Source organism: Thunnus thynnus, chromosome 11, assembly GCF_963924715.1.
Source record: "Thunnus thynnus chromosome 11, fThuThy2.1, whole genome shotgun sequence".
NCBI classification, from domain to species: domain Eukaryota; kingdom Metazoa; phylum Chordata; class Actinopteri; order Scombriformes; family Scombridae; genus Thunnus; species Thunnus thynnus.
This window is the reverse complement of record NC_089527.1, coordinates 27,249,066-27,390,735: the sequence shown is the minus strand read 5'-3', so window position 1 is coordinate 27,390,735 and position 141,670 is coordinate 27,249,066. Positions and strand designations below refer to the sequence as shown.

General features: G+C 39.4%; 13 protein-coding genes and 1 pseudogene across 13 annotated transcripts; 1 reads left to right on the top strand and 13 right to left on the bottom strand.

The window, feature by feature from the left end:
- Positions 1 to 9,021: 9,021 nt before the first annotated feature.
- Positions 9,022 to 13,220, bottom strand: LOC137193068 (zinc finger CCHC domain-containing protein 18-like). The gene is made up of 3 exons (XM_067604251.1): positions 12,745 to 13,220; positions 12,569 to 12,655; positions 9,022 to 11,884 (listed from the first exon to the last, which is right to left on the bottom strand). Exon 3 carries the CDS (start codon positions 11,283 to 11,285, stop codon positions 9,597 to 9,599), a length of 1,689 nt encoding a protein of 562 aa, XP_067460352.1. The 5' UTR covers positions 11,286 to 11,884; positions 12,569 to 12,655; positions 12,745 to 13,220; the 3' UTR covers positions 9,022 to 9,596.
- Positions 13,221 to 14,415: 1,195 nt separating this feature from the next.
- On the bottom strand, positions 14,416 to 15,550 carry LOC137192144 (trace amine-associated receptor 13c-like). Its single transcript, XM_067602658.1, has 2 exons — positions 15,390 to 15,550; positions 14,416 to 15,257 (listed from the first exon to the last, which is right to left on the bottom strand). The coding sequence occupies exons 1-2, from the start codon at positions 15,548 to 15,550 to the stop codon at positions 14,441 to 14,443; spliced, it is 978 nt and encodes a 325-aa protein (XP_067458759.1). The 3' UTR covers positions 14,416 to 14,440.
- A 3,147-nt stretch (positions 15,551 to 18,697) lies between these two features.
- Positions 18,698 to 22,450, bottom strand: LOC137193069 (trace amine-associated receptor 13c-like). Its single transcript, XM_067604253.1, has 2 exons — positions 19,768 to 22,450; positions 18,698 to 19,517 (listed from the first exon to the last, which is right to left on the bottom strand). The coding sequence occupies exons 1-2, from the start codon at positions 19,941 to 19,943 to the stop codon at positions 18,698 to 18,700; spliced, it is 996 nt and encodes a 331-aa protein (XP_067460354.1). The 5' UTR covers positions 19,944 to 22,450.
- An 869-nt stretch (positions 22,451 to 23,319) lies between these two features.
- On the bottom strand, positions 23,320 to 24,544 carry LOC137192143 (trace amine-associated receptor 7e-like). Its single transcript, XM_067602656.1, has 2 exons — positions 24,372 to 24,544; positions 23,320 to 24,130 (listed from the first exon to the last, which is right to left on the bottom strand). The coding sequence occupies exons 1-2, from the start codon at positions 24,542 to 24,544 to the stop codon at positions 23,320 to 23,322; spliced, it is 984 nt and encodes a 327-aa protein (XP_067458757.1).
- A 9,420-nt stretch (positions 24,545 to 33,964) lies between these two features.
- Positions 33,965 to 35,457, bottom strand: LOC137193279 (trace amine-associated receptor 6-like). Its single transcript, XM_067604606.1, has 2 exons — positions 35,285 to 35,457; positions 33,965 to 35,061 (listed from the first exon to the last, which is right to left on the bottom strand). The coding sequence occupies exons 1-2, from the start codon at positions 35,455 to 35,457 to the stop codon at positions 34,251 to 34,253; spliced, it is 984 nt and encodes a 327-aa protein (XP_067460707.1). The 3' UTR covers positions 33,965 to 34,250.
- A 3,388-nt stretch (positions 35,458 to 38,845) lies between these two features.
- On the bottom strand, positions 38,846 to 40,379 carry LOC137193066 (trace amine-associated receptor 7e-like; annotated as a pseudogene).
- A 1,266-nt stretch (positions 40,380 to 41,645) lies between these two features.
- LOC137193064 (alpha-tectorin-like) lies at positions 41,646 to 55,390 on the bottom strand. The gene is made up of 19 exons (XM_067604249.1): positions 55,269 to 55,390; positions 54,076 to 54,144; positions 53,703 to 53,800; positions 53,033 to 53,260; positions 52,816 to 52,899; positions 52,357 to 52,462; positions 52,087 to 52,216; positions 51,523 to 51,766; positions 50,461 to 50,617; positions 49,134 to 49,221; positions 48,942 to 49,004; positions 48,412 to 48,614; positions 47,699 to 47,836; positions 47,036 to 47,223; positions 44,219 to 44,373; positions 43,864 to 44,109; positions 43,608 to 43,770; positions 43,332 to 43,424; positions 41,646 to 42,139 (listed from the first exon to the last, which is right to left on the bottom strand). The coding sequence occupies exons 2-18, from the start codon at positions 54,119 to 54,121 to the stop codon at positions 43,332 to 43,334; spliced, it is 2,430 nt and encodes an 809-aa protein (XP_067460350.1). The 5' UTR covers positions 54,122 to 54,144; positions 55,269 to 55,390; the 3' UTR covers positions 41,646 to 42,139.
- Positions 55,391 to 61,322: 5,932 nt separating this feature from the next.
- On the top strand, positions 61,323 to 62,386 carry LOC137193065 (trace amine-associated receptor 13c-like). The gene is made up of 2 exons (XM_067604250.1): positions 61,323 to 61,498; positions 61,582 to 62,386. Exons 1-2 carry the CDS (start codon positions 61,323 to 61,325, stop codon positions 62,384 to 62,386), a joined length of 981 nt encoding a protein of 326 aa, XP_067460351.1.
- A 19,112-nt stretch (positions 62,387 to 81,498) lies between these two features.
- Positions 81,499 to 85,116, bottom strand: LOC137193063 (trace amine-associated receptor 8a-like). Its single transcript, XM_067604248.1, has 2 exons — positions 83,981 to 85,116; positions 81,499 to 83,707 (listed from the first exon to the last, which is right to left on the bottom strand). Exons 1-2 carry the CDS (start codon positions 84,205 to 84,207, stop codon positions 82,888 to 82,890), a joined length of 1,047 nt encoding a protein of 348 aa, XP_067460349.1. The 5' UTR covers positions 84,208 to 85,116; the 3' UTR covers positions 81,499 to 82,887.
- Positions 85,117 to 88,039: 2,923 nt separating this feature from the next.
- LOC137192142 (trace amine-associated receptor 1-like) lies at positions 88,040 to 89,704 on the bottom strand. The gene is made up of 2 exons (XM_067602655.1): positions 89,417 to 89,704; positions 88,040 to 89,144 (listed from the first exon to the last, which is right to left on the bottom strand). The coding sequence occupies exons 1-2, from the start codon at positions 89,641 to 89,643 to the stop codon at positions 88,325 to 88,327; spliced, it is 1,047 nt and encodes a 348-aa protein (XP_067458756.1). The 5' UTR covers positions 89,644 to 89,704; the 3' UTR covers positions 88,040 to 88,324.
- Positions 89,705 to 92,584: 2,880 nt separating this feature from the next.
- Positions 92,585 to 94,919, bottom strand: LOC137192141 (trace amine-associated receptor 13c-like). The gene is made up of 2 exons (XM_067602654.1): positions 93,728 to 94,919; positions 92,585 to 93,432 (listed from the first exon to the last, which is right to left on the bottom strand). The coding sequence occupies exons 1-2, from the start codon at positions 93,904 to 93,906 to the stop codon at positions 92,613 to 92,615; spliced, it is 999 nt and encodes a 332-aa protein (XP_067458755.1). The 5' UTR covers positions 93,907 to 94,919; the 3' UTR covers positions 92,585 to 92,612.
- A 13,277-nt stretch (positions 94,920 to 108,196) lies between these two features.
- Positions 108,197 to 114,678, bottom strand: LOC137193062 (uncharacterized). Its single transcript, XM_067604247.1, has 5 exons — positions 114,483 to 114,678; positions 114,020 to 114,140; positions 112,836 to 113,050; positions 111,364 to 111,500; positions 108,197 to 109,895 (listed from the first exon to the last, which is right to left on the bottom strand). The coding sequence occupies exons 1-5, from the start codon at positions 114,553 to 114,555 to the stop codon at positions 109,806 to 109,808; spliced, it is 636 nt and encodes a 211-aa protein (XP_067460348.1). The 5' UTR covers positions 114,556 to 114,678; the 3' UTR covers positions 108,197 to 109,805.
- A 3,844-nt stretch (positions 114,679 to 118,522) lies between these two features.
- cd28 (CD28 molecule) lies at positions 118,523 to 124,580 on the bottom strand. Its single transcript, XM_067604246.1, has 5 exons — positions 124,395 to 124,580; positions 122,839 to 123,086; positions 120,309 to 120,465; positions 120,027 to 120,187; positions 118,523 to 119,070 (listed from the first exon to the last, which is right to left on the bottom strand). The coding sequence occupies exons 1-5, from the start codon at positions 124,465 to 124,467 to the stop codon at positions 118,981 to 118,983; spliced, it is 729 nt and encodes a 242-aa protein (XP_067460347.1). The 5' UTR covers positions 124,468 to 124,580; the 3' UTR covers positions 118,523 to 118,980.
- Positions 124,581 to 132,293: 7,713 nt separating this feature from the next.
- On the bottom strand, positions 132,294 to 141,301 carry LOC137193060 (T-cell-specific surface glycoprotein CD28-like). The gene is made up of 5 exons (XM_067604245.1): positions 141,065 to 141,301; positions 135,172 to 135,302; positions 133,057 to 133,192; positions 132,811 to 132,965; positions 132,294 to 132,628 (listed from the first exon to the last, which is right to left on the bottom strand). The coding sequence occupies exons 1-5, from the start codon at positions 141,129 to 141,131 to the stop codon at positions 132,545 to 132,547; spliced, it is 573 nt and encodes a 190-aa protein (XP_067460346.1). The 5' UTR covers positions 141,132 to 141,301; the 3' UTR covers positions 132,294 to 132,544.
- Positions 141,302 to 141,670: the final 369 nt, after the last annotated feature.

Below are 141,670 nucleotides of genomic sequence, written 5' to 3'. Positions count from 1 at the left end.
TGTGTCAGAGGACAGGCTGTCGGCCAGAGGGCAGCAGCCAGGAAGCTGTGGTATTCCGATTTGGCCCTCTCCACTGCCAGACCTTTCATAAATGGAAGACTGGCCTATGGGGGGCCAATATTGAAAGGTCTGAGCTGATGGACTGGTCTGTAAATGCATCACCATCAGCTGTCTCAACACAGCGTAAGATGTCATGTCAGTGCATCCGTCACCCTCTGTATTTCCCACAGAAATAACCGGAGGGGAGTGAGGCAGACTTGGTGTCTCCTCTCCACGGTCTGTGTGTGGGCCCAGGGCATTACTCTCTAAGGATGAAGTAATGCCACCAGCCATGCTATCGTAAAACCGAGTGGTGAGCTGTGTATGCTGGTCCTGTGCAGGGCAGCGAAAACAGCAGGGGACAGTGCTGACACTAAGCAGACATGAGGCATCCTCACCCCGGTGAATGTGTGGGCATGAGGCGATATTCCTGTGAGGATATACCAGCAAGCGCAGCAAGAGTCAGATGTGCTTTTGAGTGTCGCTGTGTGTCGCTGGATGTGTTTCTTTCTAACCACATCGCACCTAACATAGCCCTTATGGATGCACTCAGTGCTGAGCTTTTTTCAGCTAGCACAGACTGCAGCTGAATGAGACCGCCCGCTGTCTGCTTCTCTTACATAGGGAAGAGAGGCAGAGGCGCGAGCTGAGCAAGTGTTTTCTGTATTATGCAGCCTCTGTGATCAGCTGGATGAAGCAGCCTGAGCCACTATCATGGGAGGTGGCTGAGATGGCGGGGACTGATGGTGCTCTGCCCTGCCTGCCAGCACTGCCACGTCTCCTCTCCAGCTAGAAGAAGGGGCAAGCAGCAGATGATGGCTCATCTGTGCCTTCTCCTCTTCCAACTTCTTGAAGTGCTGAGTCACAAAGGAAATTGACCCAAAGAGCCCATCTGGAGTTATGGGGGCTCCCAGGAGGTCCTCTCTGTCCTTCCTCTGTAGGGTGGTGAGTCCCAGCCACATGTGATGTGAGTCTATTGTGGCAAGTGACATCACTTGCCCTGTGGTAGTAGCAGCACCCATAACCAGGTTATTAATCTGACTGATGGTGCGGCCCAGAAAATGTTTTCCCATGAAGGCCACAGGGAAAAACATTTTTTGATTTTATGATTGTGTATTAGCCGCAATGATGCCCAACACACCCAGATTGTTAGCTGCTGTGGCAAGCTGCACAGCCATATATTTTATCAAAATATTCTAGTGTGTCCCCATTGTGCACCAGAGGAGGCTTCCTGCTCAACATCCAGCCAGCCAAGGAATCAGGAGGGCTGCCAGGGCCTCTTGGGGGGGTGGGGGGGGCTGCACTCTCAGGAAGGAAACACCAGTCCTGCCACTGGTGACTTTGTTTTCAGCAGCGAAACAAAGAGGGATTGAACCACATGAGCTGGGCCGTAAAATCCTTCCTGATGCCAGCTGACCAGTTGGAACAGCGTGGGGGGACAGAGAGAGCCCAACACGCTCTGCTGCCATGATCGCAACCTTCGGGAAATCATGGCGAACTGAAGTTGGCACCGGGTGACGAAGGTCAGCGAAGTTGCAGAGACAGAAGAGAAGAGTACTCATCATCTACCATTGGTGAAGCCTCTTGGAGATTCTCAGCTGAGACATCCAACGGTGGTGGTGGCGGTGGCAGCAGCTGCAACAGTGACGGAGGGCTGGATGAATTCATCTTCACCATGGAGATCAATCTCAAGCTCTGGTTTGCTCTTGTTGCAGTAAAGTGAGACGTCACACAGCCGAAAATGTTCCCACTGTTGCTGCTGTTGAGTTGAAGGAAGTGCTCGGCAATGCACGCAGGGCGGTGGCTGCATCATGCCGCTCTCTGCGTGGTCCCATCTGAGGCACTTGAAGGACAAGATATGCCTGTCAGTGGCGGTGGTGAGACCGGGGTACGACGGGCACAAACGAACTTGGAGCACCAACTCCATCCACGGGTAGGTAAGATCAGTGAGCTGATTTTACCGTCACTGAAGTGAGAAGGATAAGAGAGCAGCAGCAAGACACTGCCTTATATACTGTGAGACACGTAATTGGTAGGGGTGTCCTGACTGGCTGGTTACATACACGCAAATATCAGTGGGCGATTGCATGCGTGTGACTGGAGAAGAGTATTACCCATGGAGTCCAGTAGAGGGCGGAGCCTGTGTGAAATAGAACTCCCTATTCTGCCTTTTTATGTGGGACAAGTGTTACTACCGTGGTTCATTAATGTGCATTGAAGCCTCCTTCCCAACTGTCTTTTTAGCACAGGTGTCGTCTCGTGTTTTATTCCTTAAATGCATCACAGTGCAAATGCTGCTGTCACATCAGTTACCAAACAATGTGACAATTTATGATGTGAATTGCAGAATTATGGCTGAAATAGGATTAGTCTGAAGCAATAATGTGAATGAGTTCACCAAATTTTTTTCATTATGTATTTTTTTTGTCATTATAATAGTCATCTGCATTTGGCTGCAGATTTGTGCTGCTGTGTGTTCACATTGCGGCGCTCTGTATCTCCAGACAATATGATTTCCTGAGGAAGCGTAAACTGAATATATTTAGGTTGTGGACTGTTGGTCGAGACAAAACAAAACATTTGAGGACAGGAGTTAAAATAAAACAACACAAAGGTTACAGGCTGGTACCTGTAATGCATGGCGACCTCGGACAGAAACCCCACATGTGGAATGGTGTGCTCTGAGTGGTGCAATTCAGCCAGTTATTTATCTGCCTGCTAGATTTAACAAAACAAGTTTCTAGGAATGGAGCCATTACTGAAATGTAAATGTAACCCTTGTTACGATGTAATAACAGAGCACAGGTAAGTAATAGTCAATAGTAATAACTGGACCAGTAACAGAAGACACTAAACTTTTAAGAGCCAATATTTTGAACATCAATAATGACACAGACTACAATGGTTTGTATGTTTGTGGCCACTTGTTATTTCAAGCTGAAAGTCAACATGTAATACAACAGCTTTTTTTTGGAAAGAACAATGTATGAAAAATAACAAACTAAAATAATAAAGCCGGCAAAATAAAACAGGAGATACCCTTTGTTCCAAAAGTTAGTCCTTATTGCGTTGGGGACCTTTTTCTGACCAAATGTCAGTGTATCACTGTCTATTTTAGTCCTACCACACGGTCTATGAGAAAGGAGAAGCCAAGGAACCCTGCACGCATCTCAGGTTCAATACCAGTGGTTCGATTCGGCTCGCCACCCAGTTCACACTGGGAATCTCTGGGTCTAGGGATCTGAAGCCTTGCAGGAGTCCAGCAGGAAGTACTGGCTGCGTCCCCTTTTTCTTTATGGTATCACCAAAAACCTGACCTAGAGACAGGCCAGATGAGATCCAAATATCTCATTACATTCATGCTGTCTGCATAAATCATGTTCATTTTCTAATCTCCCATGAATTATTACCAATTAATAATAATATTTTGTATTAATTAGTTCAATCATGTTCTCAAAAAGGTTTAGTTGTACAACAAAAATATATCTTTAGTTCCAAGTGTTCATTTGTAGTTGTGTAACTATAAATACATTCAAAGTGCTTCTTATAATCATGTTCAAATACACATTAATAACCATCTACAAATACTCAAAATTATGTGGTTACACAAGTAACCGACAAAAGTACATTTCACAAAAATAAAATAAAATACTGTGGAGTACCCCTTTAATTTGGTCAAAATTGCATCAAATGCAGTAAACATTAATAGTAACGTGAGGCATTAAGGCTTAACGTGCTTAATTGTCTCTCCTTGCACCGGTAACAGTGAGAGATTGCACTAAATATTAACCTCTTTAATTACCATAAACATAAAATAAACATAAATTGCACGTAACACCAAATAATCATGCCAGCTAAGTGGCTAGGCTCAAGTTAACACGCTATTAGCGTAACAAAACACAGTCTCAGATAGAGCACTATTAGCACCTTTTAATGGCTATCAGCGCCAATTAACATAAATATCAGCTGCCTTACAGTCATCTTAACAGGTTTTATAGTGTTTTCACTCACCGCTGAGTCAAAGTATGAGCGAGGTTTACAGCATTTCACCTCGGCAGACCCGCGAAAATCATCCGGCCTCTCACGCTGCTTTACAATCTTAAATGCAACAGTATGGCGGTCAGCAGCTGTTTAACATCATCTAGAATTAATATTACTTCGTTTAGAAGATCATTTTTAGTTCTTACCCAACGGATGGCAAAAGATTTTATTTTCTCTATGTCCCATCAGCACTCGAGGTAGCCAGCATAGGTTGTTTTTTAAAACAGGAAGTTATAACAGGAAGCGGAACTGCAGCCGATCACCTGGGACTAGTGGGGTCCATTGATTTGTTATTTGGGGATCTTGTCATACTGAACCCTTCACTGCTGCTTGGAAAATACAATGTTGGCTGTGTTTCTCCCTTTTATGCACATAGTTTCATGATTTTAAACAACTTTCAACAGATGTAGTCATTTATGTGAGTTATTTGAATGATATTTACTCTAAATGTTATTTCTATACCAACACTTTTTAAATAGTTCTTCGTATTATTATTTTCTTAATGTATATAATCACCCTAAATTAATTATTTGTTTGTTTCAAAATAAAATGAATTGTTTTTAAGGATTTTAACGACTTTCCAATGAATTATTAACTTCTCAATTAAGATGAATTATTTTAAAGGGATAATTCTAATATTACAGGGTGTCATTTTAGAGCCTGGGCTACACTCTCCCCTCCTGAACTCATGTACGTCCCTGTACATGGCAGTGATCAAATATGTTTTATCTGAGAGGGCAGGACAGGGGAATGTAGGGAGTCTTCAGCTTCACTCAAAGCACCTGCTAGTGCTGTGGTCAGTCCATGAAAGAACGATTTAACCACTGTGACAAAGGGGTTTCCAAGTTCAGCATAATCAAGTCGCCTTGACGGTTGGCGATTCCTCTCTGATCTTCTGACAGAGGTATCTGTTCCTGTTCGTCTCTCCGTCTCCTCTTTAGTTGCTGTCTCTATTTCATCCGACCCATCCTCTCCTTTCTCCTCTTCACTCTCTGACATGTCAGAGAGCACTGGAAGCTGTTCATTCCAGATGTCATCAACATTATCAGGTAAGTTTTCTTTTTTCCCAAGGCATACACTTTCGGGTTGGTCTGTTTCATGTATTTGTTCGGTTAGAATTACTCTTTCAGTTGATAGGTACTCAGTGTCACCCTGACGGCTGGTAGGTTTGTCAAGTGTCAGGAGACTGTCTGGTGTACATTCGGACATATCAGGTTGTTTGTCAATTTCGGGAGTGCAATCAGCATTCTGAGCATTCACTGGGCTCTCGACAGAACATACATCTGGAGGTTCAGTATGCTGTGTATCTTGTTCGTTAGACATAGGTGGATCAGGCGGTATTGGGCTCTCATGCACTGCAGGGACCTGAGCTTTTGGGGGTTGGTTGAAACAATAGACTGGAATGAGCTCATCGTCCTCCTCCTCCGAGGAACGATCGGCATCTACAGCAGGATTTGCACGAGTTGCTGGTCTGCGCTTTGCAGGCTGCTGAACAGGTTCGATTCTTTCCTCTGTAGGTAAGTATCCACATGGGAGGAGTAAGTCCCTATGCAGTGTCCTTAAAGGACCATCCTTGTTTTCGGGTTTAACCGTATAGACAGGAAGGGTGCCTGCTCTGCTCACCACTACATGGACAATCGACTCCCATTTGTCTGAGATCTTATGCTTCCCTCGGATGCGGACATTCCTGATCAGTACTCGGTCTCCAGCTTCCAAGTCTGAAGCAGTCACACGCCTGTCAAACCGTGTTTTGTTTTTGTGTGCTGTCTTTGCAGCGTTATCCATGGCTATTTTGTAGCTTTCCTCGAGCCGTGACTTAAGGTTTTGCACATACTCAGAATGTGATGTGTGTTGGCTGCCACACACTGGTAGTCCAAATGCCAGATCAACCGGCAGGCGAGGCTGGCGCCCGAACATTAATTCGTATGGTGTAAAACCTGTCACGTCATTCCTGGTGCAATTATAAGCGTGGACCAGGGGTTTTACAAAATCACGCCAACGAGACTTCTCTTGGTTCTGAAGGGTGCCTAGCATGTCTAGTAAGGTGCGATTAAATCGCTCAACAGGGTTGCCCCTAGGGTGGTATGGGGTTGTCCTTACTTTTTGTATGCCAGCCACTTGACAGAGCTCTTTTATCATGCGAGATTCGAAATCCGGCCCCTGGTCGCTATGTAGCTTTTCCGGCATGCCGTAGTGCACCATAAAGTTCTCCCACAGACACTTTGCCACTGTGCGTGCCTTCTGGTTAGGTGTAGGAATGGCAACCGCAAATTTGGTAAAGTGATCCGTGATCACAAGGATGTCTTTGGTCCCACTTTTATCAGGTTCAAGAGAGAGAAAGTCCATACAAAGGAGTTCAAGGGGCCTAGTGGTGTTAATATTGACCAAGGGCGCCGCTCTCTCAGGTGGTGCCTTCCTCCGCACGCATCTGCCACATGTCCTCACCTTCCTCTCCACATCCACAGCCATTCTCGGCCAGTAGAATCGGGACCTTACGAGATCCATTGTACGGTCCACTCCCATGTGACCCATATGGTCATGCAGGCTGGTCAGGACTGTGTCACGGAGCTCAGCTGGGAGCACAAGTTGGTAGGTTGTTTTGGGACCCTCTTGACGACGTCTGTACAAGACATTATTCAAGAGCTCAAGGCGATTTAGCTCTCGGAGCAGGAGTGGGAGGTCAGGGAGTTGATTCCGCAAGGTGGGGGGTGGTGTGTCCCCATACTCGATTTGGGAAATGACATGCCTTATACATTGGTCTGTCCATTGTTTATCTATCAGCTCTGCTTCAGATAGATGGGGGATGACTGGCAATCCTCTGAATTGACCCTCTTGCTCATAGCTGTCGGGCACAGCATTAGCAGAGATGGCAAGGCATTCAACTAGGGCAACATTATCAGTGCTACTTTCATCATCATTGACACTGTAGATGAGCTGCCTTTCACAGATGGCTTGCACGACTGCTTGATCGACTGCGTCAATGTTTTCTGGATCAGAGAGGTGATCTCGGGTGAACTGGAGAATGCGTTCCCTCTCCTTCTGGGATTTGAGGTCATTCTCCAACTTTCCATGCGGCCTACGGGACAAGCCGTCCGCATCACCGTTCTGCTTTCCAGGCCGGTAAAGAAGTTTGAATGAGAATGTGGACAGTGCTGCCAGCCATCTATAGCTTGTCGCATCCAGTTTTGCTGAGGTCAGTATATAAGTCAGTGGGTTGTTATCAGTGACAACGGTGAAATGGTTACCATATAGGTAATCGCTGAACTTTTCAGTGACTGACCACTTCAGCGCTAAGAATTCTAATTTATGCGCTGGGTAGCGACTTTCACTACAGGACAGCCCTCTGCTCGCGTAGCCAATAACTCGGAGCTGACCCTCTTGCTCCTGATACAGGACAGCACCAAGCCCGGTGGTACTGGCGTCAGTGTGGAGCACATAGGGCTTCTGGGGATCCGCAAAACCCAGCACAGGTGCGGTGGTAAGTTTGCTAATGACGGTCTCGAATGCTTGCTGGCAAGCAGGGGACCATCGTTCCCCAAAGAGCTCCTTTGGATTATGGTACTGTTCTGATTTCTGTTTCATCTTCGCCTTCTTTTGAGAAGGTGGGTAACCCGAAGTTAGATCATGGAGGGGCTTCACGATACTGGAATAACCTTTAACAAACCTCCTATAGTACCCAGAAAACCCAAGGAAGGATCTTAATTCTTGCAAGTTCTGGGGAATTGGCCAAGTCTTAAGGGCAGAGATCTTCTCTGGATCGGTTTGTACTCCATTCCTGGACACCACATGGCCAAGGTAACGGACTGACGTCTGAAAGAAGACACACTTTTCCGGGGACAGTTTCAGACCAAACTCTTTGAGACGAGAGAGCACCTTTATCAACTTCTCCTCATGTTCCTCTAGGGTTCTGGAGAACACAATCAAGTCGTCGAGGAAGACCAACACATCCTTTAAATGCATGTCTCCCATGCACTTTTCCATTAATCTTTGAAATGTGCTCGGAGCATTCGTCACTCCCTGAGGCATGCGATTGAACTCCCAAAACCCGAGAGGGCACACAAAAGCAGTTTTTGGTTTGTCTGCCTCCTCAACCTCTATCTGATAGAACCCTGATTTTAAATCGAGGACAGAGAACCACTGGGAGCCATTGAGAGCACAGAACGTGTCCTCGAGTTTGGGGAGAGAATATGCATCCTTAATGGTCTGGAGATTGAGACGCCTGTAATCTATGCACAAGCGGACCTGGCCATTTTTTTTCCTGACCACCACAATTGGTGACGAGAATGGTGACTCCGACTCTCTGATGACTCCTGCATCAAGAAGCTCTTGGATGTGTTTCCGAACTGCTTCAAGGTCTTGTGGGTGGATTGGTCGAGGGCGCAGTTTGAATGGAGTTTCATCTGAGAGCTTTATGTGATGCGTTACCTTATCTGTTCGGCCAAAGTCCGAGTCGTGTTGTGCAAACACGTCAGGCATGTTGTTGAGTTGCCGAGTGATGCGTTCTTTCCACTCAGGTGGGACTGGGGACTCGCCAAAGTTAAAGCTTAGAGCAGGCCTTTGGGAGAGCTTTGTCTCTGGTGACCCTTGGAGTGGCTCAGGTGCCTTGGCCACACTGTGCTCCTTTAACAATATGGTCTGGTAAGTACAGATCTGTGCTATTGTGCACTTTGCAGGAATGGCAATATCATGATCAGACTCATTACAGATCACAACTGGTAGCTTATTGGGCCGCCGTTGGGGAAGATCAATCAGGGCAGCTTTAACAAGCAAACCACCTGGCAAGGAGGATGAAGATGGATGTTCGATAAGAACGGACTTCTCGCTCTGGAATCCGTTCATTGGAGCAACTCCTTCCAGTACAACAGTTTCACCAGCTGGAATGATTTGGGAGCTCTTCCCATGTAGCTTCACTACACCGCAGGGCTCGATGACGTTTGCCCACTTGTGTCTCACCTCAAGTATTTTAAGGACTGCTCTGTAACCATGCGGGGTAGGCTGATGTGTCATTCCAGTTTTGGAATAGATGTCATAGAGCACATCAAGGGTATTAGTGCCTATAAGCACAAGGGGCTCTGTGACGGCTTCAAAGTCAGGTATGACTAGGGCAAGTGTGTTTACATCAACTGATGCCCCCACAAGTTCTTTTGGGAAAGTTACAGCCAACTCAACATAGCCCAAATAGGGGACGGACTGCCCCGCTGCTCCCTCTACCTCTAGGAGGTTGAATAATGGCTTGATCTCTTGCTCTGAAAGATGTTGTCTGTAGAACGACTGAGGAATGGTTGTTACTTGTGAACCTGTGTCAAGCAGGCAGTTGACTGCTTCGTCTTTTATGGTCACTCGAGCCGTACTCTTGGTGCCAACCAACCGCTTGGGAAGCCGGAAAGGTGGGTTTCGATACACATGTTCCAGGCTGGAACAGGATTGGGCTTTGACTCTTGCAGCTGAGGGTTTGTTTACATCTGGGGGACGTTGTTGACTCTCCTCAGCCCCTGTTTGTCCCGCAACAGGGCCTGTTACTCGTTTAAAGGCGGGCTGGGACCATTTTGTGTTTCCCACCTGTGCTGCTTTTCCTCAAACTGCTTCCTCTTTTCAGCTACTAAAGCTGGGTTTGCTGTGCTGGTGCAAGATGGAGCAATGTGTCCATCTTCCCCACAGTTGAAGCAGTACCCGGGTTTGGGTTTGTTTGCCGGGTTCTTTTTGATCGGTTCTCGCATGTCTGTCTTGGCATCATCTGGCCCTGATACTCTACTCTGAAACTTCCCAGCTGCTCCCTTGTTGCCACCTCCCTTTGTCCTTTTCGATTGCATGAATGAGGTTAGTTGACTCTGTAGACTAACCACCTGTTTCCTCAAGTCCTCAATAGCACTGAGGCCAATCTCATGACTCTCCTCTGGCACACAGGCATATGCACCATGGAACTGCAACTGGGCTTTCTGCTTTGTAGCACCCATATGTTTTTTCATACGACTGGCTTTCGCTTGCTGTTTGTCTTCTTCAGAGCGTATCATTAGCAAGAGATCTGAAAATGTGGGTGGACTACTTTTCTTTTGTTCGAGTTGCAGGGTGTTGAGCAAGGCATTATCCCAACACCCCCTGCAGAACTGCTTAAGAAGGTGTCCGTCTACCTCCTCGTGTGCAACACCGCCCCTTTTTATCACAAGGTTTAAAACTAGCTGCAGCCGATGGAGGTAAGCGGAGGGCCTCTCACCCAGGTCTTGGAGGGTGTTCAGGAATCGAGCGAAAAGTTCCTCCCCATCTTCCACAGTGCCAAAAGCTGAGTCTAGTAGCTGTAGATAGGCTGAAGGGGGTGACTCAGGCCGTAGCCCTTTGACAATATCAGCTGCGGGCGGGAGCAAGCTCTCAAAGATCTTTCTGGATATTTGCAGGGGGGACATGCTGGAATCAGTTTGGAGCAGCTCAATATGTGAGCGCCAAGTATCATAGTCGGTTTCATTATTAGGTCTGGGGGCCTTTCCAGAGAAGGAGCGGAGTCTCACTGGGGATTGCACTTGTGGGACAGCATCCTGTCTCCGTACGATATGCTCAACCACGACCTTCTGGACTTCAGGTGGATTCATATCACTTAACGAAAGGGATGGTAATCTCTTTTCATTTGTGAGTAGGGCAGAGTCAGTGGCACCTAAGCCATTATTGCTTGGTGATATATCTGAGAATGAGATGAGAGGCTGTTGCTCAGGGCCCAGAGGTGAAGGTATGAAGACAGTGGGCTCAGCAGGTATGGGGGGAGAGCCTTCAGCTCGGGGTTGCATAGCTTCAACATCTTCACCGATCTGAGACATCATTTCTTTCAGCACCTCACTGTAATCTTTACCACTCTGCTTAGCCAGCTCCTTGAGCTCAGCCAGATATGTCTTGGTAACATTGCTGCCGATCTTAGTAGTGTACACACTGCTTAGTGTCTTTACTTCATAGGCAATGGGGGGATTGCTATGTACTGTGTATGTAAGCGGCAAGTGAGGTTCTAAGCCTTCCAAGGCTGAACCACTCGAGTACTCAACGATCAGGTTTTGGTAGAGTTCATCTGATAGATCATCAACAACAAGGGATCTCTCGATTTTGCCATACTTCTTTAGATAGTCAATTACCTGTTCATCTTGATCAGCTATCTGTGTCAGACCATTAACAATAACTGCATTTGAGATTTTAACATCATACCTTTGTACAAAGTCCATATTGGACATGATTTCAGTATTGATATTCAAATTAATTGGCTCCTGGCTGGCTCGCCAATTCTGTAACCCTTGTTACGATGTAATAACAGAGCACAGGTAAGTAATAGTCAATAGTAATAACTGGACCAGTAACAGAAGACACTAAACTTTTAAGAGCCAATATTTTGAACATCAATAATGACACAGACTACAATGGTTTGTATGTTTGTGGCCACTTGTTATTTCAAGCTGAAAGTCAACATGTAATACAACAGCTTTTTTTTGGAAAGAACAATGTATGAAAAATAACAAACTAAAATAATAAAGCCGGCAAAATAAAACAGGAGATACCCTTTGTTCCAAAAGTTAGTCCTTATTGCGTTGGGGACCTTTTTCTGACCAAATGTCAGTGTATCACTGTCTATTTTAGTCCTACCACAAGGTCTGTGAGAAAGGAGAAGCCAAGGAACCCTGCACGCATCTCAGGTTCAATACCAGTGGTTCGATTCGGCTCGCCACCCAGTTCACACTGGGAATCTCTGGGTCTAGGGATCTGAAGCCTTGCAGGAGTCCAGCAGGAAGTACTGGCTGCGTCCCCTTTTTCTTTATGGTATCACCAAAAACCTGACCTAGAGACAGGCCAGATGAGATCCAAATATCTCATTACATTCATGCTGTCTGCATAAATCATGTTCATTTTCTAATCTCCCATGAATTATTACCAATTAATAATAATATTTTGTATTAATTAGTTCAATCATGTTCTCAAAAAGGTTTAGTTGTACAACAAAAATATATCTTTAGTTCCAAGTGTTCATTTGTAGTTGTGTAACTATAAATACATTCAAAGTGCTTCTTATAATCATGTTCAAATACACATTAATAACCATCTACAAATACTCAAAATTATGTGGTTACACAAGTAACCGACAAAAGTACATTTCACAAAAATAAAATAAAATACTGTGGAGTACCCCTTTAATTTGGTCAAAATTGCATCAATTGCAGTAAACATTAATAGTAACGTGAGGCATTAAGGCTTAACGTGCTTAATTGTCTCTCCTTGCACCGGTAACAGTGAGAGATTGCACTAAATATTAACCTCTTTAATTACCATAAACATAAAATAAACATAAATTGCACGTAACACCAAATAATCATGCCAGCTAAGTGGCTAGGCTCAAGTTAACACGCTATTAGCGTAACAAAACACAGTCTCAGATAGAGCACTATTAGCACCTTTTAATGGCTATCAGCGCCAATTAACATAAATATCAGGTTATCTTAACAGGTTTTATAGTGTTTTCACTCACCGCTGAGTCAAAGTATGAGCGAGGTTTACAGCATTTCACCTCGGCAGACCCGCGAAAATCATCCGGCCTCTCACGCTGCTTTACAATCTTAAATGCAACAGTATGGCGGTCAGCAGCTGTTTAACATCATCTAGAATTAATATTACTTCGTTTAGAAGATCATTTTTAGTTCTTACCCAACGGATGGCAAAAGATTTTATTTTCTCTATGTCCCATCAGCACTCGAGGTAGCCAGCATAGGTTGTTTTTTAAAACAGGAAGTTATAACAGGAAGCGGAACTGCAGCCGATCACCTGGGACTAGTGGGGTCCATTGATTTGTTATTTGGGGATCTTGTCATACTGAACCCTTCACTGCTGCTTGGAAAATACAATGTTGGCTGTGTTTCTCCCTTTTATGCACATAGTTTCATGATTTTAAACAACTTTCAACAGATGTAGTCATTTATGTGAGTTATTTGAATGATATTTACTCCAAATGTTATTTCTATACCAACACTTTTTAAATAGTTCTTCGTATTATTATTTTCTTAATGTATATAATCACCCTAAATTAATTATTTGTTTGTTTCAAAACAAAATGAATTGTTTTTAAGGATTTTAACGACTTTCCAATGAATTATTAACTTCTCAATTAAGATGAATTATTTTAAAGGGATAATTCTAATATTACAGGGTGTCATTTTAGAGCCTGGGCTACATAAATGCTGACATTTCATTTTCATTTAATATTGGCTAACACTGCAACATAATTAAAATTACAGCAAAAACCCAGTTTGAATTTAAATTTTCAAGTTTAGGTAGCACATTATAACTTTGAAAATGGAAACTCATTCCACATTGTTTCATTATAATTCCCAGATATACTTGACAATGCACTGAAATTATTTGTAAAAAAATTGTTTAAATTATTTTTGTTTAAATATTGGCAGTCCATAACTTCCGTACCAGCAGAGTGTTACTAACCAGGGGGGAGTGTCGAGCTGGGCCAGAGGAAAGAAAGTAAATAAGCGCTTACAGTTAAGAAAAGTGTCAAATCAGTTCTTTAAATCAAAAACAGGTAGTCCTGATTATGATTGGCTGAGCCGCGTCAGAAGCCGTTTTGAAAATACTCTAAACACACCTGTGACCGCATTACAACAGCATTACTGCGCCAAATTGTTTCAAAATCTCAGATTTTGTTGTTAATTTTGATTTACTGGGTGGGCTAAACCTGAATGAGTGGTAGAAAGAGATGGACAGGATGGAGAAGAGAAACTCACGACAAAACATCCCATCACCAAGTGCAAATTCCTACTCGCTCTGTCTCTGTGTTGTAGTTTTTCCCATACAGGCTATTCTGAGGGAACAGACTAGTTATTCAATTGTTGTATAGGTTTTGCAAAAGTATAGCCTACATAGAAAAAACATACTTTATCATATATGAAGCTGAGAGCACAACTAGAATCACTGCAATGAGTTTATTACATTTATCATTCATTAATGATACAGATATCCATTTTCATTGCCTAACAAAAAAAGAATGGAATGATAGACATATTACAGGTGTAAAACTCAATGAACAGCAGACAGAAAGCCATTTATACATATTTCTCTCACAATACATTAGAATTAATCTTTTTGAAAAGTTAGATGAGGCTTTTATGTCACTGACTCAATAACATGAAGCAGTATTTCTTCTGCTTGTAGAAAAGGTCACATTTTAGTTACTCCACAGACTCTGTCTGTACTATATTTCCTTAAAATGTCAATAGCATTTTTTATTTGGACAGAGGTTTATGTCCCGTACACGGTTGACTCAATACTAACATGTTCACTACACATCTCTCTTACCACAGTGAAGGCCTCATTTCAGTGATTCTACCATGTCTCTTTACATCATGTTGGTGTCACAGGAGTCAGGCTGCAGTATTTGAAGTGTAACAGTGAGTTTAATCGATTTTCTGAATGAGGGGTAGAAAAAAACATAGATCACAGGGTTTAGACAGGAGTTAAAATAGAACAGACATGCCACAAAGGCTTGGGATGAAGCAGAGAGGAAGGTGTCCTGGCCTGTAAGGGTGACACAGAAATATGGGCAAATGCATATTAGAAACGCAACTATAACAATACCAAGAGTCCTGGCTGCTTTCATTTCAGACTTTTTAGCAGTTACAGGCTCTGAACGCTGGAGTGTGACTGTTGCAATATGTGACTGCAGGGCACGAGCCTGAGACACAGCCACAATAAATATTCTCATATACAGAACAAAAATGACAGCACTGGGGATAATGAAGGTTAAAATAAGATCTATAATTCGTTCAATAAAGTTAAAGCTTATCACACAATCTCCAGAACAGGATCTATATCTGCTAGGATGTCTCAGGTGATCCTTCATCAGCAAACTGAAACATAATACAGAACACATCCAACACAGACAAATACAGATTTGAATTCTTTTTAGAGTGATTTTGATGGGATAATGCAGAGGGTCACAAATAGCCACATAGCGGTCAACTGAAATGAGCACCATAGTTCCTACTGAGGCAGAGGTAATAATGTATGTCAGATACTGACACAAAGCACACATGACATCACTGAGGTACGAGCAGCCGTCTATAAGCACAATTTGAAAGAATATGATGAGGCCCACGAAGAAATCTGAGACAGCCAGAGAGAGGAGGAGGAGGTTGGTGGGAGTGTGAAGCTGTCTGGAGATAAGAGAGCCACATACTAAAATTAATTCAATAGCAAATTCAAAGCATTTTTAGAAAAATAACCAATTTTAATGATCAGTCTTTGTATAAGTACCACTTTTATATAAGGAAAAAATATTTGGCTACTTGAAGTGGGAGATGGAGATGATGACCAGCAGGTTGAGAGTTGCAGTGAGCAGAGAGATGCAGGACAGCAGAATGTAAATAAGCAGATATTCAGAGTCAGAAAGCTTTGGCCTCATGCAGGAGTTGTTGAGTTGTAGAACGCAGAGCTCAGCTCCTTCCATCATCAAAGAGAGAGGAGGAAACAAGAATCTGCAAAGTTCTGACACCTTTTTGACCAACGTTCAGACGTTACATAAATTGTCTAAGTCTATCATCCCTCCTCTAACATTCTGTCTTATTTGAAGACTGATGTCCCTCCTCCCTCCCTCTGTACATCATCTACATTAGTCTCTGCTGACATGAGCCTTTCTAAGTTATGTCCAATCAGATTAATTTGCAACAGGTGGACTCCAATCAAGTTCTATAGATATCTAGAGGATAATCAAAGACAACAGGATGCACCTGAGCTCAATTTGGAGTGCCATACCTAGCAGAGGCTCTAAATGAAGGGGTTAGGCCACATTCTTGAACCCTGCATGAAAAAATGCAGCCATCACCACAACTGGACTCATTGTCCATTTTTGCAAATACCACCATCTTGGATTTTGATGAGCCAGTGATGTAGATTGAGAAATGCATTGTGGGATAGCTTGGGAACATCACAGCAAAAGCAAGCCATTCAAGACAGTGAGATTAATAGAAAAACAGGGTATAAATGAAAGGACAGAAATTAATTGTTTGAATTAGTTTTGTTTTAATATTGGCAGTCCATAACCTCCATACCAGCAAAGTGCTACTAACCTGGGCCAAATGTTTTTAAAGGAATTGCTCAGCATTTTGGAAATACACATATTTGTGTTCTTTTTGAGGGTTAGATGGCAGGATCAATTTCACTCTCATGTCTGTGTTTTAAATTTGGATTTATTGGCTTAGCAGAAAGACTGGAAACAGGGGGAATCATCTAGCCTGGCTCTGTCCAAAAATTTCACAAAACATCTGCCTACAAGCACCTCTAAAGATGACAAATTAACACGTTGTCTAGTTTGTTTTACCTGTACAAAAAACAAGGTCTAAAAACAACACATTTCAGTTCCAAGAAGGATTATGGTGACCTTGATCTATTTTGCATATTTTGGCTCAACAGCATTTAATGACTATATTTCAGTGTGTAGTAAATTTAAACATAACAACTGAAATGATGCTAAAACATGTTACAGTGCCAGTCAGAAGTTTGGACTCTGAATGGGAAGGTGTGTTCAGACTTTTGACTAGTACTGTATGTGCAGCCTATTTAAAAAATCTCTTTTAAACAACATTTAGTCCAGTTTTAAAATCTTAAAGTCTTGTCTTGACATGAAAACTATGATATGAATGTACTCACCATGAGAAATATTAGAAGATTATTGATTGATCAGTGTCTGATGTACCTAAAGCTTCATGCACAGTTGTTTTTTTTTATTATTTATTACAGTGATGTGCAATAAACTCTTCAGTGCAGAGGAACTCTTCTGACAACAGCTGTCTTATCAGTGTTGACAAAAAAAGGACTGGCAAAAATGAAGGAACATTGCATAGCTTTTATTCAGAGATATGGATTAATTTATGCTAAGTAATATTGAAATGTGAGGACAGAGATCACTCTACAAATAGTAACAATTGATTTCACATAAAACAGTAACGGTAGCGGCCAGCAAAGATTTGATCTCCCTCTCCTGATGTAAACCCAATTCATGCACTACGATATGTCCCTGTGTGTGGCCTTTAAATGATTGTGAACAAAAGAAGTGTATTTGTTGTCTGTAATAAAAGCTGAGCTTGTGTTTCATCCTGCTGATAATTTCATATTGACTAATAGGCAGAAAAGAAACACATAATAATGGCAAACCAATCAGGTGTACATTTGGCCAATTCACCAGTTCACAGAAGAGACACTATTATTTCATTAGTTTAATGAACACACACACACTGAAAACCTGAGGAGAGGAGGAAAGGAAAAATGACAGCCCATATTTAGTGCTAATTTAAAGACAGAATGCTGAATTGGAATGAAAAAATGACCCATGTAATCATAGCCATTACATCTCCTACTCATGATTGGCCTGGATGCCATGACAACATCTACAGACAAAACACTGAACTAAGATCATTGACTTGATGATGCTGCTTCACTCCTATAAAGCTTTTTTTTTTTTGCAATTTAGGTGAATTGTTTATGGAACTGTTACGTGTAGCAAAGGCAGACTTCCACCAGGTTCAGAGGCTACGTGAACAAACAGTAGTAGTAGGATTTCACTTCTTTTTGTCATTCTTTACTCAAAATGTCAACTTGTCAAATACATCCATACATGTTTGAGCCTGAATCCGATCTGAAATCTGTGGGTGGACAACGTGAACAACCCATGGAACAAATTTAGCAACAACTTTAGCAATAAAATCTACAGAGTGGACGGCTGTTTGTGGGCATGCGTGAACAATCTGTTGGTTTGAGGGAGAACTAGATGTAACTTTGCAAATGGAGTATGAGAGCAGGCTGAAGCCTAGGTTTTGCCTTGAGGCAGCATTCTTACAAACGTTCACTATTTTGGCACTTTTGAAGGAGGCACAGTTTCGCAATGCATATGCAGGGCTGCCAATTTTTGACCTCAGCTTGGAGTGAGATTTGTTCCCTTGGTGGGGGGGAAGGTAACCCTAATGGCCTAAAGTTGTTTGAAAGGGTGATGTTTTTGTTCCTGTACAGACCCTGAGTTTTCAAAGACTGAAAGCAACTTGACCTGTGTTAAAATGTTTCAGAGAAAATAAGGCACATTCAGCGACCCATTTACCAAGAAACAGGTAATGTGGAGGAAAATTAGACACTGGCCAAGTCTTAGTTCTCTTGATGTTTCACATTCATTTTATGTTTCAGAAATACTCTTATTTTGAGCTGATATGTTATCAGTTAAATTATTTTCTTTTAAAAAAGCTGCAAGAGAGAGGAAACTGTATTCAAGACTGTCAGGCAAATAAAATAATTATTTTTGACCCAACAATGAAGATAATGTTTAAATTACTGTGTGATTATGTTTATGTTTCAATGATTATTAGCAAAGTAGACTAAAGACTAATGACTCGTTGAGAATTCACGACATGAATATCAATGTCGTTACTTTAATGATGTTAGAATAGAATGTTTTATAGAGACCAAGATTAATCTAGTGTTTAATATACATACACAAGAACAGGTTTTCCACTTGATTCTATGTGTCTTTGCACAAAAACTAATTAATACATTCACCTTCCATAAAGAGCATCTCACTTTAAAGACAAAGTTTACACACCCTAGTCTGTCTTTACAATATTTTAGCATCACGGGAGCCAGTCTTCAGTATCTGAAGCGTAAAAATGAGTTTAATAGATTTTCTGAACCAAGGGTAGAAAAAGGTATAGATCACAGGGTTCAGACAGGAGTTGAAATGTGCCAGCCAGATATCAAAAGCTGCATATGAAGCATTGACTGTAGTGTCTTCACCTGCCAGAGCTGGGTAGTAGTACGGGCAGAAACAAATCAGAAACACAACTACAACAATACCAAGAGTCCTGGCTGCCTTCATCTCAGTTTTCTTCACAGTTACAGCCCCTGAGCGCTGAGCTGAAACAGCTGCAATGTGAGACCGAATGGCACGAGCCTGAGACACAGCCACCACAAATACTCTGGTATACAGAATTATGATGACAGTAATGGGAATAATAAAGGTGAAAGCAAGGTCAACAACTCCTGCAATGTAGTTGATGACAACCACACACTCTCCCAAGCAGGAATTGGACCTTCCTGGTTGTTCCAGGTGATCATTTAAAAGGAGAATCCGATAGAAGACAGAACAAATCCAACACAGACACACACAGATTTCTGCTCTTCTCTTAGTGACTTTGGTGGGGTAATGCAGAGGGTCACAAATGGCTATGTAACGGTCAAATGACAAGAGCACCATATTGGCTACCGAGGCAGAGGTAATGATGTAGTCTACAACATAATACAGAGTGCACACAATATCACCAAGAAACCAGCAGGCTTCTATGTAGATGATTTCAACAGGCATCAGCAGGAGACCCACAAGGAGATCTGAGACAGCCAGAGAGAGGAGGAGGAGGTTGGTGGGGGTGTGGAGCTGCCTGGAGAGGGAGAATATAATCAATATATTGTAATCATACAGACATAACAAACAATCTGTAAATAGAATAATGCAGCAATATAATAATTACTTTACAGTAAATCACTGTCACAAACAAAACAAAGCAGTAGACGTAACATTTATATACCACATCAAAACAATGTCTTCTCCTAGGTCAAGCTATTTATGTAAATTATAACATTTCAGCTTATGTTGGAGAGTTTATATCATTTAGTTTATATTATATATGCCTGAAGTGGGAGATGGAGAGGATGACCAGCAGGTTAAGAGCAACAGTGACCAGAGAAATGGAGGACAGCAGAACATATATCAGCATGGCCTCAGTGTGAGGATGTGTGGGTTTCTTGCAGGAAGAGTTCAGGTGTGGAAAGCAGAGTCCAGCTCCCTCCAGGGTCTCCATCATCATTGAGGAGAAGCTTCAGAGCCCTTGCAGCTTATTGGCCGAAGCTCTCTATCACACAGCTCTTTTATCACTCTCCTCTCTTTGCCTCCCCCTAACTATAGCTCATGTTTTATCTTACATGGAGCCTGATGGCCCTCCTCCCTCAATCTATTCATCATACTTTTTTTTCCCCATCTTGTCTTGGTACCTGCTCTTTTTTTCTCTTTATATTTGCATCTAACATTTCCATTACATCCTGATAATATTTTAAAATCTTGTGATAACAGTTTCAGCAGTTAGGTCTGAAAGCAATATCAGTTTCTTGGCCACATGGGCAAAGAAACCACAAAAAGCTGAACATCACAAACATGTTTGACGTATTATGGCCTTGTGGCTAACATGTTAGCAAACAGTCACCTATTTACACATCCACCAGACATGGAGCAACATCAGCATTAATTATGAGTTATGTCTCTGGTCACCTGATGTATGTGTAAGTCCATTATTCACTCTCATTTTAGCTTTGGTTTGGTCTCCACCAACTTCTGAAAGACTGTGTACTGTATACTGTATATGGCTCTTTAGCAGCTAAATGCTCGTGTTCACCAGTTACATCATTCATTTGCTGAAAACTGCTGTGTGCTGCAGCTGCAACAGCATTGATTGGAGCAATGAGACTATGCTATAAAGCAGTGGTGGGACCAAGTCATTTTTTGGCAAGTCTCAAGTAAATCTCAAGTCTTCACACTCAAGTGCCAAGTCAAGACTGACAAGTCCCAAGTCAAATCCCAAGTCTAAACTACACCAAATGTGATGCCATTTTAACAACAGAGTAATTATTTATTAAACCTTAAATCAGTTCTTTACTTTCTCCTTGTATTTCTTTCAACACCATTACATTGTGCAATTCTCCCTCACTTCTGTCTCCTCTCTCCTAATTCCTTCACTCATTCTGAAAATGTAAAAAGCCTTCATTTTAAAAGTCTGAGTGAGCATACTCAGACATTTTCAAAAAAAAAAAAAAAGATAAACCTGATCCAAAAGAGATACAAGGATAATTGAACCCAGCAGCAACAGCAGCAGCATAACAATATGTAGCTGCTGTGGTCAAGAAGAGCATGCAGCAACTTCATAATAATGTCCTGAGAGTGAATGTAAAGTCTAAACATGGAATACTCTAAAGAAAAAATCTATTTCTTGGATCTCACTATTTATAAAGATGATGACAATGGTTTACATACCACTTTATTTCGCAAAAAAACAGGTAGAAATTCTCTACTTCATTATCATTCCTTCCACCCTCCACATCAAAAAAAAGAATATCCCTTATGGACAGTTTCCAAGAGGCAGGCGGATATGTGACTCTGACTCTGACTTTGAGAAGCAGGCCAAAAGCCTATAAGAGCAACTCAAGGAAAGGTCTTATAAGCCACATATTATTTCCACTGCTTTAGAAAAAGTCTGATATATAAACCACAGCAATCTATTGCGCAAGTCTGACAAACAAGAGAGGAATTCCTCCAATTAATTTTTTGTCACGCGTTATAGCACTGAATCTCAGAACATTAAACATATCATTCATTCTAATTGGGCTATCTTAAAAAGTGACCCTAATCTGAGAGTTTTTCCCAGAACCACCAGTTATATCCTACAAACAAGCTTCTACTATAAAAGAAAAATTGGTTACAGTTATCTACCAGCACATAAAGAGGACATGTGGTTAAAGAGGCTCTCTGGTACTTTCAAGTTTTATTAACACATGCAAGCACTGTTCAAATGTGATTCAAACAAAGGCATTTATCTGAAAACAGGACAAAAGTACAATCAAAGAGACTTTATAAACTGTAACACTACTTTTGTTGTATACCGTCTCACATGCCCATGTAACTGTTTTTGTATAGGATGCACCAAAAGATGCCTTAAGGACAGACTTTCAGAACACAAATATGTGATCAGAACCCAGAATGTGGACTACCCCATGGCCAAACACTTCAAAGAGGTACATAATAGTAATGATTCCTTGTTGAGGATAGAGGGTTTAGAATTAGTAAAGATGTCTATCAGGGGTGGTGATCGTTTACGCAGACTTCTCAAAAGGGAAACCTTTTAGATTTTCAAACTTGATGCAACGGTATATCCTGGTTTAAATGAGGAGATTGATTACACACCTTTTCTGTAAATGTAGAGTATCATTCATGTATATGGTTACATAATTTAAGTAATTGATTATTTTTGGAAATGTATTGATTTGATGTATACAATCTTAATGTTGTTTTGGTCATTTATTTCTCATTTTTGTGCAGGATATTTCTTGAGTACTTGAAGAGGCGTGCCATTTTAAACATGGTTTCTCATTGTGATCCATTTCCTGTCAAACACCTGCATTCACTCAATAATCAGGATTGGGTGACACCCCCTGCCAAGTTTATAAAATGTTTGCCTGTTGTTTGTTCACCCCTGTACCCTGATGAAGACCTTTATGATCGAAACCGGTCGTTTTTTTAATTGTAAGTAGCCATGTTGAATAAAGACTTTTTCACTTAATCCCAGAGTTTTTCCATTCCTGCTCCATGCATGAGTGCCTGAAGTTTGTTTTTTCCTCCCAGTTTAGTACTGTGCCAGAAAGTCCCACCAACTTTTCCAGTCTGTCTAGTCATATGTTGTGGTCAACCGTGTCAAATGCGGCACTGAGATCCAGTAATACTAATACTGTAATTCTGCCACTGTCAGTGTTTTAACATGACCTTAGTGAACAGGATTGTAACATAATGATGTGTGATTTTAGAAGAAGATTGCAGTGTGCACGCACATCCAAACCAAAGAGGAGGACAGGTGTTGGGCAGAAAGTGAGCAAATCATAAAATGAACAAATAAACAGCCCGTCCACTGCAGTGTGTGAGCTGTTTATTCATTTATTTCATGATTTTAGAAGACCACTTCACTGTAGATCTGTTGTCAGTTTATTTTATTTTATCATACATACACACATACAGCCAGTGAAACCATTAGAATCTGTTAGTGAAAGCACCAAACTGGACACCTGTTAACAAAAACAAAAAGTGTGTGGAGAATTCTGACTTCAGACTGCTGTTGCTGGATGCTTTTCTTTTTTTCAATTAACTGGTTCCTCCAGAACTTGCAGATCTTTTCATCATCAACATTCTCTCCTTTAAAAACGTACATATTTTATGGATGTGACTGTACTAACTGAGAAGCATGTATGAGATTAAATAGTAAATGATTTACATTATATGTACCATTACAGTCACCAAAAGATGCTCATCTTCCAGCTCCTGAATTGTTGTCCGTTTCTAAAAACACTCTTTGAAAAAAAAAAAAGCTTTTAAAAAGATTTGTATAAATACTTAAACAGCCTTTTCACTCATTCTACAGTTTCTGGCTACAGTATGTTGGCCTCACAGGAGTCAGGCTGCAGTATCTGAAGAGTAACAATGAGTTTAATAGCTTTTTTAAACCAGGGGTAGAAAAAGGCATATATGACAGGGTTTAGACAAGAGTTAAAATACATGAGAAAAATCATGAAGGCCTCAGTTGTAGAACCGACCAAGATGTCCTGGCCTGTGAGAGACACACAGTAATATGGAGAGAAACACATCAGAAACACAACTATAACAACACCAAGAGTCCTGGCTGCTTTAATCTCACATTTCATAACAGTTATTTTCACTGAATGCTGGAGTGAAACAGCTGCAATGCCAGACCTCATAGCACGAGCCTGAGACACAGCCACCACAAATACTCTCATATACAGAACTATGATGACAGAAATGGGAATGATGAAGGTTAAAACAAGGTGAACAGCCCCTGTAATATTTACCACACATTCTCCATAGCAGGAATTATACCTGCCTGGTTGCTTCAGGTTATCATATAAAAGGATAATGCTATAGAAAACAGAACAAATCCAACACAGGCAAATACATCTTATAACTATTTTTTTAGTGACTTTTGTGGGGTAATGCAGAGGGTCACAAATAGCCACATAGCGGTCGACTGATATGAGCACCATGTTTCCAACGGAGGCAGAGGTTATTATGATAGGTAAAAAATAATACAGAGCACACATGATGTCACCCAGGATCCAGCAAGTCTCTGTCAAGAGGATTTCAACGGGCATCACCAGAAGGCCCACAAGAAAGTCTGAGACAGCCAGAGAGAGGAGGAGGAGGTTGGTGGGAGTGTGGAGCTGCCTGCAGTGAGAGAACATCATCACTGTGAATATAATAATAACAGTTGTGGTTATGAAAAAAGAGCAGTAATGATTCACCTTGTAAAAAAATTGAGTGTGTGGCTGCTGTAAGCACTAGTCACATTCAAAGGTTTTATTGAACAACCAAGATAAAATGATCAGAACACAACATACAAAACCACCTCTTTTTCTCTGGAATTCTAACAATATATTAGTTAGTATGCTGAAATGCTTATTTCTGCCTGAAATGGGAGATGGAAATGACGACCAGCAGGTTGAGGGCTGCAGTGAACATAGAGATGACGAACAGCAGAATGTAAATAAAAATAGCAGAATGAGGAGGTTCTGGCTTCCTGCAAGATGAGTTGAGGAGTTGTGGAAAGCAGAGTTCAGCTTCCTCCAGGGTGTCCATCATCAGTGAGAGGATAAGCTGCTGAGCTCTGGCAAATTTCTGACCAAATCTCTTGGTCACACAGCTCATTTATCTCTCTCCTTGCTCCCCTGTCTCAGAGAGACAGAAAAGCTTTGCGCAACATACTCTTCATCAGCATCTTCATCATCACCCTTTGTTTGAATGCCTCTCTCACTTTCTGAGGTTGATCTGGTCATGTTGGGAACTGAATAGAGTAATGAAAAGCTACTAATTTTCTTTATTTTCCCCTTTCTATCACAAACAAAAAATGTCAGCCTATTTCTCATTATTAAGTAACTAGCGAAGACCTGCGAACATTTAGCTACAATTATAGCACAGTATTATGAGAAAAGAACATAATATCAGACTATTATTTCTAACATACTGCTGTTAGATGTTTACTAAGTTACTTGAATGAGCAACACAAGGATTGATTTGTGTGATATCTAAATTAGTATTTCCAAACAGTATGTTTTACTTTTACAAGAGAAAAGGCTTTAACTGTTAAAACTTCTGCCTAAAGTATTGTACAAAAGGAATATCATTATGAACACTTCATTAGTGTTAAATCCATAAGTAGGTTAGCAAAATCTCCAAAACTTGATAAAGATCAGGATCTTCATATCTTCAGCAGATGGCAAATCGGTAACTTTCTGTCACACCCTGCCTGGACTTTGGGTGTTTTTTGGTCTTTTTATGTTCTTGTGTTCTTTGGGGTCTCCTGGTTTGAACTTCTGTTTAGTCCTTCGGGTCATATGGGTTTTCTTGGGTGGTGGGTTTGGGCTGCCTTTTGTTGTTTAGCCTGGTGTGTTGTGTACGTTAGTTTGGGTTCATGATGGTTCTTGGACAGGTAGGTGTGAGTTGTATTTAGATTATTGTGTTTTTTTGGGTTTTGGTTTTGTTACTGTGTTTCCCTTGTGTGTTCATGTACTCCTCCTCACCTGCCCTGCTTCACCCTCGTTAGCCCTGCTCTGCTCTGTGTCTTCCCCAAACCTGCCCTGTGGCAGTCTCGTCAGCCCTGCCCTGCTTCCTGTGTTTCCCTCAGCCAATCACTCCCAGCCTGCCCTTGTGTCTTGTCACCTGTTCCCCATTCCCTGATTAGTTTAGTCTGTATTTAAGGTCTGGTTTTGAGTAGAGTCTTTGTTGGATCATTTGTGTTATCTCGTCTGCTAGTTCTGTTCAGCTGTTTGCCTGTACTTGACCATCCATGATTAAAGGAGATTTTCGTCAAATCTGCATTCCGGCCTCTGCATTTGGATCCACTCCTGCTTCCCCACCTGACACTTTCTACGTAAAGTATTTTATTATAGAATAACAATCCAAAACACAGCTACAATTCATATAACAGCAGACACTGGCCCACAAGGTCACAGACAGGACCAACAGTGAGGCCCACATCTATTCAGCTGAGAGCAAAGGAGCAGTTCATGAACAGGGGAAGGAAATGGTTCATCAACCTAAAAATGAATGTTGGATCTCAGACATGTCAGTTAGATTCAGGGGCAGCATGTGATGTGATGAGCATAAAAGACAAGAGGAGACTGGCACCTGAAGTGAAGCTATTACTGAGCCAAACCAGGTTGGTACTCTACTCAGGCAAAACAATGCGCTCTATTGGGATATTTAGAACAAAGTGTGTTGTGAGGGGCAAAACACACAAACTGGACCTTGAGATAGCAAGAAGCAAAATAAAATAACCTCAGTGCAGGATTCTCCACATAATGTTCCAGTTGCACTCAGAGATGCAGTTAACGCCCAGCTAGACAAACATGAGAGAGAGGGTCACTTAGCCTCAGTGTCAGAACACACCGAGTGGATTAGCAACATGATGATAGTCAGACAGCCGGAGAAGGATCTGCAGAGGATCTGCATTGAGCCCGAGTCACTAAATCAAGCTTTAAGGAGGTCTCATTACATAATGCCAACCCTCGAAGATGTATTATATAAACTGGCCATGGCTCGTATCTTCACCCTCGTCGATGCACGTGATGCTGTGATGCCGGCATGGGCAGCCTGACCAGGTGATTAGACTGTGGATCAACAGTTTGACTATGAAACATTTAGAGAGTTTGCAAAGGAATGGGACTTCGAACATGTCATGTCATAACCCAGACACCCAAAGTCTAATAGGAAAGTTGAGTTGGCTGTGAAGATAGTAAAAAACCGTGCAAGAAAGCAGCCAGTGTGGGTAACAACCCATGGTTAGCCATTGTGCAGTGGAGAAATACACCCACAGAGGGCATGCATAGCAGTCCAGCACAAAGACTGATGGCTCGGTGACTGAAGGCTCCTCTCCCAGTCGCTGAAGCTGTCTATTGACCAAGATATCAGAATGAAGCCTCTACCTGGAGACAGGACTGGCAGGTGGAGGAAAGGAGTATAATCGGGTGGACCTGAGGCCTGCAGAGATGGAGACTCTCTGACACCACCCTGAATAACACAGCAAGCAGCACAGTAGTCCGGCCCAAACCACAATGGACAAGGATAAGGACAGTGACACTGTGGACAGTGACACGAGCGGTTCAGAATTTGAAATATGGACTATTGAGTGAGACTTTAAACTCAGTGTTTTTATTACATAATCAGTCATGTAAAGGTTTTTGTCAACTATAAAAAGGGAGATATTAAGGGACTGTTGGGCCAAGCCCCCCCTCTAGTGTTGTGTGAATGGTTTTGCAGTATACACACACCAGCTGCTGTCTCCTGTGTGATTATTTACACAAAAAATTCCAGCTTTCTGTGTGCATCTTTAAGATGCCCCTACCGCATAACTGCTCGCAGTTCTTGATACAGCAACATGTAAAAAGGGCTTCTTTGAAAAAAAATGTTCCTGAGAAAACGTTTGGTGGATTAAATAGAAATGCAATGCTGTTGGGTTTTTCAAACAAAATGATTTGTACTGTGATAATATATCAAACTCTTTGTAAATCATAATTTTCTGAATAGCTAGATAACCCAAAGTAAGAAATATGTCTCATGTGTCATTTGCTAACTGACTCTTTAATCATGCTTGCATCATGTGTTGATGTGTAGAGGTTGCATCACACATGTTTAAGGTCATGACAGATATGATCTCTTTAAAAAATCAGTTTACCTTGTTTGTTAAGCAATGATTGCATCATGTTTTGATGTGAAGACACTGCATCATGTTGCTGTTTGTGTTTTTTCTTAACACCTCTGATTGCAGTGATGTCATCATCTGACACTAATGCAAGCAGGTGTGAAACCCCTTGCCAGAGAGGCTTGTTTGTGTATGTGTGTTTGTGTTATGTGTGTAGGACTTTGTACTAATGTACAGTGAGTACAACAAAAAATATGCTGCCAGCTCCAGTCTAGGTACCATCCTGAAAAATGAATAAATAAGTAAATAAATGAGTAAAATAAAAATTGAAACTGTTAGCTTTGTGTCAAACTTGAACTGCTATACAAAGGCAAAACACTGCACTCATGCAGCACAAAGTAAGCATGCAGTGTGGACATCATCCAACTTCAGAAGTGTACCGACCCTCCCACCCCTTCGCATTGTAGCCAGTGTGTAGTTCATGACCTGGTCATATAAACTTTTGTCTCTGTATCACTGTACATGGAAAATATTTCGACATTTTCTCTGGAATTTTCAGTCACCCTTCAAAAAAAGTTCTTCTAGATAGCTGTCTGGTCAGCTGGTACCATTACTGAGGAAAACAGTATTTTTGGCACTCATGGACCAGTTTACATTTCTGTCAGAGGTAAACGGAACTTATGTCAAACACACAAGTTGATCAAGAGAAATGTCCGTCTTCCATGAGCAATTCAAGCAAGTCAGGTGTCTATATGAACATTGACATGTGTTTTTTTTTTTTTTTTGGGGGGGGGGGGGGTTGCCATACACATGACTCCTGTTCATACTGGCTATTAAAGGGAACCCTTAATCATTGTAAGTGATGGGGATAAAATCCACAGTCCTCCTTCTATGCAATAATCTATTCCAAAGTTTATTTGAAGAAAATGAGGCTTCAGCTGTTCAAATTAATTGAATCAAGTCCGTATCTTTCAAAGTTACAGTCTTTTCAGTGCTAAATTCTCTCTTTTTGTTACGATCCGTCCACTGCAGCTGAACAGGAAAATGTTGTCTGCCAAGACACAAGGAGGGAATTTTTTCACTAAAAAGACTGTAACTGTGGAAGATGTTCAATTTATTTGACTAACTAACGCAGATGGCTGAAGCCTCAAATTATATTCAGATAAACTTAAAAAATATATTTTTGCACAGAACAAGAACTGTGGATTTTGTCCCCCATCACTTACATTCTAAGTGCATTTGGAGGGAATCCTCTAATGCTTAGTATGAACAAGAAGAATGATTACAGCGAGCAAATCCTGTTTCAGTGTCCATTTGGGCACCTGACATTTGTTTTCAGACAGACTTGAAAAATTGTAACCTACCCTTTAATGACACAGTAGCTGCAGCCTACATGCATCAATAAATGAATTGTTGTTTGTTTGTACACACTGAACAATTACTTATAACATTGTTCAGAGTGTCGTTTTTGCTTCTCAGAATTGTGATTCATGTGTATGGCTCAATAACTAACACTTTATGTTCATTTTTTAGTGATTGGGGTTATCAAATACCTTTAAGCGAAGATTATATCATCTATTGTTGTGTGGAGGTTGCATCACAAACGTTTATGGTGTTTACTCTTAACTTTGAATAGTTGGTCTACTTAGAAATGAATGCATCATGTGTTGATGTAAGACCTTGTTTTGTCTTACATTAACACATTTAATTGCAATGATGTCATTATCTGTCACTAATGACAGCAGGTGTGAAAACTTAGCCAGCAGGAGCAGCTAATGAGCTACAGAGTTATTCATTGCCCAATGGATCTTGGTAACAAAGTGTGTGTGTGTGTGTGTGTGTGTGTGTGTGTGTGTGTGTGTGTGTGTGTGTGTTAACAGAAGTAAGTTGACATGATCATCATTATCAGTACAAAAGTTAAGAGCAAAGAAGACCTTGAAAGAAAGCTAAATACAGGTTTTAATGAAACATGGAGGAATAGAACAACTGATTTATATTTTAATGAATCAATAAAATAAAATCTAACTGTTTTTCAAGATATGGATATCAATATGAGCAACTGTAGGGGACAGTGCTTCGATAATGCAGCAAATATGTCAGACATGTACAAAAGATTACAAGCTTGCATGAAAGACAATCCTCTAGTGGAGTGCTTGCGCAGCACACAAACTAAATCTGGTTGGAGTTAACAGTGTCATCTGCTGCATGGAGACAGCTGAATTTTTCCATTTTGTGCAAATTTGTTACTTCTGCTCCAAGTCAGCTGTTAGATGGAAAGATGGTGACTGCAGAATTGCAGCCAAATTAAAACGAGCGTATTGAAAATTCGAAATCCCTCTCTGATACCAGATGGACTGCACATGCACAAGCGACACAGGCACATAAGTCAACATTCAAGTTGCCATTGCAGATGACATTAAACAAAGTGTAATGGCAAGAAATGAAGCCAAGTCTTTGCAAAAAAGAAATAGCTCTTCTGTGCCACATATGGAATTGTGTTCTCCAGCGTTTTCAAAAAGCAAGTGTAGCATTACAGGCTGTGGAGTTGGACCTGTCCAATGCTATGGATCTGGTAAGATTGTTGAGGCAGTATGTTGCAAGCTTGAGAGATCAGTTTGAGGCTAAGGCTAAAATTATGTCTCCAACAGTGCCACAAGTTTACAAAGAATGACACAATGTAAGAAGAAGCAAAAAAACACACCGATGAATCCACATCATCTGAAGTTGACTTAACAGGAAGTTTTTCACCAGTGTGTTTTTGACCATCATGGACAGACTAGATGCAGAAATGGATCAGAGATATAATTCATATGAGGACCTCAACAACATTTTTGGACCCCTGAATAACTTTGCGACCCTTTCTGCTAAGTAGATGCGCAGCCCAGCAGCTGATCTCCAGAGGAGATATGCAACTAACCTGGAGCTGTTTCTCTGCACAAGAGCTTTTACAGTCCCTGCAGGCCATCTTCCCGAATTCAAAGCTCTTATAGGACATTGCAGGCAACACAGAAAAGCTAAAACAATTTTTATAAACAGTAGCGATCCCTCCACCTCTGCCAGATAACCTTGGTGAATTAAAATAGCTACAGTCCTCAGGAGAGGAGCTCACCTGCATTCACCCAGGTCTTCCATAGAAATAAAAAATCCAAATCACGAGATTTAGAGAGGGGGGTTTCGGGGTGGGTGTGTGCTGAGTAAATAGGACTGGACTGCATGTTGAATATTAGTGGACAGCATTTGGCTACACCGCTTATAGAGATGAATCCTGTCTCTTCTGAAGAGAGAAGCACAACCCCAGAACAAGTGAAAATTATCAATAAAATCCATGTTGTGAGATCTGCATGTGGACTTGAGCCAGGTGTGCAGGCTGAGAATGCAGCTAAAACGATCAGCTCTGCAACCAAGTGTGGGAATCGGGTCAGAGATAAAAACAGACATTACACAGTCTTTTAAAACATTAAAAAGGAGGGCAAAATCAATTTCGGTGTGCTCAGACTCTTGGTGTGATGTGTCATTCATCCCCAATGGCCACAGAAGCTGAGACCAATTGTGTCAGCAGGTGGGAGGGTGATCAGGCCTCTAGGACAGAAAGACTGGAGGACCATAAATGGGAAATATGTTTTGCCTGAGCAGCAGCTACGGAGACAAACCTTTCAATCAGCTGATCTTTTTCCAAAGCTCTGGCTTCAGGTGGTGGAATCATCCTTTAAACTGTGAGCACTGTTTGCAGTCTACACACACAGCCATTATATCTGAGTATAGTCCAGAAAAACTCACAAAACAACATGGCCAAATTTTCCAAAGAGGTCTCCTCCACTCCAAAGTAACAAAACTGGTAATTAAAACACTGAACAAGAAAAGTCACAGCTTAAAAGTCAATATTTATCTGATGGTGTTCAGGGAGCGGCTACAGTCTGAGCTGCCACTCATGTTTGTTCAGCTTGATTCATGAATAACTTAAAATCCAGCCATCAGATGACTAAAAACCTTCATCCAGTTAAAAGATGCTTATTTGAAGGAAAAAATCCTGGGTAATAACCATGTTTTTTCCAGTCTATACCAATATACAGATTATTCAAAACAAATACAGAAGCAGGTTTTCTAATTGTGCCCCTGTGGGTTGCTTCCCTTATAAATTTATTATTAGTTTTTATACTCCAAAAAGGATCTGAATTCCCAATATAAAATTCTCACAAAGTAGTTTGATGGAAAATATCTCCAGTTGCAGATGACAGCAGAATTTTAATACCTGATGGCATAGCATGAAAGACAATAGCAAATTCTATAGGAATTATAGGAATGTTATATTCTGATAAGAATTCATTATAAGTAAATATATGACCCTGCTTGTTAATTGACAGACAAATAGTATGCCATTATCAGCCCATTTCTTTAAAAACATTAATTTGCGTTTGAAACATATATTCTGGTTATTCCAAATGTAGTATTTATGAGGGGAAAATGTATATATTAAGAAAGTAAGTGTCTAAATAAATTTGGATTTCTCAAGTATGTTTTGAGCCACTTAATTTTAAAAGTGGGATGTAGAGTGTGAAAGTCTAAAACATTTACCTATGGTTTTACCATGACGCAGACACTTGTTGTTTTTCTGGGTATTATGGGCTGTTTTTGAAGGTAAATATCATGTGATAAACATTTAAAAGTGGCGGGTGTCACTAATGTGATTGTATTTTGTTGGATGTTGACAGATATGTGGAACGTGTTTAGAGCATATTCTTGTGAGGAACCTGATGTAATTGGTGTATGGTGTCCCAGCACCTCTGAGCTTGTGCTCCTGGACAGACGCACAACAGTTAGTATGTATTCAAATTCCACACATTCATTGTAAAATTTTATACAAGGCCTGTGAGTGTAAGATTGCTAATTGTGAATTTGTGGGCTCTTTCTGTTATAAGGATGAGCCATCATAGTTACTTTTGCACTCTTGTGCTAGCCTAGTTATTTTTGCAATCTTTTGTAGTGGATATTTTAGCACCAGTAGTGTATGGTAATCGATACTACTATTGTACTGAATACCGTGAAGAGCCTGGCTGTTACACCTTAAGTAGACTAGACAGGGCTGTGAGTGTTACAGTGCATAGAAGAGTCCTCAGCCGTTAACGATTTTGTTTATTTACAAGAGCTGCATATAAAGCAGAGGACCTTCTGCATATTTTGTTTTTAAAGCTTTTATTATTTTTTAAAATCTCAAGTGACTTAATTTTCCTGTTCAGAATAAAGACCCCAAAAAGAAATTTCTGTGTCCTGTGCTGGTTTAATTTCACCAGGCTACATTTAACATGACCTTAGTGAACAGGACTGCAACATAATGATGTGTGATTTTAGAAGAAGACCATTTCGCTGTAGATCTGTTGTCAGTGTATTTTATTTTATTATTCATGTCACACATACAGCAAGTGAAACCGTTAGAATAAGTTAGAGAAAGCACCAAACTGGACACCTGTAAACAAAAACAAATTCCCTTTTCACACCAGGCATTAAAATACATCTTGAGTGATCTGATCACAAGTGGACAGCTCTAAGTACAGGTGTGAATGCACCCAAGACGCATTGAGGACGTATTGAGATCCAATCGCTCAGACCACATTCAGAGGTGGTTTGGCCCACAAATTGCCACATTCTTTCAGCAGTGTGTATGCAAATGGGTCCTGGACCACCTGAAAAGGACCACCAACTCAAGTGACGTCTTCTGCATAAGCGGAGGTACGTACTCATTTGCGTGCCAATGGTGTCATATTGATGTGCAAAACAATGTCTGGTGACCAGAGAATATGAAGAAAACAGTCAAATTGTGGACATAGCAGTGCAATAGCAGTACAGTAACAGTACAGTTTAGGCTATTTGTCAGTGAATAAATACTACCACTCCTCAAGACCCAAGTGAAGTTCCTGTGTCTTGCTTGCTACCTGCTGATTAAAGTGAAGGGGGTTAGCCCCGCAGTTATTGACAATGGGTTAGCCTAACCTGACCAGGCTCACTTAAGGTGGACTGACCATTAAGGTCGACCAGCTATTCTCATTTTAGTGACAATCTCAGCCTCTAACAGAGAAATGTCTGACTGCTGAGTCTCTCCTGAGTTTTGCTCTCCTCTGCACCACATTTGGTCTTTGCAAACATAATGATGTATGTATTTATTTGCATATAGAGCGAGAGAGTTAGATCCGATCACAAGTGGTCACTCGAGATGCATGTGGAGAAACATTCTCATGCCACGTCTGAACTGATGTATTTAGAGCTGTTTGTCCACTTATGATCAGATCGTCCAAGATGCATGTTAATGCCAGTTGTGAACAGGGCCAAAGAGTCTGTGGAGAATTCCGGCCTCAGACTGCTGTTGCTGGATGCTTTTTTTCCAATTAACTGGTTACTCCAGAACTTGTAGAGCATTTTATCATCAACATTATCTCCTTTAAAAACTTATATATTTTATGCTGTACAAAGAAGCATGTGTGGGAATGAATTAGTAAATGATTTACATTATATGTACCATTACAGTCACCACAAGATGCTCATCTTCCAGCTCCTGAATTGTTGTCTGTTACTAAAAACACTATGAAAAAAAAACAGCTTTTAAAAAGATTTGTGTAAATACGTATACAGCCTTCTCACTCATTCTACAGTTTCTGGCTACAGTATGTTGGCCTCACAGGAGTCAGGCTGCAGTATCTGAAGAGTAACAATGAGTTTAACAGCTTTTTTAAACCAGGGGTAGAAAAAGGCATATATGACGGGGTTTAGACAAGAGTTAAAATACATCAGAAAAATCATGAAGGCCTCAGTTGTAGAACGGACCAAGATGTCCTGGCCTGTGAGAGACACACAGTAATATGGAGAGTAACACATCAGAAACACAACTATAACAATACCAAGAGTCCTAGCTGCTTTAATCTCAGATTTCATAACAGTTATTTTCACTGAATGCTGGAGTGAAACAGCTGCAATGCCAGACCTCATAGCACGAGCCTGAGACACAGCCACCACAAATACTCTCATATACAGAACTATGATGACAGTAATGGGAATAATGAAGCCCAAAGCAAGGTCAACAGCCCCTGTAATATTTACCACACATTCTCCATAGCAGGAATTATACCTGCCTGGTTGCTTCAGGTTATCATATAAAAGGATAATGCTATAGAAAACAGAACAAATCCAACACAGGCAAATACATATTATAACTATTTTTTTTGTGACTTTTGTGGGGTAATGCAGAGGGTCACAAATAGCCACATAGCGGTCGACTGATATGAGCACCATGTTTCCTACGGAGGCAGAGATTATTATGATAGGTAAAACATAATACAGAGCACACATGATGTCACCCAGGATCCAGCAGGTCTCTGTCAAGAGGATTTCAACGGGTATCACCAGAAGGCCCACAAGAAAGTCTGAGACAGCCAGAGAGAGGAGGAGGAGGTTGGTGGAAGTGTGGAGCTGCCTGCAGTGAGAGATCATCATCACTGTGAATATCAGCAATATCAGTAATAGTTTTGCAAAAAGCTGTATTGATAAAAATCACAGTATAACTTAATAGTAGACCAGCAACCAGTATGTAAAGACCTCAGGGCTAGCACATCTATGTGCAAGTCTGAAGCCACTTTATCCTGTAAATCAAACCACAATATATCGATATATTTGCTCAAGGTATGACGATTATCTGCCTCAAGTGGGAGATGGATATGATGACCAGCAGGTTGAGAGCTGCAGTGAGCAGAGAGATGAAGAGCAACAAAATGTAAATAAGCACAGTATTAGTGTTAGGGGGTTCTGGCTTCCTGCAGGAGGAGTTGAGTTGTGGAAAGCAGAGCTCAACTCTCTCCACACTCTCAGCCATTAGAAAGATAGAAAGAGGAGAAGCTGCTGAGCTCTGGCAGCTTTCTGAACAAACTCTTGCTTACACAGTTCTTTTATGTTCTTGCTCCCCTCCTACTTGTCTATATCTCTTGGACATGGACCTCCCTCCTCTCTTTTTCTGTATGTCATAGGGCCCTATTTTCATGGTGCACAAGCATCACTCCAGTCTTTCTGACCTTGAAATGTCTCGCTGCTGCTCTCTTATCCAGAAACTGTATCCTCACTCCTTCTCTCCCAGAGTATCCCCTGGGAAGAGAATCTATCTCCTCTTAGAAGGATAGATTTATCTTCCTGATGCCCGAAAACGGAGGAGGAACTTGGCACAACTGGAGAGAATAACCTAGTCTCAGTGTTTTGTCCATCCACTCCAATAATGTGCAGCTCTGACACCATTCTGCATAAAACTGTGTCAGAGGAGAGGCTGTCGGCCAGAGGGCAGCAGCCAGGAAGCTGTGATATTCCGATTTGGCCCTCTCCGCCACCAGACCTTTCATAAATGGAAGACTGGCCCATGAGGGGCCAATATTGAAAGGTCTGAGCTGACGGAACGGTCTGTAAATGCATCACCATCAGCTGCCTCAACACAGCGTAAGATGTCGTGTCAGTGCATCTGTCACCATCTGTATTTCCCACAGAAATAACCAGAGGGGAGCGAGGCAGACTTGGTGTCTCCTCTCCACGGTCTGTGTGTGGGCCCAGGGCATTACTCTGTAAGAAGGAAGTAATGCCACCAGCCACGCTATCGTAAAACCGAGTGGTGAGCTGTGTATGCTGGTCCTGTGCAGGGCAGCGAAAACAGCAGGGGACAGTGCTGACACTAAGCAGACATGGGGCGTCCTCATAGCTTCAGGTTATCATATAAAAGGATAATGCTATAGAAAACAGAACAAATCCAACACAGGCAAAAACATATTATAACTATTTTTTTAGTGACTTTTGTGGGGTAATGCAGAGGGTCACAAATTGCCCCGTGGCAGTATATTTTATCAAAATATTCTAGTGTGTCCCCATTCTGCACCAGAGGAGGCTTCCTGCTTGACATCCAGCCAGCCGAGGAATCAGGAGGGCTGCCAGGGCCTCTTGGTGGGGTGGGGGGGGCTGCACTCTCAGGACGGAAACACCAGTCCTGCCACTGGTGACTTTGTTTTCAGCAGCGAAACAAAGACAGGTTGAGCAACACGAGCTGGGCTGTAAAATCCTTCACGATGCCAGCTGACCAGTTTGAACAGCGTGGGGGGACAGAGAGAGCCCAACACGCTCTGCTGCCATGACCGTAACCTTCGGGAAATCATGGCGAACTGAAGTTGGCACCGGGTGACGAAGGTCAGCGAAGTTGCAGAGACAGAAGAGAAGTTGTCATCATCTACCATTGGTGAAGCCTCTTGGAGATTCTCAGCTGAGACATCCAACGGTGGTGGTGGTGGCAGTGGCAGCAGCTGCAACAGTGACGGAGGGCTGGATGAATTCATCTTCACCATGGAGATCAATCTCAAGCTCTGGTTTGCTCTTGTTGCAGTAAATTGAGACGTCACACAGCCGAAAATGTTCCCACTGTTGCTGCTGTTGAGTTGAAGGAAGTGCTCGGCAATGCACGCAGGGCGGTGGCTGCATCATGCCGCTCTCTGCGTGGTCCCATCTGAGGCACTTGAAGGACAAGATATGCCTGTCAGTGGCGGTGGTGAGACCGGGGCACGACGGGCATTATCGAACTTGGAGCACCAACTCCATCCACGGGTAGGTAAGATCAGTGAGCTGATTTTACCGTCACTGAAGTGAGAAGGATAAGAGAGCAGCAGCAAGACACTGCCTTATATACTGTGAGACATGTAATTGGTAGGGGTGTCCTGACTGGCTGGTTACATACACGCAAATATCAGTGGGCGATTGCATGCGTGTGACTGGAGAAGAGTATTACCCATGGAGTCCAGTAGAGGGCGGAGCCTGTGTGAAATAGAACTCCCTATTCTGCCTTTTTATGTGGGACAAGTGTTACTACCGTGGTTCATTAATGTGCATTGAAGCCTCCTTCCCAACTGTCTTTTTAGCACAGGTGTCGTCTCGTGTTTTATTCCTTAAATGCATCACAGTGCAAATGCTGCTGTCACATCAGTTACCAAACAATGTGACAATTTATGATGTGAATTGCAGAATTATGGCTGGAATAGGATTAGTCTGAAGCAATAATGTGAATGAGTTCACCAAATTTTTTTCATTATGTATTTTTTTTGTCATTATAATAGTCATCTGCATTTGGCTGCAGATTTGTGCTGCTGTGTGTTCACATTGCAGCGCTCTGTATCTCCAGACAATATGATTTCCTGAGGAAGCGTAAACTGAATATATTTAGGTTGTGGACTGTTGGTCGAGACAAAACAAAACATTTGAGGACAGGAGTTCAAATAAAACAACACAAAGGTTACAGGCTGGTACCTGTAATGCATGGCAACCTTGGACAGAAACCCCACATGTGGAATGGTGTGCTCTGAGTGGTGCAATTCAGCCAGTTATTTATCTGCTTGCTAGATTTAACAAAACAAGTTTCTAGGAATGGAGCCATTACTGAAATGTAAATGCTGACATTTCATTTTCATTTAATATTGGCTAACACTGCAACATAATTAAAATTACAGCAAAAACCCAGTTTGAATTTAAATTTTCAAGTGTAGGTAGCACATTATAACTTTGAAAATGGAAACTCATTCCACATTGTTTCATTATAATTCCCAGATATACTTGACAATGCACTGAAATTATTTGTAAAAAAATTGTTTAAATTATTTTTGTTTAAATATTGGCAGTCCATAACTTCCGTACCAGCAGAGTGTTACTAACCAGGGGGGAGTGTCGAGCTGGGCCAGAGGAAAGAAAGTAAATAAGCGCTTACAGTTAAGAAAAGTGTCAAATCAGTTCTTTAAATCAAAAACAGGTAATCCTGATTATGATTGGCTGAGCCGCGTCAGAAGCCGTTTTGAAAATACTCTAAACACACCTGTGACCGCATTACAACAGCATTACTGCGCCAAATTGTTTCAAAATCTCAGATTTTGTTGTTAATTTTGATTTACTGGGTGGGCTAAACCTGAATGAGTGGTAGAAAGAGATGGACAGGATGGAGAAGAGAAACTCACGACAAAACATCCCATCACCAAGTACAAATTCCTACTCGCTCTGTCTCTGTGTTGTAGTTTTTCCCATACAGGCTATTCTGAGGGAACAGACTAGTTATTCAATTGTTGTATAGGTTTTGCAAAAGTATAGCCTACATAGAAAAAACATACTTTATCATATATGAAGCTGAGAGCACAACTAGAATCACTGCAATGAGTTTATTACATTTATCATTCATTAATGATACAGATACCCATTTTCATTGCCTAACAAAAAAAGAATGGAATGATAGACATATTACAGGTGTAAAACTCAATGAACAGCAGACAGAAAGCCATTTATACATATTTCTCTCACAATACATTAGAATTAATCTTTTTGAAAAGTTAGATGAGGCTTTTATGTCACTGACTCAATAACATGAAGCAGTATTTCTTCTGCTTGTAGAAAAGGTCACATTTTAGTTACTCCACAGACTCTGTCTGTACTATATTTCCTTAAAATGTCAATAGCATTTTTTATTTGGACAGAGGTTTATGTCCCGTACACGGTTGACTCAATACTAACATGTTCACAACACATCTCTCTTACCACAGTGAAGGCCTCATTTCAGTGATTCTACCATGTCTCTTTACATCATGTTGGTGTCACAGGAGTCAGGCTGCAGTATTTGAAGTGTAACAGTGAGTTTAATCGATTTTCTGAATGAGGGGTAGAAAAAAACATAGATCACAGGGTTTAGACAGGAGTTAAAATAGAACAGACATGCCACAAAGGCTTCGGATGAAGCAGAGAGGAAGGTGTCCTGGCCTGTAAGGGTGACACAGAAATATGGGCAAATGCATATTAGAAACGCAACTATAACAATACCAAGAGTCCTGGCTGCTTTCATTTCAGACTTTTTAGCAGTTACAGGCTCTGAACGCTGGAGTGTGACCGTTGCAATATGTGACTGCAGGGCACGAGCCTGAGACACAGCTACAATAAATATTCTCATATACAGAACAAAAATGACAGCACTCTATAATTCGATCAATAAAGTTAAAGCTTATCACACAATCTCCAGAACAGGATCTATATCTGCTAGGATGTCTCAGGTGATCCTTCATCAGCAAACTGAAACATAATACAGAACACATCCAACACAGACAAATACAGATTTGAATTCTTTTTAGAGTGATTTTGATGGGATAATGCAGAGGGTCACAAATAGCCACATAGCGGTCAACTGAAATGAGCACCATAGTTCCTACTGAGGCAGAGGTAATAATGTATGTCAGATACTGACACAAAGCACACATGACATCACTGAGGTACGAGCAGCCGTCTATAAGCACAATTTGAAAGAATATGATGAGGCCCACGAAGAAATCTGAGACAGCCAGAGAGAGGAGGAGGAGGTTGGTGGGAGTGTGAAGCTGTCTGGAGATAAGAGAGCCACATACTAAAATTAATTCAATAGCAAATTCAAAGCATTTTTAGAAAAATAACCAATTTTAATGATCAGTCTTTGTATAAGTACCACTTTTATATAAGGAAAAAATATTTGGCTACTTGAAGTGGGAGATGGAGATGATGACCAGCAGGTTGAGAGTTGCAGTGAGCAGAGAGACGCAGGACAGCAGAATGTAAATAAGCAGATATTCAGAGTCAGAAAGCTTTGGCCTCATGCAGGAGTTGTTGAGTTGTAGAGCGCAGAGCTCAGCTCCTTCCATCATCAAAGAGAGAGGAGGAAACAAGAATCTGCAAAGTTCTGACACCTTTTTGACCAACGTTCAGATGTTACATAAACTGTCTAAGTCTATCATCCCTCCTCTAACATTCTGTCTTATTTGAAGACTGATGTCCCTCCTCCCTCCCTCTGTACATCATCTACATTAGTCTCTGCTGACATGAGCCTTTCTAAGTTATGTCCAATCAGATTAATTTGTAACAGGTGGACTCCAATCAAGTTCTATAGATATCTAGAGGATAATCAAAGACAACAGGATGCACCTGAGCTCAATTTGGAGTGCCATACCTAGCAGAGGCTCTAATTGAAGGGGTTAGGCCACATTCTTGAACCCTGCATGAAAAAATGCAGCCATCACCACAACTGGACTCATTGTCCATTTTTGCAAATACCACCATCTTGGATTTTGATGAGCCAGTGATGTAGATTGAGAAATGCATTGTGGGATAGCTTGGGAACATCACAGCAAAAGCAAGCCATTCAAGACAGTGAGATTAACAGAAAAACAGGGTATAAATGAAAGGACAGAAATTAATTGTTTGAATTAGTTTTGTTTTAATATTGGCAGTCCATAACCTCCATACCAGCAAAGTGCTACTAACCTGGGCCAAATGTTTTTAAAGGAATTGCTCAGCATTTTGGAAATACACATATTTGTGTTCTCTTTGAGAGTTAGATGGCAGGATCAATTTCACTCTCATGTCTGTGTTTTAAGTTTGGATTTATTGGCTTAGCAGAAAGACTGGAAACAGGGGGAATCATCTAGCCTGGCTCTGTCCAAAAATTTAACAAAACATCTGCCTACAAGCACCTCTAAAGATGACAAAGTAACACGGTATCTAGTTTGTTTTACCTGTACAAAAAACAAGGTCTAAAAACAACACATTTCGGTTCCAGGAAGGATTATGTGCAGAACTATATGTTGTCTGAGGGAAGTAACTTTGCTGGTTTCCTGGCAAAGTCACGGTGATGACAAGACTCCAGGAAGTCTTGAGCTGGGCCAGAGGAAAGAAAGTGAATAAGCATATTTTACAGTCACGTAAAAGTTTCAATTCTTCAGTTAATTCTTCAAATCAAAATGTCTGTAACAGGAACCCAACAGGTGATTTATCTTGTTTTTTTTAACTAGATGGACATAAATCCTTGAGGTGATGCTTTGGCCATAATTTGTAGCAAATTCCTACTCGCTCTGTCTCTGTGTTGTAGTTTTTCCCATACAGGCTATTCTGAGGGAACAGACTAGCTATTCAATTGTTTTATAGGTTTTGCAAAAGTATAGCCTACATAGAAAAAACATACTTTATCATATATAAGGCTGAGAGCACAACTAGAATCACTGCAATGAGTTTATTACTTTTATCATTCATTAATGATACAGATACCCATTTTCATTGCCTAACAAAAAAAGAATGGAATGACAGACATATTACAGGTGTAAAACTCAATGAACAGCAGACAGAAAGCCACTTATACATATTTCTGTCACAATACATTAGAATTCATCTTTGTGAAAAGTTAGATGAGGCTTTTATGTCACTGACTCAATAACATGAAGCAGTATTTCTTCTCTTTTTTGAGTGACTTTCTTGGGGTAATGCAGAGGATCACAAATAGCCACATAGTGGTCTACAGATCTGAGCACTATGTTTCCTACTGAGGAAGAGGTACTAATGTAGTCTAAAACACAATACACAGAACACATGAGGTCACTGAAGATCCAGCACCGTATGTGAAGAAAATTTTAAAAAATATGATGAGGCCCACGAAGAAATCTGAGACAGCCAGTGAGAAGAGGAGGAAGTTGGTGGGGGTGTGAAGCTGTCTGGAGAGGTAAGAGAGCAATACTTGTCATTATTTGTAGCATCAATTATTATTCTAGCATTATTATTCAAACAGATGTTGTAAAAGTACCACTTTTATAAAAGGAAAATATATTTGGCTTCTTGATGACCAGCAGGTTGAGAGTTGCAGTGAGCAGAGAGATGAGGGACAGCAGAATGTAAATAAGCACAAATTCAGAGTGAGGATGCTTTGGCTTCATGCAGGAGTTGTTGAGTTGTGGAAAACAGTGTACAAATCCTTCCATCATCAGAGGGAGAGGAGGAGACGAGAATCTGCAAAGTTCTGGCATCTTTTTACATCAACTGTTTAACTCTATCATCCCTCCTCTAACATTTTCTCTTATTTGGAGACTGATGTCCCTCTTCCCTTGCTCTGTACATCATCCATTAGTCTCCATTAGTCCATCATACATTAGTCTCTGCTGACGTTAATTTGCAACAGGTGGACTCCAATCAGGTTCTACAGATATCTAGAGGATAATCAAAGAAGGGTTAAACCTGAGCTCAATTTGGAGTGCCATAGCAAAGGCTCTAAGAAAAGGGGTTAGGCCGCATTCTTGAGCCCTGCATGAAAAAACTGCAAACTTTGGCCGTTTCGCAAATACCATCATTTTGTATTTTGACAAGCCCATTACGTATATTGAGAAATGCACTGTGGGATAGCTTGGGAACCTCACAACAAAAGCAAGCCATTCAAGACAGTGAGACTAACGGAAAAGAAGAAAATGCAAGGACAGAAGATGGGCAGCTATGGGAGCTGGACAGTTAGAGAGTTGGAGAGGAAAACACTATCTGTTAGGCTATGATATTCCCTCACAGAAATAACATGAACGAAAAGTAATGTCCAGTGGGAATCACGGCTAACATTAGCAGCTAATAAACTTCCAGTTTCCAAGCGGAAGTTGCCTAATTCACTTAAGCCACAGACTGGCACTGTCATTTGTATTTTCTGTCAAAGGTCAAAACAGCCAAAGCAGCTTTTACATTGCTCACCTATGGACTGGGGAGTTCTTCAGTTTATCTTTTAATGGTTTTCAGTTTACATGAATTATAGACAAAGCACATTTTCACACAGTTTTGCATACTGAGTGACCATGTGTACCTGTCACCAGGTCTTTTCACTTACTTTACTGGCCACCTGGAATTCTGCTCAGATGCCATTAATCAGCTTACCTAATTAGTCCAGGCCATGGTGATGAGGGCAGGGTTTTCATCCTCATATTTTGGCATGACGGATCTTTGCCTCCTGGTAGCCTGGCCACACCTCTGGGGGACGGTTTAAACATGGAGAGATTAAGGTTTAGGGTTTGGTCAGTACAGGCTTTTGAGGCCCAACAGTGATCCCAACAGACTGACACTAGCAATAGCAAATATGTGCCAATATTCTTACATTTGACAATTTATAATTTCATGTGTTTTTCTGTGAGTATTGTCAGGAACTTGAATTACCGGGGCACAGGTATCACCCTGCCTGACACACAGTTCCAATCTGCAGTGCAGATAGATGGAGCCATTTTTGCCAGAAAACTGGAACGTGTTGAAAGAGAAGCGGTTGGATGTGCCCACTCCGTTGCCCTCCACCTTCACCGTCTGGTCTGCAGGGTTAGGGCAGCTGCTCAGAAACAGGAAAGCAGATATGACAGGGACTGGCTGGCAACAACAAAGTCACAGGTTTGGTCACCATGAGCATCTCTGTGTGCCTTACCCTTTGATGATGAGGTCATATCTCAGGCTCCCACTTGGCGATGGCTGATCGGTTGCCCAGCAGGAGTCGGTCACCACAACAATTATTTTTTCATCCAGCCCATACGTCTTCAGCTTCACCCAGATTGTCTTGTCCAGTTGAATCTCTGTGCTTGACTGAATAGGTTCCATGCCAGAAGGGTCGGTGTATGCTGCCATGGTCAGATTGTAAATCCATTGCCCAGATGTAATCTGCTGGATCACAGAGCTGGGAAGCACAGACATAATCAGTTGTCTTCTGCTCAGTGAAGCTCAGTCACCTTTCTCTTACTAACAAAAAGGTAATTTTGGCTACATACTGTGCAATCACCACACACCTTTGTTTGAGTTTGATGGCCAAGCTCTTGATATCTGGCTGACTGTATGAACAGGAGAAGTCAATATGCGCTCTGCTGTGACGGTTGATCAGGCCACCCATAGAGCTGTTCCGTGACATGATGGTGTTCTTGTAGATAATTTGGCTGTTGTTTGCCTAGAATGGTCACATAGATGCAGACATGATTACTGCTCATATAGGTCTACCTATAACCAGTTATTAAGTTATTAAATTATTATTTAAATAAATTATTATTTTAGGATATCCTCCAGATATGTTTTAAGATATATAAAAATACTCTGCTTTGAATAATAATTTGTGTTTGATATGTTTTTACCACAAAAAGTTCAATTACCTTGTTAGAAATTCATAAAATAACATCTACTCTTTGTCTCCTACTTTACTATAAAGTCCTTTCCCAGTTTTTGTGCACTGGAGGCTTCAAGTTTCCACATCACACATTTCTAAGATGAATAGTGGACCAGGATTGTATTCCAAACTAGTCGGCTTGTCACAAATCCTGCTCATAGGCCTGCCCCTTTAAATTGGATTTTCAGTGAGCACAGAGAAACTTTTCACTTTCAACAGATGAATGTGAAAACAGCCCTCTAGTGTCAAACTCTGCACACATCATTCTGCACAGTGAAGCTCAAACATCTTACTGTAGGAACAAGAAGAAACACACAGTTTTGAGTGGAGGGGGACTTTAAAATCTACTTAATATATTTTACATTTTTATGCTGTGGCAATAACTTAAGTTCAGTCAGTCAACTCACATGGAGTAGATTATGTCAATGCGGATTATGTACAGCAATTATCTTTACCGTCTAGGCTCAGACCTCATCACTTCTCACTCCCTGCTGTGCTGAGCTCAGTGCTAGGCACCTTAGACCATGAGAGGAATATGCTATCTAATGAAATGAGATGGATAAATCTAAACTCAGTAATCCACCAGATGTGCAGCAAACGGCTGAGACACTCAGCTAAGGAGCAAACAATAATGGTTCAGAACAATCTTTTCTTGTAAACCATTATCGTACCATGGCAGCAGATGACCAACAATGCATGGGTATGATCTTAGATTTGCAGATCTTTAGATATGATTGATATCAAGAATACAAGTCTGTTGAGTCCTTTAAATCTAAGGATCTAAGTCTCATATTTTTACCTTAACCTACAATTAGTTGCCCTTAATTGAGTAGCCTACTTCATGACTTTGTACTGCTCAGCAGGTCAGTTTCTGTCTCAATGAATTTATGAGTCTCCCCTGTGTGCATGTGTAGTCTGTCCTCCTGCCAGGTCTCCATGCTGTCTAAGGACAGGAGATTGTATTGCTGTACTGTAAAGCCCCCTGAGGTAATTTTGTGATTTGTGATATTGAGCTATACAAATAAAATTGACTTGACTTAACATGACCCCCAAAATGAAGCAACACCCAGGGAAAATTATGATGCAAAACCCATTTAGGCCATAATACTCAGTATCAACATTGCACGACTAGCATGACAGCATCATAAAGTGCATGCCAGATGAGGCAGGGAAATTATCTCAGTCACGACTAGAACTTAAATCATGATTGGTAGCTTATAGCTAAGAGAAGCCTAAGAGTAGAAACTAAATAGCAAAAAAGAAAGAATTCCAAAATGTGAGATGTGCTTTGGACCTAACACAGGACAGGGAAGCATCATGCTTCATAAATACATCCCTTTCAGTGGTGTATTACTGACCACAAACAACTTTGAGCCAGCTAGAATGAGGGTATAAAATGAGGTTTGATAGTATTTTATACAAATTAGAAAAGAGAGCTTTATTGTGTTTTTCCTAAGATGCTTAGTATACATTGTACAATAGATATACCAAATATATCAGCATAGTATAATATATCAAATAGCCTTTACTTAATTTATTTTGGTACACACCATATTTCATGCACCCTATAACTTGAAATCCTTATTCAAAACGATTGAAAAGGTGATAAACTTATAGCCCTACTTTATGGATGAAAGTTAAAGTACAAAACTCCTGAAATTGACATGATGTAATCAGGTAGATCGTTTCATCAGAGAAAACTCCTTACTCAGATTTGTTGCTGGGAGGGAGGGCGCTAGCGGAACACTTTAATTAGCGACAGCTGATACAGTCTGCCACAGGTGACTATTGTCAGTTTACCAGCGAAAGCATGCAGCCAGCACCAGCCAAAATAACGAGCCTGCAGCTTGACTATTTGACATTGATCTGTTCTGATAATAAAAAGTGGTGAAAAATAAACATTGATAACAGATACTGACACAGCCCACTGAGAGAGAAAGGCTTGCACTGAGCCCTGCCCTTATAGTAGCAGAATGCCAGCACGAGCACTGGCTAAACAGAGCTTTAAAATCCAGGCTATGTTTGGTTGCATGTAAGCACAAGCAGCAAAAACTTAGCTTGGTGACTGAAGCTCTGATTCCTGGCATCTCAGCAAAGAGCAAACACTTTAAAGCCAATCCCATACCACCGCATCACAGAAGCTGTGGCATCAGCCCCAAAGTATGCTTTGTTTCACGCAGCTGATGAACAACTGCCGATCAGATTCTCTGACTTCCAGATAGCGCTGGAGGAAGCAGCAGGGGGGAACATAATGCAAACACACGGTTCTTTCCTCAAATCCCCTAAAGACCAAGGAGGTCGCAGGTCATTGCCACGGTTTTCTGATCATGCCCCTCTGACCATGAAATATTTAAAAACAATAGAGTTTCTAGGAAAAGCTAAAGAGATTGTTTGAGGGGATTTAGCTGCTTGTTGAGTAAATATCATGACTAAAGGAGGGCATACTCACCATGACCACCGTACCACAAGTGTTCATGTTATTGAAGCTGAACGTCACCATGTGGGTCAGATTGTCCATTTCACCTTTGCAGGTCTCGTCATTGAGGTGTAAGGCAGAGTAGTCAATGCCTTTGTCCTCCAAAAGACAACCAGCCAGAGTTAGTGATGCAGACTTCTGCTTGCAGACCGTCGGCTCACCTGAACACAAATTTCAAAAAACTAGATTTATATAGAAAACACACAGATGAGGAACATGTAAACATAAATGCAACATTGAGAACCATCTTTTAAATGGGTTATAGTTTCCCAAAGAACTCTTTGAGAGTTTTGTCCATTTTTAAATTTGATCTTTTTAACACTCATTCTGAATGTTACTACATGCAAGATTTAGAAGATTAATAGTTCATAATTATAATTATTTTGTGCAAATAAAAGCTACATTTTATAAATGTAAAAAAAAAATGGCACTATTTTTATTGAGAGTAATGGAAGAAGTTAGCAGTAAACAAATGCTACTTGATCTCTAAAAAGGTATGTTTGGCTCGATATCTAATCTTAATGTGACATCTATTGATGTTCCACAGCTATTCCACAAATCTGAAACAGCTCTGATTCCAAGAAATCCATCCCAGAAAATAGTAGCTGACACTTTCTTGTTTCATAGCTGATGTACCAAAAGTGTTTGTAGATCTGTACTTGGAGGCAAAAATGGCTCGGCAGATGCAGCTGGTTTCCCCACCATTGAGCTTCTCACCACAGAACTCATGAGCACTGCAGAATTTGTGCTGACAGAAGGCCCGAGGGACAGCAGCTGCAAACACAGACACACACAAACATATGAATGAACAGACATAATTTTAAAATTTTGATTTTAATTACATTTTGTTAAAAAAATATTGAAAAAGGTGTCTGAAGCCATATTTCTCAAGATTTTGCAATCTAGAGAAACTGGCTGGTATCAAAAAATCTACAAAATGGGTATAAAAAAAAAATGAATTGACCGGAATTAGCATAAACAGGCCACTATAAAACATTATCTGACCTATAGACTAAATGAAAAGAGCCAGGAAATAAAATATACAACACAGTCTTATAATTCAGTCAAATTAAGGAGTTAATTTTAGGTCAACAGTTCCACAAAAAGGTTCTGAAAAGCTTAAAATTAGACACGTTTTTCAGCCTCCTTACACCTGATGGCAAGGTTCTATGTGAGGCTGTAAAACACACACAGGTTAACATCAGGTCTAGAATTGATTTAGAGTGGAGTTGGGTAGTGTTTCACTTCCGGTACTGAGCAACTGAACCCCTGCATGATTCTTCTCTTGTTACTTTATCATGTTATAATCTCATCTCATCTTAAAACAGGAAAGTGAAAGACAGTCTTACAGCAGCGGCTCTTTGACCTCCAGCCCTCCACTGTGACTTTGGTGTTGTGGCTGCAGGCCCTGGCGTAGGCTTCCAGGAACTGGCATTTGAGACCATCTACTGCAGGGTATTTGCACAAAGTGTGTCTGCAGGCAGTGATGAAGGGCTCTGGGTCAATGTGCATGTTGCAAGCAGAGAAAGGTGTCCGCTTCAGGAGATTGCACCTGTCGCAGTGAAGCAGAGTAGAAAAACAGGACATGAAAGTCTAGTAAGCAAGGAGACACATGTTCACAAGAACAAACAAGACAAAGGGATTTCTCAATAGCATTGTGTATAGTTTTATTATTGAGTTTAATTTTGTGACCCCTGCTAGAGCTGAAACACAGGACAGGTGCTGTGTACACCTTAAACTGGACATCATACTGTGAACTGTCCCCATGCAAAAGTGGATAGTCTGAGGATCCTAATTCCCTGGTCAAAAGAAATCACCACATGACAAAGTATCATACCATAGAGATTAATGTGCTGTGTTTAGGAGGGTTTGTGTTTACCATTTAGTTGTGGCATTGCAGTTGATGGTACTATCATCAGCGTCATCATGCTGTATCTCACAACTACAGGGCGACAAACAGCAATAGATCAAAGACTGGCCAAAAGCATTGCACTAAAAGCCCAGTGTATTTGAAAGCCTTTCATTTAAATTGGCATTATTAGTCTGTAGGACACTGTGTTTGTGGTCTTACCCAGGGGCACTGTATTCGGAGACCCTCTCTTCACTCAAAGTCCTTCTGGAATTGCCACATACACCTTGTATGGGTGCTTTACTTCGTCCTGACCAGTTTCAGGAGAGGATGTGAGTCAAACTTTCAAACATTAGACAATTTCATAAGCCAACCCTACCTTTCATGAACCACCCCAGTGGACAATTGATTATTTTTTCATGGACTTTTAAGATCCTGCACATCCATGATTAACCAATATAGATTATTTTAATTATTGTGTGGCAAAAAAACAGGCGGGAAAGGAAATAGTGAATATGGAAGTTATGCAGTCTTAAAACACTAACTGAAATTGGTTATCACATAGGCTTTCGAAAAAAATAACATTAAAGTACCACTTCTGTCCAGAAAAGTATTACTAAGCTAGCACAAGTTATGCAGGCAGATCACTTGAATGCATTTGAAACATGACAATTTACGAATTTTTACGATTTTTACATTATAATCTTTATTTTAATGTCATATAATTGACAATATTTTCAGCATATTACAGTTTTTACAGGATCTCCGGGACAGATTTCATACCAAAACACCCTGAGAGAGAGATCCTCATGCAGTTTTAAAAGTGAGTCGCCACTGCAGTAAACTTCTGTATTTGACCCAGATTCGTCTATTTGCAACCCGAAGAGGATACTTCTCGGCCCATTCCTCATAGAAATGAATGGGGAGTAAATTTTCAGTCTGACTGCACCTCTCCTGTTAGCTTTGTAGTACCTATCAGGCCTGGCATAGATTTGCCCACCTTCAACCTAAACAGAAGTGTAATCAGACAAAATAACCGAAACATCTGTGTTGGTCTTTAATGACCTTTCTGTTTCATTTGCAAGGAGAAAACTGCTAACATATTCTCCAGGAAAATAATCTCAACCCACATTACTCTCCCACACATGTGGAGCAGTATGCTGTGTATGAGGTAGAGAGAGAGTGCATATATGTATATAGTTGAAATTTTTTGTTGAAAAAAGTGTTTTATTCCTATTTAAGTGGCCCTTCTAGGATATAACAACCTAGTCAGTTGCCCCCAGGTAATTTGAGTTAGAGACCACTAAATTGATGTAATCTGTTATACTCAATCTGTGTCAGTAGGTGGACATTTTATAGGTGACACATCTAGGAGGTTGAAGTCACTGATATCAACCACAGTTTTATCATAGCCTATAGACTGCACTCTCTTACTCTCTTATGTTTGTTTTGATCTTTGACATTTTAAACACAGCACAGAAAGTGTCAACTCAATATTCTAAGTCTATAGTCTGCTTTTTTATATATCTAGAGTTTCATTGGTCTGTACCTGTCATGTCGATCTGTGCGGTGTTGCCATCAAAGAGAACAGAAACCGTGTAGTTGGATGCCGATATCTTAGCAGTCACTCCTGTCTGGTCCTTATAGAGCCCCACACCGTGGTAAACTGCAGTGGTGCCATTGAGCTCCAGCAATTTGTTGTTCAGCTTCATTACAGCAGAGAGGAGACACTCACTCAAACATCACACTTAGACAGAGACACTGTTCTCACACACACAGGATCTCGCAGCAGCATTCAGTGATTTCATTCAATATTATTATGATTGATTGTAATTTCATGAGAACCAAACAATTACACATCAACAGCTATACCTCAACCTATAGAGGAGGCAATGGCAACAGTCAACAAATGCACTGTAAGCTGTCACCATATTTCTGGCATGAATGGAGCTTCAGATAGAGTGCTGTGGCCTGCCCTCTAGTGGTTGAATGAGAGAAATACACCACTTTGCTTTCAGAAGTGGTCTTGTATGGTACCATTTATATTTTACAACCACTATATGCTGTCATAATGAGTGGAAGGCACAATGACTGTTGTTGTTTTCCCCTGAAAAGTTCCCAGTGTACTTAGTGTGTGTTCATATGTTCACCAGTGGCTATTAAGATATGCATTACAGCCTCTGGCAATACAGCATCACTGAGCAGCCAGAGCTCTGGCAGTTTGTCTCTTTACTAACATTTCTAGGAATGCAATCTTTCAACAGATCACTCAGACTGCTTTATCAGTTTTCACAAACACATACTTTACTCTATTTTACTATATTACTTTACACTATTTTACTATACTATTTACCTATGCACCATCTTATAACAAAGAGAGAAAAATTCTTCAAAAGTTTAAATCTTATTTTTTCACATTAATATCGCCTCTTAATATAACTGTAACTGCACCTATTTTATTTTAATTTGAACCATGGGTCTGAGCTTGTATTTTTGTCTTGCTGTGTTTGTGTGCATGTGTGTGTGTATATGTGTGCACCTGCATTTCAGTTGTCTGTCTATGCCTGTGACTTACTCATTACTTCAGCGATTGTGGCAGCAGCTAACTTACCCAAATTCTGCCACCTTGTTCCAGAGAAATCTGAACACCTGGCCCGTCCAGCTGCAGTATCACCTGGTCCAAAAAGCTAACATCTTTTCGGCGTCGTTCTTGGAAAACCCCCAGAACCTGGAAGTCTGGGATTTCTGAGGACTTCAATAAAGTATATCCACACCGATCCGGGACAAAGCGAACTCTGCCAATGAAATCGATGACAGTGGAGCCCGTCATAGTGCACGTAGTGTGCGAGGTACAACTGATGGAGGTGGGAAGGGACAGATACAAACAGAGAATAACATTATTAGAATTTGACTGACTATTTTGATGGAACACTACAGTTGATCAAACCAACAATCAAAGCAACCAGCAGTGAAGAGGTGAAAGGTCACAGCACTCTAACAGCATAGCTGTATTGTCATCTTCCACAGGCTGACTAAACTATCATATAAACAACTAAACACACTTCTCTTTAACACAGCAGAGAACTGAAGTTCTCATCATGTTTTTGTTATGTTTGGAAAAATTTTATCCGCATCAGTCTGCACTGTCTTCCAAATATGAGGCAAAAATATTTACCTGCCATCGCCCTGGCAACGCTCCATGGGGCCACAATAACTGACGGCACTGGCGACTCCAGTCACATCACAGGTTACAGTAGAGCAGATGTTTGGGTCCCTTACTGTTGTATTAGTCTTATAAACAACACCTGGGAATTGGAAGAGGTTTATGTAAGTAGTTTAAAAAGTCAGACTTTTATAAGCAGAGTATAAACTGTATAGAGCTAACAAAATGACATTTTAAATACAGTTTTGGTTTTGAAGCCCCAATCCCACTTAATTTACTAACCTGAGAGTCTGCATCCACTCATGTCTGTAATGACACCCTTACTCGTTTCATTTGTCTGAAATTTCTGTTTAGACACCGTTCGGCCGTCTACCTGTGCATCTGCCACCTACAAAGTACCAAAAAACATAGTAACTGTTGCAGACTATGACTGAAAATACTGTCACTCTGACACTGAATTAATGCTAAAACTTTGAAAACCAAAGCAAACTTCTTATGAAACATTCAAATACACGCTGCTAGTCCCTGCCTTGGATGTCGAGTCTCCTGAACCACCTCATGCAACCAGTGATTTATGACCACTGACTATCTATGTGACTTACTAGAATGATCAAACAACCGACTAGTGTGAGATGCTGATCCAGCCCCTGATCTGTCTCACGGACTCACATCTCACTCTTAAAAGTATATTCATGTATCAAATCTTCTAAATTTCTCTGCATATGTCTTACTTATACTTACAACATCAACATTTGTGTACCCAGAATATGTCTTGATTGCCAGAATCGCTTGTGTCCCGAAGTTGCCAAGTTCAACTTGTTCAATCTGAGAACAGGAAATGTAAAAGACAGGCTGAATAGTAAGAAATAGCTTTTAAAAAGGCTTGGATTTGAAATATTCTTATTATTTCACAAAAAAAACAAAAAACCTGACATTAACACAGGTCAAAAACACTCACTTCAGATTGTTGACTATCTTTTAGAGGTATTATGTTGACACACTTTCCAGCATTCCTCAGGTTTGGCAGAAGTTTATGAATCCCAGATCCAGTAGGTATTTCTTTTGTAAGTACTGCCAAATCACCTCTGTCTGCTGTCCCTCCAGACATCAGAATACAGTCATTTTTGATTCCAGGTTTGTATAAGCCATTGAAGCAAACTGCAAATCTATTAGAGTCGAAGGCCACCTGTTCAAATCACAGAGGAGATACAACCAATCAGTAACAGCAATAAGAACAGCTTTGACTTGAAAAGGTTTGTTCATTATTTGTTTAATTATATAGTTGAAATGTATTACATTTAATTGTTATGTTTATTTAATTACTCTAAATGTTACTTCATAATTTCAAAGCATTTTTTTCCTCATTATGAAGCCCATCCTTTGTCCCTGCATGTAAAATGTGAGAATTAAACCTCTCTGGGGCCTCATCATCATCAGAAATAAAATAATCTGAATTGCCTGATTCATGATAAATTGTTACATCCATATTTCAATCAGTCCACATTTTAATATCAGTCAATCAGTCTTATAATGGTTCATCTCCACTGAAGGTGGCTACAAAAGGACAGTAATGACAGTAGGTGGAAAGACATGTATATATCTTAAACATGAGACTTTATATTACTCACATATACTTTCTCATATTTCTGTCCATAATAGGTGATGGGACACGTGGTGATGTTCATCTCCCCAGTACTGGTAAAGGTCTGGTTTGTTTCAGCAGAACCTGAAGATATAGAGACACATGCATTATGCACAGCGATGTGTTCTTACACCAAAGAGATCTCACATTTCATCATCGATTACCACTTCTTCTTACAAACAGCTGGATATCACAAATCCAGAGAGATGAGGACTGATGTGTTAATATTCAGCCTTGTCAATGAGCTTAACACGTTAGGCCTACCTGTGTCCCAATCACAATCTTCTGGAGAGAGTTACAAAATGGTTGCTATGTGAATAAAGTCAGCGTGGCTGGTTGAGTTTTGAATAACTTCTTACCTGCCAGCAGGCTGAGTGCAGCCAGGTACAGTATGAAACAGAACATATTGGAGGTCCACTGACAGGGAGCTGAAACACAGTTGGAGTAGACATTAAGTCACATTTAAACTTAACTACATTGTCTACACGGAAAATTAAGATAGGCATGCATTCATTTTATTTCATGTTTATTTGTATAGGGACAATTATATGCAGTAGAAAGAACTTATGCCACATACCACATATGTGTGAATGGTTATATTGACTTATGATGACTTAAGAGAGTTACTGTTTCATGAAATTGCTTGACAAAACCCTGAAATATTCAGGTGTTCAGATGAGCAAAAACTGGAATGGCTGTTTAATTTTGATGTATTTAAGTTTGCCAACTTTATCTCAAAAGCTTGGAAAAGAAGGCAAGATAGATTGTTTAATTAGTATTTAATTCTTTAAGTATTTATTTACTTTTGGATTTTCAGTAAGCTTCTGACAGTAAATTAGAATGTCTGTATTACTTAATGATGGTCTCTAGATTTGAAGGTGAAAGATTTTCTTTTTACAATATATGCGTTGTGCTCTGGTTCTGGCTTGTTGGCATTTATGGTGTCTTGTAAACCCATGCGGGCTGGGCATACAGTTGTATGCATGACACAATAATAAAAATTTCATTCATTCATATATTTTTCAATATTTTCATACAAAATATGTAATTGCAGTTTAATGTTTTTTATTTTTTTTTTATAATAATATATAATGTAATTGTAATTATATATATATATATATATATATATGAAAGGATAAGTGGTTCATAGAATCTACATATGGATTCATTTTTTACTGAAAAGTTCAAATGATTTCTGTTCTGATTTCTTTCCACAGATTTTTTTCCATACCCACATTCAGAAGACATGGACCTCTATGTATAAATGACCCTTGCATTCTCATGAAGGAAAAAAAATGATGAAATGTCCATGTCAACTTATATTAATTATTTAAAGTAATTTGGGAGAAACAGTAATTTGCATTTATGCTGTTGTCCTGCACAGCTGCCTACATCTCACTCATAGTCACTCAGTTTAGAGTAGTAATACTATGAAATAATGATTCAAAAATGTGTCTTTTTTCATGTCTATATTCAGCTGTCCTGATAGCTGTTGGAAGAGAATGAAAATGTGCAGACAAGAATTTAGTCAAGAGATCCCAGGTTGTCTTACCCTCTGGAGGTGTTGTAGAAGAGCAGGGAAGTCAAGCAGCTCTGGGTTTGAGGAGAAGTTTCACTGGCTGCTTCAGCTCTTAGACCAACTGTTTTTGTGAAGGAAACAGCACTCACTGTCTTTATACATGTCAATCTTGTGTACTCCCCTGCAGGGTGAAGAAGTTGTCACAGATTATTGCTACCTTTTGTCTTCGCAAACTGGCTTCTGTCACGCAACATTCCAGTTTCCAAATATTCCATAATTAATGGGGAGTTACCGATGCTGATGGTGATTACAACTTCACAATATTTCAATCTTATCAGCGCCTATTCTAAAACATGATAATCTGTTTTGAAGAGGCACAGCAACTTTTTTAGCATGTGTTTGAATCTTTTTATGCATCTTGTATCATCTTTATTTAAGCTTTATATAGCACCTATCATAAAGAAATGCAGTATAATGCACTATAAATAATTCAGTGTTGATATTGATACTGCCAAAGTATTGATTAATAATTACAGTTTGGGTTTAGGCTCAAATAAGGCTTCATTTTTTGGTCTTTCTTCAATCCAGAATAGTAGAGAGTATGTGTTATGTCTATATTTAGTTTTTGAATATACATGCCGTGTGTGTCATTTATAACTGGTTGGACATGTGGTGTCTTTAAAGAAGTGCACAACACAAAAGAAAAACATCTTAAAGCTTAAATGTTCAATTTAAATCAACATAGAGCTGGTCTGGAATGTAACTGGGCAGGAAAAAGTCTGACAGTTCCATTGTTAGGGTTGTCAGTGATGATTTTTACCCCAGGGAAGAACATTGATGGGTGTAAAGCCAAGGTGAGGCCATCCAATCACAAATTAAGAACCAAAAAATAGCTGTACCCATTAGGGCATTGCATAACATCACGTCAGGCATGATCGCCCCTTCAAACACAAGACACGCACATGAACATAAGATGCAAGAACAGCGCATTGTTTTCAAGGGTTTGTTTTGCTACTTTTGACTCAGTAGGACTGACACAGTCCTTTTGAAATCAAGCTTCACATGTGTGTATTAAAAAAAAAAAAAGATTCACAAACATAACTTGACCCAGACTTTGACAGTAGTTTGATATTTCTCCGTTTGCACAGCTTCCCAAAACTCCAAGATTCCTTCCCTCAAGATTTGACCATATAACACCTATTCTGGCCTCTCTTCACTGGCTCCCAGTGCAAGCTAGAGCTGATTTTAAGGTTCTTCTTTTAACTTATAAAGGCCTTGCATGGACTTGCACCACCTTACCTATCTGAGCTAATTACACCATATACACCAGCACGCCCTCTTTGCTCTCTGATTTCAGACACAGGGCTCTCCTCAAGACTGTGTGTGTGTGTGTGTACTGACTGTTCTTGATTGATACACTTGTCTGTAAACTTTTTGGTATCTTTTAGGCTCAGACAGGTGATGCCTCTGACATTCCTATAAGTTGATTAAGGTTGGTGAACTCAAGTGATTTAGCAACCACCCAATCTCAACCTGAGCAGAACTCTAATTATACAGTTTAATATCACATGAGTGAAATCAAACACACAGTAGCCTATAACAGTTTTTAAAAGTCATGGTCAACTACATTGGATAATGCATTTTTCTGATTTTGTAATACTTTTTTCATGTTAGTACTTATTTCTGCCTGAATTGCTGCTGTTGGTTGAATCCTGATTTGAGACAAGGTTTTGTCCAATGCTGTGATGTCAGATGTCCATGTTAAACATGGTCAAAGTTCCAAAACTTGAAGTCAATGTATGTAAAAATGCTCCCTGTGAGACGAAAGCCCTGGTTTCAGCCTGCTCTGAATGCTTTGTTTGCAGTGTTTTGTTTTGTTTTTTTTGTTTTATTATTTTTTTAGCTTTCCCACCAAGATGACGTCAGCTGTTTGACTGTTTGACTTTGATTGTCCAGCAGCAAGTACATCAGTTTGTCCAACTCTGATGTGCTTTCATTCATGGTGGTGATGAAGAGAGACAAAAATGATTAAGGTTATCACTACTTCAAAGTAAATGTAAAGGGTATTTCTTTATTGTTTGACTTTCAATGTCCAACAAGATATGCAGAGACTCTGGCTTAGGGCTATTAACACTGCACCAGTCCATGGCAGACAATGGAAAAGTAACATATAGATGCATGTCATATAACACTAAATAAGGAGAATAATTAGAATAGGAAACATGATCACATCTTCTGTAAATTTCTGTGACATGCACTTTAAAGAACACAAGTGGCATATTTTATAGTTGATTTTTGGATTTGTACATTCTGTGACATATTTTATTCCTTCTTCATAGAGAGTATATAGTCTCTCTCTACACTATGTTTGCCTCACAGGAGTCAGGCCGCAGTATCTGAAGTGTAACAATTTCAAAACCAGGGGTAACAAAATGCATAGATCATAGGGTTTAGACAGGAGTTAAGATAGAACATCCATTTCTCTAAGGACTCAGATGTAAAAATCAATCAAGGTGTTCTGGCCTGCAGGAGATGAACAGTATGGGCAAAGGCATACCAGAAACACAACTACAACAACACTAAGAGTCCTGGCTGCTTTTATCTCAGATTTCTTAGCAGTTACAGTCTCTGAACGCCGCAGTGTGACAGCTACAAAATGAGACCGCAAGGCTGAAACACAGCCACCACAAATACTCATATACAGAACTACAATGACAGTGACAGGACCAATGTTTGCAGTATCAATGTAAATTCCAATATAATATTTAGCATATATAATCCCATCAGTAAAACATCAAGGCTTTGTTTAAAATCATGAATGTTTACGTCAACATCTGTTTTCTTTTCCATGAACATTTATTTACGTGTATCTGTATGTTAAATATTTGGCTACTTGAAGTGGGAGATGGAGATGATGACCCGCAGGTTGAGAGTTACAGTGAGAAGAGAGATGAAGGACAGCAGAATGTAAATAAGAACAGCCTGACCAAACCTCTCCATCATATTGCTGATTTATCTCCTTTCTCACTTTCCTCCATGTCATCCCCTCATCCCTCGTGCCCAAGCACAGCTTTTCTTTCTCCCTATTTTGCCTTCCATGGCCATTTTCATTTTCATCTCAATCTTCCTTCCCTTAGCGAACCTATGACCAAAAGTATACCAAATTACACAGAGTTTGAGTCAAATGGTGCAAAATACAGCCAACACTGTAACAGGCCAACCTCAGTGACACACAACAGAATTTTTTAAGCTCACCCACTTAAACACATGCATACAGCATGTAGTTCTCCAGGTTAATGGCATGATTAACAACATGTTTATTTGACAAAGATTGATCTTAAAGCATGACCTCAAGGTGTCCCTCTGTAATGAGCCATGTTCTGAAAACAACAATGGTTCAAAGCAGCTTGCAAAGAGGCCCAACATCTGGCATTGTGCCATTGCGATGCATGATGCACTCTGTGATCCTCTGCATCAGACATGCCCTCATTGTCACTAAACACTGTTTCAGATCCAAATTCTTTTTTGCACCGAAATGCAACCCAAGTGAAACACAAAGGGCCAACACAGTTTATGTGTGACTCTGAGCCTGTTTCTTTGATGCAGCGCATGCCAGCCAGCCATCCAGGTAAGTGAAATATCTGAAATGCTCCTCTGACGCAGAGGAGTAAATACAATGTCAACAGTACAATGAAGACAGGCCAAACCACAGGACCTAGCCCTCCTGGGGTTCTTCCTTGAAAGGTAAACCTGAGGAATTAGCTGCAATGATGAGACTGTGGATACAGATGCTGCAAAGGTCCACTATTGTCAGTCGCCTGGCCTTATGAACCAAAATGGAGTCGTCAACCAAAAGGCATCCAAAAAAGGAAGCACCTTGAGGAACATGTCTAGCTCCCTTACATTTAGAATAGAGAAATCCAAAGATCTGCTTTGACACAAAGCCATAGCTGGAATAAGCCCCAGCTCCACCTTCTCTCAAGATAGGCCTTCTTGCTGGTGCCAGTAAGTTCAGAGTTTTAAAAATAAAAGTAAAGTATAATGTCTGGCACAGCTGAAGAAACCTATGTGGCAAGCCCCAAAGCAGTGTCTTCTGTATTCTTAAAGGGTACATATTATGCTTTTTGTGATTTTCTGTCATGCACATACTGTTATGATATCAGATGTCCATGTTAAACATGGTCAGTGTTCCAAAACCTGAGGTGAATGTATGTAAAAATAATGTTCCCCTCAGTCCAAGTTTCAGCCTGTCCTGAATGTTTTGTTTGCCATGTTTTTGTTTTTTTAACTTTCCTGACAAGATGATGTAGCTTGTCATGCATGTCCACAAATGGCCATCCAATCAGTTATCTTTGTTGCTGAGGTTGTTTTATGAGTTGTTTGTGTTGTTCACTCTCATATTCCAATAAAATTATGGACCTGAAAATGTGTCTCCTTTAGACATATGGGTCACTGTACAGTATGTACATGTATTGCCAAAGGCAGTGAGTATATATGGGAGCTGGTATTAGCAGCATGTGAGTCTAGCATATTTGTTGAACTGAACAATCTCAGTAGCAAGCACATCAGAGTTTGTCAAATTACAGTAAGCCCTTAGGAGAAAACATTTGTTTTTCCTTTGTTTGCAATACTACTATTGCCCCTTCCCCAAGCAAGGCCTTGCATTGGCCAGAACAGCAGAAGGACATTTGTTCCCTTGGACAAAACGTGCACTAACACCAGGCATAGAGATGGCTGTAGAAAAGGCCGGTATCTGGGATTGCACACCATCAGGAGTACTGGTGTGGTTTGGTAGATGAACAATTGCCCCACTCTTGAGAGAGAATTTGTTGGATGTTGATGACAGCCCTGTGACAGCCATCAAATTTCCACAAGTTTGGGAAGAACCCTGTTCCATGTAATGAGGCTGGTAAGAGGCTGAAACACCTCCCTTTTGGGCCCACAAACTGCAGGCTTGTATCCTCAACCCTCTGGGCCTAACCCAGCGCAGCCTCTGCTGCAGGTCCACACACCTCATCTCCAAATTAGTTGCTTGGTCTGCATTTTCCAAGTCAAACAGACTCAACCAAATGTTGAATTATGATTAATTGTGGTAAATAATTATGTAGGACCTTGGCCTATAAGCACTTGCACACTGGATTTCAACAACACAACCATTGCCAGACCTACTCACTGTTTTTTAAAACTAGTTGTTTCATAAAAGATTACTTTAATAAATTGTGTGTACTGTATATTTCAAGTTAAATTGTATTGATTTTCCGGTCAATGATACTTTAAAATTAAATAATTAATTTGGCTTTCAAAGCGACATTTTAATCAGATTGCTCATATATATATATATATATATATATATATATATATATATATATATATATATATATATATAGTACATTTTATTTATTTATTTTGAATAAAATTAAACCTCCAAGTGCATACATATAACCTGACACGTCAGATAGTTTGTTACACAGAACCATCTGAGAAGTCATCCATGGACACTACTTGAAAAGGGCAGGCACTATCAAAAAGATACTTGGCAGGTCATTGGATGAACCATCTGTCCATCACTGTCTATTACCGTTTTACCTTGCAAGGCAGCTGCATTTGCTTTACTGATAGGTCCGAACCACCAGTGGTTCATGTTATGGGAAAATCCTAACTTTAGGGGTTACACTAGGTCAAACATGGGCCTTGAGGTCACACTACAATTCTTAAGCAGAAGGAGACATTTTCTCCTCTCCTTGAGACTCAGAGTAACTGGATGTTTAGGGAAAGCAGAAGCCACTCTGATAAAGAGTGAACTGGCGTTGTCCCGGTAACCAAGGTAAGTGTAAATAACCAACAATGTATAATTTGCCATTACAAATATATTTGGAAGAAAAGAGACCAAGTAAATACAAAATAGAGGGAAGAGCATGTTGATGACAGATGTAGAACATTGCTGTAGAAAGTAAAGTAGGGAGGAGCTCAGCCACTGCCAAAAGTCCCAAAAAAGGAAAGGGGGGGGGCGATAAATCCAATATAGATATTTGACAGAGAGAAGCAGTCAACAGAGTTAAGCAGTCTCTCATCTAGTGCTGCTCTCTGATGATGGAGACCCTGGAAGGAACAGAACTCTGCTTTCCACAACTCCTCAACACTTCGTGCAAGAAGACCAAACGTTCCTACTCTGTAGCCACGCTTATTTACATTCTGCTGTCCTCCATCTCTCTGCTCACTGTGACTCTCAACCTGCTGGTCATCATCTCCATCTTCCACTACAAGTAAATAATGTTTCTGGCTTTTATCTGCTGTAATGATAATTGATACCAATAATGACAAGTATGTTGCTCTCTTACCTCTGCAGGCAGCTCCACACCCCTACCAACCTGCTCCTTCTGTCTCTGGCTGTCTCAGATTTCTGCGTGGGCTTCCTTATGTTGTTACAAATTGTCCTCCTCAATGGCTGCTGGCCCCTGGGTAACCTTTTGTGTTCTGTGTATTATGTTTTGGACTACACTATTACCTCTGCCTCTATAGGAAACATGGTGCTCATATCTGTTGACCGCTATGTGGCTATTTGTGACCCTCTGCATTACCCCACCAAAGTCACTCAAACAAGAATTAAAATTTGTGTTTGTCTGTGTTGGATCTGTTCTCTTCTCTTTCACTGTGTGCGGTTTAAGGATAACCTAAAACAACCAGGTAGGTATAACTCCTGCTCTGGAGAGTGTGTGCTTGTAATTGATTATGCTGCAGGAATCACAGATACTTTTTTGTCCTTTATTGGCCCTGTCTCTGTCATTGTAATTCTGTATATGAGAGTATTTGTGGTGGCTGTGTCTCAGGCTCATGCTATGCGTTCCCACACTGTCACACTGCAGTTTTCAATGACTACTTGGAAATCGGAGATGAAAGCAGCCAGGACTCTCGGTGTTGTTGTAGTTGTGTTTCTAATATGCATCTGCCCATATTTCTGTGTCACACTCAAAGGCCAGGACATCTCACTCAATGCCTCATCTTCAGCCTTTATAATATTTCTGTTCTATTTTAACTCCTGCCTAAACCCTGTGATATATGCCTCTTTTTATCCATGGTTCAGAAAATCTATTAAGCTCATTGTTACACTTAAGATACTGCAGCCTAACTCCTGCGATTCCAACATACTGTAGAGAGAGAGAGAGACAAAGGTGAGGCCAACATACTATACAGAAATGTTGATAGGTAACTAAAATGTCACATTTTCTACGTAGAAAAAATATTTATTCATGTTATTGATTCAGTGAATTATGAAATCTAAATTAAAAAACAGGATAGCTTTCATGTATTTGGGCAGAAATATGTAGGAATAGTAATGCATGAGCATGAGACAGCCTCCATGATCCTCTGCTGTTCATGGCCAGTTTGTCATCAATTCTATCCCTCCATTGTCTTTGTAATGGCAATGAAATGTACTTGCATGAAACAGAACGGGAAAAACGGACTGTATAAATTCACATCACCATCTTTTGCCCATTTGTATTTGTGTATGTATAACAATACAGACATTCAATAGTTGTTTAAATATCAAAAATGATATTATACATGGCACAGATTTAGGCAGATTACAATACAAAATATTGAATTAGTTTAAACGGTAACATTGACAATACCTCATTTGTAAGAATCTTACAGATGTAGAAAGACACATAAGGTCATTGAAATAATAAAAAGCAGAGTGAATACACTGATGTGTGAAAACATATCAATCTTACAGTATCGCGCCACATGAACCCCAGAATTTCTTCACAGTTATGCTTCGACTGACTCTGCAATATTAATTAAGTGTCACTAATATACACATGAATACTATTTTGGAAAAATCTTGGAGCAGAAATACCATCACTCTCCAGCCATTCACTACAGCATAGCCAGCAAAGTGTGTGTTATCAGATGGTCTACATGCTGAACTGTCAGTGTAGAGATTTGTGATAATCTGGCAGGCCCAAGGCTCGGGCTCCAGAGAGTGCATGTTTCAGTTCATGGAAAGCTTTGTGCATTTCCTCAGTCCATAGCACAGTTGGAGGAGCAGACTGAACTGTGACTAACTGAAAGTCTGAGTCCATAGCAGTATACTCATAAATCCAGTGTCTGCAGCAGTCTGCCATCCTCAAAAATGTCAATTTTAGTCTTGGGAGGAGGCATATGGTTCAAAATTTTCACTCTCTTGTGAGAGAAGGCAATGTCTTTAGAAAATGTCCCAGGTATGTCCCTTCAGGCAGACAAAACTGGAGCTTAGTCAAAAAATTGTAAAAGTTATCACCCAAATTTGTTACAGTCTGGGTTTGAGAAGCTGCTATAGCTTTTCTCAATGATTAGTATTGTGCCATCATTTCTCCAATATGTTTTAGTTCGTAACCTGATGTCACTGCTACATGTGGACATGACTCATCGGATTCAAACAAAACCAACCACTCCTGTGTATTTTTAAAACAATCAGGTAATTGCTTGTACTCAGCTGAAGGATTAAATGCTGCTGTACAATGATAATGGAAGACAAGTTTCATAGCACACATCAATGATGCACAAGCTGGTGATGTTTTAGCACATTGAAAATGTGTTGCATATCAAAATCTGGCAATATCCTGCAATACAATCAATGATGGATTATTGAAATGACTGCAGGAACCTGTTATCAGGATGTTTGGAAACAAACCATCTGGAGTACAATGTATAATAGCATTCAGTTTGCATAACAACATAACTAGCCCCATTAAATTTATAGGGCAATTTACTAAAGAAAAGGAAAAAATGTTTTACATCTGAACCTTCAACGGTTACAGTAGAAAGTTTAGACATGGGCTCTGCCATCGGAATACCGGCAACACTTACAGTAGTAACAAATTTAGAAGTTGGTATACACACACTTGTTCATTAGCTTTTACTGCTTAAGTGGTAGCTCCACTATTAATGAAAATATCAACCTTCACTGGCATAGTTGGATCTTCCACGGGACAAGTAGAAAGCTGAATTATTGCTGTTTATAACTTTAGGTTGCTGCTCTGAATCCCAGCTCTTCATGACCTCCCTAAGCCAGATTGTGATTTGTTTTATGAATGTTTCTTGTTCTCAGATCTCTTCTTGGAAAAGAGATCTTAATCTCAATGAGAATGCCTGATTAAATAAAGATAAAATACAACTAAAAATTGAAAGACGCTGTCAGTGCGTGAGTGCATCACCTCAGGAGGAAACGGTACCTCCTCCTCTGCAGGGACAACCTTGAGTCAGACATTTTTCACACCCAATCCTCCCATACTTCCTCTGTACCATGTCCAACAACGACACAAATACAGCGGACACAGATCTCCATCCATGACCCATCGGAGCACAAGGGCCCAGACTGCTGAGGAGGCATCAGATAGGAGAAGCTGTGCAACATGGGTGATATGCTACTTGGGAGGGTTTCTGCTGTTCTCTTTTTATTCTTTAACTTCTTTTAATGTCTTAACATGTCATGTTACTGGTAACTGTCTACTATTAAAATCACGATCAATGATAATGGATGATAAACTCTGCTGGAACCCATACATCAATCATGTTAAATCAATAACTCTTAACTCCGGTGTTGCACTTTTTAAACAGTCCCTGCACCCTTGTCTCACAGCCAGCTGTACATATAAGAACAATGTTATCTGTCCAGCTCAGTGGATAGCTCGTTTTGGTGAAAATAAGGTTGTAGCTAGTCTACCTTACTACGGTAGGAAAGAGGCCTTGTTATTTGCAGCGTGTTTTATTAATGTGTTGTGGGTCGTATTTTAGATTAGAGCCCGCAACGTACAGCGTAACTACCCTGTAGTTACGGTGTAATCTTTTGTACTAATGGTGTACCACTACAATACGTACCAATACATATATGTAGTACAAGGGAATGGGGGAACAGGGGAAGTTGTGGAGTTATGGAATAAGGAGGTAACAATATGGGAACTTACAAAGAACTTACTGTAGTTATTTTTTATTACTGGGTACCTATGCTATTGTTACACGGTATGTATGACCTACTGATCAATAATCTGGAATTTTGGGAAGAATTTAGAGAGAACTTATAAGTAGTTAAAGATACCTACTGTAAGTACTGCAACAGAGCTCGGCTTAATTTTAAATCTGGATTTACTCATTTTAAACCTAGTTTTGCTAAACTCTGATTAGAACTAATCTTAGATTAAAAAAATAATATTTAACCATCTTATTGATATTTTCCCCTAATTGCTTAGTTTGCTGGAAGGAAATTTCCTAGAAAAGGATACTGTTCAGACACCAACTAATAATAATGAACCAGTAAACACAAACCTGAACAATCTGGCAACTCCTGAACTGGACTTGGGCAGGGACAGGGGCAGATGGACCAGCGCACTTGTCTTTTTTAAATGACCCTCTCCAAAAACTGCATTCATCTTTCAGCAAGATGACTTCAGCTTTAAAGTTGTAATCTCAGCTAGAGAAGGAAAAAAATAAAAGTTTGTAGAAGTTTATTTTTTCTGTCAATGTCTCTCCACAAGAGGGTAAGATAGATGAATAGTTGCCTTGCTTAAGAGGTGTTTTCTAAATTCAGTTTATTTAGCCATTTTCTTTATCCAGGTTTATCTGTACAGATTTGAAACTACATGTCCAATCTTAAGAGATTTTTTTTTCTGGAAGTAACTCCTTGATAAGCCATACCTGAGGACCATATGACTATTGCAAAATAGAAAGCCATCCTTCACTGGCACCCCACATTTTTATAAAATGCGATAGTCAATTAATATATATACACACACACAAGCAAACCAACGAATCAAAAAGAAGCTTCTTGTATTATATCGGGTTTGCCAATGAAGCATTACTGTACTGAGATAACTTCTGTTGTGATTTCTACCATATAGATAAAACTGAATTGAAAAAAATTCTAATGTATAGCACAATGAAAATGGCAAAAGGCTGCATTAATATTATCAGACAAGACAAGCCATCTATAAGCAAACATCTATAAATATATGTGCACTCCCAAATAAGAACAGTTGCTGATATCATGCTTAATTTCATTTTACTGACAAGTCATGAATGCAGCGTAGGACTTATGCAGTATGTTGCTGACCACTGACAAATCAAAACATAATTATTTCTGCTTGTCTGTCTGTCTTACTATAGATTCCAAATGTTAAAAGCCATTTATGCTATTAAAAGAAAATCCCTAGAATATGTCTCAAAGCATCTGAATGATGCAGAATACAAACCCTTTATGCTGTATGAGAACATGTAATGACCTAACAATTCTAGTGGAGCAAACTGGTGTTAACATGTAAAAATTGAAGGGTTAAATTTCTCAATTAGCTGGGTGAATAGCTGGGTGTTAATTTCAGTAGCTGAAAATAGTCACCAAGCTGGTAAGGCAGCCTTGTCACTCCTACACTTATTTCCAAGGTTATCTTTTGTGGACGTGGTGCCATCTGTTTTTTCACATCCTACCAGGACTTTGTTTGTGTTTGGATTTTTACTTCAGTTCCTGTTTTATTTTGAAATGTCTTCTCCTTGTGTTTTGTTACCTTTACTTCTTGTGTTTTCCTGCCTTTGTTGATTACCTCATGTTTCACCTGTGTCTCATTCACTCACCTGTGTTCTATTTGTAATCATTTCTTGTGTATTTAAGTCAGTTTTCAGTTCAGTCTTTGTCGAGTCATCTAATCAGTTAACCTTGTTCCCATGTCCCAGTTCAAATATAGAGCTTTGAAATGGTTAAACTATGCAAACACTGGTCAGGGAGTGGTTCATATCTGGTTAGGATAGAGACAGACCAATAATCACTGACACTGACCTACAGTGATGTGTGAACACACATCACTAAATTATCTTATTTAGATAAACAACATTAAATTATTTAGATTCAGTGTTTATTTCCTAGCTTAATCTGACATCTCTTGTGAGTGAGTCAAATCTTTAAAATATTAACGTTATCTGCTTAGCTAGTAGCCTAAAGTTTTGTTTTATGGAAGCTGTGGTGACTTAGCTGTCAATGTACGACATGATCAGAAAGAAAAAGTTTGGTCATAAAACTTGCCTCGGGTATTATCACTGTTTGTAGGACAGCCAGATCGATAAAATATAAAAAAACTTTTTGGGTGACTCGAGACTAGGCTAGTTCGTAATCTAAAGTTAGTTTGTCACTAGCAAAGGGGAGGCACAACTAAGCTGTCATTGCTAACCATTTAGCTGGCTACAGTGCAATGCAAAGTATGTTAGCTATTTAACTTATGCTCTGCTCATATCATGTTCACATATATACAGCATGTTCCTCATACATAACCCCTTTACTGGTCCGGACTTCAAATTATTTGAAGTACTGAGTTTCCCAGTACTGGATATTGCACACCTTTCCGGCCACAAGAGTGCAAGACACACAAACAGGATGTGTGGGTTTGAAGTAGAGGAAAAGTATTGGGCTGTAGGCTACATAAAGCTGATAACTTGAAAAAAATCAATCATTAACTTATTGTGATAATTGTGTTGATGCTACACATGTATTATTTGCTGCAACAGTGTCTCTCCGTAGGCATACGGGCAGCAGTTTGTCATGTACGTGATGTGTAGAGGGCAGCAAGTATGTGCGAAAGCTGGTATCAGTACAGAACCAGTACATATGAAACCCAGAGAACAATTGGCACTCATTTGTTCATTTTTTTGCCAGCACAAGTTTGATTCAGTTAACAAGGTTTAATTAGTTGTCCTTTAATTGATTCTTTAAATCAGTTTGCATCTATAACCTGTTGTGTTCAGTACAACTCCTCAGTTAATTCAACCCTGTTAACTCTGACGACCAAATTGACAGATGGATCACAGCCGATATGCAGCCAGATCTCTAGTCGACTAATACATTACAGTTAACAAGAAACTGCGGCCAAACTTGGAACAATGTAGGAGACTGACACAATTAGGTATTAAAAGATCAAAAGGCTGACTTACTGCAGTTGCGGAATGTGAAGGAACAAGTGTAATAGTTAGTTTAGGTTTGCCTGTTAATTGACAGGTATGACAGTAAGTCTTTATTTGGCAGGTGAAAAAAAACCTGTTTTTCAGGCTTGTCAGACAAAGTTTTCCCATGAGAGAAACACTGTCTCATCAACAGGTAATCCTAGAGAACATAAGCTGCAGAAGTTTTAAACACCACAGAGGAAGGCACAATACCGCCAAATAGTGCCTTAAGGAACTGTCAAGATTTTGCTCTTTTACTAAATCTATACAACACATAGATCTGTACTATCTCGAATAAACGGCTTACTGGGACACAAGTAATGGATGTCTTTGGTGAGGGTGCACATTTGTAAACTTGGGGCCAAATACAACCCAGGGTTGCTATCATGATAGGCCACGACAGCTGGGGTTTGCACTTTAACATGTGTGTCGCCGTGCCAAGATCCCACATTCACCACATCTTTTAGCCTGTAGATATTCCCTGCGGCAATTATTGGCAAGTTAATGATAAAGGCTACTTCTCTTTCTTCAGGATCAACATAGATTAGTGGAGTGACTATGTCTCTGGTGGTGGTTAGGATGTTCTGCACCAGAGATAAGGGAATAAGATATGGGAGAATTTTACCCATAGCCAAGCTGTCCACTGAAGATTCTATATCACGTAGTATATCTGTCATTAACATGCTGACAAGTTGGGTATGAGCATAGTTGACATTGATTACCGACTGGAGAGAGTTCACCGCACGTATAGTTTGGTTCAAAGCTTCACTGTGGGTGTTAACTACCAGAATGGTACCCTGTACTGTCTTACTTATTGTCTGTAGTTCATGTTGTTGTCTATTTATCTGCGCCTTGAGAGGGGTACTCATTTGTAGACTTTTCATTTGAGTCTAATTGAACCACCAAGACTGCAGTGGGCACTGGTTCCTCAAATCCTTGGTCTGATTGCTCAGGTATACCTGTCTGGGATGTGGGGTTCCGGTCCTGCAACAAAGCATGTTTGGGTTCGCTGGGGCCCAAGTACAGATCTTCTTCCACTTCATGAGACTGGTTGAGTGAGGTTTCTGGAGGAGAAGGATCAGAGGTTGAACGCGGTGCTGATACAGAGATTACTGAGAAGAGGTCAGCTTTTTCTGCTTTTTACGCATGCTTTGGATCAATTGCCTGATAGCGTTAAGACCTTTCTTGCTTATGCTGGATTGCTTAGACTTACCATCTGTATTGTTGTTCTGCTGGGTTTGATCCAGCTCTCTGTTCTTTGTTTGCAACTCAGTCTCTTCATTGTCCTCTGACGACTCATCATTTTCACCTGGGATTGAAAATGTATTACATAATGTATTACAAGGGTTTGTGACTGTGTCATAAAGCACTTATTTTCTTGATGTTGCTGTTGTTTCTCCAGCTATGAGAGAGGTCCTGCAGCATCGATGCATGGTATTGCCTTTATCTTCATCCTAAAGTGACTGTGTAATAGGTCAGAGGTATTTCACCATGTGCCATTGATGGCTGGGAGTACGTTGGTTTTCATTATAACCAAAGACAACAAAAGTTGATTTCACTGACTAGCTACTTGTCTCTGGCTGAAAGTGTGTTAATCAATTGAATAATCTGATCTAGTCTGTTGTTGGGATGAAAATCTGCATGGAATAAGGTTGAACAGTTTCTGGTGAGCACATTAGATAGATAGATAGATAGATAGATAGATAGATGATTTATAATAGTAAGTTCATTCATTTGTGCTGTTTTATTTTGCTCAGGCACTATGGGTTGGCATTATTCACCATGTCTGTGACATTCACACCTGCCATATCAGAAGTATTGCAGACCAAGTCAGGAGAGGTCCAGGTAAGTGATACACATTTGTTTGCCTATGTAGCATATTAACTTACCCTGTAGGTCCTACTCTTGGTTAAATAGCACTATTTTCACATGTACAACTGTAAAAAAATGTATGAAATAGTAAATTAACTCTTTGTGTAATGGTACTGTCTTCCACAGAAGCAGTTTTCCACGCAGCTGCTGCTCTTCACACAGCTCCTGGAGCAGATGAGGAACAGCAGTGCCAGTGAATCATGGGTGTTGTTCCTGCTATGAGAGCATCTTCATCCCGAGCAGTAAATTGAATACCTTTGGTGTGGTATTGGTCTGACCCTTGTCCTCTATTATATGTGCAGCAATTTGACTGCTGGAAGGTGATCAGATAAGTTAAATCACACTGCTTTTAGTGTTCAAACAGACTAATGATTTGATAGATTATTCTGTCCTTATCGCAATCAACTCTGAAGAACACAGAATAAGCTGTCAAAATGTTTGTGTTTGAACAGTAAAAGCTGCATGTTTGTTATCCTTTTATTGTCCAGTTTGAAAAGGATGTCCAAAAATGTTTCTGTTAAATAAAAGATATTTTTATTACAAATGTCATTATTCTTAGTGTTGTTTTTTTATATTTTTATTTTGTGTTTCAAACTAGTGAATTACAGTTTACATAATCTGAAGTGGCAATGAAAATTAATCCATAACATGTACTACAGTGCCCTGTTCTGAAGATCAGTGGTATTCAACTTCACTACTGTTTTATGTTGCTTTATAGATGTAAATAATGACAATATAAATTAATGGTGGAAGTGGTAATGACAATATACTGACTTCAGAGAAGTACTGTCATTGTATAAGTATATATTAATATGTTTATCCTTGCAATTATCACAGCACATCTGATGAATATCTTGTATTTGGTAAACTTGCACATTTAAGTTGAACAAGTGTGAATATATAAACAAAAAGTTTAATAATTATTCAGAAAATATATAAATATAGAAAATGTATAAAATAAATAAAATATCAGAAATGTAACAAATAAATATGAGATGATTTGATGCCTTGATGATGAACAGGCAGGTGTGTGAGTACCTGAGATACTGTGTGGACGTTCCAGAGGACCTGGAGGGAAACTCAGAGGCCAGGTGTGAAACCAGTGTGATGTCTTTGGAGGACCAAGGAGCTTGTCCCTGATCCTCCAAACACAGCAACAGCCACAGTTGATAAGAATCAAAGGTTCCCATTGGATTCCATAGAAAATGCATGCGGGTCATTTTTGACCCACTTGTGGAAGCTTGGGGTAGTAATACAAAAACTACAATTTCTTAAAATGTATAAAAGGTAAGTTAAAAATGTAAATGGCATTATATCAAAAACATGTTTTTTGAGCAATACCTGGAATATGAAATGATAACAATTTTCCATAACGAAGATATTTCAAGAAAACAACCTCACTGGGTCATTTTGACCCACTTATGCATCTAAGGGTTAGGCAGCAAACCAAGGTGCACATGGGCATATTGCCAAGGCACTTGTCCAGCCGGTGAGTTGAAGTAGTGGTGGAAGGTATCCCATACTCTCAGGGCCTCTGCCGATGCCCTATTCCCCTGGATGTTCTCTCCACCTTTGTCTTCAGCTGGCTCCCCATTGTCTGGATTCTGATCCCCCTCAGCAGAATGCAGAAAGTTGGAGAGTATGCAAGTTGCCTTCACAATACCATCTGCTGCATCAGGGAAGACTCGCAGTCTTTGACAGTACACCCTCCAGCGTTGTGTGAGGATGCCAAAACAGTTTTCCACTATACGGCGGGCTCTGGAGAGGCAGTAATTGAAGACTTGCACTGTCCTCTTGAAGGTGGCGTCCTGGATAGGGCCGGAGGAGGTAGGGTTTCATTGGGAAGGCCTCGTCAGCCACATCCACATATGGCACAGGTCCCAACTCTGGTGCAGAAGACAGGAGAGATGGTGGCAGAACATTAAGATCACCTGCCTGGAGGGCTTTGCCAAGATGAGTCGGCAAAGATGCCTCTGTTGCTGTTGCTGCCAAAACCACCAATGTCAACAGTCATGCTGACATTGGTGGTCCCTGGAGGGATGGCTGTTAGGGGACAATGGCTACCCATTAAAAACATGGCTGATTACACCGTTTATCATGCCTACAACACTGTGTGAATTGTCGTTCAATCGAAAAGAAGCCAAAACACACAGTGTGATAGAAAGAAGGTTTGGTGGAACATTACAATACAGCCCTCAGAAAGTCGGAGCATTCTTTGTGGCATGTTGTGTGTTGCATGACATCGCCATGCGTCATGGATGTCTCTTAAAAATAAGGACTTTAGAAGGCATGATGCTGAACTACATGTGCCTATGCCAATGAACCAAAATATGCCAGCAGCAGCACGGGTGAGGAGGGATCAGCTGGCAGAAGAGCTGCTTCATCTATAGCCTACATTACATTTATTAGGACATTATCAATTACATTGCATTTTACAAATGTTTTTCAAATGCTCCCCTGGGGATTCACTGTTATGAGCGTAGAGAGAACCTTAGTGCAAATGAGGGGCAGAACACTGAAGAACCAGTTCAGGAGATTTATTCACTGTGCAAAAAAGCTAACAAGGAGCCAACAAAGCTAATTCTGTATTGGCTACCGTCAAACTATGGCACAGAAAACAACAGCCTTCTATTACTGCGGGCGGGGAGGGGGGGGGGGGGGTAAGAACTCTTGACAGCTCCTCGCTGCTGCCGGCAGCAGGATCAGCACCTTGGAGAGCACCGTGGCGCACAGTCCTCACGACTGTGTATGATGATTTTTACATAATTAAAATATTTTTAAAATATATTTAACAAATATTTTTTAACACTTGATTACAGTGATCAGGTTACCATACTTTCGGCAATTAAAGTCCCACTGATTTTTACCTGTTACTCTGTGACTGAACAAAAAGCTTTAAAGAGAATGAAAGCTGTAATTAAAATAAACGTTTCAAAAAACAAAAGAAAACAAATTTGCAACAAATTAACGAACATGATCCTAAACTGCTGGTCTGCAATGCGTCCGAGGGGCCGCAGCAACATCTTGATGTGGCTCAGGCAGGTTTTCACACACCACACACTCCGCCTGATTCCACCCAATTCTCTCTCCAGCATATTGAATTCAGCCTGCTGGAGTTCCAGGAACAGGTGGTCCTCTTGCCGGATGATGTTCCCACGTCACGACCTGAGTCGGCTCATTTCTCCTCGCGACCTTGATGATGGCTCTTCCACCGACTCTTCTCCCTCCACAACTACCCCCATTCCTGCCCACTGGGTCCGGCCACAGGATCATCAGCCAGCGGATCTGCATGACATATAGGATTAATTATTTGAATGACTTTGTTGCATGTGTTAATGTCAAATAAACGATTTTCAAAAAAAGCATGCATGGTTTGTACACAGTGATTTATTATCATTGCGTTACCTTGGATGCTGACCTCTAGACCCCCAAAACCCTCAATGCTTTTGGCACTGAGGGTAGAGGCAGCGATGTCCTCCACTGACGTCAGATCCTCGGTGGTTGTAAGTGGTCCTCCTCCCGGTTCCAGATGCTGTTTACGGTGAGTGGCAAGCTTTTGTTTTTCCCGTCTCCTGACATTATTGTACCGCTTTCAGCATTGTGAGGCAGTTCTGGTGATGCCAGAAGACGAGGACACCCTCACCACTACCTCCTCCCATGCCTGCTTCTCCTGTAGAGGAGAATTGCTTGGTCCTACAACTGGCTCAGACAACATAAACTACCTGTTAAACAATCAACTGTCTCATTTTACAGAGCAAGGAACTAAGTTTAAAATAGACACATAGACATAAAATAGACATACTTATACTGAACACTTACTTTAAGAACACTATTTGTAACATGAAAAATATATATAAGAAATACATCAAATGATAAACACTATTTCAATTTCTCTCACACACCTTAGGGAGCTTTGGTGGAATCTTGCTGTTACAGTAGATGGTCTGCTCACATGCTTTCACTTCGCGCACAAGCAGATCTGTTTCTTCCAAAGAGAAGCGTTCGTTTCTACTACTTGGCAAACTCACCATCATAATAGCAATCCGCTAAGGTGCAAGCGCACCTGGTTTTTAAAGGGAATGGGAGATGACACTGTGATTGGTTTATTGCATGTTACACCTAAAACACACCCATGATTAATTAGGAGACTATGGACAACCCCTTTGAACCGTGCGCCTGGCGCATCGACCATTTTTCTGCCATTAAAATAGCAAAAGTGGATTTGGACACACCCTAAATGCACTTGTGCCATGCGCTTCAGACCGTGAGCTTTAGATAATTAAAATAGGCCCTTTATGTTTGTCATGTCTTAATTCAAGGCTCCCTTGTCATGTTGTTTGTTTGGTAATGCTCCTGTTACATCTTAAAAGTTATTATTGGTTCATAAAGACCGTTTCGTGTACACATCTAGTAATTGCTTTAAATTGAATAGTGTAACACTAACTCTGCTGGCTTTGCCATTTTTCTATGGGATTTCTGCATTCAAAACATATGTAAACATTGTTATCAGTTAAAAGTAGCTTAAAATCATCAAATAAAGTCTTCAACTGTTTACAACTGTCAGAGTAATACCTCTGTTGTTAAATTTAACAGAGCTGAGCTTACGGGTAAACATCTAACGTTACTCCTAAAAGATCACATATGATTTCTCATAAACAGACACTAACAACATTTAACATATTTCGGTATTAATTTTACCTTTACATGATGTTTCCCAGATAATACTTGTCTGCTTTAATGACACCGTTTACACATTTTTATAAGTGCTGATTTATTAAATCGGAGTTCTATTGGGTCAGGGTACTAAAGTATAATCTCTTGTGATGCTGAATTTAGTCTGTTTTGTCAGGTAATAAACATTACCAATGTCTGATATCCAATAATGACGCACTACCATTATTTATATTTAGGTGCTCCGATCAGGCTACCTCTGTCATCTTTTGCCCTTAATATCTTGTATTTTGATGTGCTTTTTACAAAATGATGTTTTATAATGTGTGTGTGTTTAAGGTCTGGTTAGTTTTAGGCACAGAAATCACTTAATTAGGTTAGGTTTAGGGAAAGATCATTTTCTGGGTTAAAATGATTACAAGATATTAATGGACACAAAGCTTTGGCACCGCACTCACAGCTGTTCCGTTCACTGTTGCTGTTGACATGAACACAAATGAGACACAGGAGGTTTTCTGTGAATGATACACATCAGTGTTTTGAAGTCGGTTTAACACTGAATATTGAGGGAACAAATGAAAGATACTTTCTCAATGGTATTCACCCTCAATTTGGTCCTTAACAGTTAGGCTACAGAGAAAAACAGGTTTATGCATCTGGCCCCTGGTGTTACTGAAGTTGCAGCTGCTGTGCCAAGTGCATAAATGCACACATCCTCTCAATATAAAGACACACTTATCATCATAAAAAACTGAGACAGCTGCAGAAACTGCTCCACTCACTGTAAAAATAACTTTACTTATCTTAAAATACACCCATGGCCTCTATGCGTCTTGCTATGTGCAATTCAGTTCAATTAAATTTTATTTATATAGCGCCAAATCACAACAAAAGTCATCTCACGGCACTTTTCACATGGAGCAGGTCTAGACCATACTCTTTAATTTACAGAGAGAGAGACCCAACAATTCCCCCATGAGCAAGCGACAGCAGTAAGGGAAAAACTCCCCTTTAACGGGAAGAAACCTCAGGCAGAACCTGGCTCTAGGTGGGCAGCCATTTGCTTTGACCGGTTGGGTTGAGAGAGAGAGAAGAGGTGGGGGATAGAGAATCAGAACAGCAACAGCAACAACAACAACAACAACAATAGATACATGACTAGCAGCAACAAACAGCAGGAACAGCTGGTGAAGGACAGAAGGACGTCAACACATGAGCATGGTTCATGGGGTTTCCTGCGGATGGGAAAGCACAAAGAACACTAGGGAGGAAGTCAAGTTAGTAACATGCATTAATGGTCAAAGAATACATACAGATGGAGAAGAGGAGAGAGGAGCTCAGTGCATCATTGGAAGTCCCATGGCAGTCTAGGCCTGTAGCAGCATAACTAAGGGCTGGTCCAAAGCGAGCTTGGTCAGCCCTAACTATAAGCTTTATCAAAAAGGAAAGTTTTAGGCCTACTCTTAAACGTGCCCTCCGGACCAAATCTGGAAGATGGTTCCACGAGAGAGGAGCCTGATAGCTGAAGGCTCTGCCTCCCATTCTAATTTTGGCAACTGTGGGAACCACCAGTAAGCCTGCATTCTGGGAGCGCAGTGCTCTAGTGGGGTAATAGGGTACTATGAGTTCTTACTAAGATATAATGGTGCCTGACCATTAAGGGCTTTGTATGTGAGGAGAAGGATTTTAAATTAATTTCTGGATTTTACTGGAAGCCAATGCAGCGAAGCTAAGATGGGGGAAATGTGATCTCTTTTTCTAGTTTTAGTCAGTACACGTGCAGCTGCATTCTGGACCACCTGGAGAGTCTTTAGAGACTTGTTAAGACAGCCTGATAATAAGGAATTGCAATAATCCAGCCTAGAGGTAACAAATGCACGGACAATTTTTTCTGCATCTTGTTCGGACAGAATGTGCCTGATTTTTGCAATATCACGTAAGTGCAAAAAGGCAGTCCTTGAAATTTGTTTCATGTGGGAGTTAAAGGACATATCCTGATCAAGAGGAACTCCCAGATTCCTTACGGTGGTGCTGGAGGCCAAGGTAATGCCATCTAGATTAGCTAAATCATTAGATAATGTGTTTCTAGGGTGTTTAGGGCCAAGCACAATAACTTCAGTTTTGCAGAACCATATTTAACCCCCTCCCTCCAACGCTCCACATTAAGTTGTGCTCTGTTACATTAAAATACCAGTTTTGAGGAGCAGAAATATGCATGGCTATGCTCAAAATATTTAGGGCTGAAGCAGTGGCAGCACACAGGACCTACAGGACCCAAAGCTTCGGCACTGCACTCACAGCTGCTTTTCACTGTTCCCGAACATGAACACAAACGAGACACAGCAGGTTTTCTGTAAATGTTACACATCCAGTGCATTTTGGAGTCAGTTTAACTCTATAATATCGAGGAGAATAAATCAGCTTTCTTTCAGCTGCCGCCCCATCATTACCACAGTAATCATGTCAATTGAAATGATTAGATTAGATTCAGTTAATAGCCTGGGCTTTGTATATCTCTGTATATATACGCATATATGAGGTCTTGGTCACAGTTAAGCTAAACAGTAAGAACACACAATAGTGCCTGTTAAAATCGCCTGTGGATAGACCAACAAGAATATCTTAGTGCATAGTGAGTGTGTGGTCGAGAGAGATACAGAGAAAGACAGAGATATATAGAGATAGAGAAAAAGAGATATATATATAGAAAGAGAGAGAGAGAAATACAGAGAGAAAGAGATAAAGATATATATGGAGAGAGAAACCAAATGTGTGACAGTGAGGCTGCAGCTACCGGAGAAACCCGCTTACCAACAGGCAGAGAGCAGGAGAGTTTCTGCCAAAAACAAGCACAGAGACCTGGGGAGACATGAGAGCAGCTACAGACGTCTCACTCTGCTACTCTGTGCTGCGACTCTGCTGCTGCAGACAGTCACGGAGCAGACACTTTCAGTTAGTGTTTTTTATTAGATGAACATGGGCACACATTTAGGAGGAAAGGCAACAAGATAAAACAAAAAAGCAAAGAAATAAAGAACTTACTACTTTTGGTTTGAAAGAAAAAGGGAACACAAAGGGTTGTAGAATAAATAGTGTGCTTTGAATAGTGCCCCAATTTATTTTTTCTGCAAATTGTTTTGTAAAACAAAGTTCCAAAGAGAGTGCGTACATGTGCATGTGTGTAAAATGATGTGAAATGATGGAATAAGGGGGTAACCAGAATTGTTAGTTATTTTTTAACTAGGTTCTATTATTGAAGGGTACATTATGACCATAAAATAAAATACCACATACTTGAATAATGTACTCATAAATTGCAACGTGGGAACATAATACCATGGGGAGATAAGAAAATACATACACCTAATATGAAAACAAATACCTATGACCTATTTTTTTTATTAAACTTGTGACCTATAATCTTTCACATCAGCGTCATCAAAGTTCAGGACGATTTGAATGGGTACGCTTCATCCATATCAAATGACAGCAGGGAGCAATAGAGTCTCATGTATAAAGAAACAGAAAAAGCTCTCCACTTGCCCACACTATAGGTGTACGCTGGTGAGATGACGGAATGTACCTAATCTGTTCCCTGCTAACTAGAGCCTTGTAGATGACACTGCTGTTAACCTACTTTACAGCAAACATATAGTGGGTAATAACCTGAATATATTTACTGTCTGGTTTGTGGCTCAGGTCAAATGTAGTGTTAACTGAACAAATGAAAGGTGTTTTTGGAGTGTTAGCTTGATAATCATTTGTTAGCTACCGGACATTCACATCCAAGCTAACGTTGTGTGCCCAGCTGAAAGAGCAAAGCATTAACATTACCCTGCAGTTTTCACAAGCTAACACAAATGTTCTAATAGAATTTACAATGTCATTACATTCAATGTAATAGAATATAATGTTTGTGGGTTTGTGTCTTGCAGAAGCAGAAACATGTTCAGGTGATTTTATTCATATAAGCAACCTTCAGTAGGCTAATCTGTTAATGTTAGTGTTGTTTAGTGCACTACAACACTGAAGTTAGCTTCCGACTCATAGCATCCAATGCAGGGAGAAAGGAAAAGTTTAGGGAAACAAATAATGACATTTAGCAGCTGATTCTCCATTTTTGCAACACTTACACTTATTAAAAAGTGTTAATAGCAAAGGCCCTAACACTGTTTAAACACAGTTTCAGAATTTAGAAACCTTTATTTTGCTTATGAAAAAAGGGCAATTTCACTGATATTTCTAGATCAAAAACCACTGATGTTATACTTGTCAAATCTGGACTAAATTACTATGGAGACTTCAGAAACTCATTAAAACACTGTCAGATTTGTGAAACCAGTATTCCATAACTTTCACTTAACTTGGAATCGGGAGCTGCGAATCAGAAGCTAACTTCAGTGTTGTTACTATGCTGGCTAAACTTTCAACACATCCTCATTTGAACTTATATAAACTTATAATTATTTTGCTGCCAATTAGAAGCATATCAAACATTCTATGCTGCATTTAGGCTTTGTCAGTAAAATAAAATAAAAAGGGAAGTCACTCATGCTCCTGGTTTCATGCCTTATTGTTAGATGAATACTGTTGTTGCAAGTTTGTTCCACCAGATAATTGGACATTAAATGCAACTTTTCCAATATGATTGTGCCACATATTTGTAATGCTTTGTTGACAAACTAGACGCTGATTTTAGTTAGCTATACAGTATTTCTTGTATGGCCTTACATAGACTATTAATATTGTATTTATTCACATCTAGAATGCCAGTGATGATGACTTCTCACCAAGTGGGAGACATCATGGCTGTCAGAAATCCAGATATCTCAGACTATAAATTACAGTCAAGAGACTGAAACTAACAGTTTTTCTCTATAGGGTCAACAGATGGCCACAGTGCACCGGCTTCTTTCCCCTCATCTCAACCTCAACCCTGTCATCTTCATCAGGAGCAGAAAGGAAGATGAAAAAGAAGGACAAAATGAAGAAGCAATGCAAGAAAAACAAAGAAATAAAGAATTAAATGCTATCAGCTCACTCATTTTGAAATAAGAAGTATGTTAAAGGTTTAAGGTTTTAAGGATGTAAGATTTTGTTTTTAATATGATACAAGGCGTACAATTTACACTTAAGATTACAGCCCTCATTCCCTGTACTTACTCTGTAACTAAATGTAACTATGGGGGAACAATCAGAGATTTAGATTACAGCCTGCATACCCTGTACTTACCCTGTAACTACATGTAACAAGGGGAAAACTACTACCGCATATGTATGTAACTTGTTCTGAAACTACAGAGAACAATGTGAGAACAGACAAACTAAATTAATTGCACAGTTAGCTGTCAGTAAAGCATATTAAACATATATATGCATTGTGATTGGTGAGGTGAACGACAGCTGTGACAGTCTTGAGAGGCCGACAGCATCAATGACAACACACTGTCACCTGGACCTTTGTGCCAAAATAAATGCACAGATGTACCTCGTGGTTATATAGGCTACCCCCAAAATATAAAGGAACACTGTATTTTTTATTTGCCTGTTTGTAATAAGGTCATTTTGAAATAAAATCACATCAGATTTATTATGTGCTGCAGAAGTCATCACTCCATCTTCCCTGAAAGGTCCTGATTTTAGCTCAGTAGTTCGTACATACCCTGTAATAATAGAATAGGTACCCAGTAGTATGTAAGTTCACAAATTGTTAGCCCCCTATTCCATAACTTCACATATTGTTCCCCTGTACCTTCATATATATATATATATATATATATATATATATATATATATATGGGTATATATATATATAGGTATATATATAGGTATATATATATATATATATATATATATATATATATATATATATATATATATAGGTATGTACTGCACTGGTACACCGTTAGTACAACAGATAACTACTCAGTAGTTACAGTGTAAATTGCCAGTTGTAATCTAAAGCGTTACCAGACATCCTGAATGATGAACACTATCCCAGAGAACCTGGTTGTTTAACAATAAAGACAACAACTCCCATGATCCCACGCTACTTCACAATGTCATCACACTCTGTCTTTTGTTATTATTTCAATTGAGAGACCCCCAGCGGCAGAAATTACATATTGTGTGTTTAACTTCAAGCCATAGAAGAGCTCCAACTGTGAGTCACGTAACACACAAAAACTGAAAAATCTGAAATAACTCTTCACCCTTTAAAACTTTACACAGAACTCGTTAAACAAGGATTTAATGAAGAAAAACCACTATAAACAAAATATTTATGGTGCTTTATTTGTTGATGTGCTGCTCAGCATGAATTCTAATCTTACACTAATACTTGCAGTTAGTACAGATGTGAACATGAAAAATACAAATACCTGCAGATGGAACTGCAATGAATACTAGTTACCTTACTTATCAATGTTCAGTTTTTGTGGATACAACTTTAGTTATTTTAGTAGATGGTAGTTTTTGAGAATGTGTTTTGTTGTGCTAGTTGTGGATTGTATATGAAAATGTGTTTCTGACTCAGTATTTCATCCACCTTCTAACTTCACAAACTGCAGTTATAAAATCACCATAGAATTTGATCTGACACAGTGGAAATAACAATTAAAACATTACAAAATTATATAAATATATTATAATTGTATAACATTTTACTGTTTTTTTTACATTTCATGCATGTTTCCACAAATTATCATATTTAATTTAGTTATTATTGTTATTTGATGATGGTAGTTTTTGAGAATGTGCTTAAACCTTACAGAAATATATAAATATATTATAATTGTACAACATAGTACATTGGGCTTTTTAAGTTTCCATGCATATTTCCACAAATGATCATATTTAATTTAATTATCGTATTGACCATATGTGATGATGTGTACTCAGATGGGTTTTTGTGAGCCGGTCGGAGTCAAACGGCCTGTTCCGATTGTTGTTCCCACTCTGCCCCAGATGGTGGGTGATAGTTTCAGATGTTGTAATAAAGATATTAATATAATAATTAATGTAATAAATAAGGCATTATGTTGTGTTCACACCAAACGCGAAGCGAATTTTTGCCTCGCGTTACTCGCGCGAGTTTGAACGCAGGAACATTTGTTGTTATTCGCGTAATTCGCGCAAGTTTGGCCGCGGGATCATTTGTGCTTATTCGCCCCAAGCAGCCAGTGAGCAATGGTAGGCACCGGTTTGTCCCCACCTGGACAGTGGGAGCCAGCCAGTGATGTTACTGAAGCTCAGGCTGCCTGCCAGCTATGTCCTCCTGCTAACAACATTCATACCGACACTTATCTGTAAACACTGAGAAATACATCAAATACATCAACTCCTCTGTTCGTTTTGCTGTGATACACTGCATTAACCTGTCAGACAAAACTCCCCCCAAAAATCCGTTTATTTACTACACTTTTCAGACGACCCTAAAGCGGTATGAGCCCAAAATAAACTTAGGTTTTGCTATGATTTAATTGCAATAAACAAATCAAAAGATGCCGAAATAACTAAAACATGATGCAGATTTGTAAAAAGTCTGAATTCATCCTTTGTCAGGTCTGTCCACAAGACAAGCAAACAACTTTTAAAATGCTTATTTTCACCGGCATTTAGGTTATTATTGATGACAGCAGCCGGGGAGGGGGGAGGTGACTCTAGTGTTAGCTCCGGTTAGGTTGAGATGCGAAAGTGAAGATAAATTAGTTTAAAAGTTAAAATAATAAACTCCTCCCGCCGGTAAACAACTCCGGATTACAGCAGAATCCGATGTGACTCGTGTGGTGGTCTAGTGTGTGTTTATTCCTCCAGAAATCAGCAGCAGCACCAACGTGTTTCCCGGCCCTCTCCTCCAGAGCTGGCCGCCTCTCAGCAGCTGTCTGTCGATAAGCCGCGGCTGAATCACCCGTTCCAGCCCCATGATACGCGCGAAATTTTCGCTGAAATCGAATATTTTCAACTCGTGCGAATACGCCAATTTCGCGTCTATTCTCGTTTTTACATTGACTTTATGTCTAATCTCAACACGCGAAAAATTCGCTTCGCGTTTGGTGTGAGCACAAAATTAGACCTTAATTTCAACTAACAAATCAAACTATTCCCAACTTCCCAGAAAGTTCTATTGAAGTTACTCCTGTGTCTTTCTCTACATTATTCCAGCATTACATGAGTCAGGCTGCAGTATCTGAAGTGTAACAATGAGTTTAATAGATTTTCTGAACCAGGGGTAGAAAAAGGCATAGATCACAGGGTTTAGACAGGAGTTAAAATACAACAGCCAGACTACAAAGGGTGAGGATGAACTGCTGTCTTCAATATCCTGTCCTACAAGGGTTGGAGAGTAATATGGACAAATACATATTAGAAACACAACTACTACAACACCAAGAGTCCTGGCTGCTTTCATCTCAGATTTTTTAGCAGTTACTTTCACTGAACGCTGGAGTGCGACAGTTGCAATGTGAGACCTCATAGTGCGAGCCTGAGACACAGCCACCACAAATACTCTCGCATATAGAAATATGATGACAGTAATTGGGCTTATAAAGGTAAAGACAAAGTCAACAGTTCCTGTGATATTGTTGAGGATAACTACACACTCTCCATAGCAGGAATTCTGCTCATCAGGATGTCTCAGAAAGTTATTTAAAATCAGACTGTTATAGAGAACAGAGCAGATCCAACACAGACAAACACATATTTTTGTTCTGTCCAGAGTAACTTTGTTGGTGTATTGTAGAGGGTCACAGATAGCCAGATAACGATCAATCGATATGAGCACCATATTTCCAACTGAAGAGGAGGTAATGATAAAATCAACAACATAATTCAGAGCACACATGTGGTCACCAAAGAACCAGCAGGCCTCTGTGTGAAGGATTTCAGCCGGCATCAGCAGGAGCCCAACGAGAAAGTCTGAGACAGCCAGAGAGAGGATGAGGAGGTTGGTTGGGTTGTGTAGCTGCCTTAGGAGGAAGAATATCATAACTTGTGAGATTATCATCAATGGTAGTTTGTCAGTAACAGTAGTAGTAGAAAGCACATACTTAACATAACAGCATTTTGATTTTCTCAAGTAAGCATTTTAAAATACAAAACTATTATTAACTGCGGGTTTCACACTAGATGGTCTAAAAATGAAATCTATGTGCCACCTCAATTACATTTTTTCTTGTAAATTTTCATTATGAAAAAATAAAATGTATATATATATATTAGCTCAGTAAGTTTAACTCTGCCTGAAGTTGGAGATGGAGATGATGACCAGAAGGTTGAGAGTCACTGTGAGCAGAGAGATGAAGGACAGCACGATGTAAACAAGCATGCCATCAGACTGAGGCGGCAAAGGTTTCCTGCAGGAATTGTTGAGGAGTTGTGGGAAGCAGAGTTCAGCCGCTTCTGGGTTCTCCATCATCATAGAGAGAAGGAAGAGAGGCGTCTCTGAGTTCTGGATGCCTTTTGTCATCAGCTCATTTATCTACCAGTACTATTTTTTCTGTCCAGCAGAGACTGAAGTCACCCGTCCCCCCTACTTTACTTTCTCTGATCCTCTTCATCTCAGGCCTCATCAGTTCCTTCCCTCCATCTCTCACTTGACTAATGAGTATCACTTGACACTGTTTCTCATTCTTCTTTTTCGTCATCCTCTGCAACTTTTGCATTCTTATTATGGTTACCATGTCATTCTTGCTGGTACAGAATATTAGTCGTACCCTGTAAAAACGAAAGAAGTTGAGAAAACACAATAAATCTTTTTAGTTTCAAGTGTGAGAGTTTTAACACTCAAGTTCTAAGTGCAGGTTACCCACAAAAAGCCGGCAGAGTCCCACTGTAGTTACAGAATCGTGCTCAGTGTAGTTACAGCACATATACAGAAATCTCATATATCCACATGCTTAAGCAGATATAGAGCTCAAAACACTATTTTCCCACTTATCTTCCTTTCACAAGATTTTTTTTTCCACTTTCCCTAAAACATTTGACCAAATGATTTGTATGTTTTATAAGATATTATATTCATAACCCAAATTATGAAATAATGAATTTACAATCAGAATATCTATAAATGCAGACTCTGCCAGTAGTGGTGGTTCATGCACATCACTTTGGTGCGTTCAGAGTCTGAGCAGAACTGATCTGTACACAGTATAAATACAGAAGCATTATGAAGGGATCTTCTAATGGTCAGTATGAACAGGAGGAATGATTATGGCAAGAAAAACGTATTTTCAATTGTAACCACTACTTGTTATGAAATACGCTAAGTGCCAAATAAATAGTTACACCAATATCTTATGTATAGGCCCTTTAAGGAGGATGATAAGTAAAACACAAATTCAATTTAGTGAAAATAGAAAGATGGAATTTATTCCACACAAGGAAAAAAATATAAATCAAGATTTACCCATCACATATTACTTAGATCTGGCTAATAGTAATAAAATTAAATATATATATATATATATATATATATATATATATATATATATACCCCTTTAAAATAAAACAATAGACCAATTTAAATGTATCCCTTTTTTTTTAGAGCTCTTCAAGTATTAAACCAAAAATAAATGAATAAATAAATTAAATTAAATTGTCCATCCTTCAGTTCTTTTGTTAATACCCAGGTAGTGTCAACATTCAGTTCAATACAATTTTATAGTCCTTCTTTATTTCCTCCTCAGATACAAATAGTTTAATTTCCTTGAAAGTTTAGTTCAGTTCAGTTCAGTTAAGGGACCCCCTTTTATTTCTTTTCGGTATTTTGCTTAAGCTTATCTGTAATCCTGATGGAGATCTACATCGTCCAAGTCCAGCAGCGTCTTGGCTCTGACACTCCTGACACGTGACAGCAGTGACCCTTGATATACCTCCCGCTCGCTGGAGTCCTCTGTTCCACTCTCAGAAGATCAACCAAAAAAAACAACCTGCATACCGTACAAGTTAATTTCAGTTAATGACCAATTCCTTTTTTAGTATGCAGATTAATATCAAGATCTTACGGTTATTTTCTAACCTGTTATCAGTTTATTGCTGCCTAAATGTTCACAAAATGAACATAAAAAAACATGCCCATAAATGGAAAATAAAATTCACAAGGCAATAATTTCTGCCAGCAATAATATCTCACATCTCATATCATTTCTCAGAAAATGCACAGTGCTAGTTTTAATTATAAAAAAACATTTCTCTGACTGTTTTTTTTTTTTCATCCACCATCATAAAGTGAGCATGAGCTAACATCGATTTTTTAAGCTAGCACTGAAAGGTAAAAACACTCACCGGAGAATTGTCATCAAAAACACGTCTAATGGTGATCCTCCTTCATCCTCTGGTAATCAATAATATCCTGGAACAAGGTAAGTCTCTTCTGGGCAACTTTAACACTGACTTCAACAAATATAAACAACTTTTCCTCTCTTTTACTCTATATGAACGCTTGTACACACGCTGGACCATGGATGTATAAAGAGAACTGGATGCAACGTCAGAGGCAGGGCCCCGTTCATTACTATGAAAGTTGCTCAGTGGTGCATGAAGCCAAAAAAGTTCTACAACTTTCGCATTGCTTCTGCATCTATGCGGCCCATAGAGCAAGCAAGGTAGTGACTTTCGCCGGCCGAATCAACTACCTTCAGTTTAGCCCTCCGGCTAACTTGAATGGGGATGAAACAATTCAATCGTGCGGCTCTTCTAGGCTTTTGAAATGTGATCAGACCAAATGGATCAAATTCTGATAGTGAGACAAGTCATTTCGCAGGGGTTGTGATGCTCAAAAAAAATTATCCGCTGATTTACAGACGTCTCTTTCACAATGTAAGTCTATGGGGGAAAGTCTTTTTGGACTAGTGAGCATCAAGTGACGTAATTGCAGTTTTGCCGCCATGTCAAATTTGCTTCAAAGCCTGGCGCTCTTCCTGTATTCGGTTCTCTTAATACATCCATGTGCTGGACTCTGTTCGCTTTTTCTTCGTCTCTTACTCCCCCTCCCCCACCTTCTTTCTCTTGCGCATCGCTACTGACAACAGTGCATTCTGCAGGCGCTTACTGCCACCCTCTGGACTTTTAGTCAAACTACAACAATAACTAGCATTAAATTTGACTGAATATCTGTTAAATGTAGGTAAATGAGGTTAACATATGAATGAATGTTTATACAAAAATCAATGAAGGTTTAACTACGGTAACTTTCTTATGCCACTGTAAACTATAAACAAGTGGAGTTAAACAGTGGAGTTTAGAGTCTGTTAAATTTATTGGGATTACACAATGTTCATTTGGGCACCTGACTATTGTTTAAAGAAAGACTAGAACCCCTCCCCTAACAACTTTTAAATATACAGTATTTAACAATATATTTAAGAATATAAGAGTTGCTTTTCTTTCTCATTTAAGTGAATGGGAGGATGTGTCCAAACTTTTGAGTGGTACTGTATATTTTGAAATACATTTGCTGTATGTTGATTGGGAACATTTTTATTTTCTGTCCCCTATCACTAAGTTTCTCCAGAGCTCCCCAATGCACAAATACCCCCTGTTGCCTCTACAGTCAGCCAAAGGCCTGTCATGTTGACATGCACATCACTGACAGCAGTGCAGCTAACTGAATTCTGAAACTTCTTCCCTGGCAGAACCAGATATTTTCTAACACAGTTGTTCATCTTTAGTACTGATGATTTAACTGGGAAAGTTTTATGCTGATTCAAGCTGTAGAAGAGCTCCAACTGTGAACCACATAACATTGTCTATGGAGAGAATTTATGGGATTTTTACTTCTCGAACTAAAGGTGCCTGAAATAACTCCTCTCCCATTGCAACTTTACACAGAACTCATTACACAAGGATTTAATGAAGGAAAGCCACTAAAATTAAAATATGTATGGTGCTTTATTTGTTGCTGTACTGCTCAGTATGAATTCTTATCTTACACTAATGCAGACAGAGGTGAACATGACAAATACAAATACCTGCAGATGGAACTGCAATGAATACCAGTTACCTTACTTATCAATGTTCAGTTTTTGTGGATACAGTTTTAGTTATATTAGTAGATGGTAGTTTTTGAGAATTTGCTTTGTTGTGCTAGTTGTGGACTGTAGTATGAAATTTTGTTTCTGACTCATTATTTCATCCACCTCATAATTTCACAAACTGCAATTATAAAATCACCTGATCTGACACAGTGAAAATAACAATAAAACCTTACAAAATTATATAAATATATTATAATTGTACAACATTGTACATTAGGCTTTTCCATTTTCATGCATATTTCCACAAATTATCATATTTAATCAAATTATCATATGGACCATATGTGATGATGTGTCCCCACGTGGGTTTTGTGAGCTGGTCGGAGTCGAAAGTCCTTTTTTCCAATTTTATATCCACTCTGCCCCAGATGGTGGGTGATAGTTTCAAATGTTGTAATGTCTTAAAATTGACGTGATTAATTGATTGTCTGATAGGGAAATGATTAATGAAGATTTTAAAATAAGGCATTAGACATTTACTTCAGCTAACAAAGCAAACTATTCCCATCTTCCCAGAAAGTTTTATTGAAGTTACTCCTGTGTCTTTCTCTACATTATTCTAACATTACATGAGTCAGGCTGCAGTATCTGAAGTGTAACAATGAATTTAATAGATTTTCTGAACCAGGGGTAGAAAAAGGCATAGATCACAGGGTTTAGACAGGAGTTAAAATAAAACAACCAGATTGCAAAAGGTGAGGATGAACTGCTGTCTTCAATATCCTGTCCTACAAAGATTGGAGAGTAATATGGACAGATACATATAAGAAACACAACTACTACAACACCAAGAGTCCTGGCTGCTTTCATCTCAGATTTTTTAGCAGTTACTTTCACTGAACGCTGGAGTGCGACAGTTGCAATGTGAGACCTCATAGTGCGAGCCTGAGACACAGCCACCACAAATACTCTCACATATAGAAATATGATGACACTAATTGGGCTTATAAAGGTAAAGACAAAGTCAACAGCTCCTGTGATATTGTTGAGGATAACTACACACTCTCCATAGCAGGAATTCTGTCCATCAGGTTGTCTAAGAAAGTTATTTAAAATCAGACTGTTATAGAGAACAGAGCAGATCCAACACAGACAAACACATATTTTTGTTCTGTCCAGAGTAACTTTGTTGGTGTATTGTAGAGGATCACAGATAGCCAGATAACGATCAATCGATATGAGCACCATATTTCCAACTGAAGAGGAGGTAATGATAAACTCTACTATATAGTACAGAGCACACATGTGGTCACCAAAGAACCAGCAGGCCTCTGTAAGAAGGATTTCAACCGGCATCAGCAGGAGCCCAACGAGAAAGTCTGAGACAGCCAAAGAGAGGATGAGGAGGTTGGTTGGGTTGTGTAGTTGCCTGAGAAGGAAGAATATCATAACTTGTGAGATTATCATCAATGATAGTTTGTCAGTAACAGTAGTAGTAGAAAGCACATACTTAACAGCATTATGTTTGATTTTCTCAAGTAAGGATTTTAAAATACAAAACAATCATTAACTGCAGGTTTTACATTAGATGGTCTGAAAATGAAATCTATGTGCCACCTCAATTACATTTCTTCTTGTAAATTCTCATTATGAAAATATATTTAAAAAAAATATATATTAGCTTAGTTAGTTTATCTCTGCCTGAAGTGGGAGATGGAGATGATGACCAGAAGGTTGAGAGTCACAGTGAGCAGAGAGATGAAGGACAGCAGGATATAAGCAAGCAGGGCATCAGACTGAGGTGGCAAAGGTTTCCTGCAGGAATTGTTAAGGAGTTGTGGGAAGCAGAGTTCAGCTGCTTCTGGGGTCTTCATCATCATAGAGAAAAGGAAAAGAGGCATCTCTGAGTTCTGGATGCCTTTTGTCATCAGCTCACTTATCTACTAGTACTATTTTTTTCTGTCCAGCAGAGACTGAAGTTCCCCCCCCCCCCCCCCCCCCCCCCCCCCCCCCCCCCACACTTTGCTTTCTCTGATCAACTTCATCTCAGGCCTCATCAGTTCCCTCCCTCCATCTATTACTTTACTAATGAGTATCACTTGACACTCTGTTTCTCATTCTTGTTTTTCGTCATCCTCTGCATTGGCAACTTTTGCATTCTTATTATGGTTGCCATGTCATTCTTGCTGGTACAGAATATTAGTTGTACACTGTAAAAACAAAAGAAGTTGAGAAAACACAATAAATCTTTGAGTTTCGAGTGTGAGAGTTTTAAAAGTCAAGTTCTAAGTGCAGGTTACCCATGAAAAACCTGCACAGGCCCACCGTAGTCACAATAAAACATATGGTATCCAGTTTTTGGACCTCAGAAATCTCATATATCCACATGCTTAAGCAGATGTATGGCTCAAAACACTATTTTCCCATTTACCTTCCTTTCACAAGATTTTTCAATGATTTAACAATTTGAGTGTTTATGTGTGACATGGTAAAATGTAGTGTTACACTTTCTGAGTACAAGCCAATTCCATTTTTTCAATGATTTCTTGCTCTCCTTGCTTCACCCGGATATGCATGAAGACCATTCCAGTTCCCCTATTTCTGCTCTGAAGAACGAGGAGGGATCCCTGAGGAGGCTTGAGTGAGGATATACGAGACTAGCCTTCATGGAGGTCTTTTACCAGGCCGACACAACCCTTTATTGGAAATCAGTTAGTGATTGGGTTGTTCGGTAAACTATAATTTGATGTGAGATATACTGTATTTATATAATTTCCACTTTCTCTAAAACATGTGGCCAAATAAATAATTTCTACAGTTTATGTAACATTATAATCATAACCTGGATTATTAAATTATGAATTTAGTATCATAATATCTATAAATGCAGACTCTGTCAGTAGAAATGGTTCATATGCGTTCAGACTCTGAGCAGGACTGATCTGTACACAGTATAAATACAGAATTCAAGTTTTTGTTAATGTGCAGATGTTTGCCAAATGGTTTAAGGGAACATACAGAGATATTTGGACAGTGCATATATGTGCAGATACAAATTCTATCAAAAGTGGCTACAGAACTGTTACAGCTGAGATAATTAGCTTCAGATAAACTTTTAAATATATCTTTGCACAGAAGGAGTTTTTTGGATTTTGGCTGCCATCATTTACATTATAAGTGCATTATGAAGGATCTTCTGATGGTCAGTATTAACAAGAGGAATAATTACAGCAAGAAAAACCTATTTCAATGTTCATTTGGGCTCCTGACTGTTGTTATACGACAGACTTGAAAAATTGTGAGCCTGTCCTTTAACAACTGTTAAACATATTTAACAATATATGGTAATTGTTATTACATATATATTTTGAAATACATTTGCTATATGTTGATTGGGAACATTTTTATTTTCTGTCCCCTATCACTAAGCTTCTCCAGAGCTCCCCAACGCACAAATACCCCCTGTTGCTTCTACAGTCAGCTAAAGGCCTAACATGCTGACATGCATATCACTGACAGCAGTGCAGGTAACTGAATTTTAAGCTCTTTGTCAGGATGTTTCTTGAAGCAGGAGTCATAATTAATTTCTACCTCGGCAGAGCCAGATTTTTTCAAACACAGTTGTTCATCTTTTGTACTGATGATTTAACTGGGAGAATTGTATACCAGTTCAAGCCATAGAAGAGCTCCAACTGTGAGTCATGCAACATTGTCTATGGAGAGAATTTATGGGATTTTTACTTCTCGAACCAGAGGCGCCCGAAATAACTCCTCTCCCTTCGCAACTTTACACAGAACTCATTACACAAGGATTTAATGAAGGAAAGCCACTAAAATTAAAATATGTATGGTGCTTTATTTGTTGCTGTACTGCTCAGTATGAATTCTTATCTTACACTAATACTTGCAGTTAGTACAGAAAGAGGTGAACATGAAAAATACAAATACCTGCAGATGGAACGGCAATGAATACCAATTACCTTACTTATCAATGTTCAGTTTTTTTGGACACAGTTTTAGTTATTTTAGTAGATAGTAGTTTTTGAGAATGTGCTTTGTTGTGCTAGTTGTGGACTGTGGTATGAAAATGTGTTTCTAACTCAGTATTTCATCCACCTTCTAACTTCACAAAATGCAGTTATAAAATCACCATAGAATTTGATCTGACACAGTGGAAATAACAATTAAAACATTACAAAATTATATAAATATATTATAATTGTATAACATTTTACTGTTTTTTTACATTTCATGCATTTTTCTACAAATTATCATATTTAATTTAGTTATTATTGTTATTTGATGATGGTAGTTTTTGAGAATGTGCTTTGATGTACTAGTTATAAATTGTACTATGAAAAAGGTGTTTCTGACACAGTATTTCATCCCCCTCATAACTTCACAAACTAGTAGACTAGTACTAGTACTACTACTAGCACTCACAGTAGAATCTGATCCCATTACAACATTACAAAATTATATGAATATATTAGAATTATGTTATTATATAACATTCTACAGGGTTTTTCCCATTTCTCACATTTTTCCACAAATAATTTAATTTAATTATCATAGTTATTTACTATGTAATTCTTGTTAAGTGTGACATGGACCATATGTTGTAATGTGTCCCCAGGAGGATTTTGGTGAGCTGGTCGGAGTCAGAAGTCCTGTTCAGATTTCTATTCACACCGTGCCCCAGATGGTGGGTGATAGTTTCAGATGTAATAATGACAATGGATGCAATTTATTGATTGTCTGATAAAGAACATGATTCATGGAGGTTTTAAAATATAAACATTTAAGGTAGTAGACCTTTACTACAGTGACTCCCTAACAAATCAAACTATTCCCATTTTCCCAGAAAGTTCTATTGAAGTTACTCCCCTGACTTTCTCTACATTATTCCAGCATTACATGAGTCAGGCTGCAGTATCTGAAGTGTAACAATGAGTTTAATAGATTTTCTGAACCAGGGGTAGAAAAAGGCATAGATCACAGGGTTTAGACAGGAGTTAAAATACAACAGCCAGACTACAAAGGGTGAGGATGAACTGCTGTCTTCAATATCCTGTCCTACAAGGGTTGGAGAGTAATATGGACAAATACATATTAGAAACACAACTACTACAACACCAAGAGTCCTGGCTGCTTTCATCTCAGATTTTTTAGCAGTTACTTTCACTGAACGCTGGAGTGCGACAGTTGCAATGTGAGACCTCATAGTGCGAGCCTGAGACACAGCCACCACAAATACTCTCACATATAGAAATATAATGATACTAATTGGGCTTATAAAGGTAAAGACAAAGTCAACAGTTCCTGTGATATTGTTGAGGATAACTACACACTCTCCATAGCAGGAATTCTGCCCATCAGGTTGTCTCAGAAAGTTATTTAAAATCAGACTGTTATAGAGAACAGAGCAGATCCAACACAGACAAACACATATTTTTGTTCTGTCCAGAGTAACTTTGTTGGTGTATTGTAGAGGGTCACAGATAGCCAAATAACGATCAATCGATATGAGCACCATATTTCCAACTGAAGAGGAGGTAATGATAAAATCAACAACATAATACAGAGCACACATGTGGTCACCAAAGAACCAGCAGGCCTCTGTAAGAAGGATTTCAACCGGCATCAGCAGGAGCCCAACGAGAAAGTCTGAGATAGCCAGAGAGAGGATGAGGAGGTTGGTTGGGTTGTGTAGCTGCCTGAGGAGGAAGAATATCATAACTTGTGAGATTATCATCAATGGTAGTTTGTCAGTAACAGTAGTAGTAGAAAGCACATACTTAACATAACAGCATTTTGATTTTCTCAAGTAAGCATTTTAAAATACAAAACTATTATTAACTGCAAGCGTCACATTAGATGGTCTGAAAATGAAATCTATGTGCCACCTCAATTACATTGTTTTCTTGTAAATTCTCATTATGAATATATATATATATATATATATATATATATATATACATATATATATTAGCTTAGTAAGTTTAACTTTGCCTGAAGTGGGAGATGGAGATGATGACCAGCATGTTGAGCATAGCAGTGAGTAGAGAGACAGTGGACAGCACGATGTAAGCAAGCATGCCATCAGACTGAGACGGCAAGGGTTTCCTGCAGGAATTGTTGAGGAGTTGTGGAAAGCAGAGTTCAGCCGCTTCTGGGTTCTCCATCATCATAGAGAGAAGGAAGAGAGGCGTCTCTGAATTCTGGATGCCTTTTGTTATCAGCTCATTTATCTACTAGTACTATTTTTTCTGTCCAACAGAGACTGAAGTCCCTCGCCCCCCCTACTTTGCTTTCTCTGATCCTCTTCATCTCAGGCCTCATCAGTTCCTTCCCTCCATCTCTCACTTGACTAATGAGTATCACTTGACACTCTGTTTCTCATTCTTCTTTTTCGTCATCCTCTGCACTGGCAACTTTTGCATTCTTATTATGGTTACCATGTCATTCTTGCTGGTACAGAATATTAGTTGTACACTATAAAAACGAAAGAAGTTGAGAAAACTCAATAAATCTTTGAGTTTCGAGTGTGAGAGTTTTAAAACTCAAGTTCTAAGTGCAGGTTACTCACAAAAAGCCCACACAGGTTCACTGTAGTTACAGTAGCACATATAGCAGAGTTTTTGGACCACAAAAATCTCATATATCCATATGCTTAAGGAGATGTAGGGCTCAAAACTCTATTTTCCCATTTACCTTCCTTTCACAAGATTTTTTAATGATTTAACAATTTGAATGTTTATGTGTGACATGGTAAAATGTAGTGTTACACTTTCTGAGTACAAGCCTTTCCCTTTTTTCGATCATTTCTTGCTCTCCTTGCTTCACCGGGATATAGCTCTGGTCATGACCATGCATGAAGGCCATTCCAGTTCCCTTATTCCTGCTCTGCAGAGCAACGACGGATCCCTGAGGAGGCTTGAGTGAGGATATACGAGACTAGCCTTCACGGAAGTCTTTTACCCCTGTATTGTAAATCAGTTAATGATTGGGTCGTCAGGTAAACTATAGTTCAAAGTGACTACATAATTTCCACTTTCCCTAAAACATTTTAATCATAACCTGGATCAATCAGATCTATTAATGCAGATGCAAATAAATAAAGCAAATGCTTTCTGCCAATACTGAACAGGATTGATCTGTGCACAGTATAAATACAGAATGCAGGTTTTTATTAATGTGCAAATGTTTGTCAAATGGTTTAAGGGAACATACAGAGAGAAAACACCACTGCTCTAGCAGTGGTATCTGTGCACCTTTATTGTTATTAGGACAGTGCATATACAGTATGTGTAGACACAAACTCCATCAAAAGTCACTACAGAGCTGATAAAGCTGACTGACATTTGATCCAGATGTGCCACCGTCATCAGAAATGGATGTCGCTTGATGGTTCAGAGGAAAGATGTTATAGTTCTGTCCCAGTCTGGCTCTATGTCCCTCCACCAGTCCACCAGATTCCCTCAGGCTTTTCTGCCTGTTCAAGACTGGACTGAGTGGGAAAAAGGACAGATAAGAGAGTTTGCAGATTATATTTACGGACCACTTGAGAAACTGTTGCTTTCTACATTGACTCTTGTTGAAACTAAGTGCTTAAATGAACTGAAACACTAATGCTATTCAGAGTTGCAGTTGTCTTTTAGTTCGATTCATGTGTTTCATGCAGCCTTAAAATGCAAGCCACTCAGCTTGACAGACTGATTTATTCATGTTTTTGTCAACAGCAATATATGCTGAAGTTTATTTTGCTGTGTGCTTGTTGTGACTTGTGCACTTATTTTAGTTGTGTTCATGTGAGTTCTGAAATGGTTTGTGTATGATTATATTGTGTTTTCTGAGGATTTTGGTTTTCTGTTTATTCTCTTACTCCTTGTGTCTTCCCAGCCAATCAGCTCCCAGCCTGCCCTTGTGTCTTGCCGCCTGTTCCCTGTTGTTTCATTAGTTCAGTATGCATTTAGGTCCTGGTTTTCAGTTCAGTTTTGTTGGATCCTCTGTTCAGTTTATTCTGCTGTGCTCTGCATTGTTCAGTTTTGCTTTTGACCTGCCAGATTTGTTTTTGCCTGCACAAGCCTTTAATAAAGAAGTTTCTTCAGCCTCGCTCAACCTGCAGATTCCTGCATTTGGGTCCACCTGCTTCATTCCACCTAACACCTAAAACCCTTTCCTGGGAACCCATCTGGCACTGGAGGGACCTCGATTTCCCAGACGAGCATCCAAGCCTGTTAGCCACCAGCAGCCAAGCTATCCTGTTTATTCTGAGCCTATCACTCCAGCCCCCTTTGCTCTTCAGCCTGCACCTGGGACTGCTAGCCTCCAGTCTACTTCTGCCCCTGCCTCATCATGCCCCTCCAAGTCTAGCCCCTGTCCCCATGAACACAGGTCAGTTGGATGAACTGGCCAGACATGGACCCAGCAGACATGATGAAGGGGGTAAAAGAACTTTTGTGTGCTTTGGAGGAATTATCTGCCTACCACCATGAGACCTCCAGCATTAAACAGAAGAATGCAGCTTTTTCTCTGGCTCTCTGCAGCAATCTTCTCTTACTGCAGGGCTGCAGCAATCCTCTGTTCCTGCACGGCTGCAGCAATCAGCAGCCTCCTGTTTCCTAGGCTCCTTCAGGTCACCTGCCGGACTTCCAGCAGTCGTCCATCTCTGCCGACCTCCTTCCAGAGCTTCAGAAGTCAAAGTCCCTGTTGACATGCAGTCAGACCTACAGTCAGCAGTCTCCACCAACCCACAGCCAGACCTTCCAGACCATCGGTCTGCCGTCTTCACTGATGCCAAGCCTGATCTCCAGCTGCCCGCCTCCTGCCCTGCACTCCAGTGGTCTGCCTCTCCTTCACCCTGCCCCGACCTGCAGCCAAATCTTCTGGTGCTGGCTGGCCTTCTTGGCCTCTGTCTTCATTGCCATCCTCCAGATCAGCCCGGTCATCATCACCAATATCCAGATGGGCCCAGCCTTCATCACCAACCTCAAGATCGGCCAAGTTTTCATCGCTGACCTCCAGATCAGCTCAGCTTTCGTCGCTGACCTCCAGAGTGGCCCATCTTTCCTCACCGATTTCCAGAGCAGTCCAGCCTTCATTGCTGACCTCCTGAGCAGCCCTGCACATCTGGTTGTCCATCTGGTCGCCCTCTGGAGTGACACCAGACATGTGTCCTGCCTTCTGGTTGCCCTCCTGTGTGACACCGGCCATCTGTCCTGACTTTCGGTTGCCCCCCTGAGCGACTTCGCACATCTGTCCTGCCCCCTGGTCACCCTCCGGAGCGATACAGGCCTTCAGTCCTGCATCCTGGTCACCTTCAGCCCAGCTCCCAGGCTGTCCTAAGTCACTGCTCCAAACTTGTTTCTGCCTGTCATGCCCTGGTCTCATCACCACCGCAGCCGCCACCACCACCAACACCACCACCAGGTGTTATAAAAATTAGAATTATACTGTGATTAGATGTCTTAAAACCTTACTATGTGCGTGTTCTTGTTTTTGCATGTCATGATGAATGTTCTTGTTTTGCTCTGCAAAGTTGCAGAAACGGTAAACGCAGCAGCTAAGATTAACAACAAGAGGCCAGTACATACGTTAGAAGAAGTCAGGAGGGAATAAAGGTCAGAGACAGGTCAGGATGACTTTTTCTCTGTAACCCCACTTGTGTGTTGCACTGTGAAATGCTCCTTCTTGTACAAGAAAATCAGTTCAACTTAAACTTTGATACTTCGGATCCAGTCTCCATTATTTAAAGGTCATTAGGAAGAAATTCTTTTAACAAATTGGCGCCCAACGTGGGGCCCCAATAGCTGTTCTCCTCTGGAAGCAACGGGACTGAAAAAGATCCTGCAGGAACACAACCAAAGACCTTTGCCGCAGAGTTCTTAAAACCCCGTTTTGGCAGAGAAAGTCAGAACCAGCTGAGAGAGGAGACAGTGAAAGGGTTGACCAAAGAGGAGACGGACTGGTAATTATTAACATGGTAGTTGTTAACAGTGTCTCAGTGAAATGAAAACCAGACAAGGGTAACCTTATGGTGTCAACAAATTGTCTGGGGATTGGAAACCTAACGGTGTCAACAAAAGTCTACACATTTCACTGATTGAACCAGTTGCTTGGGTGAATTCCATACAAACTGGTTGGCTGTTAAGGGGAAAACAAGGAAATTAAATAGCTTTAAATTAAAAATAAAAAAGGAAGAGAGAAGAGACCTCTACAATGAGTAACTGTTGTAGCTGTAAAAAACCACAAGCAGAGAAATATGGTGGAGATACCAAGCGTATGAAAACACTACATCCTGATAATGTTAAATACCTCAAGAGATGGCAGGAGAAGTATGACTTTGTAGAGAAGTTAGATGTAGAGGCTTGCGAAGAATTAATGAAAGCTATTTGTGAGGAAGTAAAGAGGAAGAAGAGTAAGTCAAAGAAAGAAGGTCTGCTGCAGGCCAAGTTGTGGCTGATAGACGCAAGAGCCAGACAAGCTGGCATTCAGAAAAGGAAAAGGGAAGAAGCAGAGAGGGTTGCTAAAAGACAGGAAAATGCAGATAAACGACAGGAAGCTCAACAGGATAGAGAGAAATAAAATAACATATATCCTGTCTTATATTCTGCCCGAGACCGACAGAGTGATGACAAATATGTGCCATGAGGGCTCCGTCCGGATACTCTGCCTTACCCCGAACCTCGACTTCCTCCTCCTCCTCCTTCACTACCGACTGCTCCACCGACTGGAGAGGAGAGACGCTTCCACAAGGCCCTCAATCTCTTCTGAGGACACAAAGCGGTACAGTATACAGTCTCTCACACACTGCACATGTAAATGAGACACTGAGTCACAAGAAGGTAGATTTGGATGATCGTAAATATGACATGCCTTTCATCGCACCTATGATTGAATTACCAAACCCTCGAGCACGCCTAGATGTGAGTGGTGTGATACAACCACTCACAGTCATGATTGGATTCAGACCAGAAATCAGTCAATTTGTAATCAAACACCCGATTTCTTGGAAAAATGAAGGATTGCAGAGAACCATTGATTATGCAATTCATGCAGAAGAAACAATTGAATTAAAGAAACAAAAGAAGAGAGTTGCAAATACATTCTTGTGTGATGATGGTAACACTGGTGAAATTTTCTTCCGAGGTAACTACGGAGGGAGGAGAGGATGGGGAGGTGGTGAGAACAGAGGAGCAGACGACAGAAGAGATTTATGCTACAATTGTGGCAGACATGGTCACTATGCGAGAGACTGCAAAGCCTCAAAGAGGATGGGGAGATGGAGGGGAGGAGGACGAGGGGGATGAAGGAGCGGAGGAGCAGAGCCCAGGCAGGAAGAGAAGGAAAAAGATCACTCTGCATGACTAACTTCGGAAGCAGGTCAGGCACCCACACAGACACACACATACACACCAACAGATGAAGAGGCAGAGGTAGATGAAATACTATCACTACAAGCAGCTGATCACAGTTGTGCCCCGTTAATCTCCTGGGAAGAGATTTGATGATGAAATTGGGAATAGCAGTAGTACCGGACCAAACTGGCTCTGGTATGAAAGCATGCCGTGTCAATCTGAAAACAACTGATAGTGATGAAGAGGACAAAGTAGAAATATTTGTGTGCGAAGGACTAACATTAAACTACTGGTACAGTTTGGATTTAGTTCAAACTGGGCCAGGAAGTGTAACTCAAGAGCTAATGAAATTGATAAAGGATCGCATTCCTCCAGCAGAGATGGAAAATGTTGAGATGCACACACCTGAAGAGTTACATTGCACAATGTACTTCCAACTCCAACACGGACAAGAGAGTACCATGAAAAGTTTCTTAAAGAGCCCAGCTGCAAAGTGACTCTCACTGAATTATACTGGGACAAAAAGGGAAATTGTGCTTGAGCAGTGAGCCTCCGAGCACCAGAAGTGAGGGGGGCCTCACACCACACATTTCTTGTTCAAAAACACTACACATACAGTGGAGAGACTTAGGTGATTTTTTCCTAAAAATAAAAGATCAAACTGTGAGTGGCAAGAGATGGGAGAAAGAGTGCTATTCGCACCCAAATTAAATGTGTATTGTACCCACCTAAACTGGGTGACACAGGCAGTCAAAGCCATTCACGTCAGTGGAGAAACCAGTCTAAACTTCACTGTTGCTAGATTTAATCTAACTGCTGAAGAAGAGTTAGAGCTAAACAATCTACCTCAAAAGTTGTGGTCCATAGGGTCAGCTGATGTGGGACTTATTAAAGGAATACAACCAGTTAAAATAACTCCAAAAGGCTCTTACAGGCCGTACCAGAGACAGTATCCACTTAAACAAGAGGCTGAAGAGGGGATTGCACCAATAATACAGGATTTACTAAGTGCAGGAGTTATCAGAGAGTGCCCAGATGCAGCATGCAATAGCCCTCTGTTCCCTGTAAAGAAGGCTGCCCCATCAACAGGATGGAGAATGGTACAGGATTTACAAGCAGTAAATAAAGCAGTAATACCATGTGCTCCCCTCGTTCCAGACCCACACATGCTATTAAACGAATTGAATCCTAAAGCTAAATATTTTCCAGTGATAGATTTAGCTAACGGATTTTTCTCCATCCCTCTCCATAAGGAAGATCAATTTTGGTTTGCATTTCAATACAGATGTAAAAAGTATACATTCTCAAGACTCCCACAAGGATATTGTGAAAGCCCGGCGATCTTTTCAATGGCAATGTCATCCAACTTAGCACAATTCACTTCCCTAAGGGGGAGCCAACTGTTATTGAAAATGAACAGGATTGCAAAATTGATACTGTTGTGCTATTAGAATATTTAGCAGAACAGGGTCACAAAGTAAGTAAGAACAAGTTGCAATTATGGAAAAAGGTAGTGAAATATCTAGGTTTCAATATCTCTCTTGAAGGGAGACACCTAGATGAAGATAGAAAAACTGCAATACTACATGCACCCAAACCAAAGAAAGCACTCACACCCCACTTCTCAGCTCAAGCGGCAGAGCTGATTGCACTAACTGAAGCATGCAAGTTAGGAGCAGGGAAGAGAATAACTGTCTATACTGGTAGCGCATAGGCTTTTAATACCTTACATGTTTTTGCACATGAGTGGAAAAATAGAGGTATGATTACATCCACTGGAAAGTCAATTCTGCGCACAAATCTGATTTTAGCCTTATCAGAAGCTGTACAATTGCCACTATAGATAGCAGTATGTAAGTGTGCTGCTCACACTTTAGGAGATGATTTAATCTCACAGGGAAACTGGAAGGCGGATGAGGAAGCGAAAGCAGCTGCTGCTAGACAAGAATACCAAGACATATACACAGCTGACCATATCACACACATTGACCATGACATTTTAAAAGACAAGCAACACAGCTCACCTGAATCAGAAAAGCAATCTTGGGCAAACGGGGGCGACATTATCTGAGAATGAGTTATGGAAATGACCAGAGGGCAAGTACATTCTTCCAAAAAATTTATTTCGATTTACAGCAGTATTGATGCATGGGTTAACCCATACGTCAACAGGAGGGATGTATGAACTAATAAACAAAATATATACAACATATGGATTCCAAAATTACTCAAAAAATGTTTGTGCATCATGTTTAGTGTGTGGAAAACAGAATGTTCAAGGTAGATTGAGACCAAGGCCAGGTAAAATGCCTAATGCTCAATATCCATTTCATACAATATGCATGGATTTCATTGAGCTAAATAAATGTGAAAACAAAAAATATTGTCTAGTGATCATAGACTTATACTCAAAATGGATTGAAATTATTCCGACAGCAAGAAATGATGCAATAACAGTAGCTAAAGCTCTAGCAACACATTTGCACCAAGATTTGGGTTTCCAGAAATCATATATGCTCTGTAAGCTTGATAAGCATGCTGCCCACATTGGGCCAACCTCTCCAGGTTTGGAGAGGTTGGCCCAAGTGGTACAGAAAATCCAGCTGGCAAGAGCAGGATCAACCATTGCTTGCTACAAAGCTAAGTGGTTAGGATTCCAATGCTGGTGGGGGGAAAGGAGATTAGACCCCCTTTCATGTGCAGTGGGAGAGGTTCTCTCCTTTCTAAAGTATCTGGTGGATAAGGGGCTGTCTCGTGCCACTGTTAAAGTGTATGCAGCAGCGATTTCCTCCTGTCATGAGGACCTTGGCGATAGACCTGTCTTCATTCACCCCCTCGAAAAACATTTCTTACAGGGGTTAGGAGACAACGTCCAGTGATGCGTGTTCCCACCCCCGAGCAGGAACTACCAATAGTGCTCAAGGCCCTAGTGAATGATTCCTATGAGCCTCTGTAGCACTCCTCTCTGAAGAGGAGCACCAGACTTTGAAAGCATACAGAACATGTCCAACACAGATGAATATAGAGTTTATGATTTTAGTGGGGTAATGCAGAGGATCACAAATAGACACATAGCGGTCACCAGACGTGATCACCATGGATCCTACTGAAACAGAGGTAGTAATGTATGCTAGATACTGATACAAAGCACACAAGGTCACCAAGAAACCAGCAGCCGTGGAGGTCCACGACGAAATCTGAGATGGCCAGAGGGAAGGGGAGGAGGAGGTTGGTGGGGGTCACAAAGTAAGTAAGAACAAGTTGCAATTATGGAAAAAGGTAGTGAAATATCTAGGTTTCAATATCTCTCTTGAAGGGAGACACCTAGATGAAGATAGAAAAACTGCAATACTACATGCACCCAAACCAAAGACCAAAAAACATATGATGTCCTTTCTAGGAATAACTAACTTCTGTAGAGCGTGGATTGCAAACTATGCTGAAATAACACACCTGCTTCAAATGCTTATTTATGATCAACCCATGGCAGCCAATGATGTTATCACATGGACCCCAGAGGGAGGACATGCGTTCGTACAAGTAAAACAACTGCTAGTGAGTTCAGCAGTCCTAGCACTCCCAGATTATAAGAAACCATGTGTACAAACATGTGATGCTAGAGGTGGGTTTATGACCAGTGTGTCAACTCAGCCTTTCGGAGGAAAACTTAGACCTGTAGCGTATTACTAATCTAAACTAGATCCAATAGCCAGAGCAATGCCACAGTGTTTTCAAGCTGTACAGGCCGCAGCCCTTGCAATACAGTTCAACCACAATCGTCTTATTTCATCCATTAACACTGAAAGTGTCACATGCTGTAGATGCTTTACTAACGCAGACAAAAATAGCATTCATGTCTCCAGCTTGACATCTTAATTGTATGACCATCCTACTCTCTCAGCCTCATTTAACTATTGCAAGGTGTACAACTTTAAACCCAGCAACACTGCTACCAAACGAAACAGAAGGCGCTAAACATGATTGTGTGGCTGAAGCAACGAAAAAGGTATTGCCTAGAGAAGACCTGCCTGATGTGGCGTTACAAGACCCAGACGTAGTGATGTTTGTAGATGGATCAAACAGTAGTGGTTACGCAGTGGTAACTATAGACAAAGTATTACAATCTAAAGCACTCACACCCCACTTCTCAGCTCAAGCGGCAGAGCTGATTGCACTAACTGAAGCATGCAAGTTAGGAGCAGGGAAGAGAATAACTGTCTATACTGGTAGCGCATAGGCTTTTAATACCTTACATGTTTTAGCACATGAGTGGAAAAATAGAGGTATGATTACATCCACTGGAAAGTCAATTCTGCGCACAAATCTGATTTTAGCCTTATCAGAAGCTGTACAATTGCCACTATAGATAGCAGTATGTAAGTGTGCTGCTCACACTTTAGGAGATGATTTAATCTCACAGGGAAACTGGAAGGCGGATGAGGAAGCGAAAGCAGCTGCTGCTAGACAAGAATACCAAGACATATACACAGCTGACCATATCACACACATTGACCATGACATTTTAAAAGACAAGCAACACAGCTCACCTGAATCAGAAAAGCAATCTTGGGCAAACGGGGGCGACATTATCTGAGAATGAGTTATGGAAATGACCAGAGGGCAAGTACATTCTTCCAAAAAATTTATTTCGATTTGCAGCAGTATTGATGCATGGGTTAACCCATACGTCAACAGGAGGGATGTATGAACTAATAAACAAAATATATACAACATATGGATTCCAAAATTACTCAGAAAATGTTTGTGCATCATGTTTAGTGTGTGGAAAACAGAATGTTCAAGGTAGATTGAGACCAAGGCCAGGTAAAATGCCTAATGCTCAATATCCATTTCATACAATATGCATGGATTTCATTGAGCTAAATAAATGTGAAAACAAAAAATATTGTCTAGTGATCATAGACTTATACTCAAAATGGATTGAAATTATTCCGACAGCAAGAAATGATGCAATAACAGTAGCTAAAGCTCCCATTTTAGTGGGGTAATGCAGAGGATCACAAATAGACACATAGCGGTCACCAGATGTGATCACCATGGATCCTACTGAAACAGAGGTAGTAATGTATGCTAGATACTGATACAAAGCACACAAGGTCACCAAGAAACCAGCAGCCGTGGAGGTCCACGAAGAAATCTGAGATGGCCAGAGGGAAGGGGAGGAGGAGGTTGGTGGGGGTTAGGAGATGTCTGGAGAGGGACACAAGCAACACAGATATTATACAACATTTATGTATATTTATATGACTCAAGTCACAGTAACACAAAAAAGATTTTGGTATTGGTTCTACCCAAGGCAGTAGCAGATCTAGAATATTTTACAGAGTGGCAAGAGATTTTGGCCGGGTTAGGGTTAGGGTTAGTGGATGAATTTACATGAACAGAAAGAAAACATACCATGAGGTTCAGATGGAACTGAGGCAGGAATGGGGTCATGTGTCTCCCAGTCTTTATCTCTCCCTATCAGTTTGTGTTTCTTCCTTTTTATTTTTGTTGGTGAAGTAAGACAAAACACAACAGGTGATTTAGCATAGATGGACATGTCATAACTTGCATACACACTTACAGTGAAATAAGCATTACATTAAACAAGGACAGGGCATGAGTGCAAAATGGGCAATGCTATGGTGCAGGAATCTATGTTCACTGTAGGTGTGATGTGTGTGTTTTGTTAGGAGATGATATGGAGATATGGCGATATTTTGCGTGCTTGTGTGTGTGTATGAAGCTTTTCCTTTTAAAAACAGGAAAACAAAAATAAAATACAGACGTTTCTGTTTCTGTGTCTCTCTGATTCTTCTTCTGTCTCATCTTTGTCACTCAGTTCTTCATCCTTAACATTTAATTCTTCTCCATTCGTCATCTACAGTAGTCAAGATGTGAAAGGATCTCTGTTAAGACCAGTGTTCTATATTGGAAGAGCATGTTGTGACAGATGTATGTTTGAGGAAGGACAATTTTAATCATTTTATTTGCTAATCAAATTTAACAATAGATCTTGTGGCACTGACACTGCAGTTTTAAGGCTAAAGTCTCAGTAAACTGCACGGGCTGTTCCAATTCATGATGTGTGATGCAATGAAGTTACACGAAAATAAATTAAGGTATAATGCACTAGCTCCACTGAAGCAAGCAACACAATCTTTTAACAATGTTAAAACATTGAACATGATCTGATAATTGTGGATTAGATCATTTTGGTGGATGGGCTAAGGATCTGGGTTGGTCCTTCTGACACTGTTCCTCAATGTGTGACCTTCTCCTGGTGCATAGGTCATGAATGTGCAATAACACAGGGCCAAGTAATCCACACAGACTGTGTATTATGCTACAATTGTGTTGATTATTTTGGTATATGGCAATAAAGGACAGGTTCACATTTTCAAACTTGTTTTAAAACAATATTCTGTTATATGTACATAGAAAGAGTTTTTGGTCTGTAATGAAGTCTCCCATCCATTCTGGCTTTGAGGAGACATGAAAGGACAAAATCTTAAGTTATTGTTCCATGTAAAAATGTAGCCAATCAGCCAAATGCATGTAAGGCTTCGGCAATATGAGTTAGCAAAATTAAATGGGCATCCTCCAAAGTTAATGTATTTTTATTTCATTCTTTTTATTTTGAACACAATATTATCCCCCCCAAAAGATATGTTTTTAGCATTTGATGTGGTTCCAAGATGATGATTTTATTATCTTGTGCACACATTATCTTGTGTCACAAGATAAGACACAAGAAAATTTTTTTTTTTTTTTTGGGGGGGGGGGGGCTACATATTTCATATTTCATGCTTCATTCCTGTATGGTGCTTTAAAAGTGCTTCAGATTTACAGTTTTTAACCAATATGATAATAAGTGAACTTTTCCAGGTAACTGAAACCAAGAATAGCACATATCCAGGAGTTAATGGGAAAGTAATGACCAGGCATTGTCATACAGAGAGATAGAGGTCAAAGACCTCAGTAAACTGTGTGTTAGGCTAATGAGATGCTATACTCTCTCTTTCTTTCAAACACACATACAATCTCTGCCTGACTGACCTGAGCCCCTGAGATTTGATCCAAGTCAAGCACTGAACAAAACAAACATGCAATCATAGTTAATGGCTCTCTTATGAATCGCCAGTCAAGGTTTTAGTTCACACCTCTTTGTATTAATGTCAGATGACTGCAAACTCTCATCTCAGAGGAATCAGTCCAATCAGAGGTGTGAAAAAACATCCTGGTTACAAACAAAACATACAGTACAGCATGATGTAAAACCCACACGTCAACACATGATGCAACCTCAGTATTAAATGTTTTTCATATAGTTATGATTCACATCTGTCTAAACTTTATGACTCTCTCCAAAATAAATATGTTATTCTTTCTAAATGTTGTCTCCCCCTAGCAACACTTTGCCTTCAGTATCTGCAAGTGAACCACAACCTAATTATCTTAATGTCTCACTAAATACTAAATAATAACAAGAAATTAAAAAATGCGTCAATAATAGTGTGTTAATGAACATTCATTGAATATGCAAAACCATAAAAAAGGCTCCTTTGCTGTAAGAGGAGTGTTATACAGGGACATTCCTAATGCCTGTTTTAAAGCGTAGGTTGGTTGTGAGTGTCAATTTTCAGGGAAAACATCCTATAATTTTCTACACTACAAAGTTTCAAAGTTGATAGAATTCTTTCACTTTTCACTGGCAGCTTTACCATCAATGTTTCCCCTATCATTGACCTCTTGGAGGAATCAGGTACTGCTCCTGTGCACCTTCAAGACGTTCTGTTCTCAAATATAACTTACAAAAAATCAATTCTTACAGTAGTTTTGGTTCAGTCATATCCCGTACAACAGTGTCGAACCCTGAAGGCATTAAATTTCTTAGAGTGAAGAAAATCATCTAATATATTTTTGCAACAGTATTGTCAAACCTTAATAATTGTATTACTTAGACACCTACACAGTCCTACAAACCTTCAGTAGCAAGGTCTGAAACAGGGGCTAATGTCAGTTCGAAGAAAAATCTGCCAATCACATTTTTTTCTCCACTGTCATCACATGGTTAAAGAAAGCCAGAGGGCCTCTGAGGCCTTCAAATTTTTGATTGAAAGTTTTTGCTATCTAAATGAATGGTGGTGCAAATTAAGATAGGTAAAGTAAATAGCTGAAGGAGAACAATCGGTGGATGTGTTGGATTTATTGGTTACGCCATTTTGAGGTGGTCAGAACTGTACAGAGTGGCAGACAAACACCACAACTACTAGCTCTGACCCAAGCGGGGTTGTTGGCTCCAAAGTTTAGTTGAATCTAATATGAGGCTTCAGCAGACAGAATAAGACAAATCAAGTAGGTGTCTCCCAAAGTTACGATTGTTTTAGTACAGAGAATATGGTGAAAACGTGTTCTCTAAGGCTAATGCTATTCTCTTCATCACCACCCAATCGTTTTTATGTACTTGCATGTTACAGGTCTTATATGTATTATATATTGGGATAAAGGTCATGGGAATTGATGTTTTTCAGATCATATGTGGAAATAAAAAATTGAATCACCTGTTGACTTTGATGTAAACACACATTCTGAAATTTCAGATGATCACAACTGTCTTGGAGTGCTGCACTGCGTTCACACTGTGTTGCCTCCCAATGAGTGAGAGAAAAGTACACGTACTGTCACTCCAACTCCATACCCAGACTGCATACTCCGCACTACTGCTGCCACTCCCACTTGAATTATGATTTCAGTACTGTTCATGCTGATAGCAGATAGGAATGTGGTTTTGCATTAGGCTTATGTTCTCAGATTAGTCATCTGCAGGGTGCTTTGAGAGCTTGATATGACTCATTTTAAACGGAAAATTCAAACTGGCAGCCACAAACACAGTGCATACACAAAACTGTCAAAGTATGTTGCAAGAGGGAGAAGAACTGATGTCATCGCTTTTTATGGTTCAGAACACCTTCCTGTGCAGAGAGTCAGATACATTGCAGCCCCGACAAAATACAACATACAAAGTTTAATTGCATAATTCAGTTTCATATAAATGTAGTTTGAAGTGCTTTACATGAGGACAAATCATTAAACATATATATAAACAAACAGAATAACTCTGATGTACAGTATTTTCATATAACAGCTGGAATGTTTACACTCAAACAAATTGTTTCACCTCAGGCAGCTCCACACTCTCACTAACATGTTCCTGTGATCTCTCTTTTTCTCAGATCAATTCACAGGCCTTCAGACACTGATTGCAGGCTGCTTCTGTGGTCTTTGTCATCCCCCGTGTTTCATAAAATTACTGTGAGAGAAGTTATCTGTTTGTCTTTATTTGAGTCTGTAATGTTTTTAATGTTGTTTATTATTAAATGGATAACCAGATACAACTCACTCCCGCTGCAATGAGTGTATGATGGTCATTGCATATCAGGAATTATTGATCTGATTTCATCCTGAAAATGTCATTACTGTTATTTTTTTCTGTAAATGAGAGTATGTGTTGTCTATGTCTCATTGTTATGCCTTTTTTATTTAAAGAAGTTATATCCTGAATGTTCTATTCTACCTCCTGTCTTAATCCTAAATATATCCTTTTACTACCTCTTCTCAATTTTTATTTAAAAAAGACAAGGAAGTGGCTGAAAACAGGGTTTATCCTCAACATTGTACTATGATTGTTCAAATATAGTGAAAAAGACAAACTCCTCAAATCAAACAAGTGACAGCTGATGTTTTCTTGTATCTTTATAGTATGTAATATGTGATAGACATGTAGAAATAATGAGACCAGTGTCTCCCTCTGCTGTCAAATGTCGGTGTTACATCTATCTACATCTATCAATGTTCATCTTTGGTGAACACAGGGATTGGAAATATAGCTGTGCATGAACATGCATTTGCTGTTGTAGGCATCAAATCTGTTCCAGTTGCACAAATGTCATGTAATGCAACCTTAGGGGTTTTTTTTGTTTGTTTTGTTTTTTTTTGCTTTAGTTAGATGAGTTGATGTGACAAAATAAAAGATGGTACAGAAGCTCAATTAAACAGACATTAGGACAGTAAATACAGTATAAGTAATACATGCGCAAATTACACAGTATATAATAAAGACAATATAATAAATATCAACTTCATGTGTCATCAGAGAAAAAAGCAAAAACAACAAAACAATTTGAGGTTTGGGATGTGGCAGGAAGGGAAAGAGAGCTGGGAGCTGCTGTAGGAAGAGGATTGTCCTCCTTTCCTGGCAGTTCCCTTTGACTTTTGTGTGTATTTCCCCCTCAGTGTTACAAAGTCAAATTTATTAGCCTCTGCTTCCCCAGTCATACAGAAAACGTATTTTTTAGGCAGGTACCAGTCAGGCAAGCATTATTTTAAATTTTAGTCAAAATCACAAGGTGAAGATGTACATGATATCACTTAGTGTAACCATTGTAATGTTTCTGTGTAGTTATATATGAAAAATATTAAAATTTACAATAAATTGTATTTATCCTCTCTCACTCTGCACTTTATTCCCAATGGTTTTCAGTTTATATAGAAAAAGACACATGAGAGATAAATGAAGCAAAATGTTTAGACTATAATGCCAGCTGCATGAAAAAACAAATAAAAAGAAAAAAAAGACATAATGTTTCCAAAATACCTGCAGTATCCATGTTTTCCATCTCATTACATTCAGCATGAGGCTGCTGGTAAAAAAAGAGATGAGTCAGCTACCCACAGTAGATATCATAGTCTCTCCTTGGCACAGGACCTTTCCTCATTTCCACATAAGTGGAGTTCTCGGGATCATTGCTGCTAATCTAAAAACACAAGAAGAGAAAGATTTGTTAGAGTTCTCTTTTAATAATCATGTGTATCTCAAGGAGTAAAAGCAAGCCCTAGACACTGCTGGAGATTGTGCTTTTTTTCCATGCAGAGGAATTATAAAGCATGGGAGATTTCTAAAAATGGAGTCACATGCCATAAAAGGTTGCTAGAGTAGCTGCCACATTTAAGTGACACAAGAGTATTTATTTCATATGACCCTTTCTTTCAAATATTGCTCTAAAATCAGACTCTGAAAAAGCCTTGTTTTTCTGAAACGTGGTGAACTGAGGCCACAGTGTTGAGATTTTTGCCCTGAACTTCTCAATCATATTTATTTTAAACTTGTAGTTTATAACTTATAACATCTTATATGTGCATTTTTACAGTAACCCTAAATGAGAAGACAGAAACAAACAAACAAAAGCCACATTTTTGCTGCAGTTTGACTGTGTTTTCTCTCCATGTGTATGACTAAACACCAGTGTTCACTATTGTACTGTTATAGCCTCTACAGAACACTGATATTTAATGGACTGACCCCAACTCAGTCATGTCACAAAGGCCTTTGGATTGTGAGCCACCTGTGTTTAAAGGGAACATTTGGGGGAAATACTTGCTAAAAATGTCCTGCTACAATGTGAGCTGCAGGAGTTGGACAATAAAATGTCTGGGGAAATGAACATTCCCTTCTCCATGGCATATTGAAAAAGCAACCAGAGAGTCAGTGGGTTGCCCCTCTTTTGCTTTAAAAAGCCTGTGAAGTGACCCTGGTGGTCTCCAGATAGCAGGTTATAAGCAGCTATGCATGGACTTAAGACTATTTGGTGAACACCATACTGTGTCAGGAGCACAAGACAATAGCTATCTGAACAACACCTGTGTCACATTGACATGAACAGTCCAAATGTCTATATGATTTGACATTTTACCTCAAGCATTTACTTTTTCTCTCACTTCTCAAAAGCAGAATGCAGATGCACCTGGCAAGGTTATAAATGGACTGAATGGTAATGAACTGCATTTATATGGTGCCTTTCTAGTCTTCCAACCATGCAAAGCACTTAACACTACATGCCAACATTCACCCATTCACACACTTTCATACTGATGGGCAGAGGCTGCCATGCAAGGTGCAATTGGTGGATGACCCGTTCTACATCCTGAGCCCCCAGTGTCTGTACTGCCCAGTCATACCTTATGCATATCTGAGGCTAAGATGCAAGCACATATTGTCTATTGTTGTCTTGTCTTTGTTCAGGGGATCATGATTGGAATCATTTAAAACTTAAGTTGAGACAGTTTTTAAAGAGGGTTCAGACATGTAGTCATGATTTTTTTTTTTTTTTTTTTGTAAGACGCTCAATTAAACATCAAGGGCAAAACAATTACACAAGAAAATCCAGACAAACAGATACAAAGACAGAGAGTGAGAGGACAAGTGACAGACAGACAGATAGTCACCCTCAGTTTGATGTAGAAGGAAGTGATGACACAGCTGTACAGAAACATCAGGGCCAGCAGACCAATCAGCATCCACCACAACAGATGAGACTGAGCAGGAGGTGGAGGGTGGGTAACATACTTTGTCTCCCTTTGACCTAATAAAAACATGGTACAGTTATTTCAGCTTGTCACCAAAGAACACTTCTAAATCAAGCTTTGAAGAGAAAGGTAGTGCAACCACCAAGTTTAAAAATATATGGCAGATTAGTCACTTTTCAGTAGGATTTACTGGTTTGCACACACATACAGTGCCAATAATGTTTTTTGGCTGATACAGCCTTAACATTTAGCACAAACTTAAACCCAGCTCACAGTTGGATTTCAAAACATCAACAGTGAACTGAAGGAGGAATTAGGAGGTTCCACATTATAACCAGGGAGTGAATCTTAAAGGCCCTGCACACCCACACAGGTGTTTTCAGTGACTCTACCTGATTAGACCCCTAGTCAGGTGGAATTTGACTGGAGCTATGCAAGAAACTAAGTGATGTCACCAAATGCTATGAGCCAAACAGAATGATAATGATGTAAGTGAAACACCTGTGTGGGTGGATTATGGGTGTGTAGGGGCTTTAAAAATGAAATACAATTAATGTCTTAATTTTGGTGGGGTTCAATAGCAACTTACAGTAAGTTGCTCTGTAAAACTAATGCAGTTGCTTTGCCTCCTCCTGGACAACACTGATGTATAAAACTAATGTTAAAGAACAGGCCTGGTGTTATTCTACATTGCCCTTATTGTCACATTCCTATGAAAAGACCAACGCAATACTTTCAATATTTTCTGACTTCCCTAAATATAAATAATTTCCTAAAACAGATGAGCAGTGCAGTTTTTTAGCAAATGTTACTCAAACAGGAGTAAATATTGAGTTTTTTGGGAACTATTTTCTGTGGATTAATACACATATGGTGCTCTAGTGAGTATTTACAGCAGCAGGACAGTGTATGTGGGAATAACTTAACTACATAACTACAGTGCCCATCCTCATGGTGAAGGGACATGCCACCAGTGCAAAGGTAAGGCTCACTGAAGTGTTTGCAATCACTTGTAATAACAAGGAAAGTCTATGACACAGAGGAATACGCTGAATGAGTTGTTGGCTACACAAACAATACTTTTGGTCTTTTCATGGGATTTGTGGACAATAAGAAAAATATAGAATATCACCAGGCTTATCCTTTAATTTTCCTTTTTCTGCATTTCCTTAGGATATAGATGTGACATGAAAAATTCACATTGAAAAACAGTTTGTTCAGTTATCAAAAACGTAGGATGATAATCCTAAGGATAATAATCATCTTTTTACTACAGTAAGTTTTTCATTTAATTAAGAAAGTAACTGTATGTTGTATATGAAAGGCAATACATTACATACTTCATTTTGTTTGCTTTTTTCATTACAAATCATTCACAGGGCTAAACTGACCTGGCAGTAGTCTGGTTGGTGTTCCTCTCTCGCGATAATCCAAATCTTCTTTTTCCACCGTGATCTCACACTCGTATAATATGTTCATGGCCTCTTCCTCAATGTTGAGAATGATGAAAAGGTATTTGTTGTGATTCTCTGGATACATGACAATGTTCTCACAGTATTTTTTCTGTCCCTTCTGGCAGAGCACTGACCGTGTAGATTCGTCTGTTCTGAGAGTTAACAACACAATATTAGACAGCGTATGTCTTCCAGCTAGACCATGTCTTTATTAATTAGAAGATTAGTTGATGAATTAACATGTAGTGGTCTTTGTGACTGAAACAGTCAGTGACATTTGTGTCATTCTTTTTGGTCTTTTACTGGCCTCAGACATGTTCAGAGGTGGGTGACGTGGCACAGCTTAAACTGTTAATGCTGATAAGGTCATGCAATGCAAGCAGTCAGACCACATAACAAAAAAAAATGCATAAACATCTATCAACTTCTCCTCTTATCTGGATTGCTTAAAGATCCCCTCCCGACAAGATTTAGAAACATATAAAAACACTGCTTTGAATTATAATTTGTGTCTGATATGGGTTTTTCCACAGAAAAGTTCAATTACCTCGTTAAAAATTACAATTAAATTGCATTTATGCCTTCTCTCTCATTTAAAAATCCAGAATCTATGACTTTAAGTTTAACTTCTGGATATGATGTCTCCTACTTCACTGTAAAGTTCATTCTCAGTGTGTGTGTACTGGATGGTTCAGGTTTCCACATCACACTCGTTTAAGTTGCATATTGGACCACGACTGGCTCCAAACTACTTGTGACGTCACAGAACATGCTCGTAGGTACACATCTTAAACTTTCCACTTTCAACAGATTAATTTGAAAACAGTCTTGTATCAAACTCTGCACATACATCATTCTGCACAGTAAAGCTCAAACCTCAGTTAAAGAGAAAACATAGTGTGTTAAAAGAAACACACCAGCATGAGATAGGAAATGATGTAGTGAGAACCACAAACACTTAAAACATAGAGAAAAGAGACACAAAGAAGAGAAGATTTGAGATAAACACAAAGATGTTTACAAAGTGGAAAAGCATCAACAGTCTCCTGATGTGTGTATTGCAAACTTAGCATCCCACCATCAGACAAATATCACTAATTTAATGACACCAGGATACATACAATGATACGTTGTTGAGTCGGACATCTACCACTGTGCTCCCATTTGCGTTGTGTTCACAGCTGATCAAGGCTGACCCATCTGGGTTGACAGTCTGACTCTGGGGCTGAATCACCTTAAAACCTGATAAATCAACAGGATTCAGTTACTCTCGGGAAAGAGCTGTTAAAGTGGCATCATTAAAGTCTAACTAGGTTTTGTTTTGTTTGTTAGAGAATTCACTTCAGCAGTGAAATCACCCTGCTTAAGGATTCAAAGACAACTGAATGTTTTCATTCAGCACTTCTTTTCCTCTCCCTAAAAATAGATTGAACTGTGTCAAGATTTTTGTTCTTTATTCAGTTTGTTTATATACTCTCTAACTGCTATGTGTCAGATATAAAAATAACTACAACTTATAAATAAAAAACATTTAAATTCCCACTGATAGTTGATGGTGACAGTGAGTGAAATGGAGAGTCCTACCATTGCTCGGGAAGAGGACAAAGCCCAGATAAATAGTGAAGACGATGAGGATGTTGATGGTACAAGATGTCATCTCAGCGTTCTCTGCTCCTTCTCGCACTGTGGTTCAAAAGATTGTGGACAGGAGCTATGAACTCATCGTTCAACCAAACCACTGTTAAAACAGCATCACAAACACCTCAGTCTGATGCTGAGTTGTTTATTAGACAGGAAAAAGGAAATGTTGAGGTTGGACTATATGGCTGTTTTGACTTACTAGATATCTCTAAATCAAAGTGTTTCTTATTGTTAAATTTGGTTTCTGTGGCAGGTACTCTTTGCATGCAATTGTTCCATTTCCTCTCTTTTTAGACCACCAATTGTACATCAACTTTCTGTGCAGCAGGATATGTTTGATTTTTTTCTTTTTTACTTTTGTGGAAAATCTTTGACAACAAATCTTTGTTGATCTTTCTATAACAATAGAGGCACAACATTGGTATTGGGGGCCTTTTTGAAAAATCCTTTGTTTAACACCAATAATTATTCATAAAATCCTTAAATTGTTCCAATTTTAATTCCAAGAGGCCAGAAATACTCAATGATTGCTTCAAATGATTCCACCACATTTTACTACATTCTTAGACGAAAAGGCCAAATTATTGGTCTAAGGATGTGAAACACAGTAAATGCAGTGTATGTAATTAAAATGTCTTGCACTGAGAAAAAAGTTCTCTTCTCTGGTTTCTGCTACTCAAAGCATTAAACTGACATCAGAGATGATGTCCTGGATAGTTAAGATTATGCAGACCTTAACATGAAACTGTTGGCAGAGAGTTTCAGTTTTAAGTTAAATTTAAGTGCAATAAGGGGAAAACATGTTTTCTATTTGTGATTTAAGTGAACTACTCCTTTAAAATAGTATGTAAGATTTCCTTAGAAGCTCTTTAGGAAAAATCTTCATGCAACTGGTCACTGATGTGGTTTATCTGTATATATATCTGTGTCTATCCATTGTCTTTATCACTAATAAGCTTCTCTTAGAAGAGAAAAAAACCCTTTGATCAAACTTGCAGAACGTCAGCAGTCACTCCACATCCTGTTATTCAGATTGTCTGCTTCTTTGAAATCTGCTTGCGAGTGCATGACTGAAAAACCACCACATTAGAAGTGTGGTTTCTTTTCTCTGATTGGTCCATCTGAGAAGGACTTCTCTTCATGCATTTCTGCTGGCTTGGTAAATAGAGAAGATAAGATGAAGAACTAGATATCTCAAGGGCTTGTTCACTGTCCTCCTGTAGAAAACTCTGTTGAGTTTTTCTACTAAAAACTCTTTTCTACATATATTTGTTGTGTCAATATGATTTTAGACATGCTAGCAGCATGGGATGGGATGGCAATGTTTGTCCAATAACTTTTCCGCAGTGGTGGAAGTATAATTTTGAGGTACTTGTACTATATAGTATTTCCATTTAATGCTTCTTTATATTTCCACTCCACTACATTTCAGAGGGAAATATTGTACTTTCTACTCCACTGCGTTTATTTGACAGCTTTAGTTACTTTGCGGATGAAAATTCGACACAATGGATAATATAACAAGCTTTTAAAATACGACACATTGTTAAAGATGAAACCAGTGGTTTCCAACCTTTTTTGGCTTTTGACGTCTTACAAAAAGCAGTGTGTAGCCAGGACCAAAAATCAAAGATTAGAGAAAAAGTTCAAAAACTGAAAACAGATTTGTGTATCAGATCTTTGTTTTTTCTTCTTTTCTCTCTCATTAATCATCTAACGACCCCTCAGATTTATCTGGTGACCCTTTGGAGGGGCCCAACCTCTAGGTTGGGAACCACTGGACTAAACTAGCTAACTGTATATAACGTAGTTCAAACTAGCTCCACCTTCAGCAGCTACGACAGCAACATGCTGCTTACACACTGATGCTTCAGTATTAATAATCTAATGATGTCATATATAATAATATATCAGTCCAAGGGACCAAACAAGTACTTTTACTTTAATACTGTAAGTATATTTTGCTACTAATACTTATGTATTTTACTTGAGTAAGATTTTTCATGCAGATTTATACTTGTAATTATACTTATACTTGTACTTAAGTAAAGGGTACTTCTTCCTGAGTTCTTCTTCCACCACTGCTTTTCATTTAGCGCCACTAGCAGGTCAAAATGATTCTTTCCTTATCTTTTGAAATATTTCAACGTCAACCTGATGGATTGTCACAAAATGTCCCAGACATTCATGGTAATTATTAATCCTAATGACTTTGATGATCCTCTAAGTTTTCCTTTAGGGCCACCAGGATGTTGACATTTGTGGTTTTGAGCAAAATGTCTTGAAAACTATTGGATGGATTGCCATAAAATTCAGTTTGCACATGAATGTCTTCCTCGGGATGAATTGTAATCACTTTGGTGATCCCTTAACTCTTCATTTAGCACCATCACCAGTCAAAAAATATTTTTTCCATAACTTTGGTTTATGTAAAAATACCTGCAAAATTAATGACATTCCCATCAGCCTCAGCTGTACTTTATGTTTGGTGCTAATTATCAAATGTTAGCATGCTAATGCCATACTAAGATGGTGAGCATGATAAACATTTATATCTGGTTAGCATTTAGCTCAAGTACAGCCTCATAGATTCTAGTGTGCTATGGACTGTATGTCTTGTTTTGTCTTGTTCTGTAACGAGACATGTCATGTAAAACAAACACAGTCTTACTCGTAACCCTGCTTGTTTTCAGATTTTGGATTCTTACCCCACACCAACAGTAATGTTGAGGGAGATAACCACTTTCACTTTTTAGCCATGCTAGCAGCATAGCTCTAGGGCTGGCGATGCCGGTCTGTCAGTTGGCCCACCTCCATGATCGAGACTGAATTATCTATTGGATGAATTCCCATGAAATCTTGTGCAGTCGTTCAACTTTGATCCTCTGACTTTTCATCTAGTGCCATCATTTGGTCAAACTTTTAATTCGTTTTACTTTGGTTTATGACCAAATACTCCCATAACAATGATGTACTAATGTATCTTGCACAGAAGTGACATTGCTATACCAACTGCCGGCAAGCTTACATCACTTTAGTGTTCCTATTTTGCAAAATAAAAAATAAAAAAAGCCCTTGAAGTTATGATCCAAAAGCGCCTAATGTTAGCAGGGGTTCCACAAGGGTCAAACTTTGGACCTTTTTTAAAAAAAATAATTTATTAACACATGCTCTTTCTTGGCAACGTTATAATGAAATATGCTGCCTGAGCTGTACATGTCTATCTCCTGTGATGATCTCAGATCTCAGACAAGCTCTTAAATTGTAATTGATCACAAGGCCTCCAGATTTTGACAGTTGAACTAAGACAAGAATGATGTCCCAAAAACCAGACAGGAAATTTATTCACACGCAGAGTCTCATGTCAGGAACCTGAAAATCATGTCATCCACATGCTGTAACTAGGGCAACACTGTATCACGTAAACCATATCAGAAGTTTGAGGTTTGAAGTTTTACATCTTGAGCTGATTCTGATAAAGTGATTCATGCTTTTGTCTCAAACAATTTACATAGGCTACTGTAACGCTCTCTTTGCTCAATTACCCAAATAAATCACTTCACTGGCCAAATGCGACACAAAATCCACTTCAAAATTCTATTTATCCTATTTAAAGCACTTCATGGTTTGCCTCCCAGTATATTTCTGACCTGCCCCATGATTACAGACCCATCAGACCTCTCATGTAATGGTTTTCTACCTGTACATGAAATAAGATCCAGATCTGGTGAGGATGTTTTTACTTACCTTGGTGCTGTTCTCTACCTCATGTTCAAAGCTACAACTGTAGGGTCAGCCAAACTAGAAGTCATACGTAAATATAGCATTCTTCTCTACTTCTGCATTCTTGTTTCAGATCTAAAATTACATCCATACTTCTCTTCAGCTGCTTCTATAACCTATACAGCAAGCTGATATGTTTATGTATGTATCAAATGCAATTACACAAACAACATTCAGAAATGAAGACATTTATTTCAAGAAAAATATCCAACATGAATATTTACTGAACATTGCAACAGCAACAAAATGTGCACACGCAAGTTTACTATCAGTACACTTACAGTCAAGTAGCCCCTAATGCGCCTTAACAATTCAAAGCATTATATTTTCTTAGCTGGAGCATTTAACCAACTTAAACGTTGAGTGATTCAGTTTCAATCAAACAAATAGTATGTACACAGTGTTAGCTATGCAAAGAATTGTGTTTACAACAATGTAAACATTATTTTATACTTAATAAGTAAAATATGCACAGACACACAAATGTCATTTTGCTATTATCCATAAATGTGTGCAGAAATGAACCTCAAGCATAACAGAGGTGATATTAATAAACAGCCAATATTGGCACTATATTCCTCTAACCTTCCATTTAAAATCAATGGTTTTCTAATGCTTGTAGGTCAGTGCTGCTTTGGATAGGATGGAAGTGTGTTTTTCATGCAATGTTGTCACATGAAAATGCAGCAGCATCCGCTTTGTGAAACAGGCTGGCAATCTCCCTCCTCCCTCGTTCACACTGGAGAGTCTGCAAATGGTAAACACACAGTTTTGAATGATAATGATGTTTATTAGATATTATACAGTGGTGAGTAACGGCTATTAGGAGAGAGAAGATGACTCACTCTGATAGCTGAATAATAGCTGCTACTACAACAACTACTAATACTGTTACTACTACTACTGCTTCTACTACTACTGCTGCTATTACTTTCAATTGGCCTGATTAACTTGGTGTAGGGCTTGGGGGCAAAACTTAGCAGCTGGACCCTATTAAACCCATTCCTCCCTCCCTCTTTGCATTGTTTACTCTTGTCCTGGTGTGTGGTAATCTGACTAAACACAAATTAACATTTGCACTGTCCACACGCGTCACTCATTTTAATCACACACAGTGGAATAAACAGTTAATCTGTAAGTAATTGGAAAGATGAATCACTTTAACAGATTATTTTTGTCTGCTGCTTGTATTAGAGGTGTTAGCAGACCACTTTATACGCCTACTCTGCAATAGTCACATAATACTTTCATTTTGATTTTTAACACTTAAATGGTTCTGGAGCTATAAAAAGCCACTTTTTACAATCCAACAATAATGCTTATTTGCATAAAAGCTGGACTGCACACGGCTTGTGCTCACACTGTTCATGATTTTTTTTGTAATACTGTGAGCACACATTGATCATGTGTAATATGGTCTTAATCAGGTCAAGTTAAAATTCAGGTATTTTCAGTTTTCAGAACAGTGAGAGGGGCTATTTGATACTATATTCACAAGTCATAACTGCCACAGCTGCTAACACTATTACTACTGCTTACAAAATAAACTAGTAACAATAAAATGTGTAACACTAATACAAAAACTTGACTTTAATGATTAACTGATACTACTTCTAAACATTAATAGTGATAACATAATTCTAATAATTTCAGTAATCATCAGAATCATAACATGAATAAAAGTATAAAAAATAATGCCCTGACCTGGACATAGATCATGATGATGAGGACAAACATGACCAGTGTCAGCAGTACAATCACGGGAACACTCACTGGTGCCATCCTCTCATAACTCTCATCACTCTCATCATCACCTTGGTGTGTGATCTGTCTCTGAGCCTCTGGCACAGGACACTCAGAGCTGTCTGTTGATAAAGGAAATGGATGGAAAGAAAGATTGAAAAAAAGTTGAAAAGCTCTGTGTTCTTTAAGCTCAGGGAGGAAACAAGCACATATGTGTCTGAATGTCAAGTGTGGGTGTCATACCTAGGACATGAATGAGTGTGCCATTGCCAGTAAATCTCAGGTATGGTGGTGGGTAGAAGACCTCTATCTCACAGTGATACACATCTGTGTCTGTTGCCTTCAGTCCGGAAACTGTCACCTCCACAGCACCCTCCCTCACCTGAGCGTAGCACAGCACCTGAAACACACAACACCAGTTTCTTAACCCTCTCTGGACCATGTCCACTCTTCATTTTCTTATAAGTCCAAAAGAAATATGGAGACTCCAAATGGGTGATATAGAAATTATTCCAAACAAGGCCAAAATTTCCAAGAATTGAAGGAAAATTATGATGATAGGAATGATTTTGGTGTCTTCTATACCCAGTGGTGCTCTTGAAGGGGAGAAATTTCAAACAAATTAATATGCCTTCATGCATGAGTAGTGTATTAAACATTCAGTTGTTTGGGTGTGTTAAGATAATCTGAGGAGGGCAGGTGTGCCGATATATGTTGGTGTTTTTATATGTCTAATTTTGTTTTAGCCCAAGCCCAAGCTTATAGTGTATTGGCCCAGCCATTAGACTCTCATCTTTACTTAACATACTGTAGCGTTTCTCAACAGGGCCTGTACCGCCCCCAAGGGGGTGTTCAGAGAACATCGGGAGGCGCCGGAAGCAGTATTGTTGAAAGGGGGGCGTTTAGGTGTTCTTGTGTTCTTGGGGGACGTTTGTGTGTGTGTGTGTGTGTGTGTGTGTGTGTGTGTGTGTGTGTGTGTGTGTGTGTGTGTGTGTTAATATCAATTTAGTCCTATACTCTAATGCACATTTTCACAATTTTATCATCAGTTTTCAGGCTTTTCCTATATTTTTCACAGCGTTGTCAAGTATATTTTTCTCCGTTTTATGCGCATAACTACAGTCAAATTTGAGTATGAGGCTCTGAGCGCTTCCAAAACGCGGATGCCCTACGCTCAACACTGTACCTGAACGCCTCCTGGAGCTGTGACGCCGCCCCGGTCATTTATGGTCGCGCTAGCTCTTCTCTGTCCTCTCCTCTGCTCTATTTGTCGGTGTTTGTGTTTAGGTTAGTTTGTAACGTATATTAAAATTTGGCAAATTCTTGTGAACTTAGCTGCAGGCTGATACCAGCCCTTCTCTCAACCATCAGCAGAGGGAGGAGGAGGACAGGATGAAGATCGTGACTGATGTCTGTGTTCTTCATTCTTTCTAAACGTCACTCAGTATTTTAAGGTCAGGAATGTTATTTACTTTACTGACATTTTTGATTTCTTTCTAGTGAAATATTATTGGATTTATACAGTGACTTTGCTGATAGAAACATTACTGTTGCTGCTGTAGAAAAATGTTGTTATTTAATTTTTTTTTTTTTTAAGATCATTTAAAAAACAATTCTTTAGTAATTAAAAAGAACTGAGTATTGATAAAGAACCAGGCTGACAAGTGTAGACCTGTGGATAAGATTAAGATAAAAATTTAACCATACCCGTCCCTACAGCTGGCTAGTGGCTGACTATGAGAGGATGAGAAAATTGCTCTTCAAATCCAATCACTATAAGCTGGTTTTACCAATGTTTTGTGATTATTATTTTTTATTTTTGGCACACACTATGGTTTTTTTTTTAAACAAATATTGTAATGGTAATGGTCCAAAATTATGTGAAAATGCATAGTTTTTAGTCAAATAACATCAAATTTTCTTGGGGGAGGTCCCCCAAACTCCCCAACCAAAACCCCTGTGGGCCTTTGACCTGGTTATATCTGACCTGCAGGTATAATCATTTAATCAACTGGATAGCATCATAAAACAACAACAATCATACCAGCAAAATGGCGCAGAACAAGAAAAAATGCCATCAGTATTCTATTAAATACCTTAACTATGGATACATTTCTACGTATCTAGCCTCAGACTTTTTCCTTGGTTGGCTGCTCTTGTTTTCTGTTGGAACAATTAATACGAATGCTTCTTGTTTGGCACCAAATTACTGCTTTCTGATCGGCTGCTATTCATGATCAATAACAAGACCTAATTAAAGTTTGACCGTCACATTTTTAATCGTTGCATTTGTGTAACACGCATTCACATGGCTTTTTTGCTCCCAAGGAAATTAATGTTAATGATATTCCAATTGTCCAGTTAAACAAATCTGTTATTTGGCATCCAATGACATGCTTTTTTAATGATATAACACAGAATAATAATCAACATTAATATTGAGGAAAGACAGTTCGCCTACACTTTAATTGATGGGGGGTGGTAAGGGATCTGAATAATGGATGGGGGGCGCTGGCCCAAATGAGAACCACTGCCCTAGTGCCACTCTAAGAACAATTTATCAGCTATCAACCCAAATTATCTCCTAATTTTAAGGGCATATTGCCACAAATTTTGCTGAACACATTCACACTCCCTGGACGATGAACCACTTTGATTTTCATCAAATAACATTTCTTCCATATGTTTTGCCATAGTTTTAGGTGTTACTGTTAGGTTAGATTGTTTTGCTTCAGGTTGGAGTGAATTAACATCCATCTGTTTACAGACTTACCTCTCCTTCTTTCTTCACATCTGCCTTTGTCAGCCCTAAGTTGAGGCTGCACGAGCAGAATTTCTGGGTGCCGTTGAGGCCTTTCAGCAGACTCACTCGGAGATCCTCAGGGTCGGGGTAGGGATATGGCAGAGTGTGGTCGTGGGAGGGTTCGCTCTGGTGATAGGAGGGTCGAGGTTGGAGAAAGCACTGGACCTGTGCCGTACCATTGGTGCTCACTACTCTGTATGGCTGAATCACCTTCACAGCTGTCAAAAGGGAAGGGTGGGTGGAGACAGTTGAGAGATGGACTGTTGTGTTTGTATCTCCTGAGAGTTTTGACCTCATGATAATAAGCTGAATCCAAAGGACAAAACATAAGACCTCTGCAGATTTACTTTTTTAGGATAGAATGGCAACTTAAGGGAGAACAAACTGACTGCAGCTACATCTGTCTGTGAAAGAGGAAGCTACAAACCTTTTAGAGCCACCTTTCAAAAATCAACATGTAATATATAATACTGTTTGTCACTCAGAGCAGCTCCAAAACCACACTTCACTTCTTCTGCTTTTACAAATGGAGAAATAAGAAACAAGGTGTTGTCGTCTGACTGCACCCAGCAGCCCTGCAGTGTTCACATACTCTCCCAACACCGAACAAAACCAGATGATTCCTGAATGTAGGCCTACCAGTGGTCCAAACATATGTATTTAACACAACTTTGGAGGGACCAAATGGCAGAACCAGAATACCATGTATTCGCGACAGCTCAGTCCAGACCAGAGACAAAACTTATATCAACTCCTGATAAAATCCAAATGAAGGAGCATTATTGAGAATAGTAACCGCAATGTAATGACTGAATTTCAAATTGTAACCTTCTGCACAACTCATCACTGTTAAAGTACAGAGCATCCAGTAACCAAGCAGTTTAAGTCTCATACCACACAGTCGCAACATCACAGTGTGGGACCTTTGTTGAATGTTATCCCCCTCTCTTTCTCTCCCTCCATTTCCTGTCTGTACCTCTACTGTCACACTCAAATAAAGGACAAATGCCAAAAATCTGACAATATTAAATATAAAAAGCATCCATTCAGTGCCAGATTACAGTATGTGGTTCATAATGCCAATTCCTATATCAATTACATTACTGCCTTAATATACTGCTATTTGCACAGGGAAAATACCGTATAAGCATATCGACAATATGAATGAGAATAGGTTTGTACTGTCACAGAATGTGTTCTTTCTCATACTAAAACAAAATGAATCCAGCTGCCACATATTATTTGTGAAATTGTCATCAGTCATATCAATGTAAGTGTAGTTTTCAGCTTAAACTCACTATGTTGTGAATACAGTTTTTATCAATCAGGCTGTGGTTATGGTGACTTCAATAAGTTGTTTAGCTGAGGAATAAAATGAAGTCACCTTAGGCTAACATCAGTGTTTGTGTTACCAGAGTAGAAATGTCAAGTGTCAGTATTAACACTGGACTGTGCACTGTATTACTATCCCATAAACTGACTGTCTATCAGTATCATCCCATCAGTAAAAGCCTGTTAATACTCACCACTCCACACAGGCAGACAGAGGCTGAGGACTGTCAACACAATCCATTCCATCATAAATTGAGTCAGGACCATCCTACAGTGTTTCTATACAGCAGCACACAAAGCCACGTACACTATCAACTCACAAGACTGTGGTGAACACACACCCTCACAGTGAACAAAATTGATTAAAACACAGCAAAAATGGTGAAACTCACCTTTATATTCATAAATTTCCCTTAGCTGTCATGGAAACTGTGCCGCAGCACAGGAAATGATGATGAGGTTGTGCCGGTAACCGCTTCACTTGGTTCTCAGCTTTCCTGCAGAACCGCAGGAAAGCTGAGAACTAACTAAGTAATTTTATTTAATGAGTCTTAGTGCTATTAATAGCCTCTTTGTCTTGTAAAAAGAAATAAGCTCAACAAGCAAAAAGTTGTACAATAAACACATATTATTGTGTCACACAACAGTTAATCACATAAAAAATATTATGGTAAAACCAGGTACCCAGGCTAATGAAATTGCAATCAAAATCACTTAAAAACAACAAAACAAAAACAAAAAACAAAAGTAAACCTCTGAATAAGCACTCAAAAAGAACCACTTTCTTGTATCATCATGGAAACCAAGAAAATACAGATTGGGGTGAAAATTGGTTGAGCAAGTCTATGTCTTCAATTTTAATAACAAAAGAGGTGATCAGCAAACCATGGTTACAACCTTTAAATGAAAACACAACCTAAAGTTTGTATTTGAACATTTTTGGAGCCCATACTGTAGCAAAAAAAACTGTGTTCAATGTGTGTGTGTGTCTTCAGCTGATTAATGCACTGCCAAAACACTTCCACCCACAGAGGCTTTTTCATTCAACACTCTGGAAATAAAATCTACAGTGAAATAGGTTTGCATTTGCCTTCAGATGTTTCAACAGTGTTGAGTGGAAAGATTTGCTGTTTTAAGATAACTAAAACAGGTTTATATACCTCTGGAACAAATGAAATCTACTCAACATTATGGCAGATCTTTCATTATCTTTTATGAGAAACAAGATTTTTAAATTATTTGTTAATGTTCAAAATTTTATAAAAGAGAATATCCACTATAAATTCCATTAGACCACATACAATTTAGATAATATTGTCATCAAAAATAAAAATTAAAATGAAACAACTAAATTTTGTTAATTTTCTGTCTCTATGACTGTTTCACATTAAAAAAAGAAATTCTGATTTATATGTCTTGTATACCACTTTCAAATTATATATAATATGTGATATAAATGTATTTCCAAACAGCAAATCGGATCTTCTTGTGAACTTTAGGGACTCATGCATCTTTTTTGATCAAATTTTGTTTCTATTATGACATTTTCCACTCAAGCATATACGTCTTTGCTTCAGTTCACACTCCCTAGACCAAATCTGTATCATTTTGACTGTGGTGACCTAATAATATGCAGCTGACAGACAGCATTCACAGTATTTGCTACAGAGAAGAAAGGGATGTTCTCTCATTATGAGAATACAATACTGCAGAAAGCTTCTGTAGGAGTAGGTGGGAGCAGAGTGATTACACAATGCTTTGAGTGAGGTGCTGCTGTAGTCTCTCGCTATAGAAATGTAACTAATTCAGCAACAGTTTGTTTGCTACCAGCATTGAAGTATCACTTAATATCACAGGAGGATGTTGAAGACACCAAATCGGCTGCCACAGAGAGGAAAGATAAAGTGAGGCCCATCAATATCTGACATAATGTGTACGGTAATTACTGATAGCGCTGTCCTTGCCCGCCAACATGTCTGACCATTACCACAATAAAGTTTGTCCAACCACCTCCACAGAACTACTTAGCACAGTAAGATGCGTTGAACTGCCTCAAGCTTGTCAACAAAAATTTCATTTTTATTTATTATTACATTTCATACTTATTATAGGTCCGCTTTCAGGAGAAAAGTGAAAAATGCAACCTTTAGACAACAGATAACATAGACGAAACTAGAAATATAGCAACTGGTACACCACTTTAAGGTAAGTGAGGGGTAAAGGGGGAACAGTGGTCCTTCATTTTATGTCATTATCATTTACAGGACATAAAAAAAAGACTTTGTAAAATGAGATGCAAATAAATTTTCTCTTTTTTGACAACTGCTGTGAGGTGATGATGAGTTAACTTGCCAAATTGTGTCTCTGACAGCTCCTCCATCTCAGAGATCAGCAGGATGGATAAATTGTCTTCTTCAGAGGCCTTCATTTGTCTTCATTTGACAGAGTGAGAAGAGGACGCAGTATACCATGATAATGTCACATGTACTTTCTGAGGTGACACTGAGTCAGGTACTGGAAGCAGTGAGCTTATGAAGGTCAAGCACCCCTCAACATTGAGGGCCAGGGGCCTAATAATAGATCTTGATACAAAATGCTAACAGTAAACTGACAACAAATTCATGAGTCACAGCCGTACACTAGTCTCTGTGGGCTTTATCACATCATTGTGACAGTGCAGAGGAGTAAAAGCAGTTAGCAGCACTACACTGTAACATGAAGCTTTTTATTGAAAGACATAGCCTCTATTTCTATGCACATTAATATTGTGAAAAGATTTTTCAATTCACATAATCAAAACCTTCATTTACTCAAATAACTAAAGGAATGTAGATGCTGTCAATGCAGACAATTCAATCGAAATCATCAAATCTTTATTTTTTTGATCATTGCTTAAAAAGCCGTGAAAATAAATAATGTAATTTGTAATATACAGTATATGTTGTATGTGTGTTTTGAATTTTTTTTTTTCATTGCTTCCTGCATGATGTAATTAATGCAAATTTTTCACATTTGACTCTGATGGAATATTGTGAGTGACTCTTTATTTTTAGCCGTATCTATTATATCATCACAATTTTTTCTTCTTCGGAATATTAAAATCATTTTTGCAGTTACGTCTGACATACATTTAGTTCAGACCCAAACCACTTTACTGTGGAAAACAGCTAATTCTGTCAATGTGTTTTCAAATACATTGTATTGAAAGTGCTGATGTTATGACATTTGGCCTCCTCCTGACGTCACATATGTGTTTTGCCTGGAAACACTCTCTGGGGTTTAAGCCCCATTCTTACTGAAGTAACAGTCAGCAGTACAGTCTTCAGTCACCCGGAAAACAGTGGTTTATTTTTTGCTTGTGTCATTGTTTCAGTATGGTTCAGTATGAAGTTCAAAAATGTAATCAGGAGCTGTCAGTTAGTCAGTCTTGGAAATGCAATGCAAGAAGCTAGTTTCAGTGTGATTTATCTCCAATAGAGCCACAAATCTAATCTCTTTGCTTCCTGCTAATGCAACGCTTGTGTTAATTTTATCTGTATTAAGAAGATTAAACTCCCACAGCACACTCAAAAACTTTATACACTTAAAGTCACATAAGCCGTGATTACAGCCATTATTATAACTAATGAATGAGAGCAACAACAGTCATACTAGCAAGTTTACAGAAATACAGTTTCTTCAGCCTACATTTTTTATAATTTCATGTCTTCTATAATAATCGACAAAAAATGCTCAATAAGGCTTTCCAAACACTGAATACCACCATTCAAATGAAGGAGAGGTCTTTGTTTTGTACATAGAGGTATATGTCATTCTGAATGTGGCCTAAGAGTCTACAGCCATGTTAGCAGCTCTGCCAGGCTGTACTTAGGCCTGAAACACCTGTTACAGTTTAACCAGTGACCATATTAACTGGCCACTTTCAGCTGAATGCGTTGTGGTTGCCCATAGTTACGGCAGCTGTGAGCTCAATGCTCACATCGGCATGATAACAGGCTCATAATGACAATGCTAACATGCTGATGTTAAGCAGGTATAATGCTGACCTGACCATGTTCAACATGATCTTAGTTTAGCATGCTAACATGCAGTAACTAGCACAGAACACAACATGCAGCTGAGGATGATGGGTCATTAATTTTACAGATTCTGGGTAATAAGCCATAGTATGGGACAAACTGAAATTTTGACCTAACAGTGACACTAGAGTAAGAGTCAGAGGATCACCAAATTCTCTAGGATTCATCTTCTGAAGACCATGAATGTCTGTACAAAATTTCATGACAATCCGTCAAGTAGTTGTGGAACCAGATGGACCGACAGACCAACATTGCCATCCCAAGAGGCTTTCCACTAGCATGGCTAAGAAGTATGTCAGACTCAAATTCACTTGACAACTTTATGACTGTGATGACTGAAAAGGAGTCTAGAAAAGATTGTGAAACCCTGATTTAGTGACAGAGAAACAAGGAATTTTGCTTCTTTTGTGAGAAAGTAAAATTACTGATTTTCCAGTCTCTCTGTACTGTATGCCATCACTCTGACAACATTGTAGTATATCTCTCACTGTCCAAGTATTTGGCCAAACAAGCATTACAAAAGACAAACTCAATGGCATTAGGGAACTAGTCTTTATCCAGTAGTGTCCTCACTAGAAAAGCAATAGCACTGATATTTCATTCAAACACTAAAATTAACTGAAGTTTATGCTTTCCTGACAAGTGACCCTTGTGTTCGCACAAACCTGTTAGGGAGCTGATCAAGGTGGATGGTTGGGCATACAAGTGTCTAACTTTGACACTGGAGACTGTGGTTTGCATCCAGTCAATGTTAGTTTCTTTTAGCCATGACCACGATCTTCCCCTAACTTTAATCAAGTTGTTTTAGTTGCCTAAACATAACCAAACATTAACTAATTAACCCTGTTCAGATGTTCAGATCATGTTCAGATATGGCAACATGCTTGGAGGGGAGGATCTAACCTCACCTAGTTATTACCTCTCTGTTTTTCTACACACCAGATCAGTAAACTATTAAACAGTCACTATACACTACTGTGTGCATGGAAGCAAATTAATACTACTAAATGAACAATCCACTTCACACTCTTGTGGTGAACGCAACTTATCAAGTTCATCTGTGAACTTCTTGGCAAACAGTTGTTGCATCCAGCAGTTATGGACAGTCCTGGCACCAGAGGAAAGTAACTGGTCAGGTAGTTGGTTTCTATGGGTTGAACATACGTTAATTTAAGACTTTTAGGAGGACACCTACATGTTCTGTTGGTGTTTTCAACAGCTGCCGTCACCATGACAACCATGACACATTCCCCTGAGAGTCACTCAAGCACCTGTTTCGGTTTAACCAACTTTCAGCTGAATGCGTTGTGGTTGCCCGTATTGTTGGCAGCTGGCTCCTAAAAGCTGTATCAATTTTACTTTAATCAATCAATCAGTGTGTTTATTATCTACACCAACCATTTACGGAAGTTCAACTGAACTCAGCAAGAAGCGTTTGCCTCATAATGTTTCTTATTATGTGGGAAACAAAACGTAGCCTATAAATTGGCGGTGCAGCTATGGTCAATCTTGTGATTTTATACTGTTATCTTTAATTGGAAAGTGGCCCATATTCAACCAATTAACCTGCTTTGTCATGGTGCACACAATAAAAGTAGAGTTTGTGGCTAAATATTGTGTAAACTGTGTGGTGACATAGTCACTATTCACTGGGTTTGACCAGCCTACCGTCTGTTTAACTTGTGACCATCAGTGTGGATACTGCAACAAGATTTGGCGATTCATCTCAAGCAAGCCATTTAAAAAGATTAATGTCAGAAAAATAAGTGAGGAAATGTGAATGTTGTTGGCGACACCATTTAACTTACATAATGTAATACAAAAAGCGCCAGACAAATATATACTGTGTTGAACATACGATAATTTAAGACTTTTAGGAGGACACCTACATGTTCTGTTGGTGTTTTCAACAGGGCCTCATGGGCCCTTTTACATCATTGGGCCTGTGGCTTGAGCACCAGTAAGCATTAAAACAGTGTTGATGCTGATTTCTCCTGGGAGGGCCAAATAACTGGATGGGCAGGCCTGGCCCCCCAGAGCCTGCCCATAATGCCGGGGCTGATTATGGAGCAACATTATCATTCATTTGGAATTGTCTTTCTGTCCACCTGGTGAATGTAAGTCCAATATTCACTCGCTTTTAGCTCTGTTTTTGCTTTCTACCACTCCCAAGAGAAATATCTCTTTAGCCGCTAAATTCTCCACTATGTTCACTAGCTAGATGCTGCTGTGTCAGTCTGCTTGGTGTTGAGCAGGTTGTGTACAGTGGGTTTTTAGAGCTCTTTCTCTGTAAACGTTGCAGGCTGGACAGCTACTGTGAACAATGAGCTGAAACTCGCCATAAAGCTCCATAAAGGCGAGGGGAGCTGCAGAGTCGGGTGATAATTATCTGAAGGTGCATCACCACGAGTGATTACTCTGACATCTCCCATTGTTGTTTGATATATTATAAAACAGGCCTTTCATTACACATAAAGAGTACATTTTTGTTGTTTCCTGAAACATATCTTGTCATCTGATTGACAGTATATTTGGGGTGTGTCATTATATTTGGGGTGATGTATGTTCATGTTTTGGAGCTTCATGGTGCTTAGAGGAGGTAATTTTGTCTTCAAAGAAATTTCTCTCCTGCTCCATTTAATATCTTTGTGTCTGTTTCTAAGGGGGAAGGGGAATCACAGTCATGACATGGTCATTATTGTAGTTCGTCCCAAATCCACCTGCTGATTTTGTATTTCTCCCACCAATAACCCAGTCAGCCTCTTTTCCACATTGTGCCCAGTTTATATAGTAGTGGAACTAATGGAACCAACCCAGGATCACTGAGAATGCAACACATATTGTAAACTGCTCCAATTTTCTCCTTGATAATTAAAATTTTCTAGAAAACAAAACAAAACAAAATCTTATGCCTGTAGCATAATTTGTAAGGTGTCACAATCATCTGCTCATTTCCTGTGTGGGCATGAAAGCTGTTATTTTTAGTTATGATAATGTTTTACCACAGAGACACAATTTTCATCATCAGTTCAAAGTAAATTGACGAATGTGACATTTCTGAACTATTCAAGTTGTAATTTGACTAAGAACGAGGAAAACTTACTCATGTCTCTCCAAAACCGTTCACAGTACAGTCCCAAAGTGCTCAAAATTAACAAAAAAGATTAATTCAAATCGTGATCACAGTTAAAATGATAATAGGAAAGCTGTTTCTAAGCTGTTAGATATTTCCAAAGAGCACAAAACTTTCAAATAAACATTTTTATGCGTTTATTTTTTTTTTTAATTTTTTAAAAGAAAATATTGAGAATACAGTGTACTACGGAGTCCCTAAAGTCCCAAAAGGTGGTATTTTTTTATCTTGTGCACACAAGATAATAACTTGTTCCTATATGATATTAACTTGTGCGCACAAGATAAAAAAAAACAAACCACCTTTTGGGACTTTAGGGGTTCTGTAATGTACAATTTACATGCAATGTAATATTTCAATAGCTCTTCACATTGTTAAACTGCATCTTTATTTCAGTATCTTGACAAAGAAAATGTGGTAATAATAGCAAAGTAAGAGACATAATATCATGAACATCCCTGCCCACTGAACAAATACACACTGTCCAACTCCAACTGTATGTGAAAAATACAGACAGAAGACAGCATTTTGTTTTAAAGAGTAATGCTGAGTATTTTCAGCTTTTTCAGTTTGCAATCACAAAACATGAGGCGAGGTCTATTTGAGAAACCTGAGCAAAGATACCCTGGAATTGATGGATACTGGTGTTCATTCTTCTCATCCAGACCAAATTAACTGATTACCTCCACTGCAGAACATGCTGCACAATTCATTTTTGCACAGTAAAAACATGCTGGTCATAAATATTACAAACATTTACATCTTTTCTTCAGTCCCCATTACATAATGATTTAGGGGAAAAAAACATTCTAAACAGTTATATTGACTGTATTAGCCAAGTGTTGCATCTATATTTTCAATGACAAAACAATACATATATATATATGTGTGTGTGTGTGTGTGTGTGTGTGTGTGTGTGTGTGTGTGTGTGTGTATGTATATATATATATATATATATATGCATTAATTCTTTCATGTAGTTTAATGTCAGCTTTTAACTAAAAAACAAGTAACTGAGATTTAAATTACAATATTTGTAATTTAAATCAACTCTCCAATGTATTGAAAAGTCTCACATATCATCAATTTAATAGCTTTGATATGTTATTGTATATTACAATATAAATTGTCATTAGGTTTTGCTGTGTTTCCTTATCTCTCCAGGTCTGGTGTTGACATACTCATTTGTATCCTCTTCATCCCTCTTCAGCTTCCTCTGAGGAATACGACACACAGACAGAGAAATCATCACAAGTCATTTTCATATGTATAAAAGAAGAATTGTTCATGCTTTGTACATACATGCTAACGCTAAACACTTCTGGATTCCTTCACTTACTAAACCTAATGGGCATTTCAGGTCATGTATGTGAGGTCAATTCATCCTTTCATTCTCACCCGTAGAACAATGCTGCAGGTGATGCATGTGATTGACAGGCTGTAGACCAACAGAACACCACATCCTGCCCACAACACCACTTCTGGGATGAGTGGAGACTTGACTTGGCAGCTCTGATTGGCTTCTAGGGCAGTCTCATTGGTTTTCTGCTTTTCTATGAGCCAATCAGAATGGGATTTATATGTTATATACTGTATATATGCAATATCATATAATATATATACATTTTTGGTTTTGTGTCTTACCTGCCACTATTACTTTAGTGGAGTGACACTCCTCTTTGTATGGTGGAGGATAAATCACCTCCTTCTTACAGATGTACACTCCACTGTTGTTGGCTGTGATTTCATACTGACTGGAGAACACTCCAGAACCAGACTCCTGCATAAAGGAAGAGGGGGAAATGATCATGCTTTATACTGCAAGACATTAATTGCAGAGTAAAGACTGCAAGTAATACTAGAATTGAAGGAGGTGACTTGTAAAATCACAGTTCTGTCACAGAGCTAAGTCTCAGCTGCTGCCCCCATCAGATTAATAAACAGTAAGGTTAAGAATTTTAAGTAATAGTGTTAAAGTAGAAGTTAAGATGTGTTAATGGTAAGGATTTGGACCTGATGATTAGGATGGTAATATGATTTGTAATGTGATCTTTACACACACTAAAGGAGAACATGGATTAATATTTGTGTCAGAAAAATATTGAGAGTACTAGATAATCATGCGTTGTATGCTGCCCATAACAGCTGAGTCTCATAACTGACTCTCAGCCATATGAAGTCAGATTTTATCAGTAATGCACAGTTTATATGGGATGATAAAGTGCACTCCAGGACAGGTATTTTGAGACATACATTGTGCTTTAACATCCAAAGAGGAACAATACACTTTCTTACAAGCTGTTTTTGTTTTAAATTTGTTTTAAATACATAATGTGGGATATTACAGTATTTTCATCATGTGAAGGCTCACACAATTGTCTCATCTCAAAGTCTTTATTTTTCCTTTTTTCAATTCCCTTTCTTTATGTAAATGGAAATAAAGAGGTAGGCACTGCAGTAGCTCTGTTTCAACAGATTTAGGATGTCATGACATATCAAATGGTTCATATTGCTTCTCTAGATTTGTAAGTAGAGTTTCAGTGATTGTAGATTGCAAAAAAAAAAAAATTAACTTATCTGTTTTTGCCCAATACTTAATGTAAAATGCAACACAACGGTGGCACAGTATGTGGTTGGATGTGTCCTTGGCTTGGCTTGAGGGGATATCCACAGTCCCTTATCTTGATACCATCAATGATGTCATGCTCAAAGTCATAGTAAAACTGAGAATTTTGAGGTTTGAATTTGGGGCGTCATGCTCATGCACCTACAATGTTGTGAAACCTTGTAGTGCCTGGGTTCAGTAGACTGGATTGCAAGCCAAAAGTGCTTTTGTGAGAGTACATACACTGTTACGTACTTAACAGCAACAGAAAGTGTGATCTGAACATAGTGTCTTCACAAGTGTTCCTGATCACATCCTGAGTACACTTCAACATCACTGCAGCAAGATGCAAACGTCAAACTCTGGAGGTCAGCAAAAACAGGATTTTGCTCTTTAAAAGAGTGGCTGCACCCTGTCCAATAATCCTGCTTGCACTGCCAACTAGTGGTGACAACAAGCTTTTTCCACAATCTGTGCAGGCGTGATCTCATTTGATGCTACAGTACTATGCTACATCACAGGTGGGTGTGGTCACAAGTACAACAGCCCACCTCTGAAAACAACTAGCAGTGATGTTGGGTGCTGTAAAGGGATCAAGAGACTTGGATCCATTAACCCATTGCAGCAACCTAGTTTGTGCTGCCATCTAGTGGTCGGTCACTGCATGCACTGTCCACAGCCTCTGAAGTTCAGTACAACTGTGATGTACCCCAGCTCACGCCTACAGGATTCGGCGTGAAATTACTCTGTAAAGAAACCACTTGCTTAGAATTTCAATGCAGTGCAGTCCTGCAGCAGAGGTGAGATATTGTGGCAGGTCTCAACACTTCCTGTAACTTGTCAATCAGATTCAGTAAAGTCTCGGCAAAAGAAACTAATTGGACACTCTTTCGAAAATGTAAATAAATATACTGTGATGTTATTATTGCGGTTGTGCAAAAGCAATGAACACCTATGACATATAACGCAGAAAACAATATAAATTGAACTTACATGATCAAAAAATGAATATAAGTTTTTTCTTTTTTTGTGAAATCATTTGTGCTTTGGAATTTTAAAAAATCACAACCACTGAAACCTACAGACCACAGACCTGTGGTTATAAATACAAATAGTACAAGTACAATAGCTCTCACACACACACACTGACTAACCTTGGACAGACGTATTCGGCTGATGCAGCTGTCATTGAGAAGGAGCAGGTAGCTGAGTTCGGAATTGGCCATGTTTGACGGACAGGATATGGATACTTTACTGAGGTGTGACACTGTGACGGTGGTCTCCACTGTTAGACAAACAGACATACAAGAGGCTTACAAAATGGTTATCAAAATACCAGAAGCAAGTGCAGAGTAATCATTTGTAGTTGTCAGTGACAAGGGAAGTTCCCCACTTGAACATTATTAGAAACTACATATAAAGCCACACAAAGGAAGTATTACTACAAATGTGTTGAATGTTAAAACACCTGGTGTGTAGTTGCTGTATGATGTATGAATAAAATTCTTCACTTCTGTCACACTGAGGTTTTTGGAGGGGGGCGGTATTCATTTGGTTGCAATCTGCAACAATCAGGAATATGGCAAAATCACTAAAACATAAAGTCAGCTAAAATAAATATGGGTGTTATCTTATTGGGCTGTGACTTGACCCTGAAGCAACATGTAAAGAAAGTAGTCTAGTTGTGTTTTTATCAACTGAGGAATCTCTTGAAAATAAGTTCTGTCTTTTAGTAATTATACATGCTTTTATATCCTCCCCCTTCGATTAATATTGTCTTGTTTACTTGCTTGAAGAGTCAAGCTATGGAGCAGCTCAAAATTGTTCAAAATTCATCAACTGCTGACCAGAACAGAGCATTTCTCATACATCACACCAATCTTGACCTCATTGCGTTGGCTTCCAGTCTCCTTTAGAATCAAATTTTAAAGTACTCTTAATCACATACAAGGCTCTGCCTGATCTGGAGTATATAACTGAACTCCTTATACCTTACTGTCTGAGGCCCCACAGGTCTGCCAGTTTGGGTCAGGGTCAAGTTAAAAACAAAGGGTGATGAAGTCTTTGCTGTACCGGTTCCTTGGCTCTGAAACGGCTTTCCACTGAGCATTAGGTCAGCTGACTCGCGCTGCCTTTAAATCTTGTCTTGAAACTGACTTTTACAGAATGGCCTCACTTAACAATGGATAGACTTGCTTTTACTTCTTTTATCAAGAGTTTTCTCTTTTATGTGTATGTATGTGTGTGTGTTTTTAATGATACAATAAAGTCTCTCATCAAAAATAAACTTGTTTTAAATTCTAGCAAAACTAAATGTATGCTATTCTTTTGGTCACTGACGCGTATCCAGCCTATCGCCCATATCCATACCCTTCAGGGTTCTGAAACTGAAACTGTTGAATGTTTTAAATACTTGGGAATCTGGCCGGATACCAGACTCACTTTTAAGAGCCATGTGGAACACCTATCGAGCAAACTGAAAGTCAAAATTGAATTATTGTATGAAGAGAAACAAATCATGTTTCTCATCTGCCAGTTGGAAGACCATTGTACAATCTACAATTATGTCTGCACTTGATTATAGTGATATTATGCTTGCTTCTCCCTCTGCCTTAAAGCCTTGTGACTCACAGTGCACTGTGCTTCATCATAGCTGATAAATTCCTCACTCATCATTGCATCTTACACGAAAAAGGTGGGAGGGTCCTCATTCACTAAAAGAAGGAGCAACATTGTATGTTGTTTATTTATAAGGCTCTTCTGCAAAAACTGCCTCATTACCTCTGCTCTCTGGTTACATTTAAATACAGTACTTACCATGTCAGGTCACAGGACATTTTAACATTTGCTGTACTGAACAATGAACTTGGAAAAAGTGGGTTCAAATACTGTGCTGCGTACAAATAGAATGAGCATCAAAAAATGTGAAGAATGAGAAAGTCCAAACTTTTGTCTGGTACTGTACACTGTAAAAAAATGATTCCGTGGTCATGTAGATTTTAAATAATGTATTACTGTAAAGTATATTCAATATAATTATGTCCTTGAGTTTGAGGCAATTATTTAAGTAAATATCAAATAAAAATGTTTGGAATAAAATCCATTTATTCTAGTTAAATAAAACATAAGCATTCTGTTTATATGATCCCAAATAGAGAGAATATTGAGTGAATCCAACCTAATGAAATCAGGCAGTTTTTAATTGAAAAGCACTTCCTGTCAAAGTGCCTTTTTTTGAATGCGGCAGGCTATCATCTAGCCACATTTGAAGAAAGTGCAGAAGGCGCATGCCCCTCTTATTTCACATTACTCATCTAAGATAAGGAAACTTATTTTGTTTTCACTGGGTTGGTAAGGACAACACATTTATGGTGGTATAATAACTTATGCTATATAACAATACAAAATTAGTGACCACAGAGAGAGACTCAGCACAGTATTAGCATTTCTGCTATCATGCATCATATGTTCTTGAAGTGTTGTTGATATGTGCGATGATAGATGTGTAAATAAGTATATTGGGTTCCATGTTAGGGTTAGAAACCTTTTGATAAAGGGAAATGTTGGGGGTTATCACCGGAAGTATAGCAAGCATCTTATTTTCGGAACTGCCCTGCCACACGTCTGTGTCGGAACTTTGTCGGAACTTTTCGGTTTTTGGTTACATTTTAGCGCTGCAATTTTATTCCCTTTCATGCATACATCTGTTAATTAGGAGAGAAGTGTGTTGAGGCCTGTGTGTGTCGCAGGGCAGCCATGTAGATTAGCTTGTCACGCTAGGCTAGGTATACTGTAGAGACTGTAGCCCCTTTTACACAGGCAGGAATATTGCACCGTTATTCTGCCTTGCTGTTCTGTATAAAACGTACGAACACGGAAATGGGGGGGCATTGTTGTTAAGCCAGCAGCGGAGTTCCCGCCAGAAAAGTTGTTAGGCTGGGTAGCAGGGGAGGGTTTGGGCTGAGCTAAACGTGTTGCTGTGTGTAGAGGTGTTACTGGTGATACATGGGTTCCGGTTATACACTGTTTACATTACTTGCCCATCGTCCACACTGTTGTTTTGCCTTTTTTATAGAAATAAAACCCATTTAGTTAATTTTCGTTTTTTGTGCCAAAGGTGGAGCATTTGGACAAAGACTGACGATCATAATGGAACTGCTGGATGTACAATACTTGTCAAGACTAGAGAGGTTGTCCTTCGGTGCCTTAAAGAATACCTTGGAGAACATGGGGGACATCTCATCAAATAATTCAACATAAGTGAACTTAATTTGCATTAAACTAATTCAAGGACTGTAATTCCTTGATTAGATGCTGTTGACAAGTAGAGTGATACAGATGTATGGCGACGATTTTCAGGGCTCTAAATAAACTTAAACTTGAAATTTTGCTTTAATTTGTCATCCACCCATACATTGACACAGAGGCCCTTTAAAACAGCTCATAATGGCAATTACTGTGATCACAAAGGCTGGGGCTTCTGCAAGTGACAGCCTAAAGGACATTGGAACTGTTATTGAGCGAGTGGAAGTCATCACAGGACTTGAAGGTATTGCCAGGGCTTGCTCTCTACTCCTTGGCTTGACCTATGCACCTATGCTTGAAATGAGACTGTGGTCACAGTGCACACTTTTGTGCTACACAATGTTCAGCTTCTACATTGCTTGAGAATTGCACATTTGAAAGTGCCAAATTTGTAAGTTAGTACTGTTTTTGACTCTATCCCACGAATGTAAATGAAATTTCAATTGTGGTCGGTTTTTTAATTGTGTTTGTATTGATCTAATTGAGAAAGCATACAAAGAAATCTGTGTATGGACAGATCACCACTGTGTAATATGACAGTTTTATTCATTTTTGTTTTTACAAGAATTTTGTTTGTGGTCAGCATTTAAAGTTTGCTTTGAAATGCAGTGTCACACCTGCTCTTACTTACATCAAAGTTTGAATGATTAAAAGTGTTTTGTCAAACATTCAATGTCATTGTATATTATTTTGTAGTATTTTGAGTTTTATTTCTTCTGTACTATCTGGGACTCTAATCTTACCTTAAAATGTAGGTCACAACATAAACACATGGAGATGTTAAGAAATGCAATGGTTCCTAAGAAAGAAGAATATTTAGATTTAATTTACTGCATCAATGCAGTGATTAATGTAGATTATTATTACTCAAATATATAATATTGATATGTATAATTAAATTAATTTAATTAGTACCATTTACACATTTAGAAGTTTCTGTGATTCATATGTACTCAATATCATTGTTTAGGTTTTAATTAATTCCTTTTTGTTTTCTATTTGAATCTACTCATTTTAAATGGATAACTCTAAATGGTCTCATTTAATTTATATTTACTCAATACCAAACACAATTATATTTGATTAATAATATTGCATGTATATCCAAGACCACAGTAAATATGAGAAATTATATCCACCATCTCCTTTGGATAACGTTACATTAAGCAGATATAAGAGACATGACCTGATGTAACAGCTTTTACAAGGTTTTTGTCACTGGGATTTCTCTGTTATCAGTTATCAGTCAGTGTGTGTCAAGTCTACTGAACTCAATGCCCTCCCATTCATTAGAATTGAGCCCTACTTTTTACTGGGGGAAAAAAATGCAAATGGTGCTAAAAGTAGCCAAAATAATTGCAGTTGGCCCCAAATTTTTACCTGTCCAATCAGATGAAAAGTAGCACAACTGGGTGGAAATCTGGTAACATTGCAAAAAAGGCATGTAGGGTGGCTGACTGCCTATTGCAGTCTCCCTGAATGAAAGGTTGCAGTTGTAGCCCATGATTGTGAGAATGTTTATGTGGATGCAGAACTGAAACAACTCTGCTTTATGAGTGATGTTTGTCAGCCTGTGTGTTAAGTGACACCAAGTTGTTATTCTCCAAATAACCTGTTATCAGTGAAAATGATTCCATAGTGAATACTAATTCAAATCGGAGTTTCACATGCATGCATGTGTTGTGTGAATTATTTTGTGAAGTATAGTCCAAGATGTCAACATGTGGTACATACAAATTTACTGTGACACCATTTTCCCACATTGCAATGCACAAAAGATTCATTCACAGCTTGCAAAAAAGCAAGAAAAAAATATGCTGTATATACAAATATGTTTTGTCTTTGTTCCAAAGCCTTTCTATTAGTCTCAATTTGACAACTGCCAAAAACAATTTGATATCAGTATGTATTACATGACTCGGAAACGGGATAATGTAGTGTTTATTCTGTTTATTTATTAGAATGTGAAGAAAAATTGCACTCAGTGTGTAAATAATCCCTTAAACCATTACACAGCTCAGACCTCAACTACCTGCTCCTTCACAATGACAGCTGCATCAGCCAAATACATCTGTCCAAGGTTAATCAGCGTGTGTGCGTGAGAGCTATTGTACTTGTACTATTTGTATTTATGACTACAGGTCTGTGGTCTGTAGGTTTCAATGGTTATGATTTTTTTTTAATTCCAAGGAACAAATGATTTCAAGTTGTATTCATGTTTTGATCATGTAAGTTCAATTTATATTGTTTTCTGCTATGTCATGCTATGTTTCTTATATGTCATAAGTGTTCATCGATTTTGAACAACATTTATTTACATTTTCGAATGTCGAGTGTAAAATCAGTTTCTTTTGCCTAGGAGACTTTACTGAATCTGATTGACAAGTTACAGGAAGTGTTGTGCATTGAAATTAATCCCTCAAACCATTATCAGTATAATTTTGCCATCTTTTCTAATATTTTCTTACAATCCCTGAAGTGCTCTGAGATCAACTGCAGATCTTCGTGATGTGAAGAAAAATACTCAGTACAACCGAGGTGAGCATAGAAATTATCAAATAGGTTTAGCATTTATTTTACCAAACTCCGTTTTTTCTGACATCAGGATCTGATTCCAGATGTTTGACCACATGAAAGTCATTCTGAAAGTTGTGATGTTGGCTAAAAAATCTGTCTAAACAATTTCAGCCGTCACTTTGCTGAACGCAGCCCAAGTGTAAATCTGAAGTTAACTCTGCTTACCTGAGCATGTTGTGACCTTTCCATCACTCAGACACACAATCACCATCCACAGGACTCCCGCTTTCATCTTGTCCTTGTGTCAATAATTCAGTGTTTAATATTAAGCTGTATCGAGGAACAGTGTCTTCCCCTGCACAGTACAAGGTGCAAGGGGATTGGTACAACACTCACTGCAGCAAGGTTTGTGGCAACACACTAACGAAAACCATGTCTGTTCAGTAACACAGAGCAACTGAAGAGAAATGTGACTTGAACCAGATAGGAGCACTTCCTGTGTGAAGCTGTGAAACCGTATATATTATGTACCCAAGTGTGCAACACACAAATACACACAAAACAGGTAAGCCTGCAAACATATGCACACACATCTAAATACTAACACACATCTATATACACTGTTACAAACATACACCCATGCATGTAAACATGCTTATACACATGCACAAGGCATACAAATACAATCTCGCCTCAAACATACACATACAGAAATATAAAGGCAATGAGGGGGATTATAAACCACCATATCGCCCACATTTAGATGAAAGAGCTTCCCATCACACCTCTGACTTTTTCTAGAGAAGCATTCTGAGCCTTCCCCTATAAAAA

What these genes read in the sequence shown, in the direction of transcription:
- LOC137193063 (XM_067604248.1), bottom strand. Translation starts at nt 84,207, where the DNA reads ATGACAAAAGGCATCCAGAACTCAGAGACGCCTCTCTTCCTTCTCTCT. An exon ending in ATCTCCATCTCCAACTTCAG is followed by an intron (nt 83,708 to 83,980) that starts GCAGAGTTAAAC and finishes CTTCCTCCTAAG; the next exon opens with GCAGCTACACAACCCAACCA.
- LOC137192142 (XM_067602655.1), bottom strand. Translation starts at nt 89,643, where the DNA reads ATGACAAAAGGCATCCAGAACTCAGAGATGCCTCTTTTCCTTTTCTCT. An exon ending in ATCTCCATCTCCCACTTCAG is followed by an intron (nt 89,145 to 89,416) that starts GCAGAGATAAAC and finishes CTTCCTTCTCAG; the next exon opens with GCAACTACACAACCCAACCA.
- LOC137192141 (XM_067602654.1), bottom strand. Translation starts at nt 93,906, where the DNA reads ATGATGATGGAGAACCCAGAAGCGGCTGAACTCTGCTTTCCACAACTC. An exon ending in ATCTCCATCTCCCACTTCAG is followed by an intron (nt 93,433 to 93,727) that starts GCAAAGTTAAAC and finishes CTTCCTCCTCAG; the next exon opens with GCAGCTACACAACCCAACCA.
- LOC137192143 (XM_067602656.1), bottom strand. Translation starts at nt 24,544, where the DNA reads ATGATGGACACCCTGGAGGAAGCTGAACTCTGCTTTCCACAACTCCTC. An exon ending in ATTTCCATCTCCCATTTCAG is followed by an intron (nt 24,131 to 24,371) that starts GCAGAAATAAGC and finishes CTCTCACTGCAG; the next exon opens with GCAGCTCCACACTCCCACCA.
- LOC137193062 (XM_067604247.1), bottom strand. Translation starts at nt 114,555, where the DNA reads ATGACATCTTGTACCATCAACATCCTCATCGTCTTCACTATTTATCTG. An exon ending in TGTCCTCTTCCCGAGCAATG is followed by an intron (nt 114,141 to 114,482) that starts GTAGGACTCTCC and finishes TTGATTTATCAG; the next exon opens with GTTTTAAGGTGATTCAGCCC. An exon ending in CCTTCTACATCAAACTGAGG is followed by an intron (nt 109,896 to 111,363) that starts GTGACTATCTGT and finishes TTGTGTTTTTAG; the next exon opens with ATTAGCAGCAATGATCCCGA.
- LOC137193064 (XM_067604249.1), bottom strand. Translation starts at nt 54,121, where the DNA reads ATGTTCTGTTTCATACTGTACCTGGCTGCACTCAGCCTGCTGGCAG. An exon ending in CGTTGCCAGGGCGATGGCAG is followed by an intron (nt 51,767 to 52,086) that starts GTAAATATTTTT and finishes CACCTCCATCAG; the next exon opens with TTGTACCTCGCACACTACGT. An exon ending in TCCGAATACAGTGCCCCTGG is followed by an intron (nt 49,005 to 49,133) that starts GTAAGACCACAA and finishes GTCGCCCTGTAG; the next exon opens with TTGTGAGATACAGCATGATG.
- cd28 (XM_067604246.1), bottom strand. Translation starts at nt 124,467, where the DNA reads ATGGTCCTGACTCAATTTATGATGGAATGGATTGTGTTGACAGTCCTC. An exon ending in CTGTCTGCCTGTGTGGAGTG is followed by an intron (nt 123,087 to 124,394) that starts GTGAGTATTAAC and finishes CCCTTTTGACAG; the next exon opens with CTGTGAAGGTGATTCAGCCA. An exon ending in ATGTGAAGAAAGAAGGAGAG is followed by an intron (nt 120,466 to 122,838) that starts GTAAGTCTGTAA and finishes TGTGTGTTTCAG; the next exon opens with GTGCTGTGCTACGCTCAGGT.
- LOC137193279 (XM_067604606.1), bottom strand. Translation starts at nt 35,457, where the DNA reads ATGGCTGAGAGTGTGGAGAGAGTTGAGCTCTGCTTTCCACAACTCAAC. An exon ending in ATATCCATCTCCCACTTGAG is followed by an intron (nt 35,062 to 35,284) that starts GCAGATAATCGT and finishes CTCTCACTGCAG; the next exon opens with GCAGCTCCACACTTCCACCA.
- LOC137193068 (XM_067604251.1), bottom strand. Translation starts at nt 11,285, where the DNA reads ATGTCCAATATGGACTTTGTACAAAGGTATGATGTTAAAATCTCAAAT.
- LOC137193065 (XM_067604250.1), top strand. Translation starts at nt 61,323, where the DNA reads ATGATGGAGACCCTGGAAGGAACAGAACTCTGCTTTCCACAACTCCTC. An exon ending in ATCTCCATCTTCCACTACAA is followed by an intron (nt 61,499 to 61,581) that starts GTAAATAATGTT and finishes TTACCTCTGCAG; the next exon opens with GCAGCTCCACACCCCTACCA.
- LOC137192144 (XM_067602658.1), bottom strand. Translation starts at nt 15,550, where the DNA reads ATGGAAGGAGCTGAGCTCTGCGTTCTACAACTCAACAACTCCTGCATG. An exon ending in ATCTCCATCTCCCACTTCAA is followed by an intron (nt 15,258 to 15,389) that starts GTAGCCAAATAT and finishes TCTTATCTCCAG; the next exon opens with ACAGCTTCACACTCCCACCA.
- LOC137193069 (XM_067604253.1), bottom strand. Translation starts at nt 19,943, where the DNA reads ATGATGATGGAGACCCTGGAGGGAGCTGGACTCTGCTTTCCACACCTG. An exon ending in CTCTCCATCTCCCACTTCAG is followed by an intron (nt 19,518 to 19,767) that starts GCATATATAATA and finishes CTCCCTCTCCAG; the next exon opens with GCAGCTCCACACCCCCACCA.
- LOC137193060 (XM_067604245.1), bottom strand. Translation starts at nt 141,131, where the DNA reads ATGAAAGCGGGAGTCCTGTGGATGGTGATTGTGTGTCTGAGTGATGGA. An exon ending in CACTAAAGTAATAGTGGCAG is followed by an intron (nt 132,966 to 133,056) that starts GTAAGACACAAA and finishes ATTGGCTCATAG; the next exon opens with AAAAGCAGAAAACCAATGAG. An exon ending in CCTGCAGCATTGTTCTACGG is followed by an intron (nt 132,629 to 132,810) that starts GTGAGAATGAAA and finishes CGTATTCCTCAG; the next exon opens with AGGAAGCTGAAGAGGGATGA.